Source organism: Clarias gariepinus, chromosome 15, assembly GCF_024256425.1.
Source record: "Clarias gariepinus isolate MV-2021 ecotype Netherlands chromosome 15, CGAR_prim_01v2, whole genome shotgun sequence".
Taxonomy (NCBI): Eukaryota; Metazoa; Chordata; class Actinopteri; order Siluriformes; family Clariidae; genus Clarias; species Clarias gariepinus.
This window is the reverse complement of record NC_071114.1, coordinates 15,937,966-16,064,707: the sequence shown is the minus strand read 5'-3', so window position 1 is coordinate 16,064,707 and position 126,742 is coordinate 15,937,966. Positions and strand designations below refer to the sequence as shown.

At 37.5% G+C, this 126,742-nt stretch overlaps 2 protein-coding genes across 4 annotated transcripts; one reads left to right on the top strand and one right to left on the bottom strand.

Annotated features, from left to right (window-relative positions):
* The first annotated feature begins 16,741 nt into the window (after positions 1 to 16,741).
* LOC128543194 (cortexin-1) lies at positions 16,742 to 32,588 on the top strand. 3 transcript variants are annotated; one of them, XM_053513556.1, is made up of 4 exons: positions 16,758 to 16,882; positions 22,202 to 22,281; positions 23,948 to 24,107; positions 27,878 to 32,588. In XM_053513556.1, the coding sequence occupies exon 4, from the start codon at positions 28,625 to 28,627 to the stop codon at positions 28,871 to 28,873; it is 249 nt and encodes an 82-aa protein (XP_053369531.1). In that variant the 5' UTR covers positions 16,758 to 16,882; positions 22,202 to 22,281; positions 23,948 to 24,107; positions 27,878 to 28,624; the 3' UTR covers positions 28,874 to 32,588. The 3 variants fall into 3 exon arrangements, with proteins under 3 accessions (XP_053369530.1, XP_053369531.1, XP_053369529.1); XM_053513554.1 differs by having other exon boundaries at positions 22,199 to 22,281; XM_053513555.1 differs by lacking the exon at positions 22,202 to 22,281 and having other exon boundaries at positions 16,742 to 16,882.
* Positions 32,589 to 34,364: 1,776 nt separating this feature from the next.
* Positions 34,365 to 105,424, bottom strand: fbn2b (fibrillin 2b). Its single transcript, XM_053512646.1, has 65 exons — positions 105,311 to 105,424; positions 102,982 to 103,264; positions 94,089 to 94,171; positions 92,474 to 92,578; positions 88,098 to 88,193; positions 87,886 to 87,981; positions 79,117 to 79,314; positions 74,605 to 74,730; positions 69,386 to 69,511; positions 64,793 to 64,945; positions 63,116 to 63,298; positions 62,878 to 63,024; positions 62,503 to 62,622; positions 62,276 to 62,401; positions 62,024 to 62,146; positions 61,209 to 61,484; positions 60,904 to 60,957; positions 60,463 to 60,588; positions 59,783 to 59,908; positions 59,297 to 59,413; positions 58,732 to 58,869; positions 58,359 to 58,409; positions 58,105 to 58,230; positions 57,748 to 57,975; positions 57,411 to 57,536; positions 57,094 to 57,222; positions 56,855 to 56,980; positions 56,422 to 56,547; positions 56,114 to 56,236; positions 55,462 to 55,587; positions 55,247 to 55,372; positions 54,968 to 55,090; positions 54,700 to 54,822; positions 54,190 to 54,315; positions 53,971 to 54,093; positions 52,699 to 52,821; positions 51,829 to 51,990; positions 51,419 to 51,487; positions 51,123 to 51,248; positions 50,688 to 50,813; positions 50,428 to 50,577; positions 49,486 to 49,557; positions 49,269 to 49,394; positions 48,989 to 49,114; positions 48,718 to 48,843; positions 48,435 to 48,551; positions 47,651 to 47,779; positions 46,694 to 46,813; positions 46,473 to 46,598; positions 46,097 to 46,249; positions 45,875 to 45,940; positions 44,749 to 44,868; positions 44,445 to 44,564; positions 43,747 to 43,869; positions 42,441 to 42,572; positions 41,834 to 41,959; positions 41,008 to 41,214; positions 40,748 to 40,873; positions 39,835 to 39,957; positions 39,606 to 39,722; positions 39,144 to 39,272; positions 38,545 to 38,664; positions 37,662 to 37,893; positions 37,391 to 37,541; positions 34,365 to 37,101 (listed from the first exon to the last, which is right to left on the bottom strand). The coding sequence occupies exons 2-65, from the start codon at positions 103,155 to 103,157 to the stop codon at positions 36,727 to 36,729; spliced, it is 8,595 nt and encodes a 2,864-aa protein (XP_053368621.1). The 5' UTR covers positions 103,158 to 103,264; positions 105,311 to 105,424; the 3' UTR covers positions 34,365 to 36,726.
* Between the last annotated feature and the right edge of the window lie 21,318 nt (positions 105,425 to 126,742).

The following is a 126,742-nucleotide window of genomic DNA, read 5'->3' as shown; positions in this document are numbered from 1 at the left end:
TTACGAAAAGCCATAAGGCAGAATCGTTATGAGGATCTATTCTGGCCTAGAAGGAAGCGATGGCTAATTTGGTTTGTATTGATCTGTGAATCTTGTGCTGGCTTGACAATGTCCTGATTGTGGCTTTCAGGGGAACGATTTGTCACCAGATTTAACGTGGATGGAGACATGCCTCGGTCATACTACAAACCAGCATAAATCACACACTCAACCTCAGCTCTCTGATGGCAAACTGCAGTTACTGCTTCAAAGTCAGAACAAATGGCTTCTTAACAAAACAATTCGGCAAGATGGACTGAATCATTGTACTCGGTTATAGTAGTAGTTGAGATGTTGGTGTATAACGTTTTGTTTTCTTTGGCTTTGCACTAGAGTAGTGGAAGTCTATCACACCAAGTCTTTTCTTTAAATGCATGATTTTTCAATCCATTTACACGTAACAACTTGATGAATTTTTAAGTTAAACTATATATTTTAAGAATTAACTGGACAAAAAGGTGTGTTGTGTGGCAAGACAGGAAGCGTAGTTAATTTCACCACTCTGAAGATGATTATTTTCCAAAAAAGAACAAGTCCCAAAATGTTTAATTCCTCTTCTACCACAACAATTTGAGAATTATTAGTCTTTATTTATGTATTTTTCTCACTTAGATTTATTCAGACCAACTGAGCTTGTCATGCTATTTAAAAATAAATAAATAAAACGGAAGAGCAAAATCCTCCGTCCCGAAGGCTACCTGTGGCAGATTACTTATTTTATAAAACTTCACCAAAGAAATGATTACTTGTGATTTGTTAAATGACATCACATTAGTTTCACCATACAACTTTTTGTACATTATTGCGCTTTTAACAGCGCTGTGGGGTAAAATGTAATAAAAATAAAAGTGCGCCTGTTGTCGAAGATTATCCAGGCTTCTTGCATACTGATACAAAATGTAGCTGTTTTTGTATAGTTTACATGTTTTATAGATTTGGGTAATTCACACACACTGCATAACTAAGTGACATCATGGAATGTGAAGAGATACTGTATGTTCTGTATTTGTTCACGACAGTAGTTATAGGAGCCACCTCTCATTTCATGTTTTTCTTCCTAAGATCCAGACTTTCTTGCATTTTTTTAATGTAGTCCTAAAGAATAGTTTTCTCAATTTCAATCCAGTCCCTGTACATGAGCAGTTTGAGAAGGAAATTTTAGTTTTGTTAAACCACACAATGACTATTTAATCACTCGGGCATTAAAATCTCACATAACTTAAGGAATGAACCAGTGAGTAATAGGTGCAGATGATGACATTTGATTAGGCCTGGAATTAGTATACTGGTGATGCTGGGTGGTTGGAAGAGATGAGAGGGGAAATGAGGTTGTTACATAAATTGCGTCTTTAGGCACTTCACATCCTGTAGCAGTAAACCCTTTGTTCCAGTTTCTTTGTTTTGTTCTACCTCATTAAATGAAGAAATGAGGGGTGGCTCAAGGCTCAAGTACTGTATTTCCAGTCCCAAACTAAAGAAGCAAATACTGTGACATGGCTGATTGTCTTAATTTATGGTAAAGTCGTGTAAATCTAAGTCACTTAATAAGCATGAAAGTCTTCATGAAAGTCAGAAATACTAGCAGCGAAGTCAAACATGGCAGCTGATAAATGTCTAATGCTGATGTCTTCATTGTGTCAATAGCTTCTGTGTTACATTTAAAGACCAGTGGTTGATGAATTAGCATGTTTTTAACTCAAAATCCCTCTAGCACAAAATTACAACTTTATCCTCTTTGAAATATTAATGTTTAAGTGTCAGTGTGGTGTGTTAGGGTGTAAATCCTCTCTGCTCTATAAGGCCTGTCTCAGGAGAGCAGTAAGACAGGCTGAGGTCAGCTGCGTAGCACAAATCACTCATCCCGTCAGCCATCTTTCACATAGCATCGTAATGCGTGTCCATCGTTTCCTTACTCTCTTTCAGCTTCTGGCATCTGTGCTGCCTCATTTCTCACCTTTAACTGTTGCTTCTAAAGCATTTGCACTGGGATTTATTTTACCACTAAGGATTTTTCATATGTGTAAGATGCTCTGTCAGATTTTAGTTATGTCCGCTAATTATGTACACTTTTCTAATATGTTTTACACGAAATGAATACATTTATGAAAATACATTTACAAAATAGTATCCAAATCCTAAAAAAAATAATCAATAAATTTGGCAATTTAAAAAGCAAATTACTATGCTATGCTCTTATTCTGGATTTAAAATATTTCTATGTTAATTTTATTGTTTATTTTATAGAGATTAATAAAAGACATAACCAAGACTTGCATGATTCTTGTCCACTATTGCTGCCCCAATAACAGACTATTAAACTTACTGCTTAAGTTGTCCTTAGGTGGATGCTTGCTTGTGTGACATCACTGATAAACAGAATGGAACTGTATTGGGTCAATGTGCATGGAGCTTGCATAAATCTTAAAATTATTTTAAGGGCTGAAACATGCCTTTATATAGCATGTTTGGTTTCTGAAACAAGTATTTCAGATTTTTTGCGAGCACTTATACAGGTTACAATTTCTAATTGCCCTTGATATGTTGCTAAAAGGACAGTGCATGCTCTAACCTATACTCAACCTGACAGGTCATTGATCTGTGAGAAGCCTTTCCTACTTTTTCATGGTTAAGACTGAGGTTTAAGTAAAAAAAAGAATGCATGATGTGTGCCATGTTACATGGCAGTATCATGTGTTCCCTGCTGAAAGAACTTCTCATTAGCATGTAGAGAGCGACAGTTTGTTCATGGCCTGTCTAGTGTAATAAATAGCCGTATTAAAGTGTGATGCAGCTCCTCTGAGCCGTAGATTACTTGCTTATCAAACGGGCAGTATGGAGCAACAAGGCTGCTGTGATTTGATGGATGAGCCCTACACCTCCGTTAAGCATTTAAGGAAGAACAGGAGGAGAGAGAGAGATGGAGAGATTTGGGAAGAAGGCTAAGCCTTTGATCAAATGTGAAAAGGCAGGAAATTAAACCATGGACGAAAATATAGAAATCATCCATTGTGAGGGGTTTTTCTTTATCCTGATGACTGATTAAAAGCCCATTTGAATTTTTAATAGAGTAGTCCAGTCCTGATCTGTGCTTTAACTAGGTTTAAAGATGGAACATGGAATGTTCTGCATATACTATACACTACACACTACTATGAGAATGAGTGTAATTCTGGTGTTATAGCATAAACAAAATCTGTAGAAAATTTACAGAGAATGTAAAATAACACAACACAAAATAAATGGTATACATAGGGCAACAGGATTTTTGTATGTTTTTTTTTTCAAAGACACATTCAGTGTGTGAAACATTTGTTGTACATGATTTTGAGATGCTTTCGGTTTGGCAGACATGCCTTCATCTGTGATACTGACAGACACAGAAGCCATGACTCCTTCATTGGTACAAATTATATATAAATGTACATACCCTATATATAAAAACCATCAGTCCCCTATGTGAAAGCACAAAATTGTAAATTATATCTTTATAAGTTGCAGTATTACACTTTTCCTTCACTGGATCTCAAGAGCTTGACTACGTCCTTCTGACACCATTAGCTTGAACTGGAATGCAGATGGCACCGCAGGCCTCCTTGCCAGACATCAGTGCCCAACCTCACTAATCTCCTTGGCCAAATTGGTCAGTTTTACCAAATTGGTAATGTGCCACAATCTAGGAGAAAGCATATATGAGTTTGATGGTTCACAAACCTTATCCATAATTTGTGTTTTCTATTTACAGTATATATATAAACACACTGAGCAGCCATAACTTTAATACTACTACCAGGTGAACTGAACAACATTGGCGCCCAACTATCCACAACTGGTGTGGGTCAATGGGCACATTCCAAAAAATACTGGAAATTTCAAAACTATAAAATAACACATAAGACAGGATGGTGGCTTAGTGGTAAGCACTGTGGCCTCGCACCTTCAGGGTCTGGGTTTGATTCCCATCTCGGGTTGATGTGCATGGAGTTGTGCATGTTCACCCCATGCTTCAGGTTTCTACATACAGTCCAAAGACATTCATATTAGGCTAATTGACATTCCCAAGTTGCCCGTAGTATGTGTGTGTGCCCTGAATTGGATTTGCACTCAGTCCAGGGTATACCCCGCCTTATGGCCTAAGTCTCCTTGTTTGGGCTCCAGGCCCCCGTGTTGCTGTGTATAGAATAAAGCGAAATAGACGATGAATGATTGACCCATATGCCATTAGGTAATTAAGTAACAACAGATAGTTGTTATTTTAGGACACAATGGTAAGCTGTTCTAAAATAGTAAGTCAAGTGCACTTGCAATACCATCAATGAAGACTATCCCAGGAAAGCAAGACCAAAATTTACCACTGCACAGAAGGGGGTCATTTAGAGTTACCATCCTCATCACCAATAACATCACCTCAAATTACAGCTGTTAGGAAGGTTTTACAGAGCATAAGGCTGTGTGTGTATATGTACACACTTTATATACATAGTTTTTGTGCGTAAGTGAAAGAGACAGAAAGATTGACTCTCAGACCCAGAGGCTTCACTCTGGCCATGATCCATTTGTGCAGAAATCATTCTAAATGTGGACGACTTAATGATTAATGCAGTGTGATTAAAGGAGGCTTCATCCATAAGAAGCGTTGCTTAATTTGGCCACCACAATTAGCTGTGCCCCTCCCTTTTTCCATAAGTAACATAATTTATTATTTATGCGTTCTGGGTCAGTAAGGCTTCATTTCAAACCATCTGTAATTACACTGGAAATGGCATTTCATTAGTTAACTGTCATTTTAGCTTCAGAGAATAAATGACTTCCAGGCTGTTCTAATATCTAATGCTCGAAAACCTTGTGAACAGCAAAATCCTCAGTATTAAATGAACTCTTTGCAAGCTCATTTGTGAATCTACTTAACTTACAGAAATCAATATATTTTTGTTAAGAGTTGCTATGCTTTTAACTTTACTATTATTTAATACACTGGCCAGCCAAATACAGTGCTCTCAGAAAGTATTCAGACCCCCTTCACTTTTTCAATTTTGTTATGTTGCACCCTGATACTACAGTTGTTTTAAAAATAATTTCTCATTAATCTACATTCAGTACCCCATAATGCCAAAGTAAAAACAGAATTTGAATTGTCTGTAAATTTATTTTAAAAAGAAAAAAATATATATCTCACAAGTGCTTTAGTATTCACACTCCTCACTAAGTACAGTACTTTGCGGAAGCACTTATAGTCGTAGGTCTGACGCAACAAGTTTTGCACACCTTGATTGGGGAAATTTTATGCCATCGTCTCAAGTTCAGTCAGCTTGGATGCAGACGTTGGTGGACAGCCATTTTCATGGCTCTTCACAGATGTTCAATAGTTTTCTAGTCAGAGAAATAAAGTCAGAGCTCTAGCTGGGCCACTCTAGGACATTCTAGGTTATCCCTAAACCACTCCTGTGTTGTCTTGGATATGTGCTTAGGATCACTGTCATGTTGGAAGGTGAACCATCCGCCATGGTTCCTTTGGTTCTGGTCCTGGTTGTACCAAATATGGTAGTGAATATTATGTAGACCTAAGCTAAATTTGAAATGTTGTTACGAAGGGTCTGAATAATTAAGTACACATGGAATTTATTTTTTTTTCCATTACAGACATTTCTAAAATTATGTTTTAACTTATTCTTTCACTTTTTACTTAATATTCATTCTGTTTGGTAATTAATAAGAAAAAATGAAAGAATTTAAACAACTGTAATAGCAGACTGCAGTATAACAAAATTGAAAACACTAAGGGGTCTGTATACTTTCTGAATACACTGTTGGTAAAAGCCTTTCATTGTATAATTCCTGCAATCATTAATATGTCTGAGGTGGCAAGATGCTCCTGATTTCTCTAACAGCCATGTCAGAAGACATCCTGTGGTTGAAGATATCACTGTTTTAGAGTGGTCAATATAATTGCCTGAGTCAAGCCAAGAAAACAACTAAGGAGATTGCTGGAACTAATAAAATTGGGGTTAAGAACTGTACAACGCATCATTAAATCCTGAAAGGATAGCGGTGAACAACCATCTAAGGGGGAGAATTGTAGCCAAGAAAAAAGATCCTAATTGTGAATCCTGTATGCTTTGTAAACAGTAAAACAAAATGACAGGATAACTCACGGCAATGTGAGATTTACCCTGTTCCAAAGTGATGGATGCATTAGGGTAAGAAGAGAGGCAAATAAAGTGATGCTGCCAGCATGTCTAATGCCTATCGTATATAAGTCTGTCGGGACAGTGTTATAATCTAAGGTTGCTTCTATTGAACCTGGTCTATCAACCTTAACTTCCTGAATATGACTAGGTTTTTTCATCAATGGATTTTTTCTTCCCTGAGGCTACAGACATATTCCAAGATGACAATACCAGGATTCATCAGACTCGAATTATGAAAGCATGGCTCACAACATCATTTTTCAACATGGATCCCAGACCTTAACCTGCTTGAGAATCTTTGTGAAGTGCTGAAGAAGGCTTTACTCAGCAGTCTGAGAGAAATTAATACAACTCTGGATGGAAACAAATTTGTGATACTGTATACAGTTATGCAAACAACGCCAAGGCCATAATCATAGCAAAGGTTAGTCCAGCGCAATATAAGAGTGTGTGACTTTTTTTTTGGCCCGGCAGTATATGTAGGGTTGGAATTTAAAATAATGAATAATAATAAACTCGATTCATAATTTTTTTTTTTTTTTTTTAAATAGCAGAGATTAACTGAGCAGTCTTTGATAACAAATGGGACTAATACTGAGTAGGGAGCTTTGCTGGCCTGTGCAAAATTTAAAAAAGGAAACAAACAGACAAGCACAAGTGAGATAAAAAATTGGTCTGCAAGGTAGAAATTTGGTGTATAATCAAATTTGAACAGAAGCCAGTCAGAAGCAAGAGGCAGAAACAACGCAGGTGGACCTTAAGGACAAAAAACAAAAACATTACATCATGATGAATGTACACTGACATACAACAAAGGCCTTGCACTACTGTAGGTTACTGTATTTCCTTTATAGCAGGGATGACTGGTCACTGGTAAAAATGCAACTAAAGAATATTTCGATTGTATAGCCTAGTTTATTACCACCTTTAATAGATCTGCTGTTGAGATATGACATTAAAAGAAATCACTACTTTAATGTACGTGACCAGCATGCAGACAAGTTCTGTAAAATGTATTATCATCTCCAAAAGGGTGGGCATAATGATTATATAGCATATACTGCCAGTTAAAAGTTTTTGAGCACCTGAAGTTTCACATGCTTTATTATAGTCTAATAACTATTATTGCCACATTTCTAACACAGTGAAACAGAATGGCAATTAAAGACGAAAAGCTAAATCTTTGTGGAACTTATTAACAGCTCATTCTCAGATCCTAATGGGACTCTAAATGAGTGCAAATCATTAAAGGCAGACACAGTTGGGAGGTGAGTGGGGGTAAAGCTGTAAAGACTATAAGATGAAAGACTATGGTACTGATTATAAAACATAAATATGTGGTGAGTCTAAATAGTATAATTATAGTAATACGATTGTGGCCTTTTATGATTACACTAGGGCTAGAATGTTTAAAAAAATATAAAAATTTCTAGCATTTCTTAATTTAGAGTATTGTAATTACGTCATATTAAAAAAACCTTTTCTTAGCTTTTTGTCTAAAAAGCAATGTTTCTTAAATGAACGGTATATTTCATATGACACCATGTTATAGTAAAATAACAAATTGTCTGTGGCAACCTGTTGACTTCACAAAAAAAATAAATCTATCTTTCATCTACCAATAAGGGGGGCAAAATCAAACAGACTGTTGACTTGGACCAGTCAAGAAATTATTAACTATATACTGTACAGTTAAAATACTATTACAATAGTACAATCTGCCATTATCATAATAATAAAATGTTATCCGCTAAATATTACAATATATTTGCTCATTATTAAAAAATAATAAAATAAAATAAATTCACAATGCTTGCTCATTTTAATATATATAATATAATATAATATAATATAATATAATATAATATAATATAATATAATATAATATAATATAATATATACTTTAATATATAATTTTTTTTCTACTTTAGGAAAAAAAATATTATTATAATGATTTGTATTATTAAGATATGTTATTATATATAAATGCAGTTAGGTCAATAAGTATTTGATCACCCTGTGATTTTGCAAGTTCTCTTACCTAGAAATTATGGAGGCGTCTACAATTTTTAGCATAGGTGCATTTCCACTGTGAGAGACAGAATCTAAAAAGAAAAATCCGGAAATCGTTGGAAACGTTGGAAACGATGGTCCCAGCTCTCCTCACGGCACTGACCAGATCCTCCCGTGTAGTTCTGGGCTGATTCTTTACCATTCTTAGCATCATTGATACCCCATGTATCTACTTAGACTTTGGCTGATTGTGGGGTGCACAGGTGTCTTTATGACAGCTAACGACCTCAAACAGGTGCTACTAATTTAGAATCATGAGCAGAGTGTAGCTGGACTATTTAAAAGCAAAATAACAGGTCTTTGTGGGTCAGAAATCTGGATGATAAGCAAGTGATCAAATACTTATTTGACACAGTAATTCACAAATAAATTGTTAAAAAAAATCATACAATGTGATTTCCGGATTTTTCTTATTTTCTGTCACTCACAGTGAAAATGCACCTATGATGGAAATTCTAGACCCCTCCATGATTTCTAAGTAAGAGAACTTGCAAAATCACAGGGTGATCAAATACTAATTGACCTAACTGCATTTATATATAATAACATATCTTAATAATACAAATCATTATAATAATATTTTTTTTCCTGAAGTAGAAAAAAAATTATATATTAAAGTATATATTATATTATATTATATTATATTATATTATATTATATTATATTATATTATATTATATATAGTATATATATTAAAATGAGCAAGCATTGTGAATTTCTGTTTTGAATACTTTTTATATTTTTTATATTATTTATTTTATTTTATTATTTTTTAATAAAAATATTTAGCGGATAACATTTTATTATTATGATAATGGCAGATTGTACTAATGGCAGATTGTATAGTTATTAATTTCTTGACTGGTCCAAGTCAACTCACTGTATATATAAGGTATATGTATATATAAGCATATATACGCATAAGCAAAAGATGCTTTTGAAAACATTTCTGCATAAAAGAAATTTCTATAAAGAGCAATAAAGTGTAATAAAATAAAGTCAATATTTGGAGTAAAACCACAAGTTTTAGACACAGATTTGTGCAGTTTTATAAGAAAACAGCTGTTAAGTTTTACTGAGCATGCTGGAGAATATGAGTTCTTATGGTAACTTTTTCACGCTCCTTTCTATTTTTATGCAAATCCCAGGAACGTACATTAGGTCTTTTGTTTGCATCTGAAAACTGGTCTGTCTTGTACTATATTTTTTTTCTTTACAGCCCTGTAATATTCCTGTAATATTCCCCTGTAATGTTACTTATTTATTAATGTTTAAGTTATATATGGAAAGACTGAATGAATTTGTACATAATTTTGCAGACATGATAAACATACATAACAAAATTGGTTTTGGATGCTCCTCTCAAGCGGTTATATATACACATATAATACTATTATTACCATATTCATATTGTAGGCATCTGACATGGTCATATCTCTTTATAGTCCGGTTCCAACAATAGATTTCTCAGACAGAAATTATAGTATGAACAGCAATTTATCTTTTTAATACTGCAAGGAAAAAAAAAGAATAAAGAAAACACACATAATATATGGAGCTGTTTTAGGTACAGATTGTTTCCATCTACTAAACATTTATGCATATTCAATAGAACCCAATTGCTAGCTGCCCAATCAGACTGAGTGCTTTATATAAGATTGGCCAAACTCAATTCTGAAGGTCGCTGGACCACATGATTTGGTCATAATGTTTAGCTCACTCATGCATAATAAACCAATTCCCCCTAGGATTGGGACTAGTGATGGCTTTCCCTAGAACATTGATCAATACCTGTGGGCCTTGAGGAGAAGGGGAAATGAAGGGCTAATCAGTTCAACCCACTCCAGCAAAAAGCATCACTGGACACACCCACTTCATCACACTGTTGCCCTGCAGGGACTTGGAATATAGCTGTGACTGAATATATTGGTGTATAGGAAATAGGACAAAATTATTGTTAGCATAAAATAGTATATAAGATTAGCTACTTTTTTCAGGTGTGTGTTTTTTTATGCTTGTGAAGAAAATAAAGACTCAATTCAATTTAATTCAATTTATTTTATATAGTGCTTTCAACAATGGTCATTGTCACAAAAATATATATATATATATATATATTTTTTTTTTTTTTATGGAAGTGTGTATGTGTGAGAAAAATGTGTCTACATAATAATGAGATTGTCCCTGCTGAGCAAGCCAAGGGTGATGGCGACAGTGACTCCCTGAGATGGCAATAGGAAGAAACCTTGAGATGAACCAGACTCAACAGGGAACCCATCCTCATTTGGGTCTTAAATGTTAAATGTTTCGGGATAACCACTACATTTCAATTGACCACATCAGACCCACCTTTTTCAGAGTTGGGGGGGGGGGGGGCATAATTTCAAAACACCACAGCACAACCAAATACACAACAGCAGATGATCTATATATTTCCTGTTCCCAAATGGAAGAAGAAAAAAACACTTGCCCTGTTATTATGAGATTGCAAGACTGAATCCTAACAATGCCCCAGCATTACTAGCTAGGAGTGGAAAAGAGCATTAGTTGTTCCCTCTGGGTGGGACGGATAGTGTGATAATCTCTTGGGCAACTATAAATATGCGGAAGAGGACAATTAGTGCTTTTCTCAGAGTGTCCCATGCTCTCTAATGTGTATCAGCCAGAGCAGTATAAAAAGATGTGATGTCTTTGTGACTTCACATATCTCAGAGGAAGCATTTGCTAGCCATCTCCTGCCCAAATATGGAGAGCCATTTAGTGAGTGGGAACTGGTGGGAATGATCAAAAAGGAGAAAATGTAGTTTAAAACAACATAAAAGAAAGAAAGATCAATGAGAGAATTGCACCTTTGACTAATTATGCTTTGATTTATTGCTTCTTACTGCAGGTGTTACAATTCACACCGACTTACACTCCACCAAAGACCAAATAAAACATTATGGTGTTGACTTGTAATTAAAACAAGATCATTTAGGCCAGAGAAGCAGCCTTAAATTCCTTTTTCTTGTATACGCAATAATGTCCTGTCTTAATTGTCAACTTTTTGAATCTGTATGCAATTTATTTTTAATATTAGTTCTCCCTTTTCCCAATACAATACTTCTTCCTTTTACTCTCACTGAAAGTGTGCATATAGAAAACAATATATACTGCCTTGCCAAATAAAAAAAAGTCATATAATAATATTTTGTTGGTCAGCCTTTTTCTTTGATTACAGGCATGGTTTAATTTCGATATACTTACGCAACATTTATTTCGCATTCATTTATCTTCAAAATCTTATATCAATGATAGCCTGCCCAATAGAAGCAATCCCAAATCATAACACTGCCCCCTCTACAGGTTTGTTCGTAAGCACTAGGAATGATAAACGCATCACTTTATCCGCCTCTCTTCTTACCCTGATGCTACCATCATTGCAGAACAGGGTAAATATAGACTTATCAGACCACATTACCTTTTCCAATGCTCCACACTCCATTGTCAAATTGAAGCCTTTTTTCACCAATTAGCCCCACTGATAAATGTTTGTGTTCAGGCTACACAGCTGTTTAGTCCCAATCCCAAGTTCTCTTCACATTATGCGTACAGAAATGCATATACTTTAAATTTTAAACATAGCTGTAAGTTTTACTGTTTTTTTGTTTTTTCAGCTTGATTTCAGTAAGCATTTAAATGATCTCTTATCATACTTGCTTAGGAAGTTTTTTCAACCACATTTCTTCCTTGAAGATGATAGGTCACTACTATCCTTCCAGGTTTGTTTGTAACAATGCATTCTACAGTTCTTAACGCAATGTTAGTACTTTCAACAATATCCTTAGTTGTTTTCTTTACTTGATGAGGACAATAATTTGAGCCTCCTGAAATGAGTTAGATTTAATAACCTACTGCATGAGTTAGGGTTAAATAACTTGTTGGCAGATGAAACTTTAAGATATTAATCACTGCAGTATTTATCTGATGGAAGGCTCTATTTGCTTAGTTAAATCCAGATGGTGACTGTTATTTCTTTGGCCAGTCAGTGTACATAAAAAAAAAAAAATATATATATATATATATATATATATATATATATATATATATATATATATATATATACTGTATGAGAAACATACAATTTTGTTCATGAGAGTTCAAGATGAAAAGCAGCCAGTCTGGGATAATCAGATCAAAAACAGGCTGCTTAATGGCCTATCAAGTAGAGTCGAGCATTGTGCTTCGGTGTGGGTGTGCATGATTAAAACAAAGAGGTGCTGATAATCAGCATTAACTCTCTCTTTGTATGTCGCATAGCCCTGCACAGGAAATAACAGGGGGAGTAAAACATTGCAGCCCTTCCTTTGATTCTGTGTGCCTCTATTTTATTATTGGAAGTGAATAAAGGGAAGCCAGCAAAAGCTCCAGTTTTATGGTACCTAATGCTTTTCTGTGACTTTTGCGTAGCTGGACTACTGCTTAAAGTGGTGCTGTTAGACCTCATTTATTCATGGTACTACAGAAAAGAATTATAGATGAAGTTAAGGGCTTAGCTGTATTTTAGTATTTCTATGTTTTTGTTAATAGTGATAAACCTTTGCTGCTTTCATATGATCACTCAATGTGCAATATACTGTAAGTGTCTACAGTTTGTTTAAAGGTTTTAAGCAATTTAAACAGAAGTGTAAAATATTTTGGTATCATGTCCTAATGAGGAGATATCTTGTAAAAACAGCAATAAGTATTGTACCTTAAATATTGTACTGCAATATTTGTAACCAGGGGCAGAGGTGGCTCGGTGGTTAAGGGGTTGGACTGCTGACTAAAGTAGTGCCCGGTTTGAGCACCGATGCCACGGCCTTGCTGCTGTTGGACCCTTGTTTAAGGTCCTTCACCCCCAAGTGCTCAGATAAAGTCAGGTGTCGAGCCTATGGCAACCCGACCCTATAAATATCTGCCACAGAAATTACGGATATATATCTGTTGCCTAATGTGCCGTGCAGCACAAAGACAGGCCCAAACACACAATATTTGTAACCATTACTTCATTAAAATATGAGGTCACTGTGTTTACCTGATGCAGTCATGCCAATACATTTATGCCAAAAAATGCATTTTTGGCATAAGAAGGTAAACATTTGCTGTTCAAGTACTTACAGTTAGAAGAATAAGAACACTGTTTTCAGGAAACATTAATGCAGAGCGAACACTAGCTAATGCCAGTGATTTGATTTAGCTAGCTAGTAAAATACTGAAAAAATGTCAGGAATATTAACACTTGCCAAAGATATGTTGTTAGATTACTAAGAAAATAGATGAACTTCAAACAAAAACTTCTCCTCTGCAGCAGAGGTAGATTTTGATCTTGCTTTCCTGCGATGATCTTCATGAAAGCCAGTTTCATCATGGTGCTTAAATGCACTTGCAAAGCACTTGCCAATACTGTTCTTGCAAGAATGATTCCAGAACAGCTGACCTTCATGACTTAAAATAACAACTGACTATTGTTGTTGTTACTTAATAACCTGATTCCAAATGTGTCATTTCATAGTTTTATAATCTCCAGTATTGTTCAACTCACTCACTCATCTTCTATACTGCTTTATCCTGTATTCAGGGTCGCAGGGACCTGGAGCCTATCCCAGGAGGCTTAGGGCACAAGGCGGGGTACAGCCTGAACAGGGTGCCAATCCATAGCAGGGCACACACACTAATTCACACACTACGGGAAATTTGGGAACGCCAATTAGCCTAACATGCATATCTTTGGACTGTGGGAGGAAACCAGAGTACCCACCAAACATGGGGAGAACATGCAAACTCCATGCACACAGAGCAGGGAATCGAACCTAGACCCTGGAGGTGCAAGGCAACAGTGCTAACCACTACACCACCGTGCCACCAGTATTGTTCTAGAATGTAGAAAAATAAAACCAACCTTGTGTCCAAACCATTGACTTGTGCTGTAGAAAAATGTTCCTTTAACTTTAAGAATTTGGTTGTCGTTGCTTTTTTATGAATTAGTGACGAGGAAAAGAACACTGAACATATTTTTGTTTTAATGATGTTCCTGATATCTATGTCATTTTCCAACCACAGCAATTTGTTTTCCTTTTGTATTTTTTTGGACAATTCTGAGCAAATACCTACATGTTTTCTGTAATTGTTAGCTACATTTGCACTTTGGATTTAGTACAAAAAAAAGTGGAATTGGCAAAAGAAAATTGGAAAGAATTGGCCAAATTATCATCACCTAAGAGCAGAAGAACAACTTAGCAGAGGATCTTTGACCCAACAAACGTCTTTTAAAGACCTCGAAAGGTTAATGAGGCTTATTGTGCAGTGACTGAGGAAGATACTGTTCGTTATGGAAGAAGGACCATGTGGCGCTTGAGGGGAGGACAGTAATGACACCCCATGGATCTCATTATTAAGGTTATTGATTCGATCACACCACCTGCTATACACCTCTCTCACTATCCTCCTCTCTCTTTCTCTCTTTACCTCTATTCCGCTTTCTATTTTCATTTTATTCTGCCCAGCAGGACATAGACTGCATGTGTGTCTGCTGATTACATTCCACAGTGGAGAGCAGAGTACCTCTAATTGTGGACACATTTGTGACATGTGTCACCAGTAAAATCTCTGGGCACATCCCTTGCACTTGACTTTTGGGTTAATTTACTAACAATGAATCTTGAACCCGTCAATTGCAGATTTGTCCTGGTGACTAATTATGTTTTTGATTTGTTACTTCTTATTGCGGTTATTTTCACCAGTGTTACAATTCAGACTATGCTTATTTTTCCTTATTAGGATTATTCATTTGATCTATTCCTTGGCCTGCCTAGCAGGATGTGGATTGTCAGTATGTCTACCTATTAGCATTGAAAAGTGTACCTCTAATTGTGGATATGTTTGTGTGTGACAGTATGGCTGGAAAGGCTTGACTCTTACACTCTGACCTCATGGAAAAGGTGATATCCATGACGGGCACAGCTGAAGGCTGGCTGCATGAGAAGGAAGTGGCAGCAGGTGGCACAGATGGCTGCCTGCCCTTGCCCAGGGCTCGGGATCACATCTAGACCATTGGGACTGGACTGGTGTCTCGGTAGAGTCAAAGGGCACAGGTAGAGTGGAAACCTGTGGACACATTCATCAGAAAATAAGTTAATGAGGCATACTTATACAATACCCCTCACAATTGTCACTGAAGCTGCTGTAATAGATTAGATGTGTAGCACTGATGCCTGATGATCTGCTTGGCATGTTCATATGCTTTGATACTGTTGTGTCAATGCATCTACTTTGAAAAGTATTCAAAGTGGCTTTAGAATGCTAGATGTAGTTTCCTTATTGGCATTAGATAGAAGGCTTGGTTCCTTGAACTGAATTTAAAATATTCAGATGTAGCCTCTAGCTGAAAATAACTCTTCTGTGTAACTCAGAATTTATAATATCTGCTACCTGAGACTGTGAAAATTATTACCACAATTTAGACTATAAAAACAGTACTATGATCATACTAATGTTAATATCTTCTTAAACTCTATTTATTGATTCAGCTAGACACAGAACACATTTGTTTGGAGAGAGGTCAGCGACACCATATACACCTACCTGTACAATGTCATACTGGCATGTTTACTGCAGGGGTTTACACCCAGTTCACACCCTGATAAAATTGCACTAGTGTCACAGGTATGAATCACACACAGCAGTTAAATACTGTAGCAAGAATTGTCCAGCATTCATTCGAATTGGATAATAAGCTAGCATCTTAATAACCTCCAGGAATTTCAGTCACTAAGAGTATGAGATGTTTGTTGTCATGGTTACCCTCCTCTATATAGTAATCAGTATTGATATTCAACAGTATTAGGTGTACAACTCCAATTTCATTTCAGCTAATCAGAAATGAGTATTTTCCATACTCATGTATTATAGTTTGTAATGGAAATTAATAATGTACAATTATACAAAATGTACACATATATTACGTATAAATCCTTACATTATTTGGCGTCATTTAATATCTTAGTAGTAAACCTTTGTATATTTATCAAATGTATTTTCCTTACTTTTATACTTTCTCATTTTGATTACGCTTATACACGATCCTATAATCTTAGTGTTTTCTTCATACAGACAGTTACTTCTGCATGTTGCACAATTACCTCTTGTTATGTGTGACTTAGTACTCACTGTACATCTACCAATTAAGCGACTCTGACACTGCGCATGTGCAGTAGCAAACAAACATAATGACTGGAAAATGTGGAAAAATTTAGGAGAAAAATGTTTGAAAGCTCGAAATGCACGAACACCCACTTTAGGTTCCGTAGGGTTATGTAGGCTGAGTGTTTGTTTGTGCGTGGGTGAAAAAAAAAACCCTGGATTCGTTCCTGGTGAAGAATCGACTCGGGGATTGAATCGTTCTAAAGAGTCGTTCATAAGGAAACGAATCGCAGACGAATTGCTTGTCACTATCCGTCGCTCGATGGTGTTATTGGAGTTCGTTTAGCGGAGCTGCAAAGCAGCTGAAGTTAGACTTCACCTCACATCTGAAGCCGCTCATATCAGTGTTTGTGGCCAGAGCAGGGGTAAGGGTTTCTATCCTTCCTTTCCGGTTTTATTTGCACGCATTGCACGGCTCGCTCTTTATGCTGTTGCATGTTCAGTGTTAGATGCATCAGACTGCGGGCAGCTTGAGAAACTTCCAGCCCATTTATTTGATTAAAAACGGCTGGGATTATATTCGTAAACAAACTGACATTTAAGTAGTTTTTTTTCCCCCATACCTCGATATTTATTAATACTTGAATACAGTAGTAGTGCTGTGTCATATATTAAAGTGCCGAATAGCATCTGAGCCTCAGTTCTCCTGTATAATCTGCATTATATTAAAGAATATATCTCGTTTATACATAGAGGTATATGCTTATATATTTATAGCACTATTTGTCTAGACAGATTGATAATATGATCTTGCTGCTTTCTATTGTCAGAATATCAAAGGTACTGTACTCTTAATAGTATAGAGTGGGAATAAAGTCTTTTCCTGATTTATAAAACTTATGCAAGGTTTAAACATATGGTTCATATGTTCATAGCAACTAATCCACAAAATATTAATTATTCTATATAATATGCCAACAGTCATGTTTCTATCAATCAGAGTTTTTTAACAATATGATTGCATATTCTCAAGGAAGGCTTTATGCTCAACATGTGGATCAGAGGTTTATAATGTCCAATTACATACCTAAATTTAGTTTAGAATTAAGTTACATTATTTTTCTATATGCATTGTACATACTAAAAGTACAAAAGATATGCCGTAAGTAACTTGTGTGCGCAAATCATGCAAACACATAGTACTCCCATGCAAACACATGACAAATCATGCAAACACAATTGACTCAGTATGTACTACAAAGACCTGTTAATTCTAATTGGATACAATGCTGAATTTGGAATCATATTAAATGTACAATACTTAATGGTTTGGTGAATTCCGGAGCAAGAACCTTTCTCCGGACATGTTTTCTTTTATTAAACATTGCTTATGGTTGTCATAAAAAAAAGCCATTACCAAGTCCGAGATCCCTTTTCGTCCATCCCAAATCAGACTGTAATTACCGGTCAGAGTTAAGACTGGGCATAAATAAGCTAGCACCATGCACTGTTCATGCCAAAACAGAATTTGTGCATGAATATTTCTCATTTTGATTCAGAACATGGAGGCTGAAATTGATTTTGTGTTCCTGTAATCTGTATTTCTTGTAATCATTACAATTTCTGTATTGATTTAAATGTTTTCTCTGATTAACCTGTTGAAAGATCCATCTATATCCAAGTCTTAACTTCCTAGCAGAAGCAACCATGTTTTGGGGTAAAACCTCTTTATTTAGTGACTTTCTTTACAAGGACAGGCAAACAATACATCCCCAAAGCATCAGTGATTCACCACCGAATTTACAACAGGGTTTGATTCTTCTAATCTAAATTCAGATTTATTTATTACAAGAACATACCAGTTGTTTAAGGTTGATTTTGGTCTCATGCTCACAAAAGACATTTCAAATTATAGTTTTAGTGATGCATGATGAATTTTAAAGCTGCATTTTCTGAGAGGTTCTGTCAGTGCTTCCAAAGAGCTTGTTGTTATGGAGATGACATCTTTTTAGTTGAATTTGTATTTATTTTTATACCTGTCTTGTGCAGCTCAACAGCAGTCTGTCTCTTTACTGTTGAAAGTCTTTGGTGTTCTTCATGGTGACAGAAGATAAAATGATTTTTCTTGTGTGCAACCTCAATGATGGCAACATACAGTTTGGTTACCGAAAACATTTTAAAAATGCTATAACTTCTCTCAAAGAGTACAATTATTTGAAATATATTTAATTGTCTCAGCAATGGTGAAACATTGGTTTATGAGAGAAGCTATTATTATGAGAATCTAACAAGTATTTTCTTTATTTATTTGATGTTCAAAGAAATGTGAGTCATTTTTCAAGTTAAAATTCTGACTCTTTCTCTGAAGGAGTGATTTCTATCTAGTCATCGCATATGGCTTGCTCTCCATCTGTTTGAATATATAAGATGCCCTGGTTTCCTGGTTCTCCTGTAAAGAAGGAATTTTTCCCCCCCTGGGTACGGATTATTATCAGTAAATGTTTTGAACAGAGCTTGGCAGGGTTTAATTTCCTTCCAAGATCACTCTTGAAATATTAATCACAGCCATAATTTGGAGCCATTTGATGAGTGACACCATGTCTGGGTTTTTATTATCTTCCCAGACAAGAGTGCCGATTTACAGGTTGCTCCAGCCTCTGTCAAGTTATTTGAACTGGAATCCAGCATTTTGATCACAAAGCCTTCTCAGACTGCTAGAGAGGCAAATATGAAATATAATCCAGGATGGTCGTCTGAGCATCTTTTATTTTAAATCCAAGCTTTCTTTTTGTGATTTTACAAACCAGAGCATTTCATGCACACACCACTTGCTCTGCATCAGCATTTCCATTTTCTCTTGCAATTACTGTATTTTATTGTGTTTTCGCTGACAGATGTTCAAACTGAAATCCTCTTTTGTAATGCCGCTCACAGAAAAGACGGTTTGACCTTTTTGCTGTCCCTTCCCACTGTCCCTGACCATGCTTTTGACATTTGCTTGGTTTTGATGTGATGCCTGCAATGACAGACCTCTGGAAGGTACTGACATGTCTGTGGGCGCATAGTCCTCGGGTGCATGTCCCCAAAGCAGTTCACTATGCTTGAGGAGAAATTGCTGTCCTTTGTATTTAGACTTTGGAAAGCGCTGACTTGTTTTTATATCAGGGTGTGTGCAGTGGGACGGAACAGTCTGAGAGTAAGTTCAGTTTGTGTCTGTCCTGTAATTGTACTGTTCTTCCAATAGTTCATCTTTTGAGTTTGTTTAAAAGTAGAAGCCCACTAAGGTCCTGCGCTGCTACATAGACTCGGCCGCAGTCACTCACTGCCATCTGTGCTGTCCATTCCAGCTTAATATTTCATGCTGTGATTTGGGCTGGGAATTAAAGATGTGGCAGGTGGATTTGACTGGCATTGAGTGCTGGCATATTCCCTCTGACTGAGCTCCAGGTAGAAAGTGTGCACTCAGTCAGTCAGTTTTAATAAACCTGTAAGATGTAACACTCATTTTAAATTTGCTACTCATTCACACTTTCAGTCTGTACTTTATACTGTATTCCATGTCCTTTACACATCAGCAACTTATGGGCAGTTTTGTTTCCCTCATTTCCTGGGCACTATATACATGGCCGCTTAAAATACTGAAGTAGTAAGATACATTGATCAGTATGTTGTGATTATTAGTATTGGCATTTATAAGTGAGAAGGGAATTTTGACATTCTTTAACACCGTCAGAGCCCCCCCCCCTTTACTGCCATGACTCCTTCATTAGGACTGACAGGTACAAAAGCCACGCCTCCTTCACAAAACTCCAGCAAAAAGCTTTTACCACACCTCCAAACTGTTTCAGTGATGCACTCTGTTTAAAGAAACAGTAGCACTGAACCCTCTGAACATTTTGTTCTGTCACATTTTTTCCAGATCAAATAGTAGTTTTTAACAAAAACACAATTCTGCCATCATCGTTAAGCTGTTCTCAATGGAGCGCCTCATTGGCCTGCGGTGTGATGGGTGGCAGCTGTGTTTGACACAAAAACCATCAGCAGTGAGAGGTCTTTTTTGAACAGCTACTGGGCTCCTCCATTACACCGACACACCAAAATTACTCTGTCATTTTCCAGCAAAGCCAGCTGGGCCATGTCCAGAAAACCACTGTTAGATTTTACTTTATTAGTCCTGCTAATGCTTAGAATGAGATTTTTAAAGTGATTAGTTTAAAGCTGGCCATTCATAGATGTGACTGTATATTTATTTGGAAGAGACGGGGCAGTGAGTTCAGCAGTTTGAGAAGAACCATGATACCCAGAGACATAGAGATGATCAGTCAAGGGGTGGAACAAGCATTCTCCAGTGGCAGAATACTATATATGACACATTAGGCTAATAATTTGTCACTTTTTCATGTTTTTTTTTTTTTTAGCACAAATTAAACCAGTAGATTATTAAATAAAACTGCTTCTCCCTTTCTCATCCCACTGGAACACATGACTTGTTTTATATCGCAGTTATTTAATTTTTTTTTTACTTTACCAGCAGAGATGCACTTGAGAGATGACACAAGACAACACTGCTCTTAAGGGACACATTACTTATTATTAAAATAATAATAATTGTTTAAAAATTAACTGCTATCCCAATCAGATGCCACTGCTATTTGTGGCTAGGAGCCCAGGAGAACAAAATTGGCGTGTACTCCGGGTGGGAGGGTTGGAATATTCTCTCCTCCGTGTCAATCACAGTGACACAAAGTAATTGTGGGCATCTGTGAGTTCATGCATGTGGAAGGCAGTGGATAACACTTTCCTGAAAATGTGTTATACTGTCCTGTGAGGCAGCACAAGCAGCAGTTTGAAAAGATAAGGTGGACGGAGGAAGCAATTTGGTAGCCTTCACACTTGAGCATCAGGAACTTTCATATGTTGGGGAGGACTGTCTGGTGGGTGGAAACTAGCCAAGACTAATTAAGGGCTAAAATAAGGGGGAGCAGTATAAACTGGAGCTACATAAGTAGCTAGAGCACAGGCTACATAGATGCAGGATTGGGTTAGATCCAAAAGACAGATTAGATGCTTCCAGTTTAGGACTTGTCAGAGTTCAGGGAGTCCATGTTTTTAAGCAGCACCTTATTACTGCGGATCAAATTGTTCTTTACTGATCAGTGGATTGGAACAAGACCTAGAACCTCCATCAGATCAGAATGTCCATGAGTGATGGCATAAATAGCTTCTTTGGGCACACACACACACACACACACACACACACATTATATTTATATTGCAGCATTTGTTCCGATCAGACACTGTGTCTTTTGTAAACAGTTTCTCTTGTGCCTTTTTCCAAAACACATTTTATCTTTATAAGCAGACAGTTGGAAGGAGTTCAGCTAATTTCCTGTCAAAGTGCAGGCCATCAGCATCAGCTGACTGTCAGTTTGGGCATGATATTGGTGGTGTGTGTGTGTGGGGGCGGAGGGTGCAGAACAGAGTGGACTGATTTGTGGCATTCATCTTTAGATCATGGCTTCTAATTCATTTTGCAGAAGGACCACAGACGAGTCTCAAATAATGATAAATCCTGCCTCGCCTCTCAGTGCCACTGCGAGAGGAATAGCTGGTGCTGTGATCAGACGCTGTGGGGGATGCAATGATCGGACACAGCGGGCACACTCTGACTTTGGACACCCCGGTGCTTTCACGGAATGCCATTTATGTCCCTGTTTGCCCTTGTTTGTTTTATCTGTCAGCAGCTAAAGAAAACCCTGAGGGTCATAGATGGGAGACAGACATGTTATTGAGGATCATCATCATCCCTGCTGGGAAACAGAGGGTATGATTCTAAAAAATAAATGAAAAAGAATGAAAAAGAGAGAAAAAGAAATGAAGAAAGTGAATGTAAAAGATAAGGAGAGAATGGTTAACCAATGTAAGAAATAAAAACGACAGGCAAAGATGAGATCATGTATGACAAAGTGAAAGGAAAATAACAGAAAAACAATGGTAACAACGAAACAGATTGAATGAAGGGAATAGATAGGGAGACAGTACAGAGAGAATGGGAAGCAAAGAAGAAAAACAGTAAGAAAAAAAGTGGAATGAAAAAGATATTCATAAAAAGAGCAAAAAGCTAAAAGAAAACTAGAAGATGAAAGGAATACATGAAAGATAGAAGGAGGAGAATGGATGATTAAAAAATATACATGAAACTGAAAACTGAAAGATGAACAGAATAAAAAGTAGGGAAAGAAGTGAGAAGAAGAAAGCCTAAGGAAAAAAGACCGAATGAAGGAAAAAATGAATGAATAAACAAGAGGGAAAAAGTCAACAACAGAAAAATAATAAATAAATAATGAAAAGAAATAGGAAAAGGGACAGTGAACAGGAAAACAGAATAATTAATGGGGTGAGAGGGGAAAGAAATGTTAAGAAAAAAGGGAAGGACTGATGAAGAGAAAATGATAAAGGAACTGTTGGCAAATAATTCTGCTTATTCTAAGCATTTAGGCAAAATTACCTGCCAATATGAATATACATTTAGGCTTGAAGTCAGCTTGCATTTTTAATACATTTTGCATTTGTTTAATCATAATGTCATTAAAATCAATTAATACATTTGCCTGTGTTTTCAATATATTTTAACCTGCCAAAATATTCTCTACAATGAAGAGCAAATTATATAAAGAAAGAGAATCAAGAGGGCAGAAAGAAGTGGCTAGGGAAAAATAAACAGGGAGGGAATGGAGTGAATAAAATAGAGAAAAATAATAAAAAGAGAAAAAGATTGACTAAAATGAAAGAAATAATAAAATATAATAAAATGAAAAAAAAAATTGAATAGAGGACATGGAAATGGAGCGCTGGGGAAGAACAAGGAGAAAATAGAAGGGGAAAATGGAAAGGGAGAAGGGGAGGGAAGGCTAGATAAGAATGATGGAGATCAAGAAAAACAATAAAATAGAGAATGAAAACTAATAAAAGTGGGAAAAAAACAAAAGGGAAAGTAAAGGATGGAATTAAAAATGTAAGACAACAAAGACTGAAAGGGGTGAAAAAAGGGCCAGGGTTTGAGAATGTAGTGTCGACAAGGTGAAGATCAAATTAATATCTCAAACCGTAAATCTAATATGACCTTAACACGTGAACTTACTAGTGACCCTCAACGTGCTTTCTTTGTATTAGAACTTTCCAGTCAGCTGCCATTGTCCTGCCTCATTCTCTTTCAGGATCTCCCCTGAGTGAACCTGACAACTGAATTATGTGATGATTTCATTGTGTACATGTTACGTGTCAGATTACTATCAGGAGTTTGGCAGGATGACCAGGCAAATATCTGTGCCGATAGCAACAAAAACAACAACAAACAGCCCCTTGAGGCATATTGGAGCAATTGAGTGTTTATATGCTGTATGCCTGGGAGAGATGACAGTATTTGGCTGTATTTTTATGCTCCCTGAGTATCTTTGTAACCTCACCATGTCTTCTTCTTTCTTCTGTAGACTCTGATGTAAAGATTTTGGGGTTCATGCTGCGCTGCCATCTGCTTTGCTCTCTGGACAGACGGGCCCTGCCCGACCCTGGAGTCAGAGCCTGGCACGCCCCCCTTTCATCTGAAGCTTTTCCCTCTTCACGACCTGGAGGACACAAAACGCTTACGAGGTCCCACACATGAAATTTTTTTCCCTTAATGTTGTAGGACTAACCTATTGTAATGTCATTAAGGATATAAGGAAATCATTGGGTTGTTGACAAAAACAGACATGATACTTAAACAGCAGTTCAAAAAGAGTGTATACATGTTTATAATGTCATTAAACACTGATATGTCAATTACAGTATGATAATAATAATAATATTTATTATAAACACATTTTTGAATTTATGTTTTATTCATGTAAACAGGTCAACAATTGTAGTGAGCTCCACATTGCAGAAATGCAGTTAATATATTAAAAAGCTGAATTTAAAATTCTTCAATTATTAATATTTAATTCCTGTTGCTTTATCATTCCTATTCAGGTAAACCTTTTTTTTTATTTTTTTTTTTACATTTTACAGTAATGTTTACAGGAAATTACCTATTAATTTCAGGTTCCAAAACCAGCAAATTTTAAAATCCTTTTTTTGTTAAGTTTGCTTTCATATTTCTTAAAAATGCCACAGTGAATTGATCAAGTCAAAGAAACATTTAGTATAAGAGGTTTCTTGGCAAGCACATACCGTTTATTTTGTGGACATATTGAAACTTAACTTTTTCTGTCAGGCTCAAAATATAATACAGTATTTCTGACAAACAATCTGTATTTTGCCTAGTAGGTTTTAACATTTTCAGTGAACTGATTTCACATTACAAAACAATAGAGCAGAGTAAGGCTCCTAGCAAAGGCTTTCAGCATCACAAAATGGTTTATTTTATCTAGTTATTGTCAATTATTAGCTGAGATGTTAATTATTTTGTATTTTGTATAAAATTTGAATAAAACTTGGCTGCTTTAGCTAAATATCTCATGCAAATGAACAATCTATTCTTAGAAAAAGATTCTATGTACAGTATTTAATAAGAAAGTGTATGTAAACCTTTCAAGTGGTTACAAGTTAAAAACAGAAAATAAATGAGTGGCAGATTTTTCTCCAAAAGCAGCTGCTGGTTACAGAAAAAACAGTTCCAGATCTTATTGTTAGATAGTTACGGTCGTCATTGAGGTATGTGAGATGTATAGAAATAAAAAAAAATGGCTTACCATTTCATTGCTTAAGTTATAATGTATTATTAGTACCCAGATACCTTAACATGACCAGCCCTATTGCACAATCATGTAACAAACAAAACTATTGCGTATCTGGACATTAATTATTGAATTTATGTTGAAATCGTTAGTGCTGAGTTACTGCTGATATTGTAGTAGTGTACAGAATCACAGAATTTGTAGCTTTAAAATCTCTCCATACACTTAGATTTATTAACACCTGCTGTCTGATGCTGGCTCTCGGAAATCATTATGTGTCTCCTAAAACAGCCGATTGGTTTTATTGATTAAGTCATTTGGTTAAGTGTTTGTGTGCGTGTGTGCGTGTGCGTTTGTGTGTGTGCGTATGCGCACACAAGTCTGGACTAAAAATATACAGCTACTACTACTACTGTACTATAACCTCTTTTGATATTACATACAGGCAACTAAAGATCCACTGTTACTAATAGTAAAAATGGGTAAAGACGTTAAAGAGTTTTTTCAGTTCTGTCTTAAATGAAAGTTGAGGTGCATATATTATAATAGGTGCCTATATTATAATAGGTAATATATATGTTATCTTACATAACATATAAGTTTATAACGTATAGGTTTTCATGCACTACATACCAACCATGAACTTTGACAACTGAAATGCGAGTACAATATACAGTAAGCAACCAGGGCCAAATTCCACAACCCTCGCTCCACGCAAAAATAAATTACAAAGTTCAGGTGGGACTCAAATGAAGCTTCTGCAGTCCAACTGAGCTCAAAAAGTTTCAGTGTATTTAATACCAATTTGACACTTTTCTTTGCCCTAGTCCTATGGTTAACCGGAATCACTCATATGGCTACCCTAAACGAACTGTTTGGTTCTAAAGCTGGCTAGTTTTGATTTGTCAACTTTATGGATGCTAAAGGGGAGCTAGTCTGGTCTGTGCCTTCTCTTCATTGTCCCTTCCTTCTATCCCCCTCTCCTTCTTTTATTTTATTTCCTTCTTGTTTTTTGCTTCATATAATTCACACACAGTAAACAAACCAGAGCTAACAGAGGATTGGAACGGAGTTGTGCTCTTATCAGGATGCTTCTTATCATCCCTGAGAAGCAGTTTGAATCCTCCTCAGAGCAGTGTGATAATAATACTGAAACACAGCCCTTATGAATTGGCATAGTATTTACACTGTTAATGTTTCAGCGTGCTTTTGTTCCCGAATGCTAATGCTGCTGTAACGAGGTAATCACTGATTGGTCATATTGTCAGTGTGTCAGAATAATACTTTAAGCACTGCTTAAAGACCTGATATAGTTTTAATACATGGACGTGGTATTAAGCATTAAAAACAAATTCCAATGAGTAACAAATGTGCTGGGTAAAGATTATTCCATTAGTCTACAGGCTGCTGTTTGTACAAATACTGTATATAACTGGGGTATGTGAGTGAAGCGTAGGGTGATTTCTCAGACCAGTGGTTCCACAAAGTGTTTAAGCCTTAATTACACCAGAATGTTGTAGGGCAGTGATGGATTAACAGCTGAGGCTTTAAAGGAAAACTACTACTCTGAAAGACATTACACATCTGATGTGTTTAATGGTTCTTATCCTATTTTTTTTGCCTGGTCCTATAGTGTTATCAAGTTCTATTAAGTGTGCTGACATCACAGGTGTTGGCACAGTTTCAAAGGTGTTTAATAGGAAAAAAAGTTTAAGAAATTTCAAACCAACACATACAGCTTTTGCTCTTTGGTCCTAAAAAGAGTGAGAGCTTCTTATCTTCTTTAATATGTTCCAGCACTTTTCAGTGTCACATTAATAAGAAAAGCCAAGTTGGAATAGTGGAGACATTTATGCTAACTCAAAGTCTCTAGATGCAAATCTTATGCTCCGGCAGCGACTTGGCTCGGCTAGTTAGAGATCTATGAGATATTAAATGTAAAATACGACTGATATAATGTTCTCACTGAAAAAACTTTGGAAGCTGATTTTTTTTAAAGGGGTGAGAGAGCTGGACTAGAGTACATTGTTCTCTTTAGATAAATGAAGCAAGGGCTAAATCATGTGTCACTGGCAGCCGGTAGTTGAATATCAATGTAGAAATCTGTTAATCAAAGTGGAAATAGAGAAACATTTTGATGAAAAAAAGAAAAATTCAAAAAACAACAATCTGTAAGAGCACTGAGATTATATGTTTAAATGTGGATATCCAAATCTTTCATGGTGGAGCTTTCTAAGAAAAAAAGTTCTTAGCTCAAATCCCAGCACAACCAAACTGCAACTGCTGGGTCCTTGAACATCAAACACTCAGTGGTATCCTGACCGAGCTGCACTGGAATTTTAAGTGAGAGCCAAATGAATAGATTAATATGTAAATTGGAAATGCGTGTCTCCCTGCTTGCCACTGATACCCAAACGTTTTTAGTTAAAAAACTAGTTATATCATTTTATACATTTTACTGTTTACCATGCACCGGTTCTGAAAATGAATATTTGTGTGGATTCAGTTATAAGGACAATAATCTCAAAGCAGATGTGCAAAGATGAACCTAGTTTTACACACAAAATCTATTCACATCAGAATTCTGTGTGATCTTAGCAAATTCCATTGAAATGCCAGTTATATTTTGCTGACAATGAATGAGCTACTGTGAGTGCAACACTGCTGTTTTTTTGTCAAATGCAAGTTTTTTTGTGTTTACAGGTGTGGACCAAGGAGATAAGGAAAACAACTAGAGACATTCATACGTACAGTGGATTGCTAAAACCTGGACTAAAGAGCCCCAGACTTCCTCTGTTCTGACCCCACAGTGGCTCTATAATATATTCTTAACCCTTCCAAGACCATCAACTATCTGTTATTACCTTCTTGATTGTTAGCATTGTTCGATTGTTTTGTAGTCCTATCAACATATCGTATTTTCCATTCCATTTCCTCCCTCAAGTGGCCAGACCCCTCTTTTAGCAACAACTATTATTATTCTGTTTGCATTCAACCGCTGTCCCACTGATCTGATTAGTCTCAGGTCTGCAGGCTTGGACACGCTGAAAACAGGAAACAAGGACGTGTGTCATCAAATCGTTTCCAGTTCCGCTGTGCTAATCTCTAAAAAGCAGGGGCTGGTGTATAACACCTGGACACCAAAGCCACATCTGGATCCATTTAGCTACTGTGAGAGTGTGTGTGCATCAGCTATTTGTCCCTTGCTGTGTCATGTCGTCTTCCCTCGAGCCACGCCTGCTGTTGAGAAGACCAGACGGGCTGGGGCTGAAATAAGCAGACTTGTGATTTTGTTCTCCTTAAGGGCAAGCTGAAGTCCAGTGTGCTCCCACTTGTGCTAGACTATAAAACTCACAGAAGTTTTTTCTCTTCCTGTCCAATCTGGCCGAGTTGCCTATACTCCCGAGTGTCCAGACGGTGTGCAGGTTCTGCGGGCGAGGCGTGTGGAGGATGAGCGATGTTCCCCCACTGGAGTACGAGCCGCTCTCCCCTGCGCTTCCCAGCAGGCCTCCGCTGGCTGCAGACGCTGAGCAGAGAACGGCTCTAGCCTTTGTGGGCCTGCTCATGCTCTTCCTGCTCTTCCTGCTGGTGCGCTGCTTCCGCATTCTGCTTGATCCCTATAGCCGCATGCCGGCCTCGTCCTGGACTGACCACAAAGAGGGCCTGGAGAGGGGCCAGTTCGACTACGCGCTGGTGTAAAACACTGCCCAGCGATGGTGGACGAGCCGAGAGCCTCTGCCTTTGCTCTTTCTGTGGTCAGCCCTCGACAGCTTCACCACCTCCCTGGGAATCTCTGTTTATTACATCCTGTAGTAACTCTTCAGGGCTACAAGGTTTGCCTTTGAGCAGTGCTGCCTGGACTATGATCCACTTTTACCCTAGCCCATAAAATCTGCAGAGTATTCAAAGACAAAATTGAGCCAGAGTCCGGTACTACGAACTACTACCATTCCATTGATTATGAAAAACTAATACAGTTTTGTCAGTTAATATTTTTTAGATTTACCAGGCCAGAATAATGTGTTTTTATTAAGGCAGTATAAGTTTTTTTGTTGGTAAATGCCAAGAATTAGCACTGTGTGTTGTACAGTAAATATATGAAGTGACATTTAATTTTTTGTTTTGTATTATGGGATAAACAGGACATTTTGTTAACAAAGTGCTTCTGATGAGTGCACCAGATAAACCATAGTTAGACCCATTTTCTTTCATACTGACAAAAATGAATTTGTCTTAAGTAATAAATCTGAATGCAGCAATCCGATCCTCTGCATCTGTATTAGACCAATAATGGCCTGAAATCCTAGATGTTTATTTGACATATTTGACTTCTTATCCACTGTATGTCTTATTTTATTTTTACTAGCTCAGTCATAATTACTTCTATTGTATGTCCATCATTAATTTAAATACAACAGCATCGGGCATTCTTACAGTAATAATTCTTACAGTATAAAACATGTTTTGCAATTACTGAAGAGTTGTATGTGAAATTTATATGTTAAGAGTTATGGATCAGTATAAACCCATATTACTGCCCTGATTTCTGCCATATAATTTTTTTTTATTTTTTTTTTTATGGTGTCTCTAAATGCCAACTAGGGAATGTATTAGTTTTTGATAAATGAGGAGCTGTTCTTGGTAGTGGACTCTGAGAAAGGGTGAATGAGATAATTTTGCACATTTAGATCATCATGCTTGGGAAGCCACTGTTCATGTTTGCCGGCTATCAATTTCCACAGCAAGGCTGCTATATTGGATTGACTATTTCCACATAGATCCCAAGCTTGAATTAAGAAAATGCCGGTCACTAGGGAGATCTTTCAATTGCTGAAGGCGTGAGGTTTGGAGGCCAGCTCTCCTGGGAAATTCTGCAAATTTAGGTTGCACTTTGTGGCAGTAATTTATGATAACGTGGAAATCTCTGCACTAAAAACATGAGATCGAGATCCAGGTGTATTTCCTTTCTGAAAAGATCATAATAATACACACCACTTTAATAATCTGTGTATTGCTATAAATCTTTTTAGAATTCAACTGAAAGGGGGAAAAACAAGTTATTTTTTGTTTCCACAACAAAAGGATTTTGTATTTTGAAGACTGCATGACATTAGATTGCTTTGTCAAGACTGTAAATTGTGAGAGTGGAGTCAGAGCTTATTTTCAAAAACGGTATGCTGGTGCATTACAACAAGAGCTACAACAGCAAAAACAGTCTTTGTTAAAGCTACTGTTCAAATTATTTAGTTCAGTTACTGAGGTCCAAGGTATACTTTTGTGCTGCCGCTTTTGCCTGTCTTTACAGGATTTGTCGAGCAGTTTATGCCTTGTTCATAATATACTAGGCAAGCTCTCAGTTTTCAGTTCAAGCTTTCATTTTTAACCCTGAAACATTTCATTAAGTTGCTAAGCTAACCCTTGTAGTGTAGTGTTGGAAACATCATTGAATTAAATACAAAGTACTTTTGACTTGTCACTTCTTACTGGCTGGATGTAAGGCCAAGTCTTCAGCCATTTCCTGTTTGTAGACGAGTCAGGTCGCTTATATTTCTTGATGGAGTTACCTAATGACTTGTTGAGTCTCAACTCAGTGATCTCAATGATCTTAACAATCACTCAAGCCTCAAGCAGAAGTCATTTTAAACAAAAAAAGGCATTTTTAACAAAAAACTATTTACTGTAACTTGTGCAAGTAACTATCCAATCAGATTTTTCAAATGTTTACGCAATTTAATGAAACCATGATATGATTTATGATATCCATAGGAGAACGAAGTTGCTGGATTGGGAACAGGTACAAAAAAACGTATTAAAATATGAAACGTTAGCGACAGCATCAGACAGGGTTAATCAAACAATTCTTCTCTGAATTGTGCCTTGTGCCGGATGAGTGTGTATGCCTTTATAGGGATGTCATAGTCTATATTTGGATATGGAAACCTCATGGTGAAAAATAGTTGCTTTTTTTTATTTTTAAGCAAGATAAGTAAAAAAAAAATAAATCCATCCATACTTACAGATAGATATCAAAGAAACCACAGGAAGAGTTCCAGGCCATTTACAATAAGCACAGAGGTTGTTTGGTATATACTGTCATCTTGATATTGATGGCGATCGCATCGATTTGCACTCTAAACAATATTAGTTGGCTCTTGTATTCAGTTCAACAATATTTTATTTTGTGTAAGAAGAAATACATAAAGTACATTCTCAAAATGCAGGTTACTACTGTAGATTGCTCATCAGGTTTCAAAGTTCAAATGTGGGTCAGTTGGGATGTATGGTTCCAAGCTCATCAGCTAAACCCTGCCTCATCCACAAAAGAGCAACCCCCTTTTTAACTAATTAATTTAATCAACTGACAGATAATCTGACCATTTTAAAGTAGTTTTCAGACCACAGGCAAATACATGTGCTTAGCTAAAAAGGAAATGAAAGGCAGTGTACTTCCCAAAGGGACAGACTTTGATAATCACAGCTATAGCTAGTTTTGCTTAGCATTACAGACATTGCTAGCTATTTGTAAGCTGTGCACTGGATTTTCCATCAAACCAGTTTAATCTACCGATTTGACTTCGTCACTAAGCTTAGTAACTGCTAGCATATAAGACAAGAACCTCACACAGGACTGCCATACTTACCTTTCTGCTCCGTTAAAATCAAATGCAGTGTGACTGCTACGTAAGGCTACTATCACCAGACTGCTGTAATAGACACTGAATAATCCTATTTACAAACTATATTAAAATCACTTTGGATAAAATTGATAATCAACTAATATGTGCACCTAACATGTAAACACTGTTCACCTGCTATGTGAAAGTCCCCTCAAATTGTTGCCTTCAACCACCCGTACGTAGCACTCTTCTTTGTTCCCTGATGGTGTGTTGTTTCCTTGGTGTTTACAGGAGCAGAATCCCCTTTAAGATGTCAGATAAGTGATATTGCTGCAGTGTATTTCAGTGTATTTGTATCATTTATAAGCCATATCTATCTATTATCTATCTAACTATCTATCTATATATGTATATATATGCAGTGTTATGTTGTGTGGTCATTAGCCGTAGCCGAACTTCCGAGCTCTGTGACTGTGTAGTGAGTAACTGTGTGAGTTTTAGAACTAATGAAAGTGCTTTATTTTTGTATTCAGACTCAGATTTGGAGTCTCATTTTGCTAATACTGTACTGTATGTATTCAGTTTAAGATTTCTAGCGCAATGTCTCACTGGATCAAGGAAAAAAAAACATAATGTGTTGCTTAGGTGTGTTTTTGATATTTGTACTGTAAGCAGATTGGATATTTTCCTAAGTCCTTTGTTTTTGCTAAGCTGGGGCAATAGTGTCAAATAAAGTGGGGTTTTATTCACTTTATGCCTCAGAAATATTCAGTAATAAAATGACACTTTCTACATTATCAATGAGCAATTTTCAACAGCTTCACCACCTGAAAGAATCCAACACATTTGATGTCTGAAGTTTGCTTTTTTTCACTTTTGCATTGGACCAGAGTTACCAAGTATGTGAGGCTTACAGCTCCCAGTGTTGCATGACTCATCATTACACACTCACCTTAAAATGTGTTGAGCTGTTTGCTATATCAAAGAGACTAGAACTGTAATGACACACTGTTATCTATAAAACCAAGCAGAAGTACATTATAGAGCGGAAACAGTCAATGCTCAGTCATTTTCCTTCAAAGGAACATTTTGTGTGTCTATGCACAATGTCATCAAACCCAAAATTCAAAGGAAGAATTGTGGTAAGTAATTCTGATTATAACAGGGCATTTCAAGGGGCATAATTAACAAAACTGCTTATTTAAGCAAGGAATAAAACACAATGGAGAATGCTGTAACAGGAAAAAAAAATTTTGGGATGGTGTAATGCAACCTAATGTGTAAACTGTACCACACAGAAGTTGATTATTTTTCAGTAGAAACAAAGTACCCACAGTATTGTGAAAAAAAGTATTTGCACCTGTACTGTAAATGATTCAGATCATCAAACAAATTTTAATATTACACAAAGATAACCCGAGTAAATACAAAAAGCAGTTTTTTAAATGATGTCCAATTCTGCTTGGCCCTATGTAAAAAAGTAATAGCCCCTAAACCTAATAATTGGTTGTGCCACGCTTGGGGGCAAGAAATGCAATCAAGCATTTGCGATAAATGACAATGAGTATTTCTCTCTCTCTCTCTCTCTCTTTCACACACACACACAATTTTTATTTATTTATACATTTTAGACATTAAGACGTAGGCTTGTTGGTGTGTTTCGGATTATTGTCCTGCTGCATAATCTAAGTGCACTTGAGCCTGAGGTCACTAACTGATGACCAGGGATTCTCCTTCAGGATTTTCTGTTCATGGTTCCATCAATTATGGCAAGTTGTCCAGGCCCTGAAGCTGAAAAGCTGCCTCAGATCATTACACTACCAAAACCATATTTGACTGTCGGTATGATGATATTTTTATAAAATGTTGTATTAGTTTTTCAGGTTAAATTTTTGCCTCATCAGTCTGCACAATATTTGCCCTAAAGTCTTGGGAATATCAACATATATTTTGGCAGATGTAAGATGAGCCTTTGTGTTCTTCTTGGTTAGCAGTTGCTTTCACCTTGAAACTCTCCCATGGATGCCATTTTTGCCCAGTCTATTTCGTATTGTTGAATCATAAACACTGACCTTAACTGAGGCAAGGGAGGCCCGCAGTTCTTTAAACGTTGTTCTGTTTGATCTTTAGCATGCTTCACTTACAGGTTCTATCAAAGTGATTTCTTGATTCAACAGGTCTGGTAGCTTTTTTTCCCTTAATAAATTACATCTCAATGTAAAAACTGCATTTTCTATTTACTCGGGTTATTGTTTAAAAATTTGTAATTTATTAAAATTTGTTTGATGATCTCAATTTGTGACAGATATGCAAAAGATAGAGAAAAATAGATAAAAAGACAAACATATCCCATAAAAAAATTCAGAAAGGGGACAAACACTTTTTCACTGTATGTTTTTGGGGCCGGAGTAATACTTCACTTTACTGGTAAACTGCAGTTCAGCATCTGCACTATTAGTACCCTGCGTAAAGAACAGGACATTTCATTCTTTATTGACCATAAATTTTATATTTCGAGATATTTAAGATAACACATGGCCTCCATGGTCAACAAACTGAGACACACATCCAAGTATTTAAAAACATAACCCATTGCTTTATTGCCATTTGGTGTGTTTAACAGATTGGTAAAAAATAATGGCATTATATGACCAATGTAACTGATCAAATATTTCTAAGAATACTTTTATTTCCAGAATGCTGTGGATGCTCAGATACAGCCTCATTCTTATATTCCTATGTGCTCACAAAATACTGCAGTGTGTGTGCTTGTGTTTTGATTGAAACAGTGATATCATGAGCACCACAGATGAAATTTGTTCAGTTGTGACAGCGTGACTATGTCTGCGATATTTCAAGTTTGCTAATAATGTTGAAATACAGTACACACACACACACACATTCGTTCTTTTACATGTAGTGGCAAATAAAATTATGATTAAAAACATTACAAAAAAGATACAAAAGTATACAAAGTTCCCATGTTAGACAAATGGTTAATGCATAAATATAGCTCAGGCTGTTTTGTTTTTTTTTGTTAGTTTTTTTGCTTTTTTTTAACAGTGCAGTAACCTTGATGTTCAGGATTAAAGATGTAATGATTTTTAGCACCAGAGAGAAAGGACCCGACACTGCAGTCAGGCTGCACCAGACACAGTGCGATAATGCTGAATGTGCAGGTCCTTGATACACCCATATCACACTAACACCATACTGGCATTAATTCAATGAGTGTCACATAGAGGACAACGCCTTGTAAACAATGATGGGTGTCACTCAGTGTCTGGCAGCCATCAAGGACGCCATTATTAATTATGGACACAAAGTCAACAGCACTTTTAAGTCTATTCTGTGTTCTGTTTGGTTTTGTCAGCCTTGATGCTTAAGAAAAAGATTGACATTGGAAAAAAATCTACATTTCACTTTTAAAATATACAATTTAATTTTTGAAAAGCGAGTTTGATAATATTGGTTTTCAGCATTGAGACAATACAAAAAATTAAAAGACAAAAAGACAAACACAAGCCTCTAATAAAAAGATCACGACTGCAATCTGTAACTTGAGACTGTATTTCTGTAGCACTGGTGGAGTCATTTAGCACCTTTTTATTCCTTGAGAGAAAACAGAAATGTAAGCTAATAGATGAACAGATGTTGTTAAGTGTGTGATGTGGTCTGGAGTGTGTCAGAAAAATCAGCTACTGTACCCCTGTAGCATTAAGGTTTAATGACAGAACAGCGTGTGTAGCCATATTGCATATCGATCTCCCTGATTTAACAGAAAGCAGGTTTGATGCCTAACAATGATGACTTTAAAGGGGTGTTTGTCATTTTTTGTGATTTTTAACTTGTGAAGTAAATTACAATGACACTGAAATCATTGAGAAGCCTACACCTGATTTCCGAGAACCTCTTATGAAACTATGATTTCCTTCTAATATGCATTTTAAGGCTAATGGCTTTGGTTTAAGGTGGAGCTTATTCTGGGCCAGAAAAATGTAAACAGTAGCCTGAAGTAAAGCCTGGCCAAAGATTCATTACATGGCATTGCTAGTGAAATCACAGTTATCTGGAGGTACCTTTCTAATATTCTGATTTTCACAAATTACAAACTGCACCTTGAAGATGTGTATGGTTGAGGTATTACGGACATGGCAGCAGATGCAACATTCTCCTGAAACGTCCAGACCTGGTACCAGAAACCACTTCTTGAAGAGGTAAAAGCAGTATGTGACTCCATTAAGGCATGGCCAATTTTACTCCTTAAGCTCTACCTTTGGACAGATTTCGGTTCAGACTCTGATCCAACACTGGCTCTAAATGTGTAGCTGTTGGATTAGGTCCAGAATTTAATACTAGGGTTAGGCAGACCTAGAGGAGCAGGCTTGACCAGCCTTGACGTGATCCATTTCTATTTTGACCTGAAACATGGTTGTTGCAGTCCTTTGTGACTTAAAAACATAAAACAGTACAATTCTTAATGAATGACTCAATACTGAATGGAATATCCTTTGACCCCAGTGTTGACTGAGATTACAGAAAGGTCAGTGGTTGTTCGGGCCATGTGATCAATGCATTACATAGTATTAGAAGACACAAGTTAACTGTATGTGCATTTACAGGCTGATATAGTCACTACAATATAATCTAAGACGAATATTGGATTGTCTTGGATTGCAGGGAAAAGATTTGGGCATCAGCTTAAGTCCCTTTTTTGGTCATTTTGACAGTTTCTTCTGTCACTAACTGCTTAAATGCCTTTGTGGCTAATTAAGCTTTCTGATTGTCTTCATGCCTGTCCTGGCTTGACTGTCATGCTTTGGTATAAGGGGGGAGACTGAATAAGTAAAAAAAAGTATGTGGTGATTGAAGACAGTTCTTCAGCATAATAAAGCTCTATAGTGTAGGGACTGGGGTCAAAGGTCAGGAGAGCACTCAGTGCAGGTAAATGTGCAGCTTGATGCGCAGCGCATCTCCGATCTCGCCTAGCAGGTAGTCACTGTCATGCTGGTCCTCCAGCTGGCGGAGTTGACGTGGGCCATACAGGGGCAGCGAGGCGATCTCGAGGCGGTATGCACCAGCCGGGGGAGTCTTACGGCCCAAGCGCAGCACCGTCTTACCGTCACGCCGTTCCAGCAGCCTGAAGTGATCGCCCTGGTTGCCGTGAGTGATCACGTATCGGATGTGGTGCTCCAGAGGCTCCAGGGCTGGAAGCAGCTCCAGTAGCGGTTCTCTGTTCTGCAGCGAGGCCAGAGACAGGTTCATGGGGATGGAGTTTTGAGTGTCTACACTGGCCATGCTCACTGTCTCCTGAAAGCAGGGGAAAAAGGTGGGGGTTAAAGCCAAAGAGTCAGTGCCCAGACATCGCTACAGCCACTTTAAAAGAAACAATAAAAAGAAAGAAAGAGGAAAAAAGAAAGAATGAAAATGTAATATGAAGAAAAAATGAAAAAAGAAAAGATAATATATAATTATAATAATAACAACTATTATTGTTGTGGTTATTTTGTAAGCACAGCATAAAGAAACAAGCTGAATCTGAAGTGGAATCAGATTCTGAAGCCAATAAAAGCTAAAGTGGGTTTAAACTGTAACACACCTTCAGTTCATTGTCTCCAGCATTGCGCCTGTGACGGCCACCTTTATTCCCATTAATCTTACACTCGTAACAGGCTTCGGGCGAAAGAGCGCTGTCCTCATCTTCCTCAGAACCAAACTGACCCTGGAAGCCTGCTCCTGTGATACAGTGCCTACATACACCAACACACACAACTTTATTAAAGTCTAATCTACAAACAGCAGTAAATAATTTATTACAAAGACTATCACAATCATTAGGTTTGCTCACAAATATTAGTTCTTTTTCTTACCCCTGTCCTGCTCTGTAGAAGCCGCCGGGGCAACCGCACAGGTAACCACCATCCGTGTTGGAGCATCCATAAGTACAGGGGTTGCTAGACATGGTGCACTCGTTAACATCCTGACAGCCACCCGCACTCTGCTGGAAGTCAAATCCTGACGGACACACACACTTGTAGCTGCCCAGAGTGTTGTAGCATGAGGCCGAACCACACATCTGATTGCCGTTACACTCGTTTTCATCTAAACAGGAGGAGGAAGAGATGGAGAGAGATGGAGGATAGTTAGTAATTCATAAGTAAATAAACGTAGGTGTTCACTAATAATAATAATTTTTTATGTGCATCCTGCCTATTTCACGCATAAACTCGTCAAAAAACATAGTTTCACTTATGTGTATCCTCCCTCTGCAATTCAATCCTAAAAGAACTAAAGTACAGAGGGCAGTAATACAGCTTAACCAGCTCTTTTCGCAGTATTATTACTACAGTATTACTGTATGTAACAGTATTCTTGAGTGGTCAACCACAGTCTCCAGTCATGAATTCATTTTTGTTTACCATCCTGCCATTTTTTTTCCTCAACATACAGTTTTGTGAAATCTGAAATCTTGGGGTTCTGATTTTCCATTATCAATTTCAAAACCAAGGAAAAAACAGAGGTATAATTGTATTAAATATACAAAAATTACATCTATATACTTTAAATATATGAACATCCTATTCAAATACTTTTAAATAAAAATATCGCCACAGAAGCTAGTTTTTTACATGCTTGATATCAGATCGCATTATCTATTACCTTCCATTTTGTGTTTTTGCATTTCTTAGTCTTAATAATTGCTATTTTGGAGCTGGCTGATTTTAGGTGGTTTAAGAAGTCTGAGATACTCACCCACGCACTGGTTCCACTGGTAGTGCTGAACGTAGCCTTGAGGGCAGCCGCAGCGGAACCCACCCATCATGTTCTGACATCCGTGCTGGCATCTGTGGTTCCCTGTGCACTCGTCCACATCTGCAATGCCACAAGTGTGTTTATATTTTTATATTTTAATATACCACTTGTCACAACAGACACAATTACATAGCAGCTTTACAAAGATTCAAGATTCAAATCATACTATAAAAATCAAACTATATGAATATGTATATAATATGTATTCTTGTAATATAGGAATTTCCTGTTTTCAATGAGCCCAAAAAAATAACAAAAAGGTTTGTGTTGTATTATATATACAGTATATTAAGCAACTATCATTTATCATTTATAATTTATTTATTTATTTATTGTTTATCATTTATATTTCATTATTGCATGTGTCATATTTTTTTATTATAGAACACATCCCCTGGCAAGTAGCTAGCTGTGAATGTGAATCCGCTATCGGTTACTACCTTTTCAGAATTTATAAAGGTCAATGAATCTCATTGTGTCTTGTGGTGATAGTTTCTTAACCACTGATGTTAAATGTCTGTACACTGTGTAATCATTACCTTCACACTCCACTCCAGTGGTGTCCAGAGAAAATCCCTTCTGACACTCACAAGAAAAACTGCCGGGGGTGTTGAGACAGGATGCTCGGGATCCACACATACTAGGCTGGCTGGTACACTCGTTGTTATCTGGCAGGTAAAAAAGCACAGTCAGAACCACACCATTCTCAGGTACAGAAAAGAACGATGATAATGAACAAGCAATTGCTTTTAGATTCTAATGAATATCCTAACTGTGTTATCCTTACACATTCCCTATCCACATCCAATAAGGATATCATTTCAAGCTATCAGAAAGAGTTGGTAAACTACATTGTGCACACACTATGAAAAGACAAATTTATGTCCCTTTCTTAAGAAAAGTAATCATTTAACATCAACTTCATAATATTAATTTTACCTTAGGTTGATATATGTATATATTTGGCACACATACACACACGTGGATGGAGCTAAGCTTACCGATACATGCGGTTTGGTGTTGGGTAAATCCAGAGGGGCACTTGCAGGTGAAGCCTCCGATGGTGTTCACACAGAGGAACTGGCAGTTGTGTTGCTTGGTGGAGCATTCGTCCAAGTCTGTGTGTCAAAATGTCACATAGTTTATAAACCATTACTTACACTCATGGATTTTAAATGCCACATCACAAATTTATTTATCCACTGAAGCGATGCAGAAGGCGAAACTCACCTTTGCAGGTCTTTCCATCTGGCTGCAGGATGTATCCTCGAGGGCAAGAGCACAAGTAGCTGCCCTCTGTGTTCTTACACAGGAAGTTGCAGGGCTTGGGAGACTGAGAACACTCATCCAAATCTGAAACACAGGGAAAACAGCAACTGAAGACATGCATCAAGAGCATAATGTTAGTATTGGTTATGTTTAATGTCCAAATTCAGGACAGTTTCGTCATCTTTTATTATTAATAACTGCTTCATGTCAGCTAACAGTAATGAGTAACGTATATTTACCTTCTCAATACAGTGAGGTGTATAGAGAATTGGAGGCATCTGTATTTTTATTCTACCAGGGTTTACATTTTTACTTGAAAAGTAACATCATTCAAAAGCATTATTAATAAATTTTAAACTAACTGTTAGAGAATCTATCTAAAGCTGTTTATCTCCTTGAACTTAAACATAGGCTGTGTTTATTGCAACAGTAAAACACCAGCTAATACGTACTGTTTCTTTAAAACTGAATTTAAAAGCCTAAAAAGCTGAGCTACTGTATACCATGTGCTGTTGGGGTCATTAAGAGGAAATGATAAATAATACGTTAAAATAAGTACATACTGTACAATGAATTGCAAAAGCCTATAAAATAGACTACACTATTTGAACATTTTGAGAATTGGAAAATTTGTAAAACCTAAATATCATGTTACTATAAATACATTTTTTTTCATGTGTCCTAATAGTGTGAAACCCTTTACTATTGAGTCCACATACCAAATAAAGTGTTTTGTTTGTTTTATAACTTTACAAGGGAGAAAAGGGAAAATAAAAAGAAGTTTAAGAGTTCTTATTATTGTGGTAATGTTGACAGGTCCTTAACACACAAACAAAATCTAGAGATCTTTGCAGGACCCAAGTGAAGGCCGTACCGATGCAGGAGGTTCCGCTGAAGTCGTTGGTGTAGCCCACGTTGCAGTGGCAACGGAAGGAACCTACGCTGTTAATACACTCTCCGTTTCTACACAGGTTGGGCAGAACCTTACACTCGTTGATATCTGTCATAACAAAGAGTCACAATCAAGTCAAGAATCATTAATTACATCTTGAAAAAGCAATTTTAGGTTACAGACAACATCGCAGTGATAGATCCTTGGTCTATAACCCTATAAAATTTACTATGCCTTCTCACCTCTGCCATCGGTAGTGTAACCTGGCCCATGTGGACACATCTTTTTGTACTGCACAGTGCCAGGCAGGGGGCAGAGCTCACACTGTTGTCCCCAGCCACGGCCTCCATTACAGCAGCACTCGGACTTTGTGACGGTGTTGCGGTTGGTAGACGATTGCTGGCACATGGTCTGCAGAACTTCAGTGAAGCAGTAGTCCTGACGATTATCTGGGAAACACAACAGAAGATCAGACTAGTTGCTGTGATTTCATCTTTTTTTCCTAGCCACTGTTTCCAGTAACGTACAGTAATAAATAAAAAATAGCTTAAGTCATACATTTATAATAAATATATATTTTTTATATTAGAAAATATGATTAAATTACAGGATGTGTCTGGAATCCATAAAGTCACAGAAACTGTTTTTGTGACCGATAACAACCCTGCTCTCAACTGTCACCTGATTCGTATTCAGCGTGAATCATTGTAGGTGTGTGAGAAGTATGGTACAATAATAAGATTTTTTTCCAATGTGTGTAAATTCACAGGATGTGTATAAGATAAATCTTGGCGAGATAAAAAACTGGCAGGATAAACATGTTTTTAGAATTGTAAGACAGTTTTGCAAACTCATTAGTGCATTTTTTTATTGTCAGTGTTTGTGTGGATGTGTTAGATAACACTTGTGGAGGTGTTCTATAGGCTGGGTTTTTGACTACATATTTGAGAATGATCAAAAACACACAGACTTAATAGTGAAAGATTTGTTTATGGCTGTCATGCAGGTTATAGCGGGAGCATACGTTGACTCTGCATGAGTATGTGATCCTTCGTGGCAGGTTCTTACCGATGCACTCGGTGCCCGTGGAGCTGGACTCGAATCCTTCGTTGCAATCGCAGCGGTAGCTGCCCACCGTGTTCACGCAGCGGCCGTTCTTGCAGATGCCAGGCTTGCTTCTGCACTCGTTCAGGTCTGCCAAGGATACATGCAGAGGAGGTGAATGAGAGATACAGTGAGTCAGGATGAGTGGGTGGTCGAGAGCGAAGAGAGTGAAGAGAAACCGAAGTGAAGAAAAAGACATAGAAAAATCTGAAACTCATTGGGGGAACCTATGCAATACAATATCTATTATTATCACACAACACATATTTACAGTATTCACTCAGAAACTGATTTAAACACTCAAACCTTTATTGTGCTCTTCTTTACAGACTGATGCAAATGCATTCACTTTCGTTATAAACAAAATTATACTGACAATTCTAAAAGTTTAAATTATTCGATAGAATTAAATTTGAAAGTTGATATGAGAATGTTGACCTTCACTAACATAAGAGACGTATTAAAACTGTACCTTTCTTCAAAGCTGGGATGGTGCCTTACTGGCATTTCATATTTAAGCTATATGCTCTCCTTAAGTCTACAGCACTTGCGTAATCACACACACACTCACCCATACAGCCCTCCCCATCTGGGCGTCGAGTCATTCCTGGTGGACAGATACACATGAAGGTGCCGATGAGGTTTTTGCAGACCATGCCCCTGCTTTCACAGTCATCCAGTCCCTCAGAACACTCATCCTGGTCTAGAGAGAGAGTGAACATTAAATACATTAAATACTGGTGTTAGACATTTTATGATTTACTTATACAGTATTGTAGTAATGTGCAACATTCACGTATTTACTTACAAACTTGATTTTGTGCAATCATGACTTCACTGAAGTGCGTGCAATATTTAACCTATATGTACTCACTTCGGAGCACTTGCAATATTTACATATTTACTTGCTGACTTGAAATATGTACAACATTTATTTATTTACTTATTTGACTTATGTCTTTTCACCACTTAACATATACAATATGCAGTACTTCTATTAAACACATGCCATTCAACACTCCACCACATTATTAGTCTATAATTATTCATTAACCATTACTACACCTTCACTCTTAGCAACCTTAATATATATATTAGAATAACTTGTTGGGAGTTATCGCCACATCACCTGACCTCTCTCTAAGCTATTTTGTCATGTTTGAGCCATTCAAGTTTCTGGGGTTCAGCATCCTAATCATGGCTCCGCCATACTGCAATAACCTTCTAAATTAAGGGAGTTTTTACTCCCAGAACTGTGTTCTATTACAGGTTGTCCCCTACTTACGAACGAGTTCCGTTACAGGAGCACGTCTGTAAGTCAGATTTGTTTGTAAGTCTGACAAAGTGAGTCTTGAACGGCTTTGATACAAATATACAATATAAAGCATACTAATCCATTCAACTAAATCTGTTCCCTTTCCTAACACTGCCATCATGTGGCCAAAAAAACGTTCAGGCTTGAACAGCTTTGATACAAATATACAGTATAAAGCATACTAATCTATTTGACTAAATCTGTCCCCTTTTCTAACACTGCCATCATGTGGCCAAAAACCGTAACCACGCCTCAGAAAATGAATCTCACAGTGAAATGCTGTCTCTGCGCTTTCAAATACTGGTACGTAACTCGAATGTTCATAAGTCGGGGACTACCTGTATTCTGCACAATCAAAGATCCCGGTTTGATTTAAATGCCCCTCGTAAAAAACAGGTATGAAGATAGAGATAGCTTTTAAAACTTAACTGTAAAAAATAAGTGTAAGCAAGGGTGATGTGTTATAGAAACATTAGAACAGTGTAAATGCTGTGTAGTGGTATTTGGAGATGATGGTGATGATGATGATTGGTCTCTTGTATTGGACTGTAGATTTTCTCACCTCGGCACATTCTCTGATCCTCACGAAGCACATAGCCTGAAGGACACATGCACTCGTACGAGCCGAATGTGTTCACACAGCGGAAGGCGCAGAGCAGGGGGTTCAACGTACACTCATTAATATCTGGAAAAAATAGAAAAAGAAGCAGAATGTGAGAAAGCCTCTGTTGAGTTCCAGTTTATTTATAAATCTTTGATGTAATATATAACTAGACATTTTGTGGAACTTTTTTTTAAATCATCTTCTCAATATGAAGTGATTTTTTCTGGATTAATGTGGATATTATTACTTTACTGCATGTGGTTTACAAATAATTTCCTGCACATACACTGCCTAAAAGTCTTTGTCCAATTACTTTTGTAACATAACAGTATTTATGTTGCATGATCCTAAACATGGCTTTGCATTTACAAAAGGATTACTTCTGAAGCTGCTGAATTTTGTCAGAGAAAATGTTAGCATCCTTCATTTCAAGCTTTAGTTGTTAAACTACATATTAAAATGTCTTAAACATGTTGCTTGAGATTCCATTACTTTAAAACACAAAAATGTGATAAAAAACCCACAGTATATTGCCTGTAAACCTTATACCATATAAAGGAAAGGTTACACATCTCACTCATTTATTCATGTGTGATTATACTTTGTTATTATCATTGTTATTATTATTACATGCCATTATGTTAGGATGCACACACCTTCGCAAGTCATCATGGGACCAGGTTCAAAACCCTCTTGACAGGAACACTCAAAGCCTCCCACCACATTTGTGCAGGTTCCGTTACCGCATGGGTTCCCGATCGAACACTCGTCCGTATCTAAAACATAAAGAAAGAAAACATGAAGTGTCTCACTGGTGATCTGAATCAACTGACTTTTGTTAGACCTCTCTTTGGTTGTGTGTGCATTTGTTATGTTAGCTGCATACACTGTACATATCTTATGTTGATATGAACCTTTAAGTATGTTTGTGCATTTAGGTTTGTGTGTCGATGAACTTACCCACACATTCGATTCCAGTGTAATCCAGGTTGTAGCCGAAGGGACATTCACAGCGGAAAGAACCGTCAGTGTTGATGCAGGCACCATTTTTACATGGGTTATCCAAACACTCATTCATATCTGTACAAGGGGAAGAGGCAAGGTGTATAATACTGGACACAAAAAGGTGATAAAGTTTCAGAATTGGAAGTAAATTTCCGAGTCGGAAACACAAATACTTTGGTGGAATTATCAGGAGACCTTACTGCTTATGTCAGGATGTCTTCTGTATTTTCTTTAAAAAAATGTATTTATATTACACATATAAGAGTTTGTTTACATACAAAAAAGTATTTATTCTAAACACTTTATTAAACACACTAAAGCTGCAGCTGGTTATTTTTTAAGTATCTTCAGTCTCTAATAATCATATAGCTTGAAAAATTACCATTAAATATATAATTTGCAATATTGTCTTTTTTCTGTTTTTGTAAATTGCTTTGGGACTGGCAACAGGAAATATCATGGAATTTGGAGGGGTGTCTAAACTTAACTGGCAATATATAGATCAATTAATAAATGAAAAAGCAAGTAATTTGCAGCCTTATACTGTTAATTCTAAATGCTGTAGTGTATGCCAGATTTGGAAGTGCTAATTTAATTATTCATACATTTATTCTTGATTTCTTTCATCATTTTCATGATTTTTCTATTCTGATCGGGGCCAGTAAGAATATTGGACTATTCCTTGAACTTTTTGTATATTAACAGTATTGCTGTTAACTTTCTATGCAAAGTAACTGTGTCTTGTATTCAAATTCTTTGATATGTTCAGAAGATCCCTCTCGTGTATCAGTTCACAGGTTGTAATAAGTTGACATGTTTATATTACTCAGATGACTGGTCAGACCCTTTTCCTAATAAAAACATTATACAATGCTACAATCCAAGACAGTTCCTCTCATTTTCACATTCACTCTATTCTTATATTATATTCGGTCATTATCTAATTTCTGCATAGCATCCATATTTCCCTGTTGCCTAGCAACAGTTCAACCTGCTGAATGTTAAATCTGCATTTGCATTTGCTGTTTGGTTCTGTGATCACTATGTATGCGTATTGTGTAGTTTGTTATGGGTATCTTACCGACACGGCCTTCCCCTAGTCCAGGCACAGCTCCATGACCGTAAGGACACAGCTGTTTAAATGCAGCTGCAGAAAGTCAACAAAGACCATGATAAAGATTAAAAAAGAATCGTTGGTATAAATTATAATGTATATGGTATATGCTATAGTCATCTTTGCATTTACTTTCATTATTTATTTTTAGGATGTCTAATGTATGTAGCTATCTGTGATAGTCAGTACCTTGGCCCTCCTGGGGGCAGAGCTCACACGGGTCACCCCAGCCCTCGCCGGGCATCAGGCTACAGCAGCAGTCAGCCTTGCTGATGTTCTGAGGTTTGGGAACGGAACATTTGCTGGCCTCGAAACGTGTAAAGCAAAAGCTCTTGCGAGTGTCTTGGAGAGGGAGAGAGAGGGAGAAGCAAAAAAAAATTATTGCAAAACTCTTATTTATGCTGTATTTTAATCAAGACTCTGGCTTGAGGAGAAGGCTGTTTTTAATATAAAATCACTAAAGGCATTTCAAATCTGCCTCAAAACTTCTATAGCTGTGGTTATTTCATAGGGTTTACTTGTCTGATAGCAAATACTTCTCAAATGTGCAACAGGTCACACTCACCAAAGCAGCGACGCTTGTTATCAGACAGAACAAAACCTGGTTGGCAGGTACACTGGAAGCTTCCCGGGGTGTTAAAACATTGGCCAAACAGACAGAGGTTGGGCTGTGATTCACACTCGTCAATGTCTGAGGAAAAAGTATGTGAAAAAGGAAGAGGCACATAGTGTAAAACAGTGCTCTTAATCTTGTATGTGTTGTATATGAGATAGAAGCAGGCTCACCAATACAGTTCTCATTCTGTAACTCGTAACCCGGAGGACAGATACAGCGGAACGATCCATCCAGGTTCTGACAGGTTCCAGGTGAGCAGGTGCCCGGGTACGTCACACACTCATTAATGTCTGCAAGCAAAATAACACCTTAAAAACTGCACTATAAACTGTGTTTTTAGACGTGTAGAAATAATAATTGCTCAAAAAAAAAAAAACTGTAAAATGGGCTTATCCTCCCATTGCTTTGGATGTTTCTAAGTTGTTGTAACATGTTTTAAATACATGTACTGCACGGTACATGACTATATGTCAGTTTTTTTCCCTAAAATTATGTATTTGAATCTGCAGCACTTATACTATATTTAGTTTATCTTTATGAAGGCTGTATAAATGCAAAAAATAGATTTAGAATTTAGTCTACAGTCGATTACAACAACTAAACATGTATCCAGATTTTTATTCTCAACTAATGTTGTCAAATTTCCAAGCTTTTCCATACTGTCCTGTGTCCTTATTCCCACACACTGAAGTCTCACACATTTTAATAACCTACAATGAATTCCTGATTATATTTTATGCTTTACTCCAGCTCTGTAAAAACTCAAGATTTCTACTTTCAGCTCTTCTGACAGTTGCTCTCATTCTCACTCGTTATATGTTATGGATTAGTTTAATGAAGTACACATGTACTGACTTTTATGTTACTCCACATTTAAAGGAGTAAGTTTTTAAATAAACATAAATATAAATATCAAATATCTAGTGCACAGTACTGAGCAGACAAACTTCTGAGCTTACTAGATGTATCTGTCTAGGATTTGTGATTTATTCTTTCTTGAAATGTTTATGGAACAAAAACAAGTTTCTATCCAGAAACCATGGGAAAACCAACTTTTGCACAGAACATTGTAGTAAATGAGGCATTGTATACTGTATTGTGAAAGTATGATAATGCTATTGGCTTACCAACGCAGTTCTTAGAGTCAGGGGTGAGCTCATAGCCCTCCAGACATAGACACTGGAAGGAGCCCAGACTGTTGATACACTGCCCATATCTGCATACTTGACCAGCCAGAGTAGTGCACTCATCCACATCTGCACAGAAACACAAACACATTTTTAGAGATATAAAATAACCCCTGAGAGATGAAACAAACTCTTAGAGACACACAAAAAGCACCCTCATAAAACAATAAAAACTTGGAAATATAACAACATATTTTAAAACATCTCTCAGGGACTTGTATCATAATGTCTGAGAGGTTAATGTCAGTATGGCCGCCACAGACTGCAATACACAGAGACTGTTCCTGTTTGTTTTACTGATCACACACCTGGACTCACTCATCATCACAGTATACGAGGATGCTCGGGTCACACTCACACTGTGAAGTATACGCTCAGGGGTTATTGGCAGTTGTTACCAAGCTTTTATTTTTATTGTTTACATAGTTCCTATTTCAACCTTTCAACAATCAAAGGTTGATTCAGCTCTTTATTTCTTGCCTAATTCATTCTGTTTAACGATCACCTGCCTAATGTTTACCATTCAGAGATGTGTGTTTGTTCTTTCACACTTCATTAATAAAATTGAGTATGTTTCTGAGCTGTATTTGCATCCGTTTGCTCATCCCTGACACCTAACTAACTCTGAGAGATAAAACAAACAAAAGTTTTTCAAAGATAGAAAATGAGTAAAAAATGTTAAAAAAAAAATGTTACAAACTGTTACAATGTTAAAGAGACTCACCCATGCAGTCGTTATTGTGTGTGAGCTCAAAGCCTGGGAAGCAAAGACAGTTATAGGAGCCCACAGTGTTCTTACATGTCCCGTTTCCACATGGCTGCCGCTCGCACTCATCAATATCTGATAAAAAGAGAATAAATGCAAGGGAAAGAAGGTCAGAGGGAGAATACCACATGAATTCAGGTCATTATCTCATTATCTGATTATTGATTTGGGTCATGAATGTTTGGCAAAAGCTGGACTGAAGAGCATTAGTCTAATTCAAAGTACTTGTACACACACTCACCCATGCACATCGTGAGGTCGGCTGTGGCCTTAAAACCATTGTGGCACAGACAACGGTAGCTGCCCTGCGTGTCAATGCATTCACCATGGCTGCACACGTTGGGAATTTCCAGACATTCATTGCGGTCTGCAGGAAAAAAAAGTGTCATTAATTTTATTAGCACACGGTAAACGATGTAACTGATGGACCAACTTGTAACTGTGCTGCTAAATGAACTACTTCAAAATAATGGTATAAAACCCTATGTGGATGTAGTAAGCAGAGGACTCACCCACACACGCTCCACTGGGGGACAGCTTGAAGCCAGGAGAGCACTCGCAGCGGAAACTGCCGGGGATGTTGTTGCAGTTGGCATTGCGTTGACACAGATTGTCCCCGCTGTTACACTCATCGATATCTGAAATAGAATTTGAGCAAGAAAAGACAAACAGCAAGTGGTACAATCAGTCATGAGAGACATAATTGTCAATTGATAGAACAGTGTTTGTGTACTTACAGATCCACTGGGTGGGCTGTGTACATAAGTTTGTGTAATGTGGGCATGAGTGTACCTTCACAAACCAGCAGGATGTTGTTGTAGCTGAAGCCCATAGGACACTCGCAGCGGAAGCTGCCGATCTGATTGATGCACGCTCCATGGGCACATATCCCAGGAATCTCCCTGCACTCGTCAATATCTGGATCATGACACACATTTCAGTTTACACATCATGTGGCACAGGCATTGCTTTATAAATTCTAGTTACAGAACTCCACATTCTGTCTTACCGATGGGTTTTCCAGTGTGGATGTCGATGATAAAGCCTGGAGCTGGGTTCCCACACAGGAGCTCATACTCAGCTATACAAGGCAGCAACACAAACATTAGTGTGTAAAAAATGGCACAAGCAATTAAAGACGATCAGAGTATTCATCATTGGTTGGCAGCTGTTTCGGTAAAAATTTGTGAACTCATTCCTAACATTTATTAAATGCTCAGAGGTTTCATATTTCAACCAAATATGAGGTCAGCGCTGCATAAATCCGTGTTCCCATGATGCTGTTCCCCAGAACATGAAACATTCCACTAACATGGAAAATAAAATCATGTCCTCATATTTTGCTTCCAAAGCGCCAGACATTCTTGAATTTTAATGTAGTCTTAAGCAATAGTTCTCCAGGCTTTGCGAAGGATTTTTTGGCTCTCATATTGGGCAGGTTTTTGGCTGTCATTTTCAGCCTGTACCTGACCAGTTTCAGAGGAATGTTTGTTAAGCCACCAAGTGATCTATGAATTATTCAAGCATAAAAAATTCAAACCTAAGGCATGAACCAGTGAGAAACGGGTGCAGAGGATGACAAATGATCAGGCCGGTGATTAGTATACTGGTGATGTATACTGAGTGGTTGGAACAGACGGGAGGGGAAATGATTTTGCTGCTAAGGTTGTTACATAAACTTTGATTTAGCAGCCTGTTTAAATAAAATATTTGTTCTTATTTTTAATACAGAATTTTAATGATTTAATTTTATTTCCTATGAAGAGGTGAGAGGTGGCTCAGGACCTTTGAACCGTACTGCATGTCTACAACCAGAACTGCCCAAATTAGTATCAATAGTAGTATCAATATCCAATTCAAAATCTGTTTTTGGGATGGGACATGTTTTGTAAAATGATGGTTGATGCACAAGCCTACTAACTAGTGACTAGATTGTTATATAGACACTTACAGGTAGCAGGGGTCGGACAGGGTTCACACGGCTTGTTCCAGGCTTTTCCCACATTGTAGGCGCAACAGCACATCTTCTTCGTCATGTTAAAGGACAGCTCGTTCTCACACGTGTCATTAAAATTATGGTAGCACACACTTTTCCGCATGTCTGTAAAAGGCCAGATAACATCACAGAAATGAGAAGACTCATTATTAATATTAGATAATATTATTAGAAAATTATTAGATAACCGTTTTTATGGTAAATAAGCACTTTACCCATGCAGTTGTTGCCTCCATTGACCTGCATGTACTCAGGAGGGCAGATGCATGTGTAGTTGCCCAGTGTGTTGTAACATGTTCCTGGGCCACAGATCCCAATGTGGGTTGAGCACTCGTCAATGTCTGGAACAACAAAAATGCAATGAAAGATTTTTTTTTTAATTATTATTAACTTATTTGATGGCGGGTGTAATATAAACTTTTGTAATTATTTCTATGGATCTGCAGTGAGAGCTCTTTGGATCTCTTGTCATGAGAAAATAAATACTTCCAGGCGATTATGACAGATTATCCGGAGTACATGTTTACTTTGTTATATCCCTGTTTAAAATCAATAAAAATATTGTTGAAAAGCATACATTTTAATTTAACTTACTATAACTTTTAAAATGAACTAATGAACAATAACGTGATGGCTTTTAGTATCGTCACCTTCACAGATGCGTGTCTCCTCGTTTAGGAAGTATCCAGCAGGGCATTCACACTGGAAACTGCCGAAAGTGTTGACACAGTTGCCCCCCTGACACAGGCCGGGCAGCTCCTGGCATTCATCTATGTCTGTTCAGAAGAAGAGAACAAGGAACTATTAATGAGAGCATCAGAGTGGAGAGAGTAAAGCCATTAGCAGTCATCAGGCATAGCTGTGGCATGGATACTGCAGACTGCACTAATTAATACAGCAAGGACACTCAGAGTACATAGACACACACAAACACACACATTCTCACCTTCCAGAATGACTGTGATCGGGTTGGGTCGGAAGCCTTCTCCTCCAGGGCACAAAGTTTTGTATTCAGCTACATAGGGAGAGAATTTTTTAAAATTTCCTCATTATTTTGCTTTAAATAACACAACAAACACATACAGGCCTAAACTAGCCTTTCATACACCCACCTCATATGACTTTCTGAACTAATTTTCAGGTACATTTTAATTTATGGAAAATGCTACATAAGTAAGGGTGTTTCGTTATGATTAATATTATTATTTACAAAAATATTACCCTATATAAATTCCCTAATATGTTATATGATTTATTTGACTTTTTTTGTTTAGTTTTTATGCTTATTAATGTATTATTATATTTTTTGTAGTTGTTGGTGGTGAGTTGTGTTCATGAAAAGCTGAAAGGACATACTGGAGTTGATCATGGGACAAAGTTCACATGGGTTCCCCCAAGCTCCGCCCTTAGAGCAGCAACAGGAGGCTCGGGACACGCCCACTCCAATCTCAGCACTGCATGAAATGCCGCCATCACCCCGATCCAATGTGTCCAGGAAACAGTTACCCACCCGAGTGTCTGGAGGAAAAAAAACACAGTGGCAAAAAGACATGCACACACATTAAACTCCAGAGAGCCCAAATATCAAACTGCAAATTCTTTTTAGTCCTCATTCCAAGGCTTTATACAATGTCATTCTCGAAGAAAAAAAAAATGTTCTGAACAAAAATCTCTAAGTGCAGATAAGTGTCTTGGTGCCGATACAATCGGCTGATGTTGCAGTTCTACAGACTAAATGGAAAAGATGATGATAACATATTCTGCAAACACACACATACATGCAAAATGTTCCTTCATCACTTTATTACATAATGTATTTTTTTTTTTTCATTTTAAATGAAGGGTGCCAATAGAAAAAAGAAGAGTTAAAGGTGTTCTGAATACACTGTAACTTTGAAAGATACCAACTAAGTTTAGCTCTCAATGACAAACTTTACGATCGGTGTGCAGAGCAGGAAAATTTATAACGACAGAGACCTATGGTTATGTACTTATATGACCCTAAATTTCGATTGAAGGACTTAAAAAAAGCTTGTACAAGCATTGTACTGTGCAGTTAAACTGATTCTTAATCGATCATTGATTGGTTTACCTATTGGGTTACCTACTCCCATCACTACTATGGATAAAGTGACTTAGATTTGATTTGCTGATATGAGCACAGGGTGAAATATTACTGGTTGCTGTTTTGGTTCAGGGATGTAACTTGTGGATTGACACACTTACCGACACAGCCCACTCCTGTGGGGTTGAGCTCAAAGTCTGGTGGGCAGTTACACATGTAGCTTCCTGGCATGTTCACACACAGGCCATTAATGCAGTTCACTGGGTCAGCACACTCATTCACATCTGGGAGAGAGAGAGAGAGAGAGAGACATTTACTGTAGGTCCATACAGTAGATCCCGTGCCCAAAGGTTTTTGTGCATCTGTTTAAAAAATAAAAAAAAAACAGTTCCTGGTCCAAAGAAAAATACTGTTTTTGTGGCCAGAAGTAAAATGCAACTCTCATTGGCCCTGGTTGTTCTGATGTGAATGATCAGGTACAAGTTACTCTTAATGCTATGTAACATAGCGTCATACATGTTTTATACCCTACAGTATACAGAATATACAATATATGGTCATGTGTACAATATATAGATAAAGAATAGACAAATTCTAAATAAAAACATATTTAAAATCTTCTGATTGTAGCAGCTCCTAATAATTACATTTTGGCACTTTGCTGGTCTGGAGCATTCAGGTTTGTTAACACAATGTCGAGAGGGAAAGACATGTAAGAAATGGTCTCAGAGAGAAAAGATTAGGAAACCATTTCTAAATAATTTGGGGTTCAACGGTCTACAGTGTGAAAGATTAGTCACAAGTGAAAAGCATTCAGGACAGTTGCCAATCTTTCCAGTCCCAGTACATTCACCCCAAACTCAGACTGTGCAATGCTTAGAAAAAAAAAGAGCTACATCTAAGACTCTGCAGGCCTCATCCGAACATGTTAGTCCCTGACAGCACAATTACAAGAAGACTAAAAAAGTATGGTTTGCTTTAAAGGGTTGCCAGATAAAACCTCTTTTGTCTAAAAAGAACATGGATGTACGCATAATAGAACGCTCAAAAACCTTCATGAACTAGGCTTAGGGTAGGGTTGTAAAGAAGATTAGTTGTAAAGAAGAATAGACCAAAACAATTTAAAACACTGGCAAAATCATACAGGAAAATATTATTATGTTAGTGCTGCTAAAAAAGTTATATATTTGTCTTTTTGCACGAAAAAACATAGAAGTAATAGAGGGGGCACTAACTTTTACACATGAGTGTACTGGACTACACCAATATGAAGTGATGTTTCACAGGCAGAAAAGATCCCTTCTATGTTTATGTTCCGTTTATGTGACTGTGACATGGATGAATTTCTTTAGGCATGGCAGAATTCAAGACAGGAGTACTGCACTTTCCACTGCCTTTAGTCCAGTGTATTAACCTGCAGTATTTGCTCTCACCTGTGCAGTTGCCTCCACTGCGGTCCAGTTCGTATCCATCGTCACACACACAGCGGAACATCCCGGGCAGATTTTGGCATGTTCCAAACACACAAATGTTCTGGAAGTTGCATTCATCTATGTCTGTGTATAAAGAAAATAGTGTTCATATATATGTGTAGTGCATATATAGAAAGTATATATATGTGTGTGGGCGTGTGTGTGTGCATGTGTGTATACCCTGGCATGTCTTGCTGTCCTCAGTAGGAGTGAAGCCCATCTCACACTCGCAGCGGTAGCCTCCAGGGGTGTTCAGACACTGACCATTCTCACACAGGTTGACGTTATCTGCACACTCGTCGGTATCTGAGAGGCAAAAGCAGAGTGAGTGATCTTTTACACATTAATTTGCATGACTGAATAAACAAGCATACAGCTTCGAGTACACTGATTCATTCAAGCCTCACATAATTGAAATAGAAGAAGATTCCAGTGTCAGTGTTTTTTGTTAATGGGAAGTTCTTTAGGTTCTGCCAAAGGAAAGACCTCAGAAGAGAGAAGTTTGCAATCTGAAGTTTATGATAATATAAATGAAATGGAGGTGAGATAACTTGTTTAAGCTTGTGGATTCGACTGAAGTACTGCCTGCGCCTAATGGTGTCAAGTAGCCATTTTCTATTAGAACATAATGAATGCAATGGTTAAAAGAAGTCTTGTCTCAGAGGACATGGTAAATAATGTTTCCTGTACCAGAGCAGGAGAAGCCATCTCCGTTAAAACCCTCCTTGCAGGCGCAGCGGTATGAGCCGGGAGTGTTGACACAATCAGCGTTGGGGTTGCAGCTATGGTCCTCTGTTGAGCACTCGTCCAAATCTACGGACACACACCACAAGGTTGGAGAGAAACTAGAGAAGAAAAGGAGCTGTAGCTACCTCTAAAATGTGACAGAAATTTGTGGATTGGTGATTGCATGGAATGTCCAGTCTTTATTGGCATGTACTGCAGCACAGTCACTCACCTACACATTTAATTCCATCTCCCACCCAGCCGTCCCTGCAGCGGCATTTAAAGCTCCCAGGGACGTTGACGCAGGCGGCATGCATGTCACAGTTATGAGCACCGATCTCACACTCGTTGATATCTAGATAAAAAAACATGTATTGAAAATGCAGTAGACATTAATTAACACCAATCATACATGTTTCATTTAAGTAAATGAAAACAGATACACTTACAGTTCCAGATACAAACACATGTATGTACATGTATGCATCAAGCTACACATGTTCACACATACCTGTACAGCCAGTGGAGCCTTTCTTCACAAAGTATCCCAGCTGGCAATGACAGATGAAAGAGCCCTTGGTGTTTTCACAGTCGCCGTGCAGACAGATGTTGGGGTTCAAGTCACACTCGTTGACATCTTGAGAGTCAAACATGCATAAACTTTAAAGAACAAGAAAAAAAACAGTGCATGTTGTGTGTGTCTGTGTGTTAGTAGTTCTTTCTCACCAACACATGAGCGCATGTCCATGGAGGCCATAAAGCCGTCGAAGCAAAGGCAGCGGTACTCTCCAGGGATGTTGGTGCACTGACCACCGTCACAGATATCCGGAGTGTCCTCACACTCATCAATGTCTGAATAGATAAAAAAAGACAGGTCAAGAGTGCATGTGTCTATACCACCATTACTGCACAGGTTCAGACGTTGTAAATATTAAGCATTCACATTACATGGGTGTGTGCCTGTATGAGTAAATCATTTTTTGGTGCAGGTCATAAGGTTGGGCAGTCAGAGCTCATGGAGCACTGTGTATGTTTGTTTATGTTATGTTTGTGTGTCTATATTTGGATCAGCACTGACCTTGGGATCAGGAATTTCATGAACATGGATGCCTGTTGTGTGTGTGTGTGTGTGTGTGTGTGTGTGTGTGTGTGTGTGTTTGAGAGAGAGAGAGAGAGAGAGAGACTTTGCATGTGTTTTTACCACCATTACCTATTCATGGGTTCAGAAATCAAGCATGCTGACTGCATAAATGTGTGTGTGTGTGTGTGTATCAGCATCATCCTGAAATCAGAATTTCATGTGCATTGTTGTCTTTTTAATGGTTGTGGGTTTTGCACACGTATGTGTGTGTGTGTGTGTTTAAGAGTGCATAATTACCAGCACAGGTCCTGAGGTCAGGCATCAGGGCATATCCCTCACTGCAGCTGCACTCATAGCTGCCCTCTGAGTTTGTACAGTGTGTATCACAGCCTCCGTTCATGATTGTGCACTCATCGATATCTGCCAAAACATACAAACCACATCAACAACACACTCTAATGTTTTCAAGAATTCTAATGAAATTTTGCTGCTTTTAAATAAGTATATAGAGTACCATAAAGTATTCTAGGTCTGGTGTCTGGTGTGTGTGTGTGCGCGCCTACATGTTGCATAAATGTCAATCATAGTCACTACTAGTAACTCACCTACACAGCCCTGCTTGTCAGGAGTGGCCTGGTAGCCTGTGTTACATGAGCACTGGAAAAAGCCCACCATGTTCACGCACTTGCCGTTTCTGCAGAGGTTATCACTCAGCTCGCACTCGTTTACATCTGGAGGGTTTAAAAAAGAGGGATTTTTTTCAGAGACACTGAATATAATATACTTAACTATAAATGGAAAAATAAACATCTACTTAGAATAAAACACTTAATGATGTGGGGAATAATGGACATTGGATTAATAACAGTAAGATCAGGTCACTGATCAGGTCACATTAAATCATACTACCCTGAGGTTGATTATTGTCCTATAACTGCACACCCCAAAGCAATTTATTTCTTACCATTTGATGCCTTAGCAACATGCATTTTTCTCATGTAGAAAAGAAAATTTGTGTGGTGTGATGACGGTTTCTACCTTCACAGGCGGAGCCTCCAGGGCTAAGCTGGTGACCTTGGGGGCATTCACACTCATAGCTGCCCTCTGTGTTCAGACAAGTACCTCCACGACATAGCAGAGGATCCCTCTCACATTCATCAATGTCTAAGAGAGAGACAGAAAGAGAGATGAGTGAATGGAAGGTATCATACATTTTCACACAACCTGTATTTTCAGAGTAATGTGTGTGTGTGTGTGTGTGTGTGGCTTTGACTCACCCATGCAGTTCTTCATCATCATAAATCCACTCTCGTATCCATCGAAGCACTCACACTCGAAGCTGCCTGGCGTGTTCACACATGTACCCTGACCACATAGGTCCGGAGAGATAGCACACTCGTCAATGTCTAAGTAAGAAAAAGAGGAAAAACGTTTTTAAAAATTAGCACAGAAAATAATTAAGCAGTGATAAAGGTATTAATATAAATACTAATCAACAAAATGCAAAAGGCAAACAACAAAATACAGCTTTTAGAAGAAAGACTAGTTTTGAAAACACAGTGTGTGTATGTGTGTGTGTGTGGTGTGTGCTCACCTGTGCAGTTTCTCTGTTCCATGGTCGGTGCGAAACCATTGTTACAGCGACACTTGAAACTGCCAATGGTGTTCCGGCACGTTCCATGCGTGCACAGACCCTTAAACACTTTACATTCGTTCACATCTGGAAAACGAAAATGGGAAGACACACAGAAAGACCGATGAAGCAACGGTACAGTACACTGCAGTACATCTGCAGAAATGTGCTGTTACCATGAAATAAAATCAATTTATTACAAATTAAAAATTATTAAATACTTTATATATATATAGAATAAATAAAAACAAAAATACAGGCATATGTAAATGAGTAAAAAAGACATTTAGAGTAGAACCTTTGTAGAAGGGTCTGCCGGTGACTATGTCTCCTCTGTTGGCGAAGCCTGGGCCTCGAGGGCAGATGCTCTTGTACTCTGGGGTGCCGGCTTTAGGGCAGGCCTCACAGTCTGAACCCCACGCTTCACCCACTGAGCAGCAGCACATGTCCAAGCGGTAACGGCCTGGTAACGGCTCACCACATTCATCCTCATCCCACTTCAGATAACACTGCTCACTGCGGATATCTGAGCATAAACAATATAAATAAATATTTACTTACACACACAAACACACACACACACACACACACATACACACACACATACACACACATACGTATATAGGAAAAAATATATATAACTAGGTATCCTCACCGACACAGGTGCGGCCGCTCTCGTCCAGCGTGAGTCCCTCGGAGCATTCGCAACGGAACGAGCCATGTGTATTCACGCAGCGTCCGTTAGTGCACACACCCGGGAAAACCTCACACTCGTTAATGTCTGACACACATACAGAGACAGAACCTCAGTGAGCTGATACAGACTTCCTTTTTTGAGTATATTTAACTGGGAGTTTGGTTGTTCCTAAACAAACATCCAGAAAAATTAGCAAATTCAAGAGATCCTACCTTCACACACAAGTCCCTTCCTCCGAGTGAGACCACGGGGGCAATGTGGGTCTGCAGGAAAAAGCAACAATTGTTATTAAATCTGTGTAAAACACCCCAAACTGAAAATAATGAAATAATGGCACTGTTGCAACTGAATAGAAAATTGGATTGTCATTATGAATAATAGTTTAGTTTTTTCCCACCCCTGTGTTATGTGTTTATTTCGCGCAATCTCTTTTTGTCTTTTCTGTCTATGATTCCATTTACAGTAATTGCAAGAAAAGATCTACTGACCAACACAAACAAGGTTTCTTGATTTTTCACTAGTGTTGCTTGTTTGTTTCTGCATCTGCACTATCTGTATCTCTACTGTATATTCGCATGTACTCACTTGTTTCACATATTTCACATGGACTTCCCCATGCTGCGCCAAGAGTGGAGCAGCACTCCGATTTGAGTGTAGCTCCATTGATGTTCACCTCACAGTGGCCATCCTGAGCATGCAGCCAGCAGGTACCTTTCATACTCTCTGCCATTGATAAACAAATTTAATGAGTAAATAAACAAATCATATTGAATTGTTTAATTATGAATGAAAATTGGAATTGCTGGTGTAATTGCTATAGTGTAAGAAAAACATGTCACATATTCAGGCGACTTTTGGTTGGGACACAGCCCACACTGTCATGGTTTATTTCCCTTTAACATCATTGTTCCATAGGTTTTATTCAGTGCATGTAAGCAATTTAATATGTCTTATATGGTATACATTGTATAATTTTTTGGCATTGTCAAGCGATTTTATCATAAACAGTTTATACATTGTTCAATATATTGTTTATATGACCTGATTAGCCAGGCAGTGTTTTCCTAAAACTCTGTAAAAACTCTATAGGATTTGCTAACAGTTGGCAAAACAATAGCATGATGCTTTAGAAACACAGATATGTACTTACCCACACAGATGTTGTTGGAGTCTAACCTGCTGCCGTGAGAACACTCGCAGGTAAAAGAGCCGGCCACGTTTCGGCAGATTCCATTGATGCAGGGGTTAGACTCGCACTCATTAATGTCTGTAAGACAAGGAGACCGGTAAATATTAATGCTGTCACTCTACCAAAAGAATTTCAGTGTTTCTAAGAAGATCGTCACATCCTGCTTGCTTTTTATGACTGTGCTGTCACTTTTATTCAGACTGTTGTTGGTTTAAAAGCTGCTAAACACCAATGCATAATCATATAAAAAATATCTGTCTGATCTTTATAAACATCAGTAGACAGAGCCAAGTAATAAGCTGAGTGAAAAAATAATAAAAATCAAACAAAATCCTCCTTAAAAGCTTCCTAAAAGTTTTTTTAACTGACTGATTACAGAGTTACAGATCTGTACAAGCAGGCTAGGTTGAAATAAGCACTTTTACAAGTTTTGAAGTAAAAAGTCACCTTCACATGTCTCTGAGTCAGATTTGAAGATGAAACCTTTGGGGCAGGAGCAGGCATAGCTTCCAGGCGTGTTTCTGCACTGGCCGTTATCACACAGCAGCCGGTTTACCAGACACTCGTCCACGTCTGGAAAGTACAGGAATCCACCAAGGAATATTAATGAGCACAAAAAAACAAAAATCTTTTCACCATAGTTAGAGAGCTAAAATTTTGTTATGGAAAATATTTGTAATAATTTTGTAATATTACAAAAGTGGTGGACTGGTCTGACAGCAGCACGAACAAATATCTATCTTTATGAACATGTGTAAGTGTAAGTATATACTGTATACTGTAAGCTTGTAAACTTAATAAAACCTGATCAAGTTAATGTTTTGACAAATGAGACAAATCCTCTGATCTACAGTGTAACAATCAGAATTTAACTTGACATGAAAATAATATTGTAGTGTTATTACTGATGCAAAAAGGACCACAAGGATCAGTGTTTCTACTCACATACCCTCTGTTTTTCTATAAACACACTGCTAATTGTGCTTTTTATAAGAAAAAAAAGTAACTGTATAAACACCTAATAATATATTTCCTTTTTTAATGACTAACAGTTAACTTAAATGACTAAAGCAGACTTAATGTGGATGGAAAGGTCCTGTAGCTAATAGACAGGCGTGACCACTCACCCACGCAGTTCTTGCCACTGGAGTCGGGCTCCCAGCCGAAGTCACAGATGCAGCGGTAGCTCCCACGCAGGTTCTCACACACCCCATTCTTGCAGATGTCTGGGTTCAAACCGCACTCGTTGATGTCTGGAAAGAAACAGATGTTTTAAGCATTTCTGTTTCATTTATGGGCTGAAATTCTGATCAGATGACCTAGGGCTCGACAGTATTAATGGAGTATTAATTAAACTTCATGCTGCACTGTGGTACAATGGGTATCATTTTTATAAATATTACTAGACTATTACTAATACAAAATATTATTTCTAGTTTTTGTTTGGTTAAACGTTTAGGAATAAACGAAAATATGGCAACAGTTGTTATGTAAAGCTGAAAAACAGATGAATACCACATGCATGGTCTGTGTATGCATAGAGTCTCAGTGTGTATTTATAAACTCACCTCTTCCATCTATTGTCATGCCAATGCCACTGCTGCACAGAGACTGGAACTCAGCTGGAGAGAACAAGGGATCAGTGAACTTTACCAGTCTCACATAAACATAACTTCAAGTCTAAGATATGATAAAGTACTGAATAAGCATAATCTTTCTCAGTTAAAATTTAATCCAGGCGTTCGGATAATTGTTTAAACATTTTGTGTTGTAGATGCATTAACATTTTGATTTAGCCCCACCTTTGAATTTATTACCAGCACTAGAGATAATTATATATTTAATTTTTAAAGCAAAGATCTAAAACCTTTACCTGAATTGCGAGCAGGGCAAGCTTGACATGGCTGGCCAAATCCATGCTCGGGATTGGCACAGCAACACTCAGACTTGGTCACTGCGCCAGGGAACGCCCGTGAGCATGTGCCCATCTTAATGGTGCCGTAGCAGGTGGTACGCATGTGTGTGTCCACACAAACACGGCCATCCAAGTCAATGGCCAGCCCAGGCGGGCACTCACAGCGGAACGAGCCCTCCGAGTTCAGACAGCGGCCATTCATGCAGATCCCTGGCGTCTGGCATTCGTCTATGTCTGTGAGAGTAGAAGAAAGCAGGAGTTTATTTAAAAAAAAAGCTCTACTGTGAAAGATCTTTGATCCAAGTGGCGGCTGCTGCATGACTCTCAGTCAAAAACTAGTGATAATCTAAAAAAAGAAAATTCTATAATTCATTCTGACATTTCTCCATAATGCATCTGTCAAATGTGAGTGCAGCTTTTTCAGACAGGTTTTGCTAGTCAACCAGACTAGCTGAACCAGCTAAAAGCAACTAAGTTAACATAAAACTATAAAATTTTTATTACAACATGCTAATACTGTAATGGTAACAACAAATGGTCACATAATAATCGCCAATGTGTGTAAAGTGCATTATTCCGATTAAAATAAAAATTATTAACTAAGCAGGTTTGTTATTCATCAACTTAATTAATTAATAGGTTTATACACAGTATAGAAATACACACACGCAAACACATATATAGTTGGAACTTGTCTTTTAGCTGATGATGCTTTCAGATAGTTAATTATTGTTTTAATTCAACTACATTAGAGCCAAGCTGCCTTTGCTCACCAACACAGTAGCGTCCGTTTGGAGCCAGGGTGAAGCCAGGTTTACAGATGCATTTGAAGCTGCCGTCCTCGTTAATGCACATGCCATTCAGACACATGTTGGTTGTCGCACATTCATCATGATCTGCAAACAAATTATAAATAACATTATCACCAAAGCAAAAAACAAGAACAAACTTAATTAAGTGTAAAGACTAGCATAGGATGTGATAACAAAGGATGTCCTTAGAGTGTGAGAAGTTTCGATCGGCACCTATACAGTTCTTTCCATCAGGGCTGATCTCAAAGCCAGCATTGCAGATGCACTGGAAACTTCCTTCTGTGTTCACACAGCGGCCGTTGCGACACATGATTCCGTTAACAATACATTCATCAATATCTGAAACAATTAACATTGGAAGAGGATGTTAAAGCTTTTTTTTTGCATGACTGTGCACCAGGAATGGACAATTAAATAGAAATCCATTTCACAACTCGTACCAATGCAGGCCTGCTTGGTGGGGGTTCCCTGATACCCCTCGTGGCATTTGCAGTGGTACGAGCCCGGGGTGTTAATGCAGTCTCCATTCACACAAGGGTTACTGCTACACTCATCAACATCTACAAGAGACAAAATCTTACATCATGAATGGCCTAAAGATGGCAGCAGAGGAGAAAGGAGAAAAGAGGAGAGAAGGGAAGAGAAGCCATTCTGCTTTGCATCAAGGATTATAACACCATCTTGTCACTGTTTACTTCCCTATAACAGCGTGCTCCCAAGTGTTTAAATTGTTATATAACTTTATCTTAATGCTTCTAGCAAAAGACAAATTTGGATAACTTTATTAGATGTTTATTTAACTATGTATGTGTTACCTGTGCACTGGCCAGGCCCTTCCTGACTATAGCCCATGTTACACTCGCAGCGGTAGCTGTTTGGGGTGGGGATGCAGCGGCCGTTCAGACACAGATTAGGGAAATGCTTACACACATCGATGGTCGTGCTTACATTCTGAGGCAGTACTGCAAACAAAATGGCAAGACAGAGTGCTCAATACAAGATATTGTTTAAAAAAAAAATCACACATATAGTATAAAAACAATGTAAAATTACCAATTATTGGACGTGTGTCAATCTTGGGCCAGTCTCCTCCATTGCCATTGCCGTTTCCATTGCCATTGCCGTGTCCAGGCCCATGCCCATTCTGTCCAGGATACTTGTGACCATTAAACAAGTTAATAGTCTCTCTGCCGGTTGTGAAAGGAATTCCCTCTATACACAGTCTCCGATATTCATCTAAAAGTAGAGAGGACAACTTTGACACTGTGTAACATGTGTTGGCTTAACCTGCTGCTACTGCTCAATAGCCAGCACTAAAATAATGGTTCTGAAAAGGTTAAGGGGATTCTTTATCTCTAAAAAAACAATCTCGATTCACAAAAGCCTGTATCATGTGTGAATTCCAGCCCTTCTTCGATCCATACTAATAAAATAACTGAAAACATTTGCCAATATTGCTTCAGTAATTAAAAAAATAGAGTGAAATGGTTGTAGTTTTGAATATGTATTGTATAGTTCTTATGTTTAAAGATTCCTTGATAATAACTGCCCTTAAACTTCTATCATAAAGTCTATGATAATTCTACATGTGTTGATAATGTGGTTGTAATGTCAACTACTGTAATAACATAAAATCTCTAGACCTCACTTTGAGAATGATGGTTTTAGAGTTCATAAAACAGCCAATGTTTTGCAATCTCAGACTAAATGAAAATAACTGTTTTTAAATTGTCATCCCATTCCTAATCTTCACAGTCTGTAACTATGCTATGAATTATGGGTAAATAGTCAGGACTAAATATACACAGAGGGTTATACACCGAATCACATCCTCTGGTTCAATAGTTCCCAACCTGGTCCACGTCCCCCCTCAAGGGGGCACCAAAGATCACAGGGGGTGCATAAACCTTTGTCTGCTTTGATGCTGTGAGGTGGTCGGAATTAGATTTCCACAAGTTAAATATGATCTTAATTACACACTTCAAATTTAATTAAAAATATATAAAAACTTATTCCTTTTTTGTGTATGTGGGCTGGGCTGGGGTTTTGCAGAAGAGTGGTGGGGGTGGGGATTGGGGGGAAGGGCTTGTTTCCTTGCTGCAAGGAAAAAAGTTTGGGAACTACTGCTCTAGCTCTTTTAACATAAATCTTGACTCAAGAGACACAATGTCTTATAAGTCTACCCAGTCTACAAAGTCTACCCAGCTTTACTCTATTTAAGTGTCCCTCCCTTAGAAAGGAAATACACACACATTTACACTTAATTCTATTTCTCTGACAGTATTTTGCATGTAAAAAAGCCTATTAGAATAAACAGAACCACAGGCTGGTGAGCATATGTGTTCTCTGTTAGTTGGAAATGCATGAAGGCCATGGATGGAGATGAAGCAGAAAAAAAAGAGGCCTATCACAGGCTTTGGCAAACACTCAGGGTGTACATTCCTGTGGCTCACACATACACTCTCACAAGCTCAGAGCCAAATGGATGGATAGCACTTGGGTGAAAAAGGAAAGTATCTAAAAAGCAAGGGATGTCTGAGGATGGGTTATGAATCTGTCTTTGTCACTCTGTCCAAAGCTTTTACATGACCCACACTGGTTTGGATCCGTCGGTAACTCATAATTTGTGTGTGGCTTTGAATTCTTTTTTTTTTTTTCTTTTACTGAGAGTGTGTCCTACTGTGAGTTTGTGTGTGCATAACTATACATGTACTTGCATTATAAACTCACCAGAACCACGAACTGGACACATTTCTGGAATGTGACCCATGGCCCAGCACCGGCCTGTATCACAGCAGCACTGCATCTTGGTGTACTGGCCAGTCATTTCCATTGCACATCGTCCATTAGCCAAGGAGGCAAAACAAATTCCCAGTCTCTGATCTGAAAAAAGAGTCAGAGAGCGAGTAATGATTAAGGTACTATAAATAAATGAACACAAAAACATTTAACATAAATAACCTTAAAGAACTGTGTCAATTTCATTAGGTGCAAGACATGTAATGATGATGGGGGGCAGTGGTATCTCAGGCAGTTGAGGCTCTGGGTTTCTTATCAGAGGGTTGGCAGTTTAAGCCCTGACACAGCCAGGTTGCCAGCATTGGCTCTCAGTCTCTGCTCTAATTCATTCCAAAAGTCTGGCGAGTTCTTCCACCCAAACTCGTCCATCCATGTCTTTATGGACCTTGCTATGTGCACTGGTGAGCGGTCATGTTGGAACAGGAAGGGCCCATTCCCAAACTATTTCCACAAAGTTGGGAGCATACAATTGTCCAAAATGTATTTGTATGCTAAAGCATTAAGAGTTCCTTTCACTGGAACTAAGAGGCCAAGATCAACTCATATAAAACAACCCCACATCATTGTCCCTCTTCACTAAACTTTACACTTGGCACAATGCAGTCAGACAAGTATCATGGCTCTAGAGTCCAGTGGAGGCTTGCTTTACAGTATTGCATCTGATGCTTTGCGTTGCACTTGGTGATCTAAGGCTTGGATGCAGCTGCTCGGCTATGGAAACCCATTCCATGAAGCTCTCCACATACTTTTCTTGAGTTAATCTACAGTTTGGGATTCTCTGACTATTGACTCTACAGAAAGTTGGTGACCTCTGTAAACTATGTGATTCTATGTGATCACTTCATGGCTGAGTTTCTGTTGTTCCCACTCACTTCCTCTTAGTTATAATACTGCTAACAGTTGACTGTGGAATATTTAATAGCAAGGAAATTTTATGACTGGACTTATTGGACAGGTTGCACTGAGTTCCTAAGAGTGACCCATTCCTTCAAAATGTTTGTAAATGCAGTCTGCATGCCTAGGTGCTTGATTTTATACATGAGTAACCAAGATTGGAACACCTGAATTCAATTATTTGTTAGGGTTGGGTGAATACTTTCGGCAATGTAATGTATTTCAAAGAACTTTTATGATCTAATTAGAAACTAAAAAAAATAAATAAAAAATTGGCAAGGATGCCAGACATGATCTCATGCCATCTAAGAGCTCAGCTAGTACACTGCAAACCATGACATTTTAACATATGTAATATTATTGAATCTAGCCAAACCTTGTTAGCAAAAATGTCTGGTACTATAGGTGGAAAATGTAGCTTCTTTTAAAAAATAATTCCTAGATATAAAAATAGACATATTTTTGCAAGTTGTTATATTTTTAAATAGACCATGACATTTTTGCTTAAACTTTTAGTAAAGTTTGATTAGAAATAAGCTTCCATCCATCTATCTAGGAACCCCTCTTGTTCAATTAGAGACCATAAAAGCCAATGCTGACCACTGTACTTGTTCCCATATTTACACTAAGGGCAATTGGGGAACGCTTTTTAGCCCAATCTGCATACTTTTGGACTGTGGTAGGAAACTGGAGTACCCGGATGAAAGTATGAGGAAAACATGTAAACTTCATGCACACAGATCCTGATGCGTGAATTGAACCCAGAGCCTGGAGGTGCAAGGCAACAATGCTAACTACTAAGCTTTGTTAACGAGACAGTGCTGACAGTGGTCAGCACTACAATAAGCTTAATAATCTTATATTTGGTTTGTTGTAATCTTATTTATCTTATTTAAAGAAAATGTACATAAATGTAACTATATTCAATATATAATTTTTGCAGCATAGTCTACTAAAAAGATTTTAAAGTTTTCTTTAAGTGACTAAAAAGCAGAGAAATTAAGAGAGAAGAAATACTACGTTCAGTAAACAGAAAAAAAGGATATACTGTGTTTGAGTTATGTGGTTCACTTATTGCCAAACACACACAATGTTACACTTTTTTCTAAATTGGATGAGTCATGTCCAACTTCAGAATACTGAACTCCTTGCCTTGAGGATGAACTCCAAGATTTCCAAGTACTGACTTTCTCCAGTGAGTATTCACAGGAAGTCAGGTTGATGTGTGCCCTTTTCAAGGCCGGCTTCCAGGAAGCCCCTTTATGAGGCAGGAGCTGGAGATGTCAAGAGGGGGTTGAAAAACACAGACTTGAAAGCAGCCCAAAAATGGCTCTGCGACTGCAAGTTTCTCCTGGTCAGGGTCAGAAAGTGGGACTGGGACTAAAAGAGTTTCGAGGGGCCTGTGTGTTTAGAGAGAGGAAAAGCATAAGCACACAGGAGGGGTGGTGCATGTCGATTAGCCAGTCTAATGAGACAGCGCTCTGAAATTAATCAGTTCCATGTGGAGCACTCATGGTCAATTCCAGTCAACCTAGGCAGCCATCTGTCTGGAGGCTAAACTGCTCATTTTAAACCCAACCAGCAAGCCCACTGGGACACAGTGGGGCAGAGAGAAAGGGGAAAATGTAGCTCAGGGGGCATAAGGGGTGGGGGCACAGGGTTTTTCTGCAAAGCCCGTGACGGAGATGATAGCTGTAATTGGAACCAGATCTTTTTTATTTCTATACGCACAATTGCAGCCTTTCTCTTTTCCCCTTCCCTGCTTCATTCTTTTTTTCTTGGAATTTCACAGTATAACATTGAATTGGCATAATTAGTGTGGCATAGTGCTTTTTTTTCTCCAATTTTCTTCCAAGGTAGTACCAGGCAATTCCTACTCCCACTGCCTAACAGCTTCCCATCTGGAAAAATGAAACCTACCATGTGCCTCCACTGACACATCACGCAACGCAACCTCAGCTTTTCAAACTGCTGGTCATGTGAGGTAGCAGAACATACAGATCTCTAACTCTCCTACAGACTAGCAGACATTCATCATTACTTAATCTTACTCCAACAGCAGGACCAATTAAGCTGTTAGACTCTAGCTATCTTAATATCAAGATATTAACTTGCGATCTTCCCATGATGGAGCAAAACCAAATGCAGTGGCACCACATTTGAGCCTGGACCATGACGGCACTATGTTTTCCCAAGCTAAAACAGCAACAGTCTGCATAACTCTTACAAACCTCCCAACATTCTGCAGCTCTTTCAGAGGAGGCGATTTCTGTGGTATGTCATATGGTACACAGTTTGTACTTCGAGGTTTAGGTAACAAATCTGAGTGAGATCAGTTAGGCCCAAGGGAATCGTAAGTATTTTCACCAGACAAGTCACATGTATAGTGGGAATGGACTATTTTGGAATATTTGACAATACATCACCTGGAGCTTTAGAAATTTGCTCGCATTGATAGTTCATTTTAGAGTTAAAAATAGTAGGGTGGCATGTAAAAAATATCTGTCTTATAGACAGGCAAACCCTATAGGGAATAAAAAAGGAGTTTGGAAAATTAACTAAAAAAAAAAAAAAAAAAAAATCAAGTCAGAGAAGGAAGAAGTATTCAGAAATTCAGTGAGTCAGAGAACAACCTCATGCCAGAATCAACATCTAGCCTTAGTGTAAAGAGGAAATAGCAGTCTTGTGTCTCCCTGCTGAGCTTCTACTCCCCTGGGACTAAAATCTAGCAGTCCTACTTCCCAGTACTAACAAGAGCTGTTTTCAGATTAATCCACAACTGAACGCCTGAAACTTTCCCAAAATAAACTTAGTCGTTTGCTATCCACTCACTGTTCCCATGTCAGTTCATTACCAGTCAGTCTGGAATGTCCACATCGTCTCTGTAAAGATATACAGAAGACAATAATTCTATTTCCACAACCCCTTAATCCTTCGTTCCAGATTTGGGAATGGGACCAAAGCATTTTTATCATCTACTGCCAGAAACAGAAATTCATTGGCCTCTTTTATACTTGACTGTCATTTTGGGAATATTTATCATAACGTATTTACCTGAACAGATCCATGGGATCCAAACCACTTTGTGTGATTACACAACTAAAAGAAGTCAATGATGCAAGCAGTAAAATAAAAGACCTTCCTCACAGATGGCAGATGACGAATGAATGGAGGCGAATACGACTTCTCCATTACAATAATCACCCACTTCCTGTGTTCAGACAGACGGATCCTTGAGAAAGAGTTCAGAGGGTCTGCTCAGGAATGAAAGAGCCGTTAGGAGATGCCTATATCCATTAACACCTGTTGGTGCTTAACAGCAGATGTGGAGCTGAGTCACACATACACACACTCCACGTGCCTGAGCTTGCAAAGGATGACCATAAGCCAAGGTCAACTGACTCACGTAGACAGAGGAAACATGGTGCCAGATGTCAGACAGGTGTGTTTTGTGTGTCTGTGTAAAGACTGACATACATATATGGACTCACCTGTGCTGGAAACATGACCTCATTAGGTCAGGAAAATAATATGTGTATCTGGTTGTGTTTCAACTACTAATTTGAACCATTTTTTTGCTGATGATGTAGCTGGAATTACAGGTCAGGAAGAGTGTGTGTAATGTCTTACCTATACATCTGGAGCCATCTGCACTGGTGACAAAGCCACGTGGACAGGTGCAAACATAGCTGCCAGCAGTGTTGGTGCATTCCCCACCGTCACAAACCCCTGGGATGGTGGAACATTCATCCACATCTGGAAAAGTCAAACAAAACTGCAGTAATACATCTGGTACTATGAAAACAAACCAAACCAAACCAAAGAGAGTTTTTTGTTTGTTTGTTTAGCTGTCAAACATTCTTTTTTTTGTGATAACACATAATTCTGGGCAAAATATGGTTTAGGTTTGGCCAGATGTAAGGTCTGGTTTCAAGTTTACGTTAAGGCAGTACTGTGTGGTTCAGGAAAAAGAAAGTATAACCCTCCCACTTGGCCACAGATTGCCTTCTACTAGCGATATCATCTATATCAATGGTAGACTGCGGTACTAGTGATTTATTATTCTTCCTACACACCTGTTTTTCCTTTCTCTACCCATCCCGAGGCAACTGGAGATTGTGCCAGCTCCAGAACGCAGAGGCCAACCCTGTAAAGATCTTGAGGCATCCAGAAAAGGACCACCTCCAGCTGCATTCTGCTTCATGATGGTTTGGATCTACACATGCTGCTCCTGAGCTTCTAGTGATTCAGAGACCCCAAGCCACCCCCCACCCCGTCCTCTGCCCCTGCTGACTCATCCCAGTGCTGAACTGGACTCCATGATAACTAGGACAACTTTTGTTATACTGAACTTCCTGCAGAATAACACATTATGTCGGTATATAATTTCTGTTATCTGTCATCACCCAAATGAGGATGGGTTCCCTGTTGAGTCTGGTTCCTCTCAAGGTTTCTTCCTATTGCCATTTCAGGGAGTTTTGCTTGCTCATCAGGGACAATCTCCCAATCTCATTATTATCTAAACACATTTTTTCTTTACTTATACACACTTCCATAAATTTTGTTTTCATTTTGTGAGACTGCTTTCAGATAATGACCATTGTTAAAAGCGCTATATAAATAAAATTGAATTGAAATAAATTGAATACCTGGCTCTAATATTCAAATCCTTTTAAAAACTGATTAACAAGTATTAAGTGTAAATTAGGGTTGGATAACACGCCAAGCGGAGGTTAGATAACCAGGCATTGGGTTGCTCTGATTTTTATTTTCTATAATTCTCTGTAATTCCCCCTTAAACACCAAGCCAACAATTAATAATTTGCACTTAATACACTACAAAAAAGAAAATCTGTCTCACAGATACACTCTGCACATTTTACTCTCCACATCAGAATGGGGCACTAGTCTGGATTTCTAAAACAATAAATAAATCTGGAAGATGTATTGATTTATTACAGAACAGCCAAAATGCTCTCAACTGATGCCAACAGGATATTGGCTGGCACCCTGCAAAATAAACTAGCAATGCTTAACTCAAGGTTCTAAATGGACACTGATAAATTTGGTGTAGCCAGCCCTAAATAAGAGTGATGGCTAAAGAAACAGAAGTTTATTCCAATAGGACGTCATCCTTCTGCCTGTATACACAGCTGCCTCAGCTTGGTTGTAAAAAGAAAAAGGCAGTAGACTTAGCTTGTCATCCAGACTTCAGTATTAGAAGGTTCATAGAAGCTTTTCTACTCTGGTGAACCTCTAACATTTTTTTTCCTGGAAATTAATCCTCGTAGCTCTGAGTGCATTAGATGATGTAAACCAGGAGACAGTTTAAGAGCTGTAGGTGAGAACATGGGTTTTCCCCACTTTAGCATGGCAGCATGAGTAGAAACGCAATGGCATTTGGCACTACATTTTATGTACACTGGAATTATTCACGATGGGAATCTAAAACATCAAACATCATGAGATGGAAAAAATATCCATAATATACTCTTGTTTTTTTGTTTATTTATGTAGTTTGAGTGACTATTGATCATATTGATCGTATTGTGAAAAGTAGCTGTGTAAGTAAAAACTTAGAAACCATGAAGTTGCTCCATTAGTAGTGGTTTAACAGGAATGATAAGAGGCCAGCTAAATAAATCAGACGTCCTGTGAACTAACTCAGACTTTACACTGGCCAGACAAGAGGGTGTATTCTAAGGGAAATGAATGCCACCTGAATAAATTGCGACTGCTGTGTGTATTATCTGGGTGTACTTTCAGAGTGCTTATGTCTACTTAACACATTGCATTTGTTGCACTCAAATACGGCTAATCAGACAATGTTACATTCAGATTTTTTAAACTGTATTTTTCCTACTACTTTTTTAATACAGTAAATTAGGTTTGCAATTGTACTAACTTAATTTATTGTAGTAGAAAAGACATAATATCAGAATGTGCTCTTGTAGATAAATGATTCCTTCAGAGTGGCATCACAACATCCCATTGTGGATTATTTTCCTAGAAAAGCATGCCCAGAAGTGTTTTGTTCCTAACAAATACAACATGTGAGAATGTCTGTCTGTGTGTTGGCTTGACATCGTTGTACACTACCATTTGTAAGCACCCTTTGTGGCCACCCATTCCAGATGTATACGGTTCTTTGTTCAAGCGTTAACAGATGGCCCATTGCCAGCACCTTGCGTTTACACGAGGAGAATGAGATGGCGAAACATGGAGGGGAAAAAGTCCGATGCTAAACTGAACAATATCCATGTTTTTCTGCCTCTTACTTCTCATTGCCTACTTCAATTATAGATATAACAATTTTATGTGGTTGGATGCAACACACTCATTAGTGTCTGTGAAATATAGCTTTTTAGCTGCAGTAGAGTAAGACCTTCTTCCTTGCCTATTTAAGCATCAAATGAAGTAAGAGACAGATGCAGACAGCGCCTGAGGGAACACATCTCTGCAGTTCAGCGCTGTCTTGTAATTAGCTCAGCTATTCCACGTAAGCAGCTCTTCTGACACCAGCTAGGGTTAGCAAGCCAGGGAAGTGAAGTTTTCACAATCTAAACATGGTCCATCTAGCAAAAGCCTTTTACTATCTCTGCTTTTCTACTCAGCTCCAGTACGTTATGGTTAAGATAAAACTGCATGAATTCTGTTTCTGCACGAACAACATATGTGAACGTGTTTGTTAATGTCTCTTTTTTTCACCTACAATGCTTGCCCCATGACACTGATTAAAAGTGCTAATTTAAAATGAGCTGGATTATTTATGCATTACATGTCTTTAATTTTACCCAAAGAAAATGAAAGTAGTTTCAAGTTATATTACTATACTCGTATATTCATTTGGATATTTAACAATGATAAAGACCTTTTTGATCTCTATTAGGCTTGTTTAATATTAACTAACAATAAATTAATTAAGGAATAAAACAGTTCTGGTCATGCTTTAAAAGGAAAATAATTATTAAAGAGTACATAATGTAAGAATATATATTTGTGATTTGTCCTGAAAGTAAAACACTGTCCAGCCTTTATTGGTTTAATTTTAAGCTGGATTTCTGTTTCTTATTTAAGGGTTCTTTAAAGACTTATTGGATAATTAAGGGTTCTTAGTCTCCTAAAGAGGTTTTAATTAAGGGTTCCACCAGATGGTAGAGTGTAAAACGTAACAAGAATTTTATTATTTCATTATAACACACATTACTAGAAAAGAAATCACCTTCCATGATAAAAAGGGAGGTGGAAATGAATGTGCTTAAGCAACATAATCACTTCATTGACAGAATGCCCATTTTTGTTGCGTTCACCAAATAATGTTTACGGTTGGTTCATTGTGTATCAAGCAAATAATAAATGCTAAGCTAACAAAAGTTGAAACGTAAAATTGCGGTTCAAGTATTATTACTATTTTAACTATAAAAGGGAAAGAGAAATGTCACACGAAATTGCATTGTTGTATCTGACAAGCCGATTCTTTAACCTTTCACGTCTTCGCCCAATCAAAAAAGCTGCGTTCCCCCACCCTGAATTTACTTGCCTGCTTGTTTTTACTTCTCATTGTTTAAATTCCACCCAATCAAATCAGTGCAAAGTAACATACCCCAGAGCAAAAACAGACACAGAGTGAGGAAAAGCCCTAAAGCCTCTAACATGTTGGCTAATGAAAAGACAAACAAGCCCAAAAAACAGACCAGTGTTTCCTAGCTATCTGATCATGATAACAAGTGTATTTCAACAGCATGGTGTGCTTTGGTAAAGGTTGACGATAAGCAAACAACATAATTGTTTCCGATTCTTAGAGCCATGCACCAAAGATATAATCGCTTTACTTTTCATCTTCTCATGTAACACCAAAACTTATCTTTTAGTAGAATCTCTAGAAATAGAAGCCAGGTTACAGGATAATTAGATTCTGGGAGAAAAGCCAACTCTGCCATGGGCCATAAAACTTCAGTAGTTCCACCCTTCCACCTCACCAAAACACTTCTCTTTTTGCAAACTCTTGCACACAATTTCCTTGCTTAATCTTCTCAGTGTATGTGATACCCTGTGAATTTTTACAGTTTTACATGAGCATTTTCAGCAAACTCACCACTAAAGGTTCTGCCAATTGTACTAATTTACTAAGATTACATGTAGTTGGAAAAATCAAGCGTGTTTTAGGCATGTAATACATAAATTGAATTGTTCGATCGACATCCAAAATAATTAAATGAGCTGTCACTTTACACAGTACTGTGTATCTTCTATCACATCCTGACTTTCTGGATTTTTCTTATACAGTATGGTCCAGCATACTTTCAGCAATGGATTGCAGATGGAAAAATATCTGCCAACATTTTGCGGAAAAAGTTACTGGTGTTATGTCTGAAAACACTGCACCATTGAAGTGTTGATAAAGTGTTGAAAAAGACCACAGTAGAAGAACAAGAGTACAATACATTCAAATCTAGAACCATCTAGAGGACTACTTAAGGATTATATGCAGAAACCTACAACAACTGGGCTCTAGTTTTAAAAAGGTTCATAGTAAAACCTATTTCAGAAGCTAAGAACTCTTAAGAACATACAAAAAAAAATGCTTAAACTGTTCAAGTTAATGTAGAAGTTTATCAGAATATGCACTGTATTTGACTGCCTCTTGCAGTTAAGGCATAATTTTAAACAAATGACATTTCTGAAATCTTCTAACTACATGATCTGATTTACAATGAATGTCAATTCAATAAAACAAAAAAAGTGAATGAAACTGGAAATTGACAGATGCTGCTTATTTAAAAAGAAAAGCATCTTAATAATAACTTAATATGAGCTCTAGTGTTTATGATTTATTTCAGAAAATTCACCTTCACATTTTTGGTTAGTCTCACTCTGCCGATGGCCTGCTGGACATTTACACTCGTACGAACCCACAGTGTTGATACAGGTCCCTCCCGCACAGAGTCCAGGGATGGCCTGGCATTCGTCCACATCTAGAGAGTCAAAATGAAAGAAAGAACCTAGTATGTCACACATTCTTTACACAGATTCAACGTACACAAATGAAAATTACTAATAGCATCCCGTCTTATGTGTAAAATGTTGTGTTTTATTCATTGTATGGCCTCAAGTAACATTTCACAAGCCAGTGTACAGCTATGAATTTACAAACAGGCTCTAACTCACAGGTTAATTCATTCCCACTATAACCAAAACAAGATTTCCATGTTTTAAACAAGGGATGATTTCTTTTTTTTTTAAAGCAGACATTCCAAAAATGGACTGAAGAAAGAAAAAGAGAGGCTGGGAATCCTGGCACCAGAACAGTCTCATAAGAGAAGAACACTTATTTAAAAAGAGGTGCTGTGTGCCAGCACCTCCTTTCCTTCAAAATGAAACTGGCTGGCTAGTTAAGCCAAGCAGTAACCTGATCCATAGGGAACATTTTATCAATTTTATTCTTTCTTTTACATTTCAGGAGGTTTGTAGAAGCTGGTTATATTTAGCTTTATTATGATTTGGTTTGTCCTTAATCTCTTACTTCGTCCTTACAGGATAATGTACATGATCTATAGCCTTCTGCAGCTCACCAACCACTTAACTACCACAAACCAAATATAAAGACTATTCCATAAGAGTGCTTTATAGTCTTAATTTCTATCTATTCTCTATCAAGAACATACAGTATTAACATAGTCAACATTTTATCTGTTTGCTTAGAATTCCCACGTTTCCACCTTGATGCTATTTGGGGAAGTGAAAACAGCAATCTCACTTGGATGCAGATTTAAAAAGGGTCTGGCTATAACAGTTCTAGCATCACTCATGAACTCTAGTATGATATGAGTGCAGTAAAATGTGACCTACAATACTTCTAAATAAATTTAACTACAACAAGTAAACCATAAATATAAATGCACAAAATTATCAGTTATGCACCTACAGTAAGCCAAAAGGTTTCCCTAAACATTTCTCCACCTGCATATTCCTGACCACTAAATGAGAGTTTTATATTTTAGTTTTTAAACATCCTTTATCCAGTGTTCTTCTGTTTACTGTTAGTCGCATTTAATCATGTAAACTGCAAATTCAAATCAGAAAGTAAATTAGACACTTCTGACGGTTTGCCCATTTTAGATGCAAATTGAATGCATTTTTAAATACCAGGAAACAAGATCTGATAAAGCTAATAAACTGATGAAAGGGCATTCTAGCTGCCAAGCAAACATTTTTTTTCTTCTGATAAGCTGTTGAGAAACAACTTTTACTGCAATTTTACTTGCAGAATATCCTTTGTTTTTAACGGACTAAGCAAACCTGAAGTAAACCCCAGTAAAGTTTCATTATGTGTCTCTTTCTTTCCGCTCCCTTTCTCTCTCATATAACTCACATGGATTTACTTATGAAAAGAACTACAGTCTGGTTTTAATTTAATGCATTACTCATCTGTCTTCTGTCTTCACAGAGCCAAAATAGTTCTCGTCATTGAAGAGTACCCAGTGCCCAACACAAAGCGCCTCGATGAAGACTGATGCTCCAAGAATTATTCTCTAGCTCTGAATCCACACATGTGTGTGTGTGTGCACTTTGTATTCAAGCCAGACTTAAGAGCTGTCTCCAAGATCTAATATTTAAGCACTGGGGTATTTAAGTTAAAAAGAAGTCAATGGAATTTCACTGACTTCAAAGTTTGTTTTTTTCCCCAAGTCATTGAGCAGAGACCTCACGGAGTCTTCAAGCATTTTTATGAAGTCTGCACTGCAGTCAGGAAACTGGTAAATACCGGCAAAAGCAGTGACGTGGAAATAAGCTCAGAGGCAAGGTGAATCCGTCACCGAGCCAAAAGAATGAGCAGATTATCTTTTGTTTGATCACTTCATTCCACTCTAATCCCTCAATTTTGTAAACTTTAGCCTTTGGCATTTTTACTGTGACATTTATGTTGGGGCACGTGGCCTCAAGACAACATTCCAACATGTCCACTTTTAAGGATGCATTACTGTCAGGGAATTGCGAAATCCATAGCCTCAGGGTCCATGTGGAGATCATCTAGAGACTTCCAGCTAATTGAGAAACCAGGTTCAGACTGGACCTAGTCAAGCTTTGTAATGGAAGTGTCACATCAAACCTGTGTCGTTACACAGTCCGAGTGGTCATTAATTCAGCCTCATTCAGACACCTTGGCCAGACTATCCTGTTTCGATGCCAGACTTGTAACCTCAATGTCATGTCATATTTCTCATTTTGTGTTTCAAATGTCAGTGCCGACTTAACTGCAATCAAGGGTTTTTGGCCTCTTACCCAAAAATACATAAGATAAGAGATGAGAAAAAATAAAAGAGTGGATAAAGCTGTGTTCCAAATTCCTTGGTTTATACCTTTACACTGTTGAAGACATTTGAGATGCTGAAGGAGGAAAACACCACATTATTTGGTCAGGAATGTTGATGGAGCTGAGGTTCCCAACACTGTCTATGCCTTAATCTTTGTCTCTGGCTTTCAGATTTTTCAGGTTGGGTTATAGTGTGGCATGTCATTGGCTTCCTCGGACAATGCAGTGTTCAAATACATTGCATAATCATACTCACAGGGAAAGCATTTACTTTGGGACACATCTGCTGTCTGACCACAAAAAGTGGTCTTTTGTTCCATCTTTATCAGCTGAAACACAGCGGGTAATAGACTCCAAATAAGGTTTTAGGCAGCTGCCTATTGGGTAAATAAATTTAATTCAGCTCAATATTTGGCCTCATAGATCCCAATTGTGTGTCACATTCAAATGGTATTGTGAAAACATATGACTTAAATAAGAACTGACTGCAGACTCCAGTTCTTTTTGACAGCTACTGAATTTTCATATTTTAACCTGCTGAGTAGGGCTGACAAATGTGTTGTACTGTTTTGGTTTCCTCACTGGTTCACCAGAACGTTTAAATTGTAGATTTTATCGTCTCTTTGACATTTCCTGATGATGAAAAACATTTGACTACAGACACAAGCAATTGTATTTGGCTACACTGGCTAAAACTAAAGAATACTGAACTATACTTATGACAGCTATTACTGCATACTGTAGTGCACCTTTCCCTGTTTTTTTTAAAAAAAAAACAAGTACAGTAGAAAAAAATTATACTAAAAAAAATAATAAACCAAAATTTTTTTTGCTATAGATGGTAATATTATTTTTGCATAAACTTCCACAACGTCTACAGTGTTGATGGGGACTGTGTTTTCTGTAAATGCCTTTGTCAACTGGGACTATTCTGATCCATATCCAGCCTATTTAAAGCAGAAATTCTTCCCTTTTTACAGAGAAATATCAGATTAGACATCAAAGAAATATATATATATATATATATATATATATATATATATATATATATATATATATATATAGCCCATTTGCGTTAGCTTTCTAGCTAGTTGCTAACAAATAACCAGAATATAGAGGCACTCCATGCGTTGAATGTGAATAATCAAATAATCAAGAAAATTATCCATTAATTGGGCCTGAATGTACAATAGACTTAAAAACTAAATGTACAGAATGAAAAAAATGTTAAATGACTGTCGTAAATGCACTTTTTGAAAAAAGGTTTTAAAGTCTATACTCTAGAGCAGGAGTCAACTTTGCCATGGCAAAGTATTTTGAAATATAATGTAGAAATTGTTCAGCAATTCTGTTCTCTGTTAAGACCTGTTGCAACATGCTGAAGCCAAAACATGCATTTATGTAAATTATTTAGCTGAAGGCAACACATCAAGAAAGGAAAGAGTTTTCACAGACTTACCATTTCTTGTTTTATTAGTAAAGTCACAAACATGATAGAGGTTGTTAAATAACCACTGACAAAAAAACAGAATGTTTAAATACATCTGAAGTGAGTTTATTCTCCACTTCAAGAGTCCACCCCACTAATTTGACAGCGATAAGGAGCCTCTATGAAACAAAACATAACCCTTTTCAATTGATGTCTCATTTATATCTGTGACCCAATCATAAATGGGAAAGCATTATAAAGTTGCTGTTAGCAAAACTTTAGTTGTTAATGCAGATCTTTGTAAACAAGCTTGAACATCTTGAACATCCCTTCTCTAAGGTATGTTATCTGTACCTTGGAAATATATTGTTCACTCAGGAAATTAAATGTAACTGTTAAAATTCATTTAGGTGCATAATCAGATCTAATGCAGCATAGTCAAATCTCAAATATTTTACAAAGACACTACAGGAAGTTCCACAGCTTTTTACTGTAAGTATATTCAAGATAATCAGCATTTCCCCTTTAGCAATCATCATACAGCCCTAGCACAGATCTAATCCTCGACCTGTTTGACTTTCATGTGTAAATAACCCTCATTAGAGTATGACCTCTGACCTTGGCAGGCGCCGCTGCGGATGTTGGGGATGAACCCTCTGCGACAGGGGTGCGGCTGGGCAGGGCACATCTCACACGGATGACCCCACGCTCGGCCAATGGTGGCACAGCACAGTGTCTTGGTGCACACAATGCCACTCAGCTGACCCTGGCACATCTGGTTGCTGACTTGTGTGAAGCATGGTCCAGTCCTGTAGTCTGAAATAGACAAATGGAAAAAGAATTTATGCTTAAAATACATCTTTGCTTTTAAACCTTATTTGCTTATTGGTGGAAGTAGACCTAGATTTGTAGGTCCAGCAGAAGGCTATAGAAGCAAATGTCACCTAACACCTGATGATCACAACCATTTGTGCTTGATTTACATCCCAATCCAAATGTAGTCCCCTTTTCAATATATTAAGCTCTATTCTTTTGGGAAGAGTTTCTACCAGATTATAGAATGTGGCTATAGGAATTTGCAGAGTTCATTGGGATTAATGGCAGGGCTCTGTGCAGGTCACTCCAGTTCTTCCATGCCAATATTTTGGCAAGCCATGTCTTCATGGCTGTCATTCTGTGCGCGAAGGCTCTATTATGCTGGAACAGTATTAAGTCCAGTAAAGGGGAATTGTCATCTTACAGCAAACAAAGATTTATTTGAATACTCAAATAAGGTGTAAATTGTATTATTAGGCAAATTTGTAATATTGTTAGATGCACACAAAATGTTGAAGGACTCCTGGACGCATACACATGATTTTTGTGACCCACATGTGGAAGAGACATCAGAAGAACAAGATTAATTCAAAGTTCTCAGGAGGGTTAGATACTTTCCAGTGGTCATGATCATATTTAGGTAGAAAGTTATAACTTGGGGTGTAATGAAAAGGAAATTATTTTCATTCCACAGAGGATAGAAAAAGTAGTTCAAGATGAAACCATTAGAAAGAGTTGTGCTATAGGCAGAGAAACCTGTCTATCACCACTCTCCTGTCGCTATCCACCTTTTTTTGTCCCCTACTATCTCCTTTCTGCTCTCCCTTCCTGTCCTCTCTCATGTGCACCCTTGACCTACAATCCTTCCTGGATGATTTGAGTGCAGGAATGTGAGTCCTTCTCAAGCAGAGGCAACCTGCTGGGTGCATCCTATTCACATCTGGATCCAATTAATAATGCCTGCTTGTGACTATGGAGCAACAAGTTCCAGCCAAGATGCATCCATCCATATCCTAATCCCAATTCATCAGTTCCTCTCTCACTCTATACTGCAGCTGTCCTACTGATTATTACTGTAATCAGTCATGTTCTGAACATTGATTACAAACAAATCAGCAGTAAAGTCTTTGGGCTCGTGCAATGGCACCAAAATATGATACTGTGGTCAGGTCTAAGGTTCTTGAAAAAAAATTTGAAGGGGACATTTGAATATATACATTTGGTGTAAAAACTTTAATAAAAAGAAAAGTCTGGTGTCTGGTTAATCTGGTTAAAAGGACACAAGTAGGAGAGAAAAGGACAGAACCTGCTTTAGTCTGCCAGTTGCTTTCATCTGCTGAAAAGTAATGCTCCAGAGATTCAGGGACAAAGTGAAAATCTGGCCAAGTTCAGTGCGGTCCTGTCTGTGTGTGTTTAAGAATAACTGAAGAATAACTCAGCAAAGCACTGTGAGGCCAAACTAAGCCCAGCAGCTTGTTTTAACAGAACGGACTATAACACTTTTTCCCGAGAACCGACCGGCCAAGCTTAAAAGAGTTGCCTTGGCAATGAATGAATGTATGGATCGAATTCACAAAACAGATTAGCAAAAAGGATCTATACAAGGGTGACGCAGACAACATTCGGAAGCAATTTTGACTGATTACAGTTCAAGCAGCGTGATTGATCAAAACCTTTCACTTACAACCTCATCCCATTTGTGCAAGCCTTTTCCATTTAGTCACTACACTGAAACTGTGCCAAATTATTCCAGCAGGGAGTCCATGATTCAGAGAGAGAGACTTATTGCAAATCACATGACAGAACTTGAAGAAGAACAACAAAAAAGTTTGAAGCTCTTGAATGAATGTATGGAATTTACATTGGTAAAGAGGCCAAGATAAGGGTATCAGTGTACACTGCAATCTGATTCTGAGAATTTCAGTTCATTATACCCTAAAGGGTCTTGGCCTACCTTTATCATTTACTATGTTAATGGGCCAAATGTGATAAGCTGTCATGAAAGAGGGCAGATAAATGAGAAATTGGCTCAGTGAAGGAATGATGTCTAATCTGGTCTGGAACTCTTAAGCCTTGGGGCCCATTCTAGCACGGCAATTAATACTAAGGGAGTCTTAACTTCTGCCAAAAAACATGCTCTATAGTTTACGACTGAGAAGTTTGATACAACTTAATGCTGACAGGTTTAAAATCTCCTACTGTGTATAATATTTTTATCCACAGTAGGACACTAATGACTTGTTTGTCAATTAGTTCAATCGAAACATCAGGGCAGTGGTAGCTTAGAGGGTTGAAGCACTGAGTTACTGATTGGAAGATTGGTGGTTCAAGCCACAGCTTCACCAGGTTGCTGTTGTTAGGTCCTTGAGCAATACCTGCTCCAGGGGCGCCATATCATAGCTGACCCTGTGCTCTGACATCAGTTATGCTGGGATACATGAAGAAAGGATTTGTGTTGTAATGAATGTGTGGGGAAAAAAAACAACTCAGTTTAATCTAAAGACCACCCAAAGTAATCGTGGAGAGACTAGGTCATTCGTTGATTTGTACTTTAAGAGGTTATTTGGCTGGGCAACAAACAAGAAGAGCCATAAGCACACTGGTGAAATTCTTTCACATGTCACTACTGGCAAATCATTGCATAGGTGGGCGCTACATTTGGCCCTTTTTGTTTCACAGGGTGGCCTTTTGAACTGCCTTAGCCCCTTGCTCTAAAACCCCTTTCTGTTATTTGGAAGCATGGCCAGTAGTAGTCATAAAACAGGCTCTATGTTTCTATCTAGATAAAATGACAGGTGTGTCGTAAATAGTGCAACACCTCTAGAGCTATGTAACGTTTAGGTTTAACCTTCTTAAGTACAACATGTAAAAGAAATTGACATATTCTGCATTGGGTAAATGATTGTCCTATAGTGACATAGTTTTGGACTACAGGGTTTCTGGAAAGCTAAAAAAAAAATCCAGTGTACTTAGGGACCAGAATGTTAACTCCATATGTGAGAAGAATGGATCTATTCACACAGGTCTGACAAGAGAGGCCTCTCATAAGAAGAAGGGAAATATTAGAGGCTCGACGTAATTCACATCCCATCAGGACTGTAACTTTTCCTGGATTGGTCACCCTATGGTTTTACAGCCATATGATTTACAGGACATCTAACCAGGACAGTCAACTCCATCCACTCCATGTGCAGAGCTCCAGAGTTTAATGACCAACAGCAGAGTTTTCCCTGCAAGCTTCTGTTTCAACTTTAGCTCACACTTCTGCATTCCAGTGCTTAGCTGGTCATTATAGATATCTTCAGAATTAGAACACCACAAGCTGAGAATTAAGAGTCCTGCAGGGGGTCCATGAAATTCCTCTCTGCTCCAAATAACTATCTCCAGCAGTGAGTGATCATGCTTTCCTGAAGCATGCACTACTCAACTGCTGAATGAACATGCAGTATTCATCAACAGGGGCCACTGTTTGTGATAATGCAGTGCACACATGTATCCACGAGAAAAATGAATTAACCCAGAGCTCATGACACCCTGCTTAACCTTTACCCATTGTAACGTTCTCAGTAAAACAAATCTTAGGAATTCTCCTGTAGATATAATTATTCCAGCAAATTCCAGCTAACAAGCTATATCTATGAGCTTTATGTACATTGAAAATACTGAGATATTACTCACTTTGCTTCTTTTTAGACTTGCTATTATTCCTGACTTCACAATAAACTTACTCAAACTTGTATGAATACTAATAATTTTGTTGTTCTTTCAGCTGCTCATGTGTTTGCCACAGCAGACCACCCGATCTTCACATTTAACTTGGCACAGTTATATGAATGCCTGTGTTTTACCCTCATTTAATTTTCACTCAAGGGACATACTAGAGTATGTGAAACTTAATAGATGCATTCCCTCGTTTTCCATCGCCTCAACATTGACATGATTGCAATGAACCTGCTAACCCTTAAATATGTGCTTTATCCATGTTGTACAGGGGTGTACCACTGCCAAGTGACTAGATCAGGAGAGTGAACACATGGGAAAAAGTCCTAAGTCTTTGGATGGGCTTCACCTCTTGGGAAGTGGCCAACATCAAGAAGCACAGTCATTCAATCATGTGAAAGCATCAAGCATGAAGAAACCAATGAAGTAAAACAGAAACATTAGCTATAAGACTACATTTTCATTTTTAAGCAGCTTGTTGAGCACAAAACTAGTCTGTAATTTAACTTATATAACCACAGGGCAATGAAAATCCTTAAATCCTCATTAAATAAGCAATTCATTTTATGAGATTGAGACTTAAATATCCTGCCATTTTATATATATACTTCATGTCAGTGCTGATAGATGAGCATTACTAGGTCCTTCCAGACATGAGGCAAAAGCTAAGAATGAACTGTGTGGGGTTTAAAATTGTTTTAGGAGGCTAGTGATTGCCTACAGGAGACCAAGGAGAGAGAGAGTTTGGGAGAGTATCGGACTTAAAAAAAGAGGGAGCATTGGACTAGAAGGCAGGGGAGTCCAGTGACCAACAATCCCAGACTGTTTATGCTGGCTTGGTCAGGCTTTGCTTTGTGTACACAGCTGGCAACTTAATTTTTTTGCTTCTCTCTCTCTCTCTCTCTCTCCCTCTCCTTACTCTACTTATTTTTTTGTCAAATATCCAAAAAGAAATGAGCAACACTCTCATTGTGAACCTTGCCTTATTTATTTCCAGATACTCCACCCCCTCTCCCCAAATTGTTTTCTTAGAAGACAAGCCCATGGTTGCACTGGCTGCTGAGGGAAGTGGCAGCGCAGAATAATAGTCTAATAACTATCCATATAGTATAATAAAATGGCTTAGTCAAGCTATAACCCTAACGGTGCATGTAAACGTACTGAATGATTAGAACAGAGAGGAAAACACAAAGAGTGATGTGTAAAAAAAAAAATGGGTCATGCTGTATGTCTTACTCTACCCAGTACATAAAGCTTACTTCCACAACTCTAACTTTTAGGGACTCATTGAGCTGGCGATGCGTGTCGCCCCCCGGAAAAAAACCTGACAAAAAGGGCATCATCAGCCGCTTACCCTACATGCACCAGTCTCTGCCCTGGCGCCAGCTGATCTTCTTCAGAACCTCTAATTCGAAAGTTGATTGTATGCAAATTTCGCCCAAGAAACATCAATGTAGCAAGGACCACGACCATGTGGTCAAACCGGGCGTGTCGCAAAACCTGTCCACTTAAAAGGTTGGCTCTCCTGGTAGTACTAAAAGTTGACTCTACTCTCCCTCACGTCCAAAGAGAGAAGGTATAGAACAGTATATCCCTGAGTCACTTTCATTCCGAATCATCCGCCCTTCTTCCTCCCCTGGAGCAGGCTTTTTTTTTGTGGAGAAAAAGGGCAAGTCGCTCAGACCATGCATCGACTACAAAGGGCTGAAAGAGATCACAGTCAAAAAACACTACCTATTTCCCCTTAAGACTACTGCTTTTAAATTGCTCCAGGATGTCCCTGCACCTACAGTAACTAGACCTAAGAAATGCCTACCATCTGGTAAGGATGAGCGACAATGACGAGTGGAAGACCGCCTTCAACACCATTATGTGTACCTGGTGGTTCTGTTCGGTTTAATCAATGCATTCCAGTCGCTTATTAATAATGTTTTTAGAGATTTTCTCAATGTCATTGTGTTTGCTTTACTCAATGACATTATAATCTACTCCTGCTCCTTGAAGTAATATAAGCTCCATGTGACTATAGCACAGTGGCAGCCCCACAAGTTCCTTTACCGGTAGAACCCCCTAGCAGAAAAGGCTTTTAAGGAGCTTAAGCAGCGCTTCACCACAGCACCCATCCTCACTTTCCCTGACCTATCTCTTCAATTTGTCATCGAGGCCGATGTATCCAAGACAGAAGTTGGAGCCATGCTCTTTCTTTTAAAGAACACTTAAGGACAACAAACTTCACCTGTGCTCATTTTTTATTGTCAACTCATGCCCTCTTACATTGAGGATCATAAATTTATAGCAGTTAACCTAGCCCTTGAAAAATGTAAACAATAGCTGAAAGGGTCTGAACTGGTCATAAGAATCTCAAATATCTCAAGTCATCCAAAGAGACCTAACTCAAGTCAGGCACGCTGGTCTCTATTCTTTCACAATTCAATTTTATTCTGTCATATCGTCCAGAATCCAAAAACACCAAGCATGTTTCATCCTGCTACCCAATCTTCCATCTGCCAAGGAAATGGTTCAACTCTCCATCTTCTATGCCTTCCAACTCCACAGACTCCTATTAGACATAGTCTCGGACAGGGATCCACAGTTCTCGGCACGATTCTGGAATGCACTTTGTGGCTTTATTGGCACCACACCCACAGGCTCTTATTGGGGTTTCCACCCTCAGAGCAATGGTCAGTGTAAGTTTTTTAGTGCTGCCTCAGTTATCAGCACTGATGCCCATCCAGGAGAAAGAAACTGCAGTCCCTTCAGCCAAAGCGTTCATTAAACGCTGTAAAAGGACAATAGGCTTGCACCCAATCGCAACGATCTGTAACCATCTTTCAGTGCAAGCGCTATAGCTACTCCTCGGCCGCTTCAAAGAGTCCAGCACTCTACCTGTAACTTACCACAAACAGGACACAAAAAACTGAAAACTCTCGCCAATGTTTATGATCTCTCACATCATTAATCCATGTCAGACTTGGCCTGCCATTATCCATGCGCCAAGTTAACCCTACGACTGATCCCGTGTCTATTGTCTGCGCACACGCCGGCTTTGACTTCTTCATTCCTGCCGTGGAGACTGGAAACCCTGTGCTTGCTATCTAAACACACTAGCTTGACACTTCCGCATTTAAGCACTTTCTCTGCACTTGGTTCCTTCCCCCCATGTCTTTTATGACATCTTATATGGAAGGTCTTTGACATTTTGACTCCTTGAAAATGACTAGAGCTAAACACTTTTTGCAAAAAATTCTCAAACTGTTTCTGTAACTTTAACCAAGGTTGCTTGTCAATTAATGAAAAATCTATTAATTAAGTATAGGGATTGTGCTTTCTTTCTGTTCAGGTCATATTGGATCAGGTCCTTGCATCCTCAGGACTACTTGGGTCAGGTGCAGCTATGCTTGGCTATTTTTTTCAAGAATTCATTTATGCAGGTAAGAATTTAAGGTAGGATTTCCACAGGTCTGTTTCATGTCATGTCTACATCTTGTACTACAAATGGCAAAATCCTAGCTGAAGATGACCACCACGTAGCATAAAACTTTATTCATATTGGATGGCAGTGTGGTAAATTATGTCCTGACAAAATGATTTATGTTTTATATTATCAGCAAAATTAACATCTGGTCAAAAAAATAGTTAGTAATGACATTTCTGTTGTATTGAGTAAAAATCTGTCTTGATAAACACACTCTCTGAGTAATGCGTCACTGGCAAGGTTTGAGAGACAACGCAAACAGCCATGAGTAACTCAGCCCATTCATTTCATACATTAGTCATTGTTTTTGTACTATCTGGGAGTAACTCATTATTCAGTACCTTATATTACCATTTGTTTAGTACTATTTTTTCCTTCTCACAACAAGTGGATGTATAGATCATTGCTTTACTTACTGTAGACTCACTAAGCCTCAAGTGAGTCTAGCCCCCCTAGACTTGCTTAAATGAGAAGGGTTAGCATCTCTCTGCTTCTTGTAATGTTTACGTCAATGAAAAAGCTGCAGAATTTATGCAGTTCTTTAATCTAATTCTACTGGGAAACATTTTTTTGTGCAGCTTTATGTCACAGTTTAAAATTTTCCTCAGATTGTGTATAACATGGAATACTTACGTTTTTCTAGATTACAATGTAAAACTCATGGACAGACTTCCTTAAAATGTATGTAGCTAAGCTACAAGTCGACCAGATTTAGCTTGTTTTATACATCATTATTGGCTAATAGCTGCTTAGTGCATGGCACAATCTGTGTAAACAAGCTTCAAGGAGGATTTATTTTTTTATCATGTTTTTTGACACTCAATCTCATTCTCTAATGGCTAAAACCCAAGAAAATGTTCAGTGAAGTTGAGTTTTTCCTCCACATGCAGAGTTATTTTTCATTCTCACCCATATTACCTAATCAACCAAGCATTCAACAAATTAACCTCAGTCTAAACTACCCTGTTACAGTATATTTTATAAGGTGTATCACTAGGTTCATGTTTCAAACCACTTCTTAAATCCTTCTTACAATTAATGACCAGTTGGAGGAATTAAATGGAAAAATAGAATTTGGCCCTACTGACCTACCTCCAGACTTATAGCTTGGATTGTGCTTTTCTCACGCTAAACTGTACAAGCTAAGCAGGAAAACAAGGCTTAAAAAGAAAGGAAATGGTATTGGCAAGTCGTAGTTGTTTTACGACTGTTATCTTGGGAGCTATTGTGTGTGTGTGTGTGTGTGTGTGTGTGTATATGTGTGTGTGTGTGTTTGGGGAGGGGAGACTTACAATGGGGTAAAAACTGGCTTCAGTTAAAACTGTGAGAAAAGCAAAAAGGTCCATCTTTAATATAATACTCCAACTTTGACTTACCTCTCTCACACTGTGGACCAGTAAACCCATAAACACACGCACATCTGTTTGGTCCAATGCAACGCCCACCATTCTGACACCCGTTCTCACAAACAGCTGTAAATGATAAGCCAGTAAGTTTAGAGTTACATTTAATGTTATACATGTACCCACAGTAGGAATAATGAACCTCTAAATGTGAAGTTCTTAGTATTCAAGGAAGCGTTACTCACGCTGTCCACAGTGAGTCCCTGTATATCCCTTCAGACATGCGCAAGAATCTTCATTACAGGCGCCTCCGTTCATACAACGAACATTACAGGACTGAACTACAATAAAAAATGAGAGATTAATGCGTCAAAATTTGAGATTACTAAAACCTTGTTTTTAAGTTAAAGTTGTTCATAGTGTCTTCTGATTTCATGCGTAACATTTAGAAATAATCCAAGTGATAGCTCAGTGGGGAAAAAACATTAATTTCTAAGTAAAATAAGATGATTAAGGTTTATCCAATGCAAGAAAAAGAGTAATAGCTATGTCTGTGTATGCTCTTTGCCTATGCATTTGGTTAACATTGTACTCCTTGTGCAATAAAACAGCCTGGCAAGAAAATACAGTTCATGTTGTGAATTTCAATAAATTATAATATATTTTAATCCACTTAGGTAAATTTTATTTTGTGATTGATTATTAGTGAGGATATATACATTTAGGCAAAGGAAAATAAATATTTGAAAGCAATCGTAAAATTTGTGCATTTTTAAAATTATTCACAAAACTTTCCTTACATAAGGGTAACATTGAAGGTAAGTATAGGCATCCTTTTTTATACATAAAAAAGTACATAATTTTGCATCATGTGTGCCATTAATATTCATGGTATTTGGCAGACATGTTCATCCAGTTAGACCTGATCAAATCCCATTTTATATACTGGTAAGTTGAGGGCTACGGGTCTTTACTTAAAGGATCAGCGGTTGCAGCTTGTCAAAGTTGAGGTTTGACCTCATGACATTTAACAGTCCAGGGTCCTAACCACTGAGCTAGCACACAAATTGTATGTTATTTTCAATAAGAGCAATGTTATTTCTAAATTTTAAACCAATACAAAATGCATTCATTCTTTCTTTTTATTCATTAATCACTTGTAAATTATGTTCTGATGAATACCGTAATGATTTAAAACTTACAGTTTTAAGCAGTGCAAATAAAAAACGAGCTTGGGAATTGTTGTTTTGGTAATGCTGATAATAAACCTCAACCCATGCATGTCTGTAACTTTGGACAGATTATATACAACATAAAAAACAGAGACTGTCTATTGAACATCCAGTTTAGGATCTAAAAAGTTTATTCAGAATCTATGATCACAATGAGTTCATCTGGAACAGTAAAAACGTTATGTAAACATAGCCAGTGTTTCAATAACTGATCCCGAAAGAAGGTCAGGCAGCATGTTAGCTGTATAGCTGCTGCAGAAAGGAGTCTAATCTCCTGAGCTCAACGGGCTTTTTGCAAGTCTTTAAAGTTTGTCCACTCTGTGGACATTTTCTAAACTATTATCTATGTAAAAGGACAGAGAACTGAGATGCTAAATTTACTAATCTTTGCATAAATAATTTGTGTCATTTGACTAGAATAATAACACAATAAAGCATTTGAATCTTGAATCTTATGGCTGATCTGGTTTCTACACATATATACATACATATCTTTATAACAGAGCCAGGGGAAAAAGTTTTAAGGACACCCTCTACTCACTATGCTCTCTACATAATATGTCCATACATGCTTTTAGATTCTGCCAAATGCGCAGTCAAATCAAATGTATAAGAAGGCAGGGATAATATCCTGCAGCTTATATGTATTTATTCAAAATACTATTTTGCCAAATGTTTTTTGAGGAAATGTTTTTTAAGGAAATGTTTTTTGTTGCAGAAATGGTTTGAAGCTTCTCCAGTTGTCTGAGTGCTGAAATTTAACTCACTGTCTGTAATGTTTTTTTCATAAACTCATTTACCCCTTCTCTAAATTGATGCCAATAATTGTGAAATACATTCTACCATCTTTGAGAGTGTGGAATCCCAGTACTTCCCAAAAGAATACTTTTAAGTGTGCTCAATCCTACGTTTGTGTTTATATAAAAGCTTGTTCAGAGAGGCATATTGTATTTCTATATAGGAAAAATTAACCTAATCGCCTAAGTATTGTGTATATTGTGTAAGTATTTCTAGTGTGTGTGTGTGTGTGTGTGTGTGTGTGTGTGAATAGACCAGTCTGTTTGTTCTGTCCAAGCAGAAATGCTATAAAACAAAATTTGTAAACAGAAAAAAAATGTGTCATGTAAAGTACAGTAGGCAAGCGCTTTTTTTTGGTTTATTTTATTTATGTTTTTGCATGAATTGAATTCAGACGCAAAGCTACAGATATCTGAGAGAAAAGAAATGAAAGAAAATATCTCAAATGGAGAGAGTTGAACTGGAGGAAGATCAGTCACATTCTCTTCTCACACTTCATAACTTTTTCTGAATTACATGTGTGCATGTGTGTTTTTAATGCTTTATAGACTGGTTAAATATAATTGTTCGTGTATGATTAGTGGTAGTTTTTATTAAATAATAGTTAAAACATTATAATTAACAGTAATCACTTTCTTTGTTTTTTATGCCTTTGAGAGAAAAATGCTTAATGTAAATGCATTAATTGATTGCATAGCTTTTTAAAACCTACAAATTCACTAGTGTTATTTTTGGCCGTTTTCAAGGCTGAAATTTTTTGGTTCACCCCTAGCCTCCAGCTTTGTCTTCCCTCCCCAAGAAACCTGACCGGGCTCTCTCTCTCCCCCTTACTTCCTTTCACTCTCTCTCCATATGTTTTACAGCAATTTGTGAAGAGCTCTTGGTGTCTCACACACGTCTCACACACCACCGGACAGTTTGAATTAGCATCAACTAATTATGCATGGACCAGGCAATTAATTCAAAATTATAGTAAAGACTAAGACAGAGGAGGATTGGTTTTATACTGAATGCAGCTGTGACTCCTTGAACACAGCTAAAAGTGGCCAGCGGCCATCACTGTGGTTTGATATTCAAGGAGTAATTACAGATTCATCGTCGAGTCATAAACATGGCCGCTCTCTTGACGGCTCAGTCATTCAGCTTTATGAACGATGTTATTACTGATCTATCAAATCTCAGTAGCCTTGCCAAAGATGATGAGTGTGTGTTTGGAGGTTTAAAAAGAAATCGCGTGCAGTTTTATAATGTGTCAGCCATCTAAGATTCCTGAGAAATTACATGGCTGATTCACCATGAGGAGTCAACTGACTGTATAATTTTACAACCTGTGAGACCACAGCCTTAAGTTAAGTGTCAGTTTGTTTGTTCTGGACACTGTTACTGTCGAGCAATGGATGAATAATGGTCAAAGTTACTAACGGTTAACTAATACATTGTCTGCATGATACATCAAGCATTTATAAGTATTATTCAAAAAATATTTATTGGCACAATATTGTTGTGGATGTGCTTGTTATTAAGGTTTAAACTAGTTATTAGCCAGCAGCAGAGGTTAATTGGGTTTAGCATGGTTTTTGCTTACTGTAGGTATTCACAGAGTAACATACTTTGTAATTTCACACTTTTTAATTCCATTTTTTTAAACCAAATCCTTATAATACAAGGAAAAAAATGTATTAACATTGCTTTTTATTGTTAAAAATAAAAAAAATAATTAATCTTTTAGTATTGAGACTTATTTCTCTTCTAATTCTGCTTGCATGGATCCATATTGCAATTTAGATTTTTTACTTGACTAATTGTGCAGCACAATATAATACCTGGTTTTTCCTCTAAATCCTCAAATTAATGTTAGATCCATGCAAGCAAAATTTAAGGGGAATTTCATAATCTAATGAATACACTAGACAGGAAATATAAATAACTTTTAGGAGCATTATTTGCTTTCAGTTTAGAGAAATAAGTCTCAATACTAAAAGATTAATTTAATACTTACATATCGCAATTTAAATGTGTCAAAACAATCACCAGGTAACTTTTTGATCAAAATATGCAGCCCTAGTATCATGGAATTATCATTCTTACGTTTGGTCTTCTCCAGGTCATAAACACATGAATAAACAGAAATATCTGCAGGGATTGCAAAAAAACCTGCCGAGCCAAACAATCTGATGTGATTGTAGGAAACGCTCAGGCGATAAACTTCCAAGAGAATGAATTTAATTGTGTGTTCTTGTGCATGTATGCATTTCAGTAAACCCTTTCGTGCTACTGCAAATGCAGTCTGAGTGAAAAGGGTCACTGCAGCAGTTTTGCTACATTTGTCTTTTAAAACAGGTAACAGAACATATCACTAGAAAACTGGTTTAAATTAAACATGTCACAGGTGAATGGGGTTCATTTGTCTATAAGTATGTATGCAAACACATGCTGTACAAATACTGGTATGTCACATATTTCTAAACATATTTGTATATTTGTAAAATTTATTCATGAGGGTCCTACACATTTAAAGGTTTTTTGTGACTTTTCTCTGCTTTTTAAAACCTTTTTTTTGTTAAACAGATTTTATCATGGGTTTTTCTTACCTGCAGCAGCTGCAGCTCCACAGCTGGGAGCAAGGTGACCACTGGAGCAGGTACACATGTTTGGCCTCGAGCAGAAGCCATCACCACAGGAGTTCCTACAAATTGCTGAGAGAATAGAAAAATTATGGAAGGGGAAGAAAAATTAATAATATGGGTGATGAACCAGTTATGGAATTATAAAATTATTATGCACTTACAGCTTTTTACAGTATAAATGGTATCAAATCAGGCAACAAAGAAGCCATCTTCCTCTGCATACATTGGTTTATTTTATATTATGCCATGATGCCATTTTTTTCACATCTGAATGATTGAGTGACAGTTTTTTAGTCCTCATACATGTATACTAATACTAATGTAGAAATAAATAACCCAATCAATTAGGACATCGTTGGTTAAACCAGTGGCTGGCATGTGCTGCCAGAAATAAACTCTCTGTGCTATGTTCAATGTGATTGGGTTTCAAAACTATCTTCAATAGAGAGTTCTAGGGGGATCTACCTGAGTGCACAAAACACAGTTTTCAAAAATACAATGGAACCTTGGATTACGAGCAACATAATGTAAACTCAAATTATTCGTTCCACAACCCTAAAAAATAAATACATAAAAATAATTAACACAGAATATAAATTAAAAATAAAGCAAATTAACCTGCACTTTACTTAAAAAAGTTAAAATAAATCCCGACAGATAAATGTTTCTATTTATGCTGTGTGTGTGTGTGTGTGTGTGTGTGTGTGTGTGTGTGTGGGTGTGTGTGTGTTTGTGTGTGAAGTAAGAGGATGAATCAGCTTTCCCCTTCTCATCTTACAGAGTAAACCTTTCTCCTCTCTTACATGAATTTCACACAAACACACACACATTAACGGAAAGACTGTTTTGTCAGAAAAATTAGCAAGGAACATCAATAATGATGTTTGCGTGAGCGCATACTAAGGGAATCACTGCTGTAAAGTAAAACAAACAAACAAATGAACCTGCACTTTACCTTTAAAAAGAATCACGACAGAGCATTGTTTCTATGTAGAGCACTGAGTTTGTGTGTGTGTGTAGGGGGGGGGGGGGGTTGTCTGAAGCATAGAGGGTGTGTCTGAAGGGGCACTGTCATCTTTGTGCATTAATTTCATGACAGATTGTGCTCATTTTAATGACTGTGGTATTCAATATTAGCACTGAGCATTTTAACAAGTACAAATTGGAAAACTTTGTAAGTCTTTCTTTTTTACTAGAAATTAACAGTGCATGATGCCACTATACAGTATTAATTACGACTGTATTCGATTTAATCCCTTAAACGTCATGACCCACTGGAGAGTCCAGACTTAGAATGTTCTTTCTCTCACTACACAGTTTGCCTTTTAAATTTAGTTACTACCTGTATATACAGTACTTTACGGTAAATAAATAAATATTAAATTAAAGGTTTATGTGGATAGCTTTAAATTTAGGTTAAAGAGTATAGCCAGAGAAGCTGCTGTGCTATAGTCTTCCTAATAGACCTTCCCACTTTCCATTTCCCGTTATCGACCCCTTAACACATCACCCATCACTTCTAAAAACAAAAACTTCCTGGACCACTTTAGCTCAGTCATGACACAGTAGTACTACTCACGAACTATACACTGGTTTCCCCCAGGCAGTGTTTTCCATCCTGGGCAGCAGTAGGGCTGGAATCGAGAACCACACACATTGGGCCTGAAACAGAACAAAACACGTCCAATAAACAAAAGTGCTAAGCTGTGAGATTCTGTTTCTTAAAGGTTTCTTAGCAGCACTGCAATGTGGCTCACAATGCCACTAGCTAGTAGGGGTGTAATGGTACACTAAAGTCACGGTTTGGTACATACCTCAGTTTTAAAGTTTTTATTCAATCATTATGAATTTAACTTGTAACATAAAAACTTGTACAAACGTGTAAACATTGCCAAACTAGCAAGAAAAACTTGAACAAATAACAAATATATCTAGGTATAAAGTTGAATATGAATTGTAATAGATACAACAGGTTAAAAGTAAGGAACATGAAACATCAGGTTTGTAACAATAAAATATAAGGGGCTACATGTTGACAAAACTAACAGAGAAACTGATTTAATGAAATGTTTTAGAGAACTTTCTGTTTAACATCACTTTTCTATGAAACTATGGGTTCTGCCATATAAATATATGAAGTTCACGGTATATGGAAAGTGTCAATTCCAGTATATGGAAAGTGGGGTTTCAGTTAATTGTGCTTCATGCTGATGTCCATGTAAAAATCATTTTTTTTTTTTTTTAAAACTACATGAAGACAAGTGTCAGTAAAAAATTCTACAAACTCGGCTAGAACAAAGTCAGCCCAAGTCTCATCTTCATAAAAAAGTTCAAAATGATCTACAATAAGACACTAGAGAATCTAATGTACATACCAAAATTTAACCCTTTTCATTTTTAAAAGAAACGACACTTGCACATTTATACCATATCCAATAGGTTTGCAATCATACATAAAAATCTCTGAAAAGTACATAGTTATAAGTTAACATGAAGGTTTGCAAGTGGATCATGAGTGAATAGTGCAGCTCTCCCAGTAACTCTAAGCTGTTTTTGTTCCAGCTCCACAGTCCACTGAAAGAGCTCAATATGAAGAAGTCTGACCACATGAGATTAATGTTATAGCTGTGTTTAATGCTTCCCTAATTATCCCGTTTTTTGGAGCGAACAATGCTTGCATCATTCCTAAAATGGGGTCTGTTTAGTACCAAGAACCAAAAATTATCTGACGTGAAATGATTCTGTTTCCGAGCTTTGATAAACTCCGGCTGCTGCGTAACAGTTTGGACAAAATCACATTCACATGTGGCAAAATTTTTTTAATTTTACACACTTTATTCCTGCTTACATCTTTGATGAAAGGAAAAAAAAAACAGTTTGAGGTCCCCAGGGAAATCCAAGCTCTGTCTGCTAAAACAGCTTTATTTCTATCAGCGCATGGTTAGGGCTGCTGGCTACAAACACGCAAAGAGATAAATCCGTCTGTTCACACACACACACACACACACACACACACACACACACACACACACACACAGGATTCTAGTGATAATCAAAATTTAAATTGAGACAACAGGAAGACACAAAAGAGGAAGGACAGTGAAAAAATGAGAAGGTAGAAATACAGTTGATAAGCAGCAAACACAAAACTATAAACTGTGTAAGTTTCAGAATAGTTCAAACTTTAAGGCTAAAGTCAGGAAAAAGGAATGGTGGGAAAGAGCTAAGAACCAGCAGGAGGAAAAGAAAACAACTTTAAGTTAAGTACATGGGAGGGGTCGAGGGAAACACAGCCACGGATATCAGGCTAGACAATGATGGAGCACCAGCTATCGGGTAAAAAAGAAAAAACAGAGGGTCACATTTCTAACACGCTCACTCTTACTACAATGCTACAAATTACATATAGAGAATAAAAGAAACCCGCCAAATGGAACCCTCATAGATGTCTCTCTGCATTGGCCTTCACTAAATGTCTCAAACATGGTTGACAGGTCTTCGAGTTTAAGCCGTTACACTTCCTGGATTTGTTGTTTCTCTCATCACGCTCGAGCAGTGGTTGCATAAGACTTCACAATTTTCTTCACCAGACGATTATGGTAGAGTCCTAAAGCAATCTGATTTTCATGGGAAGTGACTGGCTCTGTACATTAGCTAATAAGGAAAAAAGGAACACCATAAATGGTCTAAAGTGTTGTCTTACTGATTTCCTTTTTATTTAGACACGGTTTCTATTAAAATCTGTTTACAAAACCAGAGCAATTAACCATTTAAAAAAAACCTACAATATTTTCTTTTTACTCATTCTGTATACTGCATATCCTGAACAGAACTGTGGGAGGCCTGGAACGTATCCCTGGGGCCCTGGCTCACGCTAAACAGGGTACCAAGCCCGTCACAGGGCACACAATCAATCACACACAACCACACACACACACACACATACGAACATGTTTTTATATGATTTTTATGATCATACAAAGCATAAAATGTGCATAGGAATAAATGCATATTATTAAAATAGATTATACAGAAACACAATAAAGTATTTTTTAAGCACCACCATACAAAGGAAGGAGCCTGCTGTCTGTCTACGCATTCTCACAGAAGCCAACTGATAGAGGCTGATTTTTGGCAAATTCCATGTAAAAGCAGCTTCAGGATTTTGACACTTTGAAAGGACAGACACACACAGGCTTACATTTGACCCTATCACTGGGCAAATATCTTAAGATAAATGAAGCAGGATCCTAACAAAATGATCTTGGAGCAGGGCAAAAGGTCTTAAAAAAGAACATGTCAGCTTGGACCCTCCAAAGCAGGAAATTCTTCAGTGGCCCCCAGCTAAGTTTTCAAACCTATAAAGAACCATCCAGGCTCATGGAGAAACATTCTTAACAGACATGAATGGCAAATTCAGGACAATATTGACTCAGGAGTTGACCTCAACAGGTCATAGGGCAAGTCACTGGCATTTGCTCTAAGTGTAACCTCCACACTGCTACTATCATACGCTGTAAATCTGTCCATGGTGTTTGCAGGTCCTAAATTGTCTTTTCAAAGCCCCTGTCCTGGATGACCTATAATGATCAAGATGTCTAGACAAAACTTTTCCCTGCATGAACAGACGTAGAGGAATATGCAAGTTCTGGCATCTGACACCTATTCTTTTTTCAGTGGACAGACCCATCTGCATACTATAGAAGATAACATTTTTATGACCTCTGGGAAATAAAATAATTAAATTATACGAAAGCTAACTATAAATCTATAATAAAACTATAATTTTAAGAATGTGACTATTAATATGAAATTAAATTACTGTAAGACATTTTTAGCTAAAGTCAAATTCATCAGCAAATTCATTAGATTATATTTTACTTTCTACCGTGCAAGATAGTGCAGTACTTTACTGCAAATATGTTTACAGTTGTTCGATATTTTTTTAACAGTCCTTTATTTGAAACCCTGTAAAATTTACACTTTTCTTTTTACTACCTGTACATCTGGATTCCTGTATAGCTGCTTTGTTAGGTATCTACTGCTAAAAATGCTGAACAAATAAAACAGAACTGAGTTGAATTACTACACAAGTTCCAAGAAGAATGCTGATATGGCAGTTCAAAACAAGTTTTATAAAAAACACATGTATTAAGGGATACCTTACAATATCAGTGGAAAAACAATATTAATTTACATGCATGACACATATGCACTGGAATCAACACCTAACGACAATTCTCAGAACCCAGCGCAGCTTACAGATTTGGCCATTAAAGACTTCATCTCCCAGCAAACATGCTCACGGTTACCAGACTTCTAATCCCAAACACATGGTCTCAATTCCACTCATAGTATATAGTATATAAGGGCTCTAAATTGTTAAATTCACCCCAAACCCACTCCTAATGGTTCTTAATTAGAATATAAAGTTTAAAATATGATGTAAAGCATCTTGTTTCTGGTCACAGTTACAAGTAAGTTTCCGATCATTCTCAGATTGTCTTGTATGCAACTGCATGACCCGCAGATTTCATGAAACAAGAATGTATATTATTCCCTGTCCAAACTATTCTCAATAGTTGTCACCTATTACCATGGCCTCTATAACAGTTGACAGCCCAAAAAATTTATTTCTCCTGAAGAGGTGTTTTCAATAAGCCCAAGGCTACCAGGCCTACAAGACTGAAAGAATGTCCAACTGAGCTTCTGACAGCTGCTCTTTTAGAAAGAAACACAAGCTATAGTGGTTGTACGTCACTGAAGCTCTTAAATAAGGACACGTTTATTCACCAATGTTACCAGGGTTAGGAAGATTCTTTTTTGTGGAAAAATGGGTGAACTTATGCTAAGGCCTCATTCAGGTCACTGCAAACTAGTAATGGTATCCACTACCACTTGTCCCTGTTGCTCTGGAACAACTGCAAGTGGCCAAGGTATTCACAAATCTGGACTTTGGAAATGCCTATAATCTAGTGCATATCTGTGTTAGGGACGAATGGAAATCTGCCTTTACCACCACTTATGGCCACTGCTAGGTCATACCGTATGAGCTATCTTCAGTACCGATGGTATTTTGATGTTACAGTTATTACATGCAACATGTCAAGATAGCAAAATTAATCACAGCATACACTGACAACATTTTGTTATATTTCCCAGACCTCATCAAGCATGTATAACACATGAAGCAATTCCTGGCATGCCTCCTAGACAATCAGCTCTATGTTAAAAGAGAGAGATGCAAAATACGCGTTCAGAAAAATAGCATTCTGAGTAACATCATCTGAACTCAGGGGGCTTTGATGTACAAGGACAAAATGTCAGCTATAACCAAGTGGCCTAATCATACTTCCTGAGTTTTGTTCAAACAAACACCTCCAAGGCAACCTGTCACCACACAAGCTTTTATAAAGGTCAAGCGAGCAATTGATTCAGCTCTCATTCTTACCACTTCCCAAATCCATCCAAACTTTTCATTGTGAAAGCTGATGCCTCAAAGATTCTGGGAAAAAATTAAGTTTCATTCTGTGGGTTTCTACTCACGAAAAATGACTCCATCTGTGCACATCTCTGATGTGGGGAATCAGGAGTTGCTGGCAGTTAAACTGGCTCTGGAAGAGTGGAGGCACTGGCTCAAAAAAGTGCTTCACCCTTTTGGGACTTAAACAAACCACAAAAATCTCGAATACATAAACACCATCAACACACACCAAGCCCAGTGGGTGCTCCTCTTTGCCCAGTTTAATTTTTATAAATTCCTATCTCCATGGTCAGAGAATGTTAATATCAAGTCATTGTGTAATCTCTACCCTGTAGCAAGCAAAGAGCTCTCTAATGAATTCATCCTGCCCAAGTTTTGGTTTGTGGGGGCTACCACCTAAGACTTGAATAACAAACTCTCCATTACTCCACCAGCTACAAGGGAGGAGGAAGTGTCTCAGTCACGTTTGAGCTAGAATTGACACCTAACTACAACTGCTAGAATCCAGCACGACCTACAAATGTGGTTCCTGAGAACTCCAGCGCACCAGCACACAGCAAGTACACCAGATTACTAATCACACACACCTTGATACAATTTGAACATATTATTCCTACTCATTTTTTTACTCTGCTTTTGATTCCTGTTATTGAGCCTGCCTTGCTATGCACGATTTTGGCTGTTGATCACACAGTTAATTTTTACTCCATGTTTGTTATTGAACATTTTTTTTTTATGGTTTTGTTTTCAGGTATTTTGTGTAAAGTGGTAATATGAACTTTATTCTATATACCTAATACATTTTGCATTCTATCTATATTTTTAGACAATAACCACTTTGAATGTGTTTTCAGATTATAACAGTTTTTTTACATTAAAGCTTCCCTTTCCCAATCTAATATACTTATACAATTCACATTTATATAAATGTTCTCTATTGTTTATACACCATTTGTTCTTCATCATGGAATTCATTTCACATGAGGAGTTTGAACGCTTTTCTGACTCGTGAACAAAAACCGACAGCCCCTTGGCTGCTGTCTGAGTGGCGGAATATGATTCTCTGCTTTGAGAAACCATTTCAAAGCCAGCAAACATTCAAAAACATCTCCCCTGTGGGCATCACTGGTCTACTAGCCAACAGTCTGCTTTTCTTCTGAGGGCTCTGGGTCCAGTGCAGCCTGCCACAAATTCTTATGAATCGCTCTGGTAAGAGAGCCAATAAATCAGACTACATTCGACAGGCCTGCTCAAACAGTCTAAAACAGGCATGAAGACCAAGACACAGCTCTTTGTATATGTCACCATCTCATTTTCATTGTTACATTTCCTGCTCCTTTATAAAAAGAAAGCAAATTGAGTTTGGAGACAATTTTGCAATTTAGACCTCTTGTTAATCAGGCTAAGGATTTTTGGTTAGCCAACACAAACAAAATGGTCTTTTATGATGGGCAATATGAGAATTCAGATAATAATATCTAACGATGTTAGCTATAAACCATTTTTATAATGTAACAAATGTCTAAGAATGAGACATTTTAACATCCAACCAGCTACTTGTTATGCAGATTAACAACAGAGTTGCTTAATGTTGATGAGGAATACCCACTGTCTGAAAAACACATCATTCATTTAGTCAGCACCAAGGGAATTGTAGAGATAAAAAACAGGAATCAAGAAGTTTTGCAAACTGAGAGTCTCACTGAGTTCATCATTTAAACATGTTGGTGTTTTCCAAATTATGCAGCAAAAAATGAGTGCTACACAGTAAGGTTCTGCCCTAGTGAATAGATTATTCATAAAAAGTAATGGTGGGAAAACTGGCCAATAGATCTAACCATCTGGTGGGCCTATGCTGTCCAGGCTTTTGCGTGCAGAGACAAAAAAGGTTCCACTACACATGTTGTTATTAAATTCTGTCATAATTTCTTGTACAGAAAGAGAAACAGAGCAAGGAGAATGTAGACACTTAAGCCAAAACAATTTATTTAGGTCTGAATAACTGACTCACAGACATTTTTGAAAAATCAGTTCTTTGTGGGCATGGCAAGGTTCTGCTTAATGTAATTATAGATGATTCAGTGTAATGGTGACGTATTTCTGTTAACAGGGCTTTCTGCTTCGTTCTCACCTGCAGTCTGAAAACAAATGTCCTTTGTAACACTCTCAAGTGATGGGGATACCTCATTTCCTGTGACAGTTTGTGGGGGAGTAAGTAAGCAGGGACAGATGAGACGCTGATTGGAATAACTGATCCTGACATTCAAAACCACAGAGAACAAAACGTTCGGTGTTTAAAAAATTATAAAAATATACTGAAATCCACCCAGTTCTGTGGACACACATGTCCAAAAACCCTGAGAAGCACACTGCAAAAATGCCTGGAAAGCTACCTTCAATATTCAAAGCTTCCTGTTAAGTGACAGCGTTTTTGGAATAGCCTTCGAAATAAGCTGCTGTGGAATGATCCACAATAAAAGACCCAATTATTTAAAAAAAGAGAGGGCTTTGGTTGTTTTTTAAAGATTGACAGTGACTCAGCTGTACAGACATCTAAAGGACGTTCATTTCACCACCCGGGTGCCAGAACACAAAACAGTCTAGATCAGGGGTCTCCAAATCCCGTTCTGCTGCATTGACTTTTAAGTGGAATTGGACAGGACGTGCTAAATCAAATTCAAATTTTATTTGTCACATACACAGTCAGCTAGCTCTTGATGCCGTGAGCATTGGGTGCCCATGATCCTGTCACAGGTTTACTAGTATTACTAATAATTAATCAGCATTGGTAAGGCAATAGTAACATGCATATTCATCAACAAAAGTCAATACAGTACAGATATTTTCCAGAATTCCTATATCAAAAGGTCCTACATGCACTATGTTTAAATGGGCAGTTGTGTGTTTACTATTTTTTAGTTACTCCTTTTTATTTATTTTTGCAGTCTTTCAGGGTCAACTTACTAACATATCTGAGGTAAACAGTGATGTTCCCAACTGTTATGTCTTAGTTTCACTGTTTGACTAGTCAGGTTAGCTAAATTGTTACCTTCATGTGAGCTTATACATAGTGTCCATATTTCCCAGTTGTCTAGCAACAGTGCCACTATTCGATATTGTCCAACATACTGTATTTAAGGTAAATTTCATTTCTACTGCCATTATGTCTGTCAAGTGTCACTATAAAATACTTTATGATAATGGTTTTGCTGGATAAACTGTTTTCATTGTTTGTTAACATTATTTAGTTTATAATTACAATTCATATTTCCAGTTACCTAGCAACAATGTTCTTGCAATTTTTCTCAATGTTATAGTCTCACACGGCAAAACAAGTGTGACAAAAAAGTAATAAGTATAATAAAAGTATCACATTAAATATTCAGAATATTTTCTCATAAATTTATCCACAAAATTGCTAATATTCCTTACAACTTTAACTCATGTTTAGTGTCTTTTGTCATTAGTTTAGATAATATTCCAATGGTTGCTAGCTAGTTCCCTAGTTTATGCTCAGTGTCTGTTACCCTGATGCTTATTAACAGTGATCTCCCAACCTTAACAATGTTAACAGTAAGCCTTAAAATGATATTCTGTCTCCTGACTTACATTGTGTATTAGCAAAAACTTTTTGCACTGACAAGCTGCAAATGTTGGCTCCCTAGTTGTGCTTAAATTTAAACAGTTTTAGGCGATTAACAAAAAGTAGGTGTTGCAACTTTTTGCAGTTCCATTACTAAAATGCTGCAGGTCTAGATCCAAGAAATGGGTCATGATGTCATGGAAAAACCGGGTGGGTTTCAGGATTATCACTGGAAATTATGTGAAATGAAATATTACAACCCTGAAACAATGGTCCAAGGAGGAAACAGCCTTCCTACTGACAACTGCAGCACACTACATAGCAGTTAAATTGCTAATGCTGGTGGTGCTCTGAAAAAGCTCCAGCACCAGGTTGGGGGAAAGTGGTAGAAAACAAGCCTCTTACCCCCTGAGGGTATCTTGTCCTCTCCGGCGCACCCTCTGCTGAACCTCCCCCTCTGGCTTCCCATTAAAGAGGCTCGCCTGCAGGCCTCCATCTCCCTGAGCCTGCACCATCTGGAAAGACGCCCAACACACGGCAGCCCATCCCAGCACCACCTTGGCCGCAGTCCAAGCCCCCATCAGCCCGTGCCGTGCTGCTCCCTGAGTCCTCGCTCTTAACACTCACTATGATTGCCTGGACACCTCCGAGCTCCACTTGACTGTCCACTTCCTCTCCAGGGTGAGAGCTGTGAGTTCAGAGGAGGTGGTTGTAAATAAGTACAAATTATTAATTGTCTTGACCACAAGTTGTATTTGATTGTATTTTTTGTGTGTATTTCATAGCATACTTAAATCTACATAAGTACTAGGTTAAAAAAAAAAACTAGCAGTATAATAACACAAACAGCCATATCTTAAATATCCAGTATCATGTGACCTTTACTGGTTTACTCTTACTTGAAGAATATACTGTTCTCCATATATAGCTCTGATAAAAGGCGACTCATACTCTTGGCTAAGTGAGTCGATATGTGTTTATTCTGGACGCAGGTGTGCTGCCTGAGAGATGTCAGTACTCCTGGAAGCGTAGTCCTCCAATATCCACATCCTCTTTAATTTGACAATAAAGCGTCTATTAATCATCTACAAAAGTTTTTCATTGCTCATCTTAGATTTTTCCTTTGAGATGAACTTTTTTTGGTTTGTGACCAAGAACAGCCTCATGGCTCACACATCTTCACTTTAACCTCAATAATAAATAGTATCACACACTCACAATGGAACTTCAAACTATAACTATAAGCATTTATGAATGCACCCTTACTTGGGTCAGTGTCTGAAACTAACAACAAATGATCTGCTTAGAAATGCTGGGCTTAAATTTAGTCATACCCTTTAGACTGTACATTGCAATAGATTATTGATGACATCATTGTAAAATGAAGTCAGGTCACCAGGGAGACAAAAAAAATACATTGCCAAACACAAATGTTTTTGAATTTTGGAGACAACATTTGATTTAAATTAGATGGTGTAACTGAATCAGATATCAGCTTTCAACAGTGAGTCAAATTGGATAAATTCAAATTCCGAACTTCCGAAGCAATGCTCCAACAAATCACACCCTTAATGTCTATATAAATGCGGTATGGGTGGAACAAATAAATTCCTCTGTAAAATTAAGAAACCCATAGAAACCTGATCTTTATACCAATCCTATCCTGTTATGCCCACTCAATCAGAACGTTGATGGGCAAAGCAATGCTGAATTAGATCCCGGCATGTGCAGTTTTACAAGTCCACATCGACCACAGTATAGTTTTGAAAACTGGCCAACTGCTCAGTCCTCTCATTAAAGTAAGAGTGCAGATTAAATAACGGGTCTCAGAAGATTTATAAGTGGTAGAAATGGGTTTTAACTCCAAAAGGAAAACAACTGTGTATAGGGACTGAGTATTTTCTTTTCAGCAAGAAAGCAAGTAATATATCTCTTTAAAACTTAAAAGGATGGTTGTAAATTAAGCTATACTAGCTCCCTGGTCTACAAAACCCCTCTCTCTAGCAACCTCTTCATTCAGACTTCATTATATAGCGTGGAGTCTTCTTAAATTTAGTTGAGACGTACGCACTACAACGTAAAATGTCTAAAATTGAGCCAAATCATGCCGAGCTGATAGTTTGTTTTAGACAACAACAAAAAGCACAGCTCCCACCCCCTCTCCAATAAACGCTAATGTGACAATTATGAGTGCGTTCATAAAAATTTCCGGTTTTCAGTGTGCGCGCGAGACAATGTTTAATTATCGCGATAAATATTAAGGCGCGAGAGCAGCGATGGTTGCTTTGGTGACGAACCCATTAAAAAAAAAAAAAGTTTTGAGCGCTTGCTAGGAAAATCTCCGATGAGCGACGTTTAAAGTTTTTTTCTTTCTATACAATCGCTAAATACATATAGAGCTTTCCCCAAAAAGTATATCTGCAAACATTACCAAACAGAATAACTTTATTAGGATAATTTTATTTATTAGTAATTAACCATCAATCTTTTCCCATGATCGAGATACTTGGATCCTCAGAGAATAGCACTAGAAATAGTAATTATTTTTATTTTAAAAATGCAATGCGAGAGAATGAATAAACCTGACTTCCATGGAATTCCTGAATGAATTTATTAGTCTCCGTAACTTTTTCCACTCTTCTTACGTTCCTATTCACTGCAGTCTCAAATGCAATGTCTGCACACAAACACACACAAAAATCTTTTTTGCTAATATCATCGTTAAAAGAATTACCTTATTACTGTCGGAGTACGTTGAGACTGTCCAGCCAGGAATCCGTTTTTTGTAACGGGACACACAGCGGAGACTGAATGAGGAAAACCTGCAGCGCTGGCTCGTATGGAAAGAAAAAGTTTAGTGAATTAGTGCAGAAATGGAAAGGGGTGGAGCTTCATGTAAGGGTAGAGAAAGGGGCGTGGCTTATCTCAGACAGTGTCGGGTATTGGGGAAGGGGGGGGGGGGGTCTGCATACCTTTACAGCTATGAGATAATCAAGACCAATGCAAACAGCAGCCTGAGGCTACAAAATATTTTGTTCTGAGTGGGAGTAAGTGAAACAATACGCATAAATCCATCAATAGTTGAAATAATTTGTTCTAATCAAACTGAAAATAGCTGGGTATTGAAGTTATGCTAATGAAAAATAGTGAATTATGGAATTTTAACTATAAGTGTACGAATTTTGCGTTTGAATTATATACCTCTTATTATTTCTATGTTTTTATATCTTGGTGAGGAGCAAAAGAAGTGTAAGCATGAGAACAAGTAAAATGGCTTTTTTTTTTTTTACCTCAAATGGTAAGGAGGGCTAGATTTCTGTGCAAGTATATTGTTAATTATATGCATACTTTTATTAATGTATCATCAAAAAGAATAGAAAATCAAAATTGTGTGGAGATGACTGTCAGTCTGGGTGTCATGTCAATCTATAATTGTGTGTTTATTAAACCTTTTTCACAATTTGAAGTCTCAGAAATTACAGAGCCTATACATTGAGCAGTATTTGACATTCATCAGTAACGATACCAGACCAGCTTAATTGCTCACATTTCACTAACTTCCTCTGTAACGCCATAGTCAGGAATTGACGACTCGTCTCACTGTCTCTGCCAGCTGGGTGGCCAAGCAGCTGAACACACCGTCACAGACTGAGAGCACACTGATGACATGTGACAGCAGGTTGGGACAGGGTTGAGGAATCTTCCCCCAAGTTGTTCTCAACAAAGTTTCTGTCTGTGTTTAAGATAACACCTTGTTTCTGAATTATCATGAATTAGGTTTCCAACATAAAAGATGCTCATGAACATCTCTTCAGAGGTTACTAGCAGAACATTGGACAATATTTTAAATCAAAAGTTATTCACAACTTGTTGTTGTGTTTTATCCTTTCATCCTGGATAAGATATGGTGGACTTCTTTTTATAACTTAGGATTATTACATTTTACAAAATGAGAATGGTTAGATATTAAAATAGATGTACCTACAGTATATTATAATTGTTTATGTTAAATTCAATGTTCTGAAATTTCAGCAAATTGAAATAGGTCCTGTTATCACAGCTAAAAACAGACATTCTCTCATTTTCTAATAAAAAAATAATAATGCAGCTTGTAACTAAGAAACCAATAAAACACTCCCTATCAAGGTCTCCGAGTTTTATTAAGTTCTCCTTATACCTACTTCAATTAAAAAACATACAACTTTACTGTGCTAGGTCCTGTTATGTGCTTATATCAGATACTCCTTACATAAAAATGTTCTTGACAGAAAACCGTATCATATGAAAGTTTAAACATTTTAAATAGCAACAAATATTCAACCAGTTTTAGAATTTAAGTGTATTTTCTATGGAGCATCTGCCACACAAGTATTTGTGAATTAATTTGATATATACTACCGTTCAAAGGTTTGGGGTTATTTCTAACTCCATAATCGTTCCTGATTTTTTTTTCTTTCTACATTGTAAAGGAATGCTGAAGCATCCAAAAAATGCATTAATTATTAAAATGCATGAACAGTTGATATTGAGATGTGTCTGCTACTTATGGTCTGTAAGGACCCCATAAGGCCTCTAATCTGAGGTGCTGTTAATTGGTCATTTTTCAGGCTGATAACTCTAAATGAACTTCTTATCTGCGGCAGAGGTAGGTTTTGGTCTCGCCCTCCTGGGATGGCCTTCATGAGAGCCAGTTTCATTATGGTGCTTGACGGATTTTGCAAATGCACTTGACAATACTGTTCTTGCAAGAACTATTACAGAAAGGCTGACCTCTGTGTCTTAAAATAACAACTAACTGTTGTTTTTGTTGTTGTTACGTACTTACCTAATTCCATATGTGTTATTTTATAGTTTTTAAATCTCCAGTATTGTTGTAAAATGTAGAAAATAAATCACTAAACAAAAACAAAGAAATTTGCAAGTGACCCCAAACTTTTGAACGGTAGTGTAGATTTGTCAAGAACTACTGTCTTAGCCATGTTGTATCCAGTTTGTGGCTGTTCGATGGGTGGTGAGGTCAAAGGAGAATAACCAGACTGTTTTGAGTTGTCAGGAAGGCCAGCAGAACACAAATAACCACTCTTTACAAATGTGGTGAGTAGAAAAGCATCTCAGAATGCTCAACAAAAAAATGATACAATGGCAGTAAACCACTGGGTTTGTTTTCAACTGTCCTGTTTAAGTCAGAAATGTATATCAGAGTACTTACATAGGACTAAATACTAAATAGTTAATATGCTAAATCATTATAGACTTGGTATTTCTACAATATTATTCCATTTTTGCATTAATTCCAACAAAAAAGACCAATGATTTAATCATACACTTTTGGGCAAGATTTAAAAGTCATCTTGTAAGAATACTGTAAGAATGTTATGGACTCTATCCACATGGTGCAATGGAGATACAGGACTGATTTTCAGTTTGTTTTGCAACCCCCATGGGTCATGCAGCATCTGTTCCAGAATACAGGATAGGAAGAACGTTTCTGGCTCAAACCCCCCCCCCCCCTCCCCCAAGGCCATTGCTGTTCACCGCCCTCTCTTTGTCCTAAACAGAACCACATTTTCTGCTAAGCCTGGTAAGATGGCTTCCTTTCCCGCTATATTCCCTAACTTTTTTAAATAAGTTAAATTCAGTCCTCATTCCTTCCAGTTCTTTACACAGCATGAGGTAGAATCAGATACCTGTTTCTGTGTATTTTAATTTAGACCCAGTTTTGTCCGTGTAAAGTAGACATACAGAAGAAGTTATGTTTGTCCAAACTATCTAGAATATTCATTAGAGCACGGGCAGGCTTGTGTGCATATGGTTTATATGTATTTACTGTTAAGACTGACTGTTTTCATTTTTGCTTCACATACTTCAAATCCCCAAAAAGTAGAAAAACAGATTTTTGACGTTCTTGCATGCAATGTAATGTAGACAACACATCCTGCAGCAACCAGATGAGAATGTAGTTTGGACACCATATGGGTCCAGTGTCACATGACTTCCGATTTTGTCTCATGCCTTGAGTTGGAGTGGAAAAAAATTCCTGAATAAAAATCAGTGGCAAACCTGATTTGGACCACTTTGGGCTGCAGCACCCCAAGCAAAACTTCTTTCATTTCCTGAGACAAAGGACCTCGCTGACAGAACACATCACAACAGAAACTCTGTGTATGAGAGTAACTTTCTCACTTGAATCATACATAGACTCATGAGGAGTTGGATGTTTTTTTTAGTTTAGTCTTTGTACAAAATGAGACCATGTCTTATTTTTTTTATATTTTCTCTGGCATCATACATGCCAGATTTTTCCTAGACTCCACATGAATCTCTGTGTAGCATTAAAAAAACTTCTGCAGCATTTTGTAAAAGCTTCATCGGGTTTTTTTTTACTACTAGGTCATGCAGCTAAAAAAGGACTGCTTTGGTTTATTTAAGAAATGTGATTTGTGATACATTCATTTTATCTTAATTAAGAGCTTTATTCTGGTAATGGTTATGATGGATCCAGACCCCACCCTAGAACATTGGGTGTGCGGCACAAATACATCCAGAATGTAATCCTTGGGACACATGAAACCTGCAAAACCCTTGCATGTAGAGAAAAAAGTGCTCTTGGAATTTAAAGTGTGTTTAGAGTGTAGGCTAGATGAAGTATAAAATGCATTAAGGCTCTTGCATGTGCTTGGTTTCAGTTCATGTATACGTTTTCCCCCACTATGCCTCATCATTGACTATGATAAACAAGCCATCTTGTTTAGAGAAAAGAGGGATCGCACATCTAGTACAGTGTATGAGCTGTATGATAATGGAGGTTTGGATGTGTTTATGCATTGGATTTGTGCTGCAGTCTATGTAGTGTGGGTGGAGCAAAACTCTGTATGGAGAAAGTCCTGGCTGGAAAGAAAGAGAAACACACTCAATAAGGACTTTCCTGACAAAAAAAAAAAGAAAGAAAAATTCCTCGGCTCTAAGGGAAATAATATGTGAGCGATGTGGTGTTTTTAGAAGATGTCAGTGGGGTCAGTATAAGCTCATTAGACAGAATCACTAAGGCTGTAAGATGCAGCTATGGTCAAAATGGTGCACTTTGTGGTCAGTGGGTAGAAAAAGCCACCACTGACTTTACTATAAATCGTACTTTGATGAGGCTGTACTTAATTGCCCAAAGTTTAGTCATTTCCTTCAAAACATTACAGAACAGAATGAGGTTAGTTTTTGGGAAACTGTTCTTCCATCACATATATATAACTGTAAGCCTCTTTGGCTTCAGTAACATTACAAAAATCAGGGTTTTTTATTGTTGAAGTGACAGAAGGACTTCTGTTCATTCAATCTACATTAATTTTAGGTTTATCGCTAGTCAGCTCTTGTCTGTCACCCAAACATCGACAGCAAATTTCTGTTTTTGTTTGTACATAAAACAAATTCAGAATTCTGCAGTCCCCCCCCCCCCCCCCCGAATCTTTTCACATATTTGTAGACAGTATTAAGAGGCCAAACAGATTTGTGTGTGTGTTTTTTTTTATATTATTCAAAGCACAGAGATTTGTAATAAGATCAACATTGCTAAAAGCAACATTAAGACATCAGGGGTAAGGAGAACTGTTTTCTTTCTGTGTTTACCAACCCATCTCCTTGGTGCTGTTGTTTTGCAATAAATATGGCCGGAAGCATAAAAAGAATAAAACCCATCAGAGAGTGTTGTTATGATGGCATGGTGCGAAATGTCCTGAACTGAACCCGAGTTACTGGTTACAGCCAAGATTATTATTTTCCTATAAGAACATGGGCAGTTATGTTTTATTCTTCTTATACCACTGCAATTTGCCAAACATTGTTGTAATAGGTTGCCCTGCTGTACCTACAGAACTTGCAGAAGTTGCATATACTTGAAAACAAAAGAACACAGCAGTGCTCAGTTACATAGCAGTAAACAAAAAAGACAAGACAAAACTAATGTGAAGTAACATTTGACATTAATATGCAGTTTTTCTTCTTATTTTAAATTGCCAGTTTTTTGTTTGTTTTTTCCCCTCATTGCCGTTTGTGTAATATGCTGCTACTGTAACACAATAATTTCCCTCATGGGATCAATAAAGTCTGTCTATCTATCTATCTATCTATCTATCTATCTATAAAATGAAATTTTGCTGCATCACCATTTTACCAAAGATTAATCCACATCAGCACAAAACAATGATAAATGTCTAACTGGATTGATGGAAAATTGCATGAATTCTATTTTCTTAAGGCCCCAGGATCACAAATGAATGTGGCCAAAAGGTGCAAAATTTCAGATGCAGTTTGATGTTTTTTCTTTTCACATTGTAACAAGGAAAAAAATCTATTTCGCCTGAGTGGACATAGGATCTGGATAAATTTTCTGATTCTGATTTGTCACTGTCAACCTTCATTTTTTAACACAACACTTGTACATGCAATCACATCGCTTGTTTCTTCTCTTCCATCCAAATATCCATGGGCTCAAAAACAACACAAGCTCTGCATTTGGTCTTAATTTATCTTTGCAATGTCTGTTTGTTTGCAATGTTTGTTTTTGTCCATTGTTTCACTATCCCACAATGATGAACTGTCTTTCATGCATGGAATGATGGATTGTGTTCTGTTTATATGGAGATTGTAGTCTGTGATTCCACTACATCTCCTCAACTAAAAACCTACCTTGTTCCTTTTATATGACCTCTCAGTAATAATAACCTCATCTACCCTCCAGCAGCAGCTGTGCTTGAGCAGTGATGTAGTGTAGCAAGAATGTTAGTCCTCAAATGAGTACCAGGGACAAACATGAACTATGTTCCTGCTCTGAGAGCATGTCATCCCTTAAAACGCACTCTAACAGGCCTGGAGTGACAGTATATTCCCTACGGCTTTGTGTGTATGTACGGTTTCAGTTTCTGAGATTATGGGGAGGATGCAACATGTGTAGGAGGCTCCCGGTTGATTGAACACATTGTAGAACATCCCCGGAGTTTGGGTTTCCTGCCTCCATAATATATGCAGAAAGAAGACACATAAGGGAAAGAGAAGACAAGAGAGAGTCATTCAGTCAATGCATGCTGAGTTTTAAAAGCGTTTGTTCATAAAATAAGACTTTCTGCTAGGGGAGGCCTTGTAAATGCTAACAGAGGAAAAACAGGATACCAAAAGAGAGCAATTCTAAGAGCTGAAAGAATGTTTACTAACTAAATCCAGTAAAGCTGCTGATCCATCTTTAGGTGTGTGGGTGTAATAGCTTGACCTACATTTTTTTTGATAACATCACTGAGATCTTACAATAAAACATAAAGTATACTTAAACCCTAATAATTTCAATATCAAACTTTTGATAGATTTTAGATTTTTTTTTCATCTCATTTAGTTTCCCAACCATCCATAACTAATTTCTCCTTCTTATATAACACTTGCACCAGTTAAAACATTACCTAAAGCTACTTTTAGTCCAGATGAGTTCTAAATGAATGAAGAATGAGTTCTGTTTATGGGTGTTTATTTTTGGTCAAGGACACAAGCCCGATTGAACTACATCTGTCCTAAAGCATCTGCATTTAATTAATTAAGAATAGAGAAACTCATGTCAAAGTTGAGCTAGTACTGTATGCTCTTAGAATTCTTTTTAATCAAACTATTTCTCAGTGCTTATATAAATACGAAGAAGCAATTTTTAAGTTTAGTGTGTAGTTTTCAGCTTGATTTTGTACAATGTCATTTGTACCCTCTCATGCCATTTTCTCTGGGATATATTAAAGCATATTTTTGCTAGTAGCAGATTTGGTCTACTAGGCAGGGGATAATTTTGAAGAAACTGAAGAGCTGTTTCTAAAATGAAAATGTTATTATACTTAGTGCTAAAGCAGGACCTAAAGTCTGAATCCAATTTTCAGTGCCCGGTGAGAGAATGGAAGAAGTTTCCTTCATGTTGACTTTGGTTTGTACACGACTGTAATACAGAGCACTAACTCCAGTCCTCCAGAAATTCAATCCTCTTTCTGCTTAGATTCAGAATTCAGCAGAGTGTCACTAAGTACAAACTTTGGTTGATTGTAAGTCTGAGTATACTGTGTCTTCTCAAATTTAAGGCTAGACCCAGTAGGAGAATTGCACACAGTTTAAACTAGTGCTTCAAACTAAAATAAGCTATAAGTGTTCACCTAATGATGTAAAAGGTGAACGTTTTTTCTCTCATGCTTCTCCTTTTTGTGCTCATTGTTCACTTGAGAGAAAGCGAGAGAGAGATAGAGAGAGTGAGAGAGAGTACTGGGCATATAAACTGTGCTTAAGTGTGAGTGCTAGACAGAGCACATTCTCCTCAGTAATAATAAACCTGGCCTTTGTCCAGAGCTCAGATTATTTGAACAGCAGGCCCTCATCTTACACTAGCCTTAATTATTTACATCAAAACCTACACAGAAGAGACAGACAGACAGCACTTTTTCTGCCAAGGTGAGAATATCAGTGCACCTAATTGACAAAAAACCTGCCCAATAAGCAAAAAGAAGCAACAAGGCTTATGATTTCCCCAGTTTAGGTTTCCCAGCTGAGGAAGCATGTTTAAAGAAAAAAAGCTGAATTCGTAATGGCGCCCTTCATGGCAAATTAACCGCTTAACCACTCCGTAATGACAGTGGCTAGTTCCAGCTTACATGCCCCAGACAGCCTGTTTATGGGGGAAATTAGGCTAGAACAGATGGGCAAATGGAAGGACAGGACGGCATGGATGATTATTAGGGGTTTAATAACAGAAGCTGAGTTATTCATTACCTGTACATTGTATCTGGTAAACAGGCACAGAGCAACTGCACAATGTCTATTGGCAATGTTTAAACATAGAACATAATACAACTTATAAACCTTACACACAAGCACTTCAATAAACCCCGCACAACCCCCCCAAAAATTAACTTGTAACTTATTTAAGATATAAATATTTACAATTATTAATCTGCACAAATACTTATTTATTTTTCAAAAAGCTCATGTTTAAAGTGTTTAAGGTTAAAAGAAAACTGGAGAAAAGTTATTTTTGACAAAATGTGTATTAATTGTTCACAAAAATAATCACAGTGAAAGTTTCCTATTTTCAACTTTCTAGAAGAAAAATAGAATATGTTTGTGGCCACTACCACCAATAACAGCAGGTCCTGAAGTGTTTCATGCTACAACAATTTCCCACTTACAGTACTAATCAAAAGTTTGATCTCACCTTCAAATTCAGTGTTCTTTCCTGATTTTATTTTTTTTTTACATTTCTTTCCACATTGTAAAACAAGGCTATCTCCAGTATTGTCATAAAATGTTAAAATAAAAAACAAAACAATAAAGTGTTATTATTGCCAATAATAAGGTGTGTCCAAACTTTTGACTGGTATATTCTACTGATGTTGTGGAATTTTTGCAAAACAGCATAAACATACATGCAAGAAGTAAATAGACATTTACAGAAAAAAATTTCTGATAAAATGCATGTATCATTTTTGAGCAAGTAAGGTTTTGCTATTAATACGTTATTAGTGCGTACTTTGTTAACTTTCTGTGGTCAACTTTTAACCAATCATATTTAAGCAACAGCACTGGCTCTGTTCTTGGCTCCTTCGTACAACAATTTCGTTTTTCTTTATTGTAATTACCAGCACCCTTTATATACATACATGTCGCCTTTCTATGCCTTTCTAAGGGCTGCATCTGTTTCAAGTCATGCGTCTTGAACATATGGAGATGCTTTAATGACATTTAATTACATCAGTAGACCACCCAGAAGTCTTGCGCATGATAGTGGTCTTTGAACCAGTGTGCAAGCAAAGCCTCCTTGTATCTAAACACAAGAACTCGCATGAAAGATGACTCAAGCGACCACGTTTTCACAGTTCACACTCTCACACTCACACGTCTTTGTGAGTGACACCATCTCGTCTTGTGCTTTTCATTTGTTAAGTCAAAATCATTTTGTGGCAGGGTAAAGTTTGGACAGAGTCCATCAGGTGACCAGCTGTGTTTGCCTTGTCAGCAATAGCAGAGAAGGAAGCCCAATAGTGTTTCCAGTGCACTCATTCATTTCTACAAACATTCACATCATGAGCTCCATCAATAGTCAGGGGAAAAGAAACTGACTGGTTTGTAGATCAATCACTCTTTTAAAGTCCTCAGTCGTCATTGGAGATCATTTTTTGGCTGCTTTTCCAGTTGTGTGCCTTTCGGCGTGTAGCCGAAAGCAGGAGGAGACTCCTTGAGTACAAAGCCTAACATCTGTTTGCACAACGTTAGCAAGTGGAATCTTGTACACCCAAACTGTAGAGCAATGGCACCTCTGTGGAACTCCCAGGATGAACCTTTGAAGTGACGCCTGGGGTCAGTGAGAGGCTGGGGGAAGGGCGGAGACCCAACACTGATGGGTGACACTAACCAGCTGTTAGATACCCCTCACTGACAACACACCTTTCCATAAACAGACACATACTGAGAGCTATCAAGACTACAGGAGGAGAATCTTTCCCTAAATGCCATTAGCAAAAGTTGCTTGCGTCTATTGTTTGCTTTAGTTTTTCAGTCATGCTACCTAGCTAAAATGGGATGAAAGTCTTTAACAATTCAAATCTTACCCTAACCCTAGCCTCAAATTGTATCTAAGTGACTTGCTGGTGTGGTCTTTAATCTGTAAAGATGTATAAAAACCTAAAACAATCTATAAGAAAGATTACAACAATGGAGTTTAAACACGTAACTAAAGATTTAGGTCTTTACACACATACTTACAGAAAAGCCTTTGTGCAACGCTAAACAAACCTTTGTGCAACGCTAAACCAAACCAAACCAAAAGCCTTTGTGCAACGCTAAACAAACTTCTGATTAAAATTTTTTAATCAAACCACAAAAATTTTAAGATTATATGAGTGTAAATTGTGTCAGGGTATGTTTTATATCAAGGATGCATGACATCAGCTTGGATATGTAAATTCCCTTTTGTGCATTTGTACTTGAAAGTGTGGAGTCCTCGAGTGTTTCTCAGACATGTTCTGCATCTGGTAACTGTTGAAGCTTGGCTATTTCACATGCTCAGTTTGTTGACAAAGCCGCAACTAGCACAGCATAGTGGTAGTCAGTTATGGCAGGCCAAGGCCACTTGAGAAGAGATTGGATTGTGAATCGGCTGTAAGAAAGCTGCCTGTGGCCTAAAAGGAAAGGTTATTTTTCAAGCAAATGCCTAGACACACTCATCTCAGACCAGACCACACTCCTTGGGATTAGAGTGTGGCCTACACACATGACCAATCTTCTTGAAAGTTACACCTCAGACGCGATTCCGAGTCAGTTGCTGTGAAATACGATACATACCGGGGTGTTTTTTCTATACACCCCATTCATTTTTGAGTAAGAAGTGGGAAATCTGGCACTAGGCACTCAAGTGAAATCCTTCTATTGCTCCTCTTATGTTCCCTGTGTGTGAATCAACTCAGCTGGAGTTAAGAGATCAGAGCAGTAAGGACTGCAGGTCTCACAAACACCAGCTTGTCTCTGATCACTTGTCTTTTCTATGGGAACCCCTCATTGATAATGGTCTTGTACTCTACAGTACTAGCAATGGAAGGAACATTCCTGTGCTAGATCAACCCTAAATTCCAGCTACTGGGATTTCAGGTATGAAGTGGCAGTTATGTGGATGCAGGGCTATTCTATTTCAGTTACATCACAGAGCTGGAGTTTAGCTCCCAGCCGAGGTGTTCCCAATGTACCCTTTTGTTGGTCAGGAACCTCCAGGGTTTAGTTGTATTTAAGTGCTAACGAGGAATTGTTTTACACCTCTCATTACAGGTTGCTAACTCATCATGATAAGTGATCACGGTCACACCAGGGTGAAAAGGAAACCCTCAAGCTCAGAGAACACAGGTGTGAGTGATGATCCTGCTATCTGATAGAACTTTATAATTAGCCGAGGAATCTAATCATGTCAGACCTGATTAAAAACTAAACCTCATAATGTGGCAGCCTTTTAGGGCATTTAATTTAGGAAACGACAGTGATAGAACACGGTGACGTTTCTAGGGTTAGAGTTCACCCTCATCTAGTTACTAGAAAAATATGTTCAATAAAATATCTACCAGAACTGTGGCAGGACTCACTTGACTCAAAAAAGGCCTATTTTTTTCTCACTTGACTCAAAGAAAGGCTATTTTTTCCCTCCATTTTATTATTTTTGTTTTTTACAAAATTGCTAATGTTAATCTTTATTAGTCACTAACTAACTTGGCATAGAAAGGTGACCTACTGACGTGTGTTCTAATATGATTACTATTTCTAAACCCACTATTGTGCTAACAATTTTTTTTTATTAAGGACCCTAAAATACAGAAAGTGCATAAGTGCAAGCATCTGCAAACAGTGCAAGTCAGAACACAAGACAATATTCTGCTGAGAGCAAAAAAAAAACTTTCCATAAATGTGATGAGTGTAAACATGACACACTTTGGCAGCCAGTTCAAGGAATGGACTGGTGTCCAGTTTATTGGTTTAGTGTGTGTGTCTCAATCCAGTCCCTGGATCTCAAGGAATCTAATGGCTTCTAAGAAGACACTGTTATGTAGGCCTAAATGCTTTTGTAGTCTTTTGTCAGGCGGTAGACAGGGGACGTCTTTTTTTCTGATCCCTAGAAAAAAGTAGAGATGCTGCTGCTCCAGGAAACCAGAGTATGCTGGAGATGTAAGGCCACAATGCTAACCACAACACCACCATGCCACTACTTACGTCTATAAAATCTCACATATATACAGTAAATATATTCATTAGTTTTATCCCGAATGCAGTTACTATAGTTATATAGAGTAGACTAGAGTTAATATATATTCACTGTCTGAAATTAGTTTCTTTCATTTAAATCCATTATGTTTTTAAAACTCCTGAGAAACTTGTTTTTTATTTATTAGCACAACCTTTTGTGTAGTAATAAATTTTATAGCGTAAAAGTAACATATATTATGCATTTTTCATGCTTTGCACAGTAATTGTTTTCAGTCATCACAGAGGAAATGTCCAAGATGTGGATGTGGAAACTCTTTTCCCAGCACAAAATGTAACAATATCATCATTGTGCTGCTTGCTCTGTAATTAATGAATGTTGTCTGCAGTCGTTCAGCTTAAAGGGAAGTCATTTAAATGCTTTCTGAGTGAGTAGTGCTTTCAATTTTTTTTACTTTCTGTTAATTTGTAATGTCCTGGCACAGAGGATAACAAGACCATCACGTGAACTAATGTTTGTCTGTTAATTAAGGCCATAAAAAATGCAGATGAGACAAGCTGTCTAGTAAAAACTTTGTTTGAAAAGGATGACATCATGACCTCCCCAGCAAACATACACACACACACACACACACACACACACAGCACCAAGACAGCTCCAGGGGTTTGTAGAGACGAGGACGGGTTTACACATTAAGACATATTTGTAAAGTCATAACAAACTTCTATATCTACCTTTGTGATTTTTTAAAATACACAACCATATACTGTGTAAAAATGCACAGTATGAGAAATAATGAGCATAAATTGTTATAGAATATTTACAGTAACATTGCTTTTTATTCATTAAGGTTAAGAAAATAATTATTGGATTAAAAGTTGCCCAAAGAAATGATCACACTTTCATATTATATTCTGAATTATATTCTAGTAGTGTCCCAGAATAATTATTAATAATTTTAGAGACCAATATATTTAAATACTCATGATATATGCTTTCTGCATGCCTTCTGTGGATTTTAATTATTTTTATATTGCTCATACTGGCTGCAAGGGGAAAAAAACATAGGTCTTTCTCAAGGTTCTAGTTTTTATTTGTAGTTACACAGGCATATAGTGAATGCGGCACATAAACTAAGTCTAACAATAAACAGATTGATAAAGAAAGTAATGCAAAAGTTCATAACATTGTATGTTGAGATGTTTATGCAATGTTTATGTAAGAAGTTCTTGACAACAGTGTGTAAGTTCTCCATCATATGGAAGTCTTCAGGACAGAGGGGTTTGTGGTTTCTATGTAACATAATAAAAATTAGACTGGACCAATTTTACATGACTAGAAAGGCACATCTGTAGTTATGACTTAATTTGACGCTCATGATATGACCAACCGAAATTAAGAAAAAAAAAGAGAGAGAAAAAGTTAAAACTAAGAAACAAATTGTTTGTCACAAATATTTTTTTCTGCATTACTGACATTTCTTTTTATACACACAAAGAATCGTCTTTCCCACTCATGAAGAACTCATGTTAACACATCTGGTGTTATGCATGTAATTGCACTTTGGGAGCATGAGAAATACGAAAGCTTCCTTATCCAGCTATGAGAATAATTTCAATAGGTTTCTTTTTCTTTTTTTGTCAAAAGCTGTCTGAAAAAATCTGATAATAAGCTCAATATAATATGCTGGATAAGTTAAATGGACTCATATGTTGAAAGTAATTTTGTAGATCCCGATCTTTTGCTTTTTTTGTGTAAAATATATATGTACAGTACATATATTATCTATTATATAGTGTAAAATATTATAAAGCAATAGTGTAAAGTAGTTTTGGTCCGTAATAGTACAAAGCTGTCAGACAGCGGTTTGCACTAATTGTGCATTGAGGAGGCATTTATTAAGTTCACATGTTTAAGCACTTACCTCATTTTCCCAGCTCACCCTCAATAAGCTGTTAAAAAGGATAGATGTTCTTTAGGAATTAGGTCTGATTCCACAGCTGTGCTATCTATGGATTGATGAGATCATATTGTATCTTTTGGAGTTCACTAATAGGTGTGTCCATGCGTTGGAAGATTTAGTGGGATTAGGTATAGATTTAACAGCACTGTGATAGAGGATTAAATGAGATTTTTAAAAAGGTCATGAAAATATTGTGAGAATGGATACACATTAAAACCCCAGGTCAAGGAATGACAGTAATGTAAGGATACTTCAAAAGGGTTTTTTTCAAGTTCCTTACTTGGACCAAAAATGAACGTTATAAATCTGCAGCAACTATAAGGAATGCAGCATTAGAGGACATTCATTAGAGTTCTGCTGCAACTTATAATTGACATATGATAAGGATGAATACCAACTTATCTAAGCGTAACAGTATGTGGAAAAACACTAGAGTAGATAGGGTGAGGGTTAAAGGACTCCTGGACTCAAAAATGTTATTTTTAAATGTTCCTCTTGAAAGACCAATTCCAATTATATACGGCTGAGTGCATACACTTGGGGCAATTTGAAGAAATAGACATTTATTTTAATGTTTTACAAATGTTCCTTCGTTATCAAAAGGACCAAAAAATTATTAAAATTATACTTCAAATGTTTGCATGCCCTTTCTAAATGTAACATAAAATATTCTCTAATATTACTTTTGGCTTTCCATCTTTATTCAAAAGCTCTCAGTTGCATATCCATTCCAAATTTAGGGCTGACTGAAAGTTTTTACACCCTTTCAGGTTTTCCATGTTTTACACTCTTATAACAAAGAACATGAAACCAAGAATGTATTACAGAGACAGCACATGTAAAAGTAGTAAATGACCTCCTATTGGCCTCTGATCAGGGTGGATCAGATGCTGTCTTTCTTACTCTCATTGATCACTCAGGTTTGCTGACGGTGAGGTGATTGTTTGCTTTACATCTCAGGAAGCCCTCATGTTTGTGTTTCCTTCTGGCTCTCCCTTTTAGTTATGCTATCATAGTTAGTCCTGCTGGAGTCTCTGCTTGCACTCTACAGTTAATATACATTTACATTATACATTGTGTGACTGTGATCAGACCTAACTGCCATCTCTCCTCTTTTTCTCTCTCTCCCCCTCTTTCTCTCTCTCTCCCCCTCTTTCTCTTTCTTCTCTCCTCCTGTCTCCCCCTTTCACTCTTTTTCTCTCTCTGTCGAGCTACACATGTTGTTCCTGAGCTTCCAGTGATCCAGACTCCCTCTGCCCTCCGGACCTGTCTGACCCATCCTGGTGCCCCGCTTCTGGTTGGAGATCTCGTCACATGGATGCCCCGTGTGTCTCTCTGGGATGCGTCTGGTGTCTGGGGATGATTCTCTCTACCTAGAAGATGGTTTTGGCCTCGACTGGTGTTGGCAACTGTTTCTCTGGGGACTTGACAGTTCGATAGTTCAGGACTGGAACTTCCTACAAGTCTACCTGAGTCTTCAATAACTACCTGGACTCCATATTAACATCAATTAACATCAGCTATTATAGCTGAACTGCCTCCCACCCTACACACTGTATAAATGCAGATCATTTACTGCTTTCTGTTTCACCCAGATGAGGATGGGTTCCCTGTTGAGTCTGGTTCCTCTCAAGGTTTCTTCCTATTACCATCTCAGGGAGTTTTTCCTTGCCACTGTCGCCCTCGGCTTGCTCACCAGGGACAAACTGACCATTTTGATTCATACACATTCACATTTCATACAAACTTAAATAATTCTTTTGATTGTGTAAAGCTGCTTTGCGGCAATGACAATTGCTAAAAGCGCTATACAAATAAAATTGAATTGAATTGAATTGAATATTAATTGATGCATGCAATGCCATAACATTCAATTACATATCATTATAATGCTGCCAAAGTACTTGATCAGTTTTTCTCCTTTATTCTTATAAGTGTTTGTTTTAAAGCTGATATATGTTTAAGCAAAACAATTTCTTCGGCTTTCTGTTTACATCCTCATCTAATTTTTAACTTATTAATTTCTTGGAGTTTATATATATATATATATATATATAGTATATTCCTTAAGATTGCCTTCCACTGGTAATATATTTTCAGAGTAAAGCACAAATGTAAAGTTTTCATTACAGCAATCTTTCTGCATGTTTGTTTAAAGTTAATTAAAACATTTAAATTTATTTACATTTAAAAAATATTTACTTTTTTCAGTTTTAGCCATTCCTGCCCACAAAGACTGCACATTTCCTAAAATAAAATAAGAATCCTCCAAAAAGAACATTTCATTTGCATTAATGTGTGAATTTGACATAGTGTATGAACAACTTATACTTGAAAAGCCAGTTGTCCATTATTACTTTTATCCTGTTACTTTTATTCACATATAAAACATTTGAAAAAAAAGGGAACATTTGACACTCTGTCTTTCTCTTTCCTTTTTGATATTGCAATATCAACGGATAAAGTCACTTTGACTGTGCAACCATATTACTCATATTATAAATTGAAAGCAAATTAATTAATGATCTCATGTGATTAAAATCTATGCTGGACCACATATTTGCTCAATCTTTGTAATAAAATGTGCGGGGGCCTGGAGCCTATCCCAGGAGACTAAGGGCACGAGGCGGGGTACACCCTGGATAGGGTGCCAATCCATCGCAGGGCTGTTACCCTGTTACTCATTTAATAACAATTTCGAAGACATTGTCAGTAAATGGCACAGCAGTTTAAAAATCGTCAATGTGCACTTTCTGAGTGTAACCCAAGTTTCATTATATGTTCTAAGTTTCAGAATGTGTCCTACATTTTTTACAGTAACATTAGTAATGCTGTCTACATTCTGGTCCTATTCACTTTTTCCAGTATAACATAAGTAGTTCCATATGACAAATAAATCAGCAAAGTACATTAATAAAATGGCTGTCTCTCAAGAACACACACATGGGGTTAGAATAAATTCCAAACCCATTTATTAAACTCTCATTAAGCTCAAGTTTAATGTCATGTACAGCTTTGAATTAAGTAGTACTGATATTTATTCATTTAGTTTGACTAAAGCAAAAGATGTGTATCCTCATAAAAGCATCCTCTATTACTCTGACTTTGACTAAAATGAACTCTGTCATGGATAAAGTTGGGGAAAACCAACTCTGTCACAGGCTGTAACAGGCTTAAAAAGCAAAAGCAGAGCCAGGCTCATCCAAGAAAGCAGAACCACAAGCCGGGCCCGAATGCTAACTCCCAATGAAGACTGGGGGGTTTGAAGGTTACACAAAGCATTATAGTGATTCATATACAGGGGCAAGTAAGGACTCTGAGAACAACTCGTGCCGTAAACTAGTTATTGCATCCTCCCTTCCACAGTAATTCAGTCTTAAATTTTAACAAGGCAACGTAATTTCCATCCAATTGAAACCATTGTTTTGTTTAGATATATCTGGGAACACTTTGCCTGTGTTCATGTGATGGTGTTTGGGTCTTTTTTAACAGTTGCATTTTACAAACAGTAATATAACAAAAGAGCCTTTATTACAGAGCATACTGTGTTACTTCGTCATTTCTTGAGACCTAGACAAGATGTAACTAATGAAACAGTACCCTCTAGTGTTTTTATTTTTTAGTAGAGAATCAAGAGCAATATTCTCTTTGTCCTACTTTACTTCAGGTCTTCAACCCAAAATAAAGATCAACTGACAATTGTGTCTGAATAATTTGGTCTATTTTTGTTTATACACAATAAACAATTAGATTAAATTGTATGTATTTTTTAATGTTTGCTTCAGTGGTTGTATATTGGGGTTAAAGCAATTTTGTTAAGGTAGTTAACAGCTGAATGAAAATCTCTCAGGAAAAATCATTTTCAAATTTAAATCAAATTCAAATTTTATTTGTCACATACACAATCATACACAGTACGATATGCAGTGAAATGCTTAGACAACTGCTTGTGACCTTAAAATAAAAGACTATGAATAAGAAATAAATATGAAAAAAATAATAAAAGGTAAATTTAACTAGGAAGAATAAAATAAGATATCAAATTAAAGTTAAAATAAAATAACTGTACAACAAAAATACACAATATAGAAAATATATAAAGAAATATAGAACAAAAAGAAAACAGCTGTACAAAGTGGGTATAGATTTATGTAATTTCTGTGTGGAATGAAGTTAGATAAAATGGTTAAAAAAAAAATGGTAATGTCCAGGGTTGTGCAATCAACATATTTAAAGTGGTGTCTTGTGCAGTGCAAATATGCTTAAAGTGATTTATTTAAAATGGCTTGTGATAGAGTGATTTAACTAAAGCCCACGAAGTGTAGTTGTGCAGTGGCCACTAGTGTAAACGAATGTCCAGAATGTCCAGAGTGAGTGTAAAAACCATATGTGTGAGTCAGTCCTGTGTGGTGTACTGATTGAGAGCTCCTCTCGCCTGCGGGCAGAAGCTCCTCCTCTGTCTCTCTGTGTTTGGGAGCGGAATCACTTTCCTGACCTCAATAGAGAGAACAGTCCATTGTTGGGATGGCTGAGGTCCTTTACTATCTTCCTGGCCTTAGTCCAGCATCGCCTGCTGTAGATCGAGTGCAGGTCAGAGAGCTCGGTGCGGATGATGCGCTCAGCTGATTGCACCACCCTCTGTAGAGCTCGTCTGTCCTCCATGGTGCTGTTCCCGAACCAGGTTAAGATGTTTCCCGTCAGGATGCTTTCTATGGTGCAGGAGTAAAAGTTCCTGAGCACCTTGAGGGCAGTCAGTGTTGATGTGACAGGACCATGACAGGTCCTGCGTGATGTGAGCACCGAGGTATTTGAAGCTGTCCATTCTCTCCACTGGGCTGTCATTGATGACAGGAGTCTGGTAGTTCCTCTCCTGCTTAGTACTGAAGTCCTCTATCAACTCCTTTGTCTTACTGAAGTTTAGAAGGAAGATGTTTCTCTGGCACCAGTTCTCCAGATTCCTAATCTCCTTCATGTAGGCCGTCTCGTTGTTATCAGAGATCAGGCCCACCACGACGGTGTTGTCAGCAAACTTAATGATGGTGGTGGAGCTGGTAGTGGCCACACAGTCATATGTGTACAAAGAGTACAGCAGGGGGCTCAGAACACAACCCTGGGGGGCTCCAGTGCTGAGAGTGATGGAGGCTGAGACATGTCCGCCCATCTTTCTTAACTAATCTTCATATTGCAGTAATATCAGATAAACATAAATGTGTGCACTATATATAAGATACTGGCAAAGATAAACTTACTTTACCTTAATGTTTTTATTTGTCTTATACCAACACCATCCTGTTAGAATGAACTATTTTATGTTTGTTATAGAATGTCACGACAGTTGTTAGGCCTACTTCTGCAATAAATGGTCTTTTTTTTCTATTCCTTTTTTTCCTTAAAGAAATGCAGCTTGTCATATTACCAAAAAATACAAAGCCCCTCTTCTTGAAAACTTTCTCATGGTGCAAAAGCCATAGCATGTCTAATCACATAGGGCCTTATCATATTAACAATTCCACACCTTCTTACATCAAGTTATGTGGAGGATCCATCATACAAGTCAATGTGAATTTTGCTATACATTTTTTGTTTGTTGCAGCCAAAACTAGTGTCAAAAAAAAAAAAAATTCAGAAATGAAAATTTAGCAAAGCATTGGTATAAAAAGGCTTCATGGGTATGTTAGCGAGTTTAAAGGGCACCAGATGTAAGTCTGTAATCTCTGCATCTCTTGACTGCTGACAGTTTTAACACTGACATAAATTTAGACAGATCAGTTATTTTAAAGCTCTGGAGCAGTAGGGGTCAATGCCCAGCTAAGCATAAGGTTTGCATTATTGTTAACCTCTAGCAGTTCAAAGGTTATGTGATACACTACTTTCTTTGAAAGAATGTCAGTCACTTTAGGATGACAAATTAAGATTGGCATAATTGTGCTACTTAGACGCAGCAATTAAAATGTACTGTCTATAACAATCATTTGAGTGTGTAAAGCGTACATTGGTGTTCTTCTTTTGTATCAAAAGCTGTGGGTGGTGGGTGTATAGTTGCTGAGCTCTTGGGGTTCAACAGCTCCTGCCAAAAAGAACAGGAAGGGAAATAACAGTGGGTGGAGGCCGCTTTGGCAGTGACAGCAGTGGGTAAAACGAGCAAGAATTTTCTCTCTTGGTGAGATCATGAGCTTTGAAGAAACGCCTTATTTCTAGACTAGAATAGAGGCACCATTGTGCTGGGAGTCTGAAAAGGCAGCCAGCCGTCTGGCAAAGGGAAGCACGACTAACTAGTACAGAGATGGGAACCTTTTCAATCGCCAGATCCAAATAAAATGAAATAATCAGATTGAAGAGTCAATGCGCTGTTTTATAGGAAAATATATTGAATATCTTTTTAATTATCTTTTCTAATTAACGCTTATAGTATTTACAAAAGTAATATTAAAGTTATAATTGGTAATTTCTTATGTATGCTCATGATGTGGAAGTCAAAAGTAAAAAAAAAGTTAATGTTTTTTTATCCTCAAAGTCAATAGAATATAGAAACAATTAAAATTGCATCAAGACATATAATAATCATAATATAAAGACAATTTATAAACATTGAAAAACATGATTTGCAACATTGCTAAAAAATAAATCACTCTGTTTACTTTATATCAGGTTTATATATACATGTTTCATGACTGAAAATTTGTTTCACCTTCAGCAGAACTACAGCTGTTCAGCTCTTTTCGAAAAAAAAAAAAACCACAACAACCAAAATATTAGGACTACAACAACCTATTTATTATTATTACTATGATTATTATTTTTGTTATTATTATTATTATTATTATTATATTTAATCTACTGTCAGCTACATAAATTAGCAGCACATTTGGTGAAGTTTACATGTTCTCCCTATGCTTGGTGGGCTTCCTCTGGGTTTCCTCCCCCTATTCAAAGACATGGAGATTAGGCTAACTGGCATTTCCAGATTTCCTATAGTGTGTGAGTGCAATAACTCATTTAAATCATTGAAATAATCAATTAAAGGCTATAATTCAAATATTTATCATCCTTGTTTTTAGTTTGCTATTTTCGTGCTTAAAGTTTCTTAGGACAGCGAGACCTATTTTAAGGAAATTAACTGCCACCCATATGGCCACATCTTTTTAGTTTAATGCACATACAAATGAACAACAGCATCATTAGGAAATTACCTCATTGACCAGAGAGTAATTGCAAATGTATAAAATAGAAGCAGTGTGTGTGGCACATGTTTCCACTCCAGTCCATCTCTTTCACTGAGGTTTCTGTGGAAAAGACAAACCTCCCATGTTGACTTTGTAAAGGACGGATGTGTTGGCTGCTGAGCGTGTTGTGAACTACAGTTGTCCTCTTTGCATTTGCCACCTCCCTGGCTGTGTTATTGCTGGGTATCAGTGGGGCACCAGATGGGGCCGCCCTCCTACTGCAATTTTGATGTAAATTCA

Excerpts from the sequence above, each read along its gene's own strand:
- fbn2b (XM_053512646.1), bottom strand. The coding sequence starts at position 103,157 with ATGGGGGCTTGGACTGCGGCCAAGGTGGTGCTGGGATGGGCTGCCGTG. Across the intron at positions 57,223-57,410 it reads GGAACAGAGAAACTGCACAG|ACATTGACGAGTGTGCTATC; the intron begins GTGAGCACACAC and ends TTTCTTACTTAG. Across the intron at positions 45,941-46,096 it reads CTGCCCCCAGGAGGGCCAAG|CTGCATTTAAACAGCTGTGT; the intron begins GTACTGACTATC and ends GACTTTCTGCAG.
- LOC128543194 (XM_053513555.1), top strand. The coding sequence starts at position 28,625 with ATGAGCGATGTTCCCCCACTGGAGTACGAGCCGCTCTCCCCTGCGCTT.